The 128,843-nt window shown below is 47.8% G+C and overlaps 4 protein-coding genes across 4 annotated transcripts; all 4 read left to right on the top strand.

Annotated features, from left to right (window-relative positions):
• Positions 1 to 13,494: 13,494 nt before the first annotated feature.
• Positions 13,495 to 36,458, top strand: LOC144143577 (copper chaperone for superoxide dismutase-like). Its single transcript, XM_077675377.1, has 6 exons — positions 13,495 to 13,699; positions 13,958 to 14,162; positions 18,777 to 18,969; positions 26,332 to 26,386; positions 29,839 to 30,002; positions 35,922 to 36,458. The coding sequence occupies exons 1-6, from the start codon at positions 13,664 to 13,666 to the stop codon at positions 36,040 to 36,042; spliced, it is 774 nt and encodes a 257-aa protein (XP_077531503.1). The 5' UTR covers positions 13,495 to 13,663; the 3' UTR covers positions 36,043 to 36,458.
• Positions 36,459 to 47,973: 11,515 nt separating this feature from the next.
• Positions 47,974 to 106,329, top strand: LOC144143576 (MFS-type transporter SLC18B1-like). Its single transcript, XM_077675376.1, has 13 exons — positions 47,974 to 49,093; positions 58,505 to 58,600; positions 60,125 to 60,198; positions 60,473 to 60,620; positions 76,421 to 76,489; positions 77,735 to 77,822; positions 80,320 to 80,459; positions 88,984 to 89,082; positions 89,156 to 89,247; positions 91,142 to 91,237; positions 92,150 to 92,224; positions 97,204 to 97,297; positions 105,267 to 106,329. Exons 1-13 carry the CDS (start codon positions 48,809 to 48,811, stop codon positions 105,513 to 105,515), a joined length of 1,605 nt encoding a protein of 534 aa, XP_077531502.1. The 5' UTR covers positions 47,974 to 48,808; the 3' UTR covers positions 105,516 to 106,329.
• An 8,536-nt stretch (positions 106,330 to 114,865) lies between these two features.
• LOC144141715 (uncharacterized) lies at positions 114,866 to 117,634 on the top strand. The gene is made up of 2 exons (XM_077673226.1): positions 114,866 to 115,150; positions 116,094 to 117,634. The coding sequence occupies exons 1-2, from the start codon at positions 114,866 to 114,868 to the stop codon at positions 117,405 to 117,407; spliced, it is 1,599 nt and encodes a 532-aa protein (XP_077529352.1). The 3' UTR covers positions 117,408 to 117,634.
• A 7,084-nt stretch (positions 117,635 to 124,718) lies between these two features.
• Positions 124,719 to 128,326, top strand: LOC144143093 (uncharacterized). Its single transcript, XM_077674911.1, has 3 exons — positions 124,719 to 125,003; positions 126,898 to 127,927; positions 127,973 to 128,326. Exons 1-3 carry the CDS (start codon positions 124,719 to 124,721, stop codon positions 128,209 to 128,211), a joined length of 1,554 nt encoding a protein of 517 aa, XP_077531037.1. The 3' UTR covers positions 128,212 to 128,326.
• The last annotated feature ends 517 nt before the right edge of the window (positions 128,327 to 128,843 follow it).

The following is a 128,843-nucleotide window of genomic DNA, read 5'->3' as shown; positions in this document are numbered from 1 at the left end:
TGGGTAAAAGAATTCGTTGGTTGTTTATGAGAACAGTAGAAAAAAACTATTCAAGATTGCCAGCAAGACATGAATAGATACCAGAAGTTGTGGAGAATGAAACATGGGAAGCAGTTTTTGTTTTGCAATCACATACAAGTTTACACCAATTCTAACTTCTAGGTTTGAACTACTACTGCTAACCAATTAAAAATAATGCTAATTAAACAACTACTGAAATGCAAGATCTGCTTCCCTTATCGCATGGTTTACACGTTCAGCTTCACAGTGCGAAAGAAGTGATCATTTCTAGTTGCACTACATGCTGGGATGTACTGTCGGCATCAAATGGAACGCGAACATGAAAATATGGACCAGAACGTGCAGAACCAGAACGGGCTAGGGCAAAGGCCAGTTCTTCGTCCTCCTTCGGGTGTTTGGTTTGGGTGGAGCAGGGGTCAAGAACTTTGCTCGAGCAGTCGGTGGCGGCTGAAACCATAGCTCCACGTGGCTGTGTCAATACAAACAACGTGCAGATTTCCTCGAGTTCCTGGACTCGCAGCTCTCTCCGCAGGGGTGGAGATCTTGTCGAAGGCGGTCTTCTCATGTAAAATGCGGAGGCTGTCTAATAGGTGTCTGCTCGCGGTTATCTTGGTGAGGTGATCCAGGTGCGCAGTGTGTTGCACGGCTTGCACCTTGATTTGTTCCTCGAAAGTGTTGCGCGCACCCAACGCGTCATATTTTTCGTTTGGAGCGTGCATGGGTATTCCTAGGGCTTAGTCATGCTCATTTCTTGATGAGGCTGCTTGGTTTGCAGTCATTTTAAAATATTTACGGAATTGTGTAGTTGTTAGGGGTTTGTGTGAGGGAGAGGCTGGAAGATGGGTACTTGTTGTTAAGGGGGGATATGGCGATCCACCCGCCCCAGTTGACTGAATATTGCTTCACTACAGTTCGCAAACTGGGGTCACTTCAAATGTAAGCTGTATAATCTTGCGCAAGCGCTGTTGGGTAATGAAATTGTAGGTGTAAAACTATATTATGACCATTGATCTAAATTCCTGCGTAGGCTAAATAAATGGTGGGAAGCGGCAGCGTCCCGCGGTGTCCTACGGCTGCGGGTCGAATATGACAAGCGTTAGGTCGGCGGGGGAGCGGGGGCGATGCTACGATATGAACTAGACATTCTAGCTTCACCGTACTATCAGATCCGTTCGCCCCTAACGAGATCCGCGGCTTGTTTGGTTTTAATAATCAGTATCCTGGAGTAGTCTTGCTTGTTAACAGCGCAAATAAAACAGGACACAAAAGGAAGAAGGAACGGAGTTGTAAGTCAGCGCTGTGTCCGTTCCTTCTTCCTTTTGTGTCCTGTTTTATTTGCGCTGTTAACAAGCAAGACTATGTACCAACTCGCCCAGTCGTCAGTTTTGGATCCTGGAGTAGCTACCTAGCGATGATAAATAAGAGTATCTAAACAAATGGCGTAAACATGCACAAGCAAACCGCGGTATGTACGTGCGTTGCTTAAAATAAGCTGCCGACAGTTTTTACCTACGATTGCCTTTGTGCAGTCACGCGGGCGCCGGCTGGCAGCTTGTTATGTAGCTTTGTGCTTTACACAAATATTGACGCCCAGGTGCAACATACGACGCGGGGCGCTGCGCGTTTCTCGCGCAAGCACGACCATTGCCCAGGTCAGGTTAGTTTTTCCAGACTGCTCTCACACTATAGTTCGCGTAAATCCATATCGCGGCCTCTCAACGCCGAAAGTGCACAACAAACGTCTTCGAATCGAGCACGCATTAATAAAAAAAAGTAAAAGCATTGCACGCACGGCATAGAACTCGCCGGCCAATAAGATGGCTCTAGCGGCGCCGTAGTGCGCGGTGTGCCGGAGCACGACCGGCTTTATAAATAGCGACCTCCGCACGCGCCCTTTTCCTACGGGGCTACGCGGTCCTGTTTTTTCCCGCCGTATACATTTTAGGGTTTGGACAATTTATTAGGCTTTGTTGACATTATAAGAGCGATGACAATGCTGACAACCTGGCAGTTGTCATTACCATCGCGCCACAAAGGCGGTGCGTTCGGAGGGCTATTTTGCTGCCCTACACTGAAAGTGCGGGGAGTTTCTTTGTGCAGCTGAGCCACCCAGGCTTGGACCACATGATGGAGCGTGTTTATGCTGCTGACTACTGCGCCGGACGACGGGTCGTCTGCAGCTGGCGAGCCTGCTGAAGTGGCGTGGTGCAGCCTGGCCGAGGGAGTCGGCAGTCTTATACTTTGCGGCCACGGGCCATCACGGATGCACCGCCACCTTAGCAACGCTTGCTTGGGCTGGCTGGTGCGATTCTTCACGGATCTACCTGCCTGCAGACATCAGCGGGTGATGACCGCGCCTGCTGGAACACTGCCAGCGGTGGCATTGGACAAGCGGAAGCCGGCGTAGGGAACGCTATGCAGTGACTAACGATTTAATCGACGAACGAACTTTCCGTCGCCTCTAGTCCTGTAGTCAGCTCTCGCCGGCGTACGCAAGAAATTTAGGAGGGAGGGATGTGGGGATCGCGACTTTCACGCGAACCCCTTTCTGGTTAGCTTCCCATCGCGGCTGGCGTTGCACAATGCGCCTCGCTCGCGCGACGGGAACCATACGAGAGGGCGCCAGCGACCGGAGTCTTCGTTGTCGCCAGGGTGGAGGCGTTGACCCTTTTCCCCTCTGCCCTACCTGAGAACCAGTTCTTCCTCGGCACTAGCGCCACCAAATGGCGAGGTCTGGTGGGTTGTCGCATGACGAGAGGACGCTCTCTTGTCTTGGGGATGCGGTGGCGCGCGGACGTTTCGGCGGCCAGTCCGGACCTGGGAAACGCGCCACAATGGGACGTGTCCGGGCGAGCTGGGAGAGTGCAACCGCGCTCGCACGCGCAGCGCTCCGCTGCTCCGGTATGCCATCGGTGATTCAAACCATCTCGATCTCTAGCGTTGTTTAATGCCACGCTCCCAGTGTTACCGTTATGGCCTACGAGTAGTCTGTATGCAGTATATTTGATTTGCACTTTGCAATAAATGCTGCCATAGGGTGTTTTGCCCTCTCCGCCTCCTGCCTTTGTCTGCCTCCGCAAACAACGGACCCGTACGCAGCCGGCGCTCGCAAGGCATGTTTTCTGAGCGCGGATGGCTGCGGGGTGGGAAATAACTAGTGTGTGAAATGTAGAATCCTACTATATATATATGTATATGTATGTGTATATGTATATGTGTATATGTATATATCTATATGTATATATATGTATATGTGTATGTATGTATATATATATATAACACCACGTCCGATTCTCAAGACGCCATGTTTGTTCTCCCCAGGACGGATTCCCCGCTTCTTCCTTCACTTCCACTCGGCGGCTGTCCTCCTCGGTTTGGTAGTGGATTGGCCGGTGACCTAGGTCTCAGCTTTTTGCTTGATGTTTTACGTCTCTATACTCGGCCACACTGCAAAGAGGTGCACCACCGAGCTGTTTGCGTGGGCCCCTTGCTCTGTCTCGACAGACCCACGAAAGGCTAAAGAGTCCGTTGCAGGTCTCTTCCCGTTGGTTATGTCTCGTGGTTCGGTTCTCTTTCTTTCTGGCCAGTGCTAGAGCAAAGCTTGTTTCCATTGATGAGGAATTCTTCACTGCATATTCCAGAAAGATCCTCTCCGGCGTTTCTAAGCGGCGTGTTCTGCTGTCAATGCTGTCCGTTTGTTTGAAGGTATTCCTCCCTCTCATGGTCATTTGGTTCTCGTTTTCATTTATGCGTAAGTCCGTCTTTTGTCCACGTGCTTGCCTTCAAGATTTTTGTCGTCGGTATCGGTAATTGTCGCAAAAGCATCCTTGTGTGTAGCAGGTGTATCCATATGTTCGTCGTGCTTTTCATCTTTCGTTCGGGCGTTTGATGCTACCTCGCCGCTGGCTTCGGCCTCATCATTTTAAGCTGAAACGATGTCCTGATCCTCAATGGATTCTTCATAAACGTTTGTGGACGAGTTTCCCAAGATGTTGGTATCGGTCGTCTTTTTGCCTTCTGGTCGGCACAAGATTCTCTTCCTGGGGTAGTTCATGTTACCCATCGTGGTAAGCGGAATGTGGTCTTTCACCGGCACCTTGGAGTTGTTGCAGGGCTCCATTCCAAGGCTCACGTTATCTTTGTTGAAGGATGTGGGCGTCGTGATGTCTGAAAAGTGGTAGGACCCGTCCTCACTTCGTTCTCTGGGCGGGGTAGGTGTGAGCGCCACCACATACGGCTGCTGCTCCGCCAGACGTCTTGATTGCAACCGGGAGAGCGAAGAACGGTGAATGGTGCTCCTCACATTCATGTCGTCGTGGGCTGGGGATGCCGTGCCCTGGGGATGCTGCGGAAGGACCTCGTCGCCAACGAAGCTGTTGACCGACGGGGGACGGTGGCATTCGTGGAACAACTACAACTACAACTACAACTACAACTACTGTGGGCTTGTTGAAAGACAGCTGCCGCCTTCGTGCCATCCTGCGGCTGGCACTGCGGCGTAGCTGTCTTACTGTGGGCCTGTTGAAAGACAGCTGCCGCCTTCGTGCCATCCTGCGGCTGGCACTGCGGCGTAGCTGTCTTACTGTGGGCCTGTTGAAAGACAGCTGCCGCCTTCGTGCCATCCTGCGGCTGGCACTGCGGCGTAGCTGTCTTACTGTGGGCCTGTTGAAAGACAGCTGCCGCCTTCGTGCCATCCTGCGGCTGGCACTGCGGCGTAGCTGTCTTACTGTGGGCCTGTTGAAAGACAGCTGCCGCCTTCGTGCCATCCTGCGGCTGGCACTGCGGCGTAGCTGTCTTACTGTGGGCCTGTTGAAAGACAGCTGCCGCCTTCGTGCCATCCTGCGGCTGGCACTGCGGCGTAGCTGTTTTACTGTGGGCCTGTTAAAAGACAGCTGCCGCCTTCGTGCCATCCTGCGGCTGGCACTGCGGCGTAGCTGTCTTACTGTGGGCCTGTTGAAAGACAGCTGCCGCCTTCGTGCCATCCTGCGGCTGGCACTGCGGCGTAGCTGTCTTACTGTGGGCCTGTTGAAAGACAGCTGCCGCCTTCGTGCCATCCTGCGGCTGGCACTGCGGCGTAGCTGTCTTACTGTGGGCCTGTTGAAAGACAGCTGCCGCCTTCGTGCCATCCTGCGGCTGGCACTGCGGCGTAGCTGTCTTACTGAGGGCCTGTTGAAAGACAGCTGCCGCCTTCGTGCCATCCTGCGGCTGGCACTGCGGCGTAGCTGTCTTACTGTGGGCCTGTTGAAAGACAGCTGCCGCCTTCGTGCCATCCTGCGGCTGGCACTGCGGCGTAGCTGTCTTACTGTGGGCCTGTTGAAAGACAGCTGCCGCCTTCGTGCCATCCTGCGGCTGGCACTGCGGCGTAGCTGTCTTACTGTGGGCCTGTTGAAAGACAGCTGCCGCCTTCGTGCCATCCTGCGGCTGGCACTGCGGCGTAGCTGTCTTACTGTGGGCCTGTTGAAAGACAGCTGCCGCCTTCGTGCCATCCTGCGGCTGGCACTGCGGCGTAGCTGTCTTACTGTGGGCCTGTTGAAAGACAGCTGCCGCCTTCGTGCCATCCTGCGGCTGGCACTGCGGCGTAGCTGTCTTACTGTGGGCCTGTTGAAAGACAGCTGCCGCCTTCGTGCCATCCTGCGGCTGGCACTGCGGCGTAGCTGTCTTACTGTGGGCCTGTTGAAAGACAGCTGCCGCCTTCGTGCCATCCTGCGGCTGGCACTGCGGCGTAGCTGTCTTACTGTGGGCCTGTTGAAAGACAGCTGCCGCCTTCGTGCCATCCTGCGGCTGGCACTGCGGCGTAGCTGTCTTACTGTGGGCCTGTTGAAAGACAGCTGCCGCCTTCGTGCCATCCTGCGGCTGGCACTGCGGCGTAGCTGTCTTACTGTGGGCCTGTTGAAAGACAGCTGCCGCCTTCGTGCCATCCTGCGGCTGGCACTGCGGCGTAGCTGTCTTACTGTGGGCCTGTTGAAAGACAGCTGTCGCCTTCGTGCCATCCTGCGGCTGGCACTGCGGCGTAGCTGTCTTACTGTGGGCCTGTTGAAAGACAGCTGTCGCCTTCGTGCCATCCTGCGGCTGGCACTGCGGCGTAGCTGTCTTACTGTGGGCCTTTTGAAAGACAGCTGTCGCCTTCGTGCCATCCTGCGGCTGGCACTGCGGCGTAGCTGTCTTCCGAAGCATAATCGGTCCGCGCTTCATGAGCTGCGCTTTTTTTCTCGACTATTGTGTTTCTATTTGCTTTCGTGTTTGTGTTCCTATTCTTGCCACTGTTAAGCCAGGTTTCCCGTTGCAAATTTGATGTACATAATAAAAACAACTACACAGACGAACCTGGTGATTTGTTTCTGAATTGTTTTGCAAGTCCCGTAATTGCTTCGCAAAATTGATGCATTTTGTTTATTGTGCCTCGCGGTCTGATTTTTGTTTTATAGATGCATTGTACAGGAAATTATTTAACGAGTGCGCATTAAATAAATGAGTAACGTTAAATAAATTCCTGTTAAAGGGCATGTATAAAGCAGAAATCGGGCAGCGAGGCATCCCATAAAATAGGCATTGGTCATAAAGACTGGCCACAAAGCCAAAAATGTGCATGAGAATTCACGGGGTGCACCCATAGGCATTATCATGGCAACATACTTTGCCAAGATTTGTTCAATATTGGCCTTCAAGAGCTTGGCCATTTGTTGGCTTGTCAACTTTCCCAAGCGCCAGCCAATAATGGCGGCCGAAGTATTGCCAAGCTCGGACACATTGGCCAGGGCCGTACCCAGAAATTTTTTTCGGGGGGTGTTATGAATTTTGTGAAGGGGGTAATTTGGCGGAAAGCAACAGTAAGTATTGTTTACGTGCTGCCTGGAAAAGATTTCGGGAAGGGTTCGAACCCAGAAACCCCCCCTCTGGGTAAAGAAAACGTAAAGAAAACGGTAAAGAAAACGTGTCGGAAGGACCCTTTAAACCAAGTAGAGTTAGAGTCAATAGGCAGTTTTAGCATATCGTTACCGCGTTTACGTTACCGTTTATCGTGCTTGCGGGAGTCCACTGCGCAGCGCGAGAGTTACCGCGAACGGTAACTTACCGGCACAGGCTTCACCATCGCCAGAGGCTTCCGGTAACACGGTAAACGGTAACGCACACACGGTAACGATATGCTAAAACTGCCTAATACATGCCGTTTTCAGCGGCAAACGGAAACTCCCGCTCCCGGTAACACGGTAAACGGTGACGCAAACACGGTAACGATATGCTAAAACGCTATTACAGACGGATAACTACCTAAATGTGTGGTTTTGCTTTTCCACGCACTGCGTGCCCGCTTATGTATTACCTGTAAAAAGTACACGCAAGAGAAAACGGCTTGGGGTACGTGTTCTTAACGCCTGGATGAAAAATATGTGCGAACCGTTTCCTCCGAGGAAAAATTTCAGCTTTAGACTTCAATGGACATTCTTCTACAGACATTTGCATATAAAGTGACCGTTAGCGACGTACACTTTAAAATGGATCGTACCACCATGGCTTGGCCCTTTCTCGCTTTCATAAAATAAGTTTTTTCTGTAGTTAGTTAAGATTTGGTAATAATATTTCGCGATATCTTTTTTCTGCAAATAAAACAGTATACCTGTACTACCCCTAATAAATTAATAGTTGCATTTGTTAAAACCCCAACTTCATTCTTGAGAAGAGCTGCGGGCGCTACAGACTGGCACTGCGACCGCGGAAAGGTTCTATTTTGTTAATTCTCGCTCTTTCTTTTTTTGTGTGCGTTGCATATAAGTGCATTCGTTTATGCAACCGTACGGACTGGCACCATCACCGCGGCCGCGGCGTACGCATGCGAGTAACATGTTCCAGACCGCGCTCGACCAACGCAGAAGCAAGACGGAAGGTGTGCTGTACCGGGTCGGACGTAACGCAGCAACCTACGTGTTGTTTTTTAATTGGCGCCGCGTATCGTAAAACGGACGATTGCAAAAAGGTTGCAGGTTCATAGGGCGTCTTCATACTTTGGCTCCGCCAGCCGTAACGTTTTTTTACGGTGAAATACATTTGACGTAACTTCAATTTAATTTTCAGGTTACGGCGGGCGCAAGTTTCTGACTTTCGGTTACGTCGAACGTAACTCAAAACATGAGGTTAAAATACAGTCGGACGCAACTTTAAATTTTAAAAATCGCACGCCTCGGTTCGAGTCACCTGAGTCGAAACTGGGTGCGTTATTCCGGGAAGGGGCTAAATGGGAAAATACGAAACGGGAAGGGCGTTTTGTACTGGGTTGAAGCGGCAGGGAACAAACGAGAAGGTTCAAATGGGAATGGGTTCAAATGGGAACAGGGGAAATGGGAAAGGCGAAGAGCTCTGATTCTCATCGTTTTTTCGCGTTCGTTGTCATCTGCATGCAATTTTCTGCAGCCAGAGCACCGGACTGGAGCTCGCCGGAACATCAAGAGCGCTCGAATAAAAGGGCTCGTTTTGGGGACGCAGGGTGCGCTGACGCTTCGTCAGCTGTTACATCTCGCTCTATCCCGCTTCCGTGTGCTGCCACAACAGAAACCCTGCCTGACGACGCCTCCGTGGGCACGCCACCAGATGGATATTCGGGACAGCCTGGAGCGGTGATCCTTGAAGACAAGCATGATGGAGGTGTTTATATTGACAGCAGATCGGCGTCAACCTTGTTGACTACAGAAAAAGTTAAGTGGAAGAGGAAGGAAAGCGACCTCATGAGTCAAATTGTGCGACTAAACCGCTGCAACAGCTGAGAGAGGATTCCTTCAGTGCGGACCTTTCGTACATACGGCAAAAGGCCGCTGAAAACGTGTCTTCCGCATTATTCTTGCTTGAACAAGTAAGGAATTTTAAGAAAGTAAGGCCGACATGGTCCGAGGAAACAACTTGTCGCTGTGTTGTTCTCAGCCCCATATATCTACAAAGGCATATGAACGTATACGAGGTGAAGCACTTCTGAGGCTGCACTGCAGAAGTGCTCAGTCCGGGCTTATCTGCATCCAAAGTGGCGATATGGGCTTCACAAAACTGGTTGCAGCTCGCCTTAAGACTGAGGCAGAAATCCTAAGCAAGCCACAATCAATGGGTGTAGCCCAAAAGAACCCATTCCCGTTTGACCCCTTCCCGTTTGAACCCATTCCCGAAACGCCCTTCCCGCTTGACCCGTCCCGTGTGCGCCAGTTCCCGAAACGACCTTCCCGTTCAGCTGGTTGGCTGCCTAATAGTCTTACTATGATGTCTTCTCGCTGAACGTCTGAAGGCCCTTAGAGGTAGTATTCCCGCGACAATTTTAAGTTTCTCTAGTAAAGAAAATTTAGGCTAGAGACGACCCTGCGCTGCTTAAGTTTTTGAAGGTTTGCCCAATGCCGCCTGTATAAACAGTGCCTAACGCGTGTGCGAAAAATGGCCAAACAGCCACTCTCCTGTTGCTCTCTCCTACCCTTCCCCGCTCCGTAGCCTTCCAGCGTGCTTTCGTGTCCGCCAGCCAGCGCCGCTTCTCGGAAACTATGCAAAATAGTGGAAAGTTTGTTTAGCGTTCCCGAGGCGGCGCTCCTACGCCTTCTTGTTTTTCATCATGCCTGTCTGTCTTGGTCTGTCACTGATAAAACTTCCTTTGTCACGAAGCAAAATCCCTTGCGCTGCCGCATGCTGATGCCGGCTTTGCACGCTTATCTACTCAGATCACAGGCCCTGAAATTTTCTGAGTGGGGCATCCCACCTCTATCCCCTCCGCATTTAGGTATTGTTTTGACCCCGCTGTTCGCACTCCGCATCGGTGCGCACTTCTAAAATTGAGGACTGTACTGTAGAAGCATCCGGACAGCGTGGCGGGATCCTAGCTGCTTATCCTTTTGTTTCCTATAATTTTCTGAAGTTTACAAGCACGTGATATTATTGGAAAGTAATCGTAGAATGAGCGCCCGAACAAAAAACAGGCACGCAATTTTTTCTTCTCTAAATACTCCAGAAAGAAAAATATGAGTAAAATAATGGCTGCCCAGTCCGAAAATATCGTTTTTCTGTTAGCTATATGTCTACCCGACAATCAGTATGTTCTTACACTAGTTCAGTCCGCCTCCGTCTTTATCTTTGGAAAAATGCAGCAAGTATGAAGCGAGCGGCACGTTGAACGAGTTCCCCAGTGCGCCACAGAACTAGCGCCCCGTATCGGCTAAGATGTAAGCGAAACGGCCCTTGAAGCCCAACAGGCAAGCCGACAGACACACGTCGTAGAAGTGGGTGCAGCGTTCGCGACTCGCGAGCAGTGACGTAAGGCGAGATGTCCGCCGGCACGCGCCACACAGCGGATCAGTGCCTGAACTAAGCGTCCCTACCCTTCCGATTGAAAAGAGCGCGACGCGTCAGGCAATGTTAATACAGGCGGCGTTGGTTTGCCCTACTATGCAAACTGAGTACGCCAGAGTGACGGGAATAAACAGAATCAATAAAACGCAAAGCTAAGTTTATATTTTTCGCCGCTTCTCATGACTGCGATTTTTTATAGCCAGATGTGGCATATGTATCCAGATACATAGGGTTACTTTATTTTTATACATCTTTTTATCTTTTATAGTTTTTATCTGTTTCTTTTCGACATTGATGTACACTTGCACTATTATAACGATTACATGTGTTAGTCCGCCAAATACGATTTCATTCAAAGTGAGGGTGTTTTTGCGATTTTTTATTTGTGCTTCCGCGGCGCTTTTCTGGGCTTTTTTATTTTATCATTTTTTGGTTTGTTAGTTTAAAAGACTTGTTTGTTAATTTAAAAGATTTGTTTATTAATTTGTTAATTGTTACTTTGTTTGTTAGGCTTTGTTAATTTAAAAGATTTGTTAATTGGTATGACGAATTGTAACCAAATGTCGTCGTCTCTAGATTCAAAAAGTGAAGCCCACGTTTGAAAAGCAGTCAATTGAGGACTCTGGATGTACTGAGCATGCTATCGCAGCGGCTGTGAACAAACGGAAATAAATGAAAAACAATATGAAAATGTTTTTATAACGTTTCATAAACTGGGTACGTTATTTCCGGGAAGGGGCTAAACGGGAAAATGTGAAACGGGAAGGTTCTTTCGCCCCGGGTTGAAATGGGAAGGAACAAACGGGAAGGTTAAAATGGGAACGGGTTCAAACGGGAACGGGCCAAGTGGGAAAGGGCGAAACGGGAAGGTCGTTTTGCGCCGGGTTGAAACGGGACGGAACAAGCGGGAAGGGTGAAATGGGAATGGGTTCAAACGGGAACCTCCCCGCTCCATAGGTGTAATCTGTCACTTGTACGATACACGACGTACGATGTACGATGCAGTGCTGTGGGTTCGAATCCCATCTGGGTTGATGGATTTTTCAATTAAATAATTCATTTTTTTTATTTATTACAACCTACCCGCCGTTGTCGCTTGAGCTGCGCTTCACGTAGATAGCGCGCTGCGCTCGCGCTCTGCTTCCAGAAAGACTCGTTTCCGCTCTGTCCGATGCGCCGTTCCCACTTAGGATCGGTAGAAGCGATAGTATAGCTACGTCATCTACAAACTCAGCCAATCTTTCTCCCCTTACTTCTAACACCTCTCCAGCCTGTATTTCTTTTTTAGCGTATGGCATGCGGTTGCGCCGGCGGAGTTTTCTGCGTACACGGCAGCGCCAATTGTTCCTTTCGCGTGTCCATAAAAAGCTTCGCTTTAACATGTCGTGTATGACCAGCATTTTTTTCTTGCCTTTATTGTAGCAAATCGAGGGTTCAACACGTCAAGTATTCATCTTATTCCCCGTGCGTTTGTTTTTTACATCGAAACTGTATATCGCTAGGATACAGCAGGTCGTCCCCGTGGACGGAGACGAACGATTTTCAGCGGCGGATATATATACTGGGTGTTTCCGGGAAGACGAAGTAATTTTTAAAAATAGGCTTTCGGAGCTAAAATTGTTTTAATTGCGCTAAGTGAACAGGAACCGTGGCGGGAGCTATAAAACGGTTTCAAGTGCCATGGCATACTTAACTAGAAGTTATTAATTAACTTTCTATTTATTCTAGTTAGGTGCTTGGTTGTAATAGGGAAATTGTAAAGGATCATGAGTCCATCCGATATCGATAATTAATTTTTGAAATTGTAATTGCGTGCAGAGCCACAGCGCTCAGAACCTCAGCTCTCCAGATGCGCACAGCGGGCTCCGTGCGGGAGCTGAGCGCCGCAAAGCCACGCCCACGCGCTCATGGCACTCAGAGCTGTACACGTCACGCGCACGCCGCGCTTTTTCTTCGGCACGAACAGAGGCAAGGGGAGTAGTTTTCATTGAACTTTCTCGCCCGCCCAAATGGGAATTGGCATCATGCTTGCCGAGTGTGGCCGAGAACTGCCGCCATTTGCGTGCGGTGGTCACGATTCATCCGCAGATAATATTTAAGGAAATACAAGTAAAAGAAACTGAGAACATTGTAATCCGGAAATCCGGCTATTAGATGCTTTTCGCCTGTTCAGATGCCCCTTGCCTCTGTTCGTGTCGAAGACAAAGCGCGGCGTGAGAAAAAAATGTGAGTGACGAACGAGCTGATAAGCGTCGCGTCCGCATCATGCGCCGTGATGATGTCGTACTTACCTCATACGGAATGTGTCTGAACAAGTGTATGAGCATATTGATCTGATATGTACTACTACATGATTATTTTTGGTCATTTTTTTCTAAAAAAACCACACAACAAAATAATCCATGCATAATCGAATTAATCGATGCCAATTAATAAAATTGAAATATTAACTGACACCCAACCCTATTAATTACTCTTGAACCATATAAATTGGTTCAAGAGTCTTCAAGAGCTGTAAATTTTTTGTGCTTTATGTTATGCCGGACGTAACTCAAAACATTGGCCTAAAGTTCCGTTGGACGTAACTTTAGTTTTCAATTTGGGGTTCCGTCAGACGTAACTCTAGAAACCAGCCTAAAGTTCCGTCGGACGTAACTCTAGAAACGGGCTTAAAGTTCCGTCGGACGTAACTCTAGTTTTCGATTTTGGGTTCCGGCGGACGTAACTCTAGACACTGCGTTTTTTTTAATGCTTTACGTTCGCCGGACGTAACTCAAAACATTGGCCTAAAGTTCCGTCGGACGTAACTCTAGAAACTGGCTTAAAGTTACGTCGGACGTAACTCTAGAAACTGGCTTATAGTTCCGTCGGACGTAACTCTAGTTTTCAATTTTGGGTTCCGTCGGACGTAACTCTAGACACTGCGTCCAAAAATTCATGCACCTACCTACGGTGACAAACGAAACCGAAACCATGACACCAAAATTGAAACCCAAATAGCGGTGCCGTGAAGGATTAAAAAGACTCTAAACGTTAAAATATACTTTCCCTTGTAATTTTTCAAATAATAAAAATTTTTTAAACCAAATTTTATTTTTTTTTGTTCGCAGCGCAAAATTTGTGCACTGAGCACGCTTGTGTCGTAAAAAAATACTGAACTAAGCCTTGGCCAATTCAGCACAAGAATAGGCGGGGCGAGGAGAATAATGGCCGCTCCTATGCAACAAAATTCGATATCTAGCTTATTATGAGCTAATTGTTGTAGCGGTTCTTCCGCGTACACAAATCTGAGAATTGTGAGGCGCACACAGTACAGCTTCATAAAAGCGCAAACATGTCTGCCGATACTTCTGGTAGCAGCAAATCGAAGGTAAATATCTTTGCCGGAAGACTGGAAACCGCTGTTTTAAGATAAGCGCGCCGTGAATGCGGTTACGATGTGTTTTCGCATAGAATGCCACTCTTTATTACAATTTTCGCTATTAGAATATGCCGGCAACTCATAACTATGTTCCAGGCGTTGTGGAGTAAGCTGTCGCTTCGTGTTGGTAGTACACGTTCGTGATTTCGAAAGCGACAACGAAGACGTGCCGGCTGAGCAAACGACCTACCGAACATTCGATTGCAGGTTGAATTCGACGTCAACATGACGTGCCAGAGCTGCGAGGCCCAAGTTCGGCAGTCGCTCGAGCGTCTTGGCGTACGGGACATGGTCATCGACGTCCAGAAGCAGATTGTGGTCGTGGACACCGACATTCCCTTTACGAAGGTCCAAGAAGCCATCCAGAGCACGGGCAAGAAGGCCGTTCTCAAGGGCTTCGGCTCGTCAGCAGGTGCAGGAATTGTGTTGGAATTGGTGATTGATAATACCGTAACGCAGCGTGTTTTGTACAAACTATAGTCGAGGAAATTTCGTCGATTCTATTGGTCGAGCCCGAGCAACAGCCACAACGTCCATAGATCCTAATCGAAACGTAGCGCTCTGTCGCAGCGCGAATTGATCTTATGCAACTTTGAGACTTAGATGAGCATGCAAGAAGCGAAAATTTACCCCCGGTCGGCAACTGAAACCCGTGTTTACAAAGCAGTGCTGGTACGACCTGAGTGTAGGTTCTTCCCCTACCGAGCGTTTATTTTCTGTCCTTTGGGCGTTCGTTTTGCGTATCATGTAGGCTAACTTTCATAACAGAAGTATAATCGGCTGACGGTTCACTAGAGGCTTACGTCTTGTAAAAAATGTGCGCATAACCATTTCCTGTGGTGAGAACGCATGGCGGTCGGGCATTGACTGGCAGTAGACATTTTTGTAACTCGCTTTTACATTGCTAGACCACATGACGCATGCTCCACTTTTAAAGCGAAAGCTTTCTTAGTGGCACTGATGGCATCCTGCCAAAAAGCTCATGCATTTCCCTATAGACTGGTTGGTTGACCGAAAATCTCTGATCAGATCTCTGGACACACAGCGCTTGCGTGAAACCGGGCATCCATTGTGTCAAAATGCTCATTCAAAAATCTCGAAAAAAGAATGGTTCTATATAAGACAATGCATGCATCGATCATGAAGAAGGATTACAATACTAGTACAGCCTTGTCTCATAAACCACGTAGTGGTATACATTTAGATTGTTCATAGATGCGTTAACATAGTTCGTGAAAAGTCGTCGCATGTGTTCATTCTTCATTTGTGATGTGCGTCTTTGACGGTTTGATGATCGATTGGGTTCACTTTCAGCAAAGTTTGACGTGAGAAAGCTTTTACGCTTCTTTCAACTTTCTTGAGGAAGGGACGGTAAATTTTTTTAAGTAATGAAAGATTTCCTGCCACTCCACTGAGTTTTAATGACACACTGAAGCGTGAAAACAATTCGGCCTGTATTGTTAGTGTGGAGGGGGATAAAGAAGCTAGGAGGGTGGGCTGTGTGACAAGTGCAAAGCAAAAAATACAATCGACAAAGTCGGTCTCGGAATGCGTGGTAGTTGTAATGAGCTGATCGTCAATTTAGACTGCTTGCTGACCCATGTGAGCTTACCGAGTCAGCAAAGTCGTAACAGACGTGCACGGGGAGTGTGGTTGTGTCATGAAATTTTGTGTGCGGCAAAAACCAGGCAGGGCAAGTTCATTTGGGCTTGTCATAGTGCCATGGCGAGTACAATGTTTTTCAACGGCACGCGTAACCTCTACTTAAATCATGTAGTAAAACAGGCAGTAGTATTTGCTCAGAGTATGCTCTCTGCCCCAGTTTTTTTTACTCCATATATAGTTCATTTGGCGTGGGTCACTTGCAGCAAAGAACTTTCACACTTTCTGCAATTAAGTTTCAGAATGTCGTGTTGATGGCATAGAAAAAGTCAGATATTATTGGTGCTATCGACTACAGCAGCAAGGTAGCCATCAGCTGTCATATTTTCTACACATTCTCCGTGGTAAGAGCACTTTCAGGCACCTTGCAAAGTAAACTCTTCTTTTTTTTTTTTTTTAAACAGGGAAGATGTTTAGCAAATCGTAATTTTTCGTGTCTGCAGTTAAAAATACCAAGAAATTGCCGAGCGCACACATGTGAACACGGGCCTCACGGCAACCGCCTGGCAGTTGAAAAAAAACCAAGAAAATGCCCAGCACTTGTGTGTGCGTGCCTCGCGACGACCGCCCAGCGTCCACGGCGCATTAACCACTTAGGGACATTGGCCAAGAGTGGCAAAAACAACTTCAGTGATCGGCGTAGTCGTGGCAGCACTTGCTCAGAATGAGAAAGAGACGTCGTAGCGTACGCCCCGTACAAGTAGATGTCCAATGATTATCACTTCCATAAAAAATGAAGGAAGCTCACACTTGTAGCAACAATGATGCAGTACAGGCCGTTGTGTCAGCTAAGAAGAAGCAAATCGACTGCAATCGTGGACTTAAACCGTGGGGCAGGCCGTGAAGGTTGCATTCAGCTTCACTGTCTTCAAGCCTTACACGGTAGTATGAGCTTCCTTTATTTTATTTTTTTGAAGGTGAAGGGAAGGTACAGTGGCATAACTACTAAGGTCAATGTGCAACACTATGCTGAAGCCAGTAAACATTATCAACGTCATGTTCGCCTGGAAGGTGCTGGTTAAGAGCTTGCTTGGAGTTCTCTAAGCTCTGTGGCAGAAAGACGGTTTACTTTGTAATGCTCACGATCCTGTAATGAAAAAAATGAGAAGAAAATGGGAAAGGAAAATACCAGTATTATGTGTTTATTTTGTCGAACAAAAGTGGGGAGAGCTGTGAAAGGGGCTTTGAAAACAAAAAGTCACAAAGTCCTTAGTGTTCCTTTATGACTGTGTAGAGTCATGGGCAGATGTAATGCGAACATGGAAATATTAACCAAAACACGCAAAATTGAAGAAGACTGTTCATGGAGCCTCAATAATGGCACACTATTGGTATATTTGGAAAGCCATATTTCCCAACTTCGTTAAAGGGGCACTGACACAGAATTTTTCATCTTGTTTTTTTTTTTTTTTTTTTTTTTTGCGATAAGTAGCTAGTGACCTACTTATAACCTGCAGAAACCTCATTTTCTTCGGCGTGCGACGGTTGTTTAATTAGAGGCATTTTCAGTGCGGCCAGTCCCAGTTTCGGTTTCAGCGGGTGCCGCGAAACGATGGATTTTGTGTGAACAAAGCTGACCACGTGACCATCGGAGGGATATCACAGAGCAGAGCTGCCGTAGCACTGTCGAATCCGCATCGCCGGCAGTTTCGGCGAATGCCCCCACGTACTGATCTCGTGAGCCGCTTAATAAAAAAGTGACCGTGGATGTGACGCAGGCGCTGCGAGTGCAAATGCTACCGCGGCTAAAGAGCGACGCGCGACGCTCGAGACAGTGGGTGACAAGACGCGCGCTGGGAGCAGCCGGCCGGTCTGCCTACACGTCTGCCTACAGATGTGTTTGGCTTAGCACTGCGGCGGATATTCAATTGCTGCTCTCGTAAGCGGTACAGATGACAATTTTTAATGCAACCCGCCATCGCATCACTAACTCCTTTCTCATATAAGCTGCCATGGTTGGGACTTGGCAGCGGTTACAAGCTATCACTCGAGCTACCTGCGCCGGCCTGGGCCACTTCGCGGCCGTGGCCGCCACCTGCACCGCGACCGTGCGGCTTGTCAGTGGGGTTTTCGTGTCTCCGGCGCGTTTTCACATCCAATGTAAATAAAAAGTAGTAGAAACAGAGTGCCTGGAATCGCTGTAGAACTTTGGTCGTGGCCAGTTGCGCGATGAGCCGACGAAATCACGGCGGCTCTGCCGCCAACGAACGGGGTGTTCGTTCTCGAGAGCAGAAGCTCCTCCCTCCGGCCCTCCGATTGGAGCGGAGAGCCGGGTGAGCCGGCGAAAAACGCCGGCAGTGCGGAAGCAGCAAACACAAACTCGTGACGTGTTTGGATGTTGTTTATTTACACAATATCCTCGGGATGTCGATTGCGCGTAGTCCTCTGCTGGCTGCTCTTTTGGGTTTCGCACACTTTAAAATTGATTTTAAATATGTCCTAGGCTGTATTCGCCGCTGATATTTTGCAGCTGATGTATGTGTGTTCACACCAATCTATCTCTGAAGTTATCTCACCTTCAAAATTTTGTGTCAGTACCCCTTTAATGTAATTCAGCCACACATCAGTTCATACATAGAAAGAAGTCACAGTATTTGTACATTCTGGTTCATATTTTCATGATTGCATTTCATTTGTCCATGACTGTGTACTTATGAAAAAAATAATGCTACTTAATTCTAGTCGTTTGATTTCACTTTTTTGTATAAAGACATCACAATATTGTTGATAAATACCATATTTTCGTGCATATAACTTGCCCCTGCATATAATCTGCAACCGCTATTTCAGGCCGCTGGGAAAAAGAAGAAAGAATCTTTGCGTATTGCCCGCACATTTGATACAGGAAAGGCTGCACCAAAACTACTACTCAAGCAACACATCATGTACTATGTAGACGGAACAAGCATATATTTAGCAAGTAGAATACACTGAGTGCAAGGTGAAAGTCACAATTCACTAATAAAATTCAGTAGTTAGAGTGTACTTGTCCTTGTTATTTCTTGTTATTTCTTCCTTGTCCTTGTATGTTTTGCGCAATCGCGGCCATGGAAGGCTTAGTCACTGCTACTGCGTAGGAGCTTCACGGCACAACGTGCATGGCCGTGAAGCTGCACTAAAGGAAAAACTCCACGTATTATCTGCATCCCTGCTTTGCCACTGAAATTTTCGCATTTTTGGTGCAGGTTAGACGCACGGACATACGGTATCTCATCCGCATGCTAAGTTTCACTTCATCCATAAAGGGGACTAGAAAATGGGAAACTTCAATCTGGGGGTGGAATGCTTCCAACTAAAGGTTAACTTTCAGCGAGCAGGTAATCAGCTCAAGTGACTATAACTGTATTGCACTAACATTTGGCAGGCAAAGCCACTCCGAGTGTCGCCGCTGCCGTGTCCGAGATGTCTGGCCAGTCTGGAATCTTGGGCGTGGTCCGCTTCACCCAGGCTGCTGAAGGCAGCTGCGTCATTGACGGAGTGATTGATGGCCTCAGCAAAGGAGCCACGCACAGGCTGCGCATTCACGAGTTGGGAGACCTGTCCAACGGCTGTGAGAGGTATGTGAAGAAAACGTCCCTCTCAGGTGGAGAAAATTACATTTGGTTTTGTTTTCATTCTTCATTAACTCATTTCTAATTGAATTCTAAAAGAAGCCATGAAGACAAAATACAAGCTGGGTTGATTAGAAAGACTGCTTAGTCCTGATAACAATGATACCAATATCATCGCAATCTTCAAACAAATAACGGAGATATTAAAGAAAACGTTTGAAGCAGTCGCGACCCCCAAGCCAATTTCCCGCAACTTTTCTATGACGTCACGGAACCTTGTTTGTGTGATTGGCGGCCGCCTAACTGAGCTGTTGCGACGACACATGACTGGACGCCTGTAATGGGGCCTCTAGTTCCATTTGACCGCATCACTTGAATGCTAACGGGCAGTTAACGCACTGAAAATTGTGTTTTATTGTTGGCCCGTATGACGTCATTCTTGCTCATAACACGTCACTGTGGCGCAAAATCTGAGTTTTTAAATGCTTCTTGCTTTTTTTTTTTTCATTAAAAAAACATCTTTTGGGGCTGTAATGGAGCTGAGTGAGATACTGAATCCTAGTTCTTTCAAATTACACGAAGTTGTATTTAACAAACGAAATCATCTACCACCTTCGGTAGCTAGTATGATCGAAGTCTCTATATATAAGGCTGCAATTGGAAATCACCTTTGTTCAACATGACCACATTTATGTTCTCAGTGTTGTTTTGTATTGACCCGTGTTCCTGCTTTCAATGTTTACTACTGTGTTTTTGCCACTAATTGTGTACTTATAATTCTCTTTGCCGCACCACTCTCTTCTGTAATGGCTTCTGGGCATTGAAAGTGTTGAAATGAGTAAATGAATAAATTTAAGATCAGGATAAAGAAGAGTGCAGAAACTTACCTTACGGGGCAGAAACTTGGAGGCTCACTACACGGGCTCAACTTAATATGAGGACGACTCAGCGAGCAATGGATAAAGAAGAGTGCAGAAACTTACCTTACGGGGCAGAAACTTGGAGGCTCACTACACGGGCTCAACTTAATATGAGGACGACTCAGCGAGCAATGGAACGGAAGAGGATAGGTGTAACATTAGGGTACAAGAAGGGAGCGGAGTGGGTCAGGGAACAAACGTGTGTCAAGGCCATATTAGTAGAAATGAAGAAGAAGAAACGGGCAGGGCATGTAATGCGAAGGCAAGATAACCGTTGGTCATTAAGGGTAACAGAGTGGATCCCTAGAGAAGGCAAGCGTGGCAGGGGGCGGCAGAAAGTTAGATGGGCAGATGAGATCAAGAAGTTTGGGGGGGTAAACTGGTCGCAGTTAGCACAGGATCGGGATAATTGTAGATTGATGGGAGAGGCCTTTGCCCTGCAGTGGGCGTAGATAGGCTGATAATGATGATGATGAAAGAAGAGTGCTGATAAAGCTTTCTTACCTTCCAAATGTTGCACTGTTATTTGTGCAGATGCCTAATGGTGTGCCAACATCACATCAGAGGCAGGGCGTCACAAGCAGTTGTAGGGTGCAGGCAGGGAAAGAGGTTATGAAAGCAGAAAGTTGCGTGAAGTTTACAGAAAAATGAATGCTGACACCTTTGTTTTTCTGGGAAGCATTGCTTTATCACTTCCACTCAAAGCGCATTACAGCAGCTGTTCTACTTCGCGGCGTGTACTCGGGCGCCTATGTAGTGGAGTGCATGTTTCGCGTACTGGCGTGCAACCAAGGTTCTCATTCTTACGCTCTGCCACTATGCGATATTCGGTTACCGCAGCAAGCGGGTATACCATTTTTGTTTTCATTACCAGCGCCCCCTTTGAAAAATACCGACGTGGTCGTTACAACACCCCCGACGCAGAGAGGAGCCCTCAAGGTTGAAAAAATTGGTAAACTGCATCATCATCATCATCATCATCACCAGCCTATCTACGCCCACTGCAGGGCAAAGGCCTCTCCCATTATTCTCCAATTATCTCGGTCCTGTGCCAACTGTGACCAATTTATCCCCGCAAATTTCTTGATCTCATCTGCCCATCTAACTTTCTGCCGCCCCCTGCAACGCTTGCCTTCTCTAGGGATCCACTCTGTTACCCTTGATGACCAGCGGTTATCTTGCCTTCGCATACTTCTTCTTAATTTCTACTAATATGTCTTTAACACCAGTTTGCTCCCTGACCCACTCCGCTCTCTTCTTGTCCCTTAATGTTACACCTATCATTTTCCGTTCCATTGCTCGCTGAGTCGTTCTCAATTTTAGTTGAACCCTCTTAGTGAGCCTCCAAGTTTCTGCCCCGTAGGTGAGTACCGGTAAGATGCAGCTGTCATACACTTTCTTCTTCAGCGACAATGGTAGGCTGCTATTCTCGGTAAACTGCACCGAGAGTTAAAAAGCGAGTGGTGTAGGGCACAGGGTGAGGGGTCAGAGGACAAAAATGCGATGAACTTCAGGTTGCCAGCTCGCAGCCATTTCTATCAGCTGCCATTAGGGTTCTCCTGATGTTTGGCTGAATAGGGTGGTTGACATTTCTGGGCCCTGTCGCCAAAGCAACGATAGTTATAACAGCGGCCATTGTTACTGTGATGAGACGAGTCGGCATTGCAGTCAGAACTTTGAGAGAAGTTCTGGGGAATTCATCATACTAGTGAACATGTTCGCTAGTATGGTGGGTGATGTCGATGCGGCGCATGATCTCGGGGGTGGGCCGTTGGGCGGCGACAGCACGGACTGGGATTGACAGTGATGGCAGAGAGGCTTCGATGACTCGGACCACAATCTTGGCGAGGTAGTCTAGCAGTAGAGTTTGGTGAACGTAGAGGTTGGCTTGTGCGTGTGCGGTAGGCTCTGTGAAGCCACGGGGATCAGAGGATGTAGTCATCTACTCGCATGTTGCCCATGAGGGCACTCATATTGCACAGGAAGTGCGATGGCTTGTGGTCACCGAGCTCTTCATAGTTAAGTAGTTGACGCATTTTCTGGTATTGCGAAAGGGAAAGCCATTGGGTAAGTTCCGTCTTCAAATGAAGGTAACTGTCGTTAGCCGGAGGACTTGCGAGTATGTCGTAGCTCAGTCTCCTGGCGTGAGTCCGGATGGGCGTTGACTGAATCTTAGCACATGCGGTCATGGGGGACGCATGCCAGGGGAAATCTGGTGCTTAACTTGTGTGAACAACATCTCAGGTGAGGCTGCCCAGAACAGTGGAAGCTTGGCGGCAATGCAACAGACATCCAGGTTAGTGACAGCCACAGGAGTAGCAACGCCAGCATTGACGGCGAGCACTTGATTGGGGCGTTGGGGGACGTAGTTCGAGTGGGGCCGTGCTGAATTGTTGGGCGAGCGCAGCTTGTTTTGTATGCACTGCTGCTCTTGGTTTTCAATCAGCTCTTGCTGGGCTTGCAGTTTGTTGCACTTCTTGGCGAAGAGAAGCGAGAGCTTCCTGATCGGCCATAACAGTGTGATATGTTCAACTTCTGGGTCACCAGATGTCGTGAAGCATGGCTTTATTACGCTCACTGGAAGCACATTAGAGCAACTGTTCCTTTCATGTACTTGATTGCCTCCGTAGTGGAACACGGGCTTTGCGCACTTGTACGCTACCATGGTTTTCTTTCTCCTATTCCACCGCTGTACGGTATTCGGTACCGGAGCCCGTGGGTATACCGTTCTTGTTTTCGTCACCGGCGCTCCCTTTGAGAAATACCAACGCGGTCACCGCAATTTCCTCCCTCCATGGCATAACACCATGAATTGCAGTTTACTGGATGCTCTATTGCAATGCGCAACTGTCCAAGGCAGAGCATAAACACAAGTTCCAAGCGGATACACACAGCCACTTTTTTTTTTAGAAATCACTCCTTCCTGTTTGGAGCCATGATCTTTCCTCTGGTGAACGACGTCTTTCTTTACACCTGGCAGACGTTGTCGTTTAGCAGTGTTTGTCTCGCAGTGCACATGACCGCACACTGTGAGTGGGCTGTGTGTGGGCACATGTGCATTGCAATGTGTGCACCTCGCCCTGTAGCACCATCACATTTCGACTCGAACATCATGCACATATACTAAAAAGGTTTTTCGAAGAACGTTGATTTGCTTGTGCAGTGAACCTCATGTGGCGCCATCTTTTGCATTGCCCGTACTTTTATTTTTTTTAAGCGTGAGAGCTTGCATCAGTTTCCAAGGCCTGGCTGACCTGTTTACGTGTGAAATCTGAATCGGAAAACTTGGCCCTCATCTGCAATTAGTTCCATCTTCATGTAAATGAGCTGTTAAATAAAGCGAACATAAACCCTCTATGGAGGGTTTATTTTCGCTTTTTTTTTTCTGGTGGTTAGTTGCACTGCAATAGCTATAAATGGTACATTGCAAAAAAAAAAAAAACAGAAACCAGGAAAACAATGCATATGCATGGCAGTTCAAAACACCAGTTGAGAATGAACAAAGTTAAGGCATGCTATCAAGTGGTTGCTGACGACAAAACAAGAAAATTGTGGAAATGGCTCTTGCCTCAGTGTGGTTAAGGCTTCAGAGAAATCGAAGCATTGTGATGCAGCGGGGGGCAGAAAGTGCCAGCGTGTCTGCTATTTAACGAGCGTACAAAGACAACAACTGGTTCCGCAACTGTGTACACTCATGAGCGAAAGTTTGTGGACCGCGGGAACGGTGGGTGAAACCAAATATGGCTGCACTAGTGTCACTAGATAAGATACATAGCACCATCACTGAGGCACGTACTAAGTGAGCAACGGCGGCCATTTTGGTGTTTATCGGTGTTGCCAGATTGCCGCTTGTGCGGCCTCACCGCTAACTCTGATGAGATCATTTGTAAACAACCCAGCCAAAGATGCAGCAAAACGGCATCTTTGGACACTTCCGGAGCTGAAATGCTGTGAAGCGCGTTATCTTTGATTCACATTCGTAACGTCGCGCAAAGCTGCAGAACAGGGAGGGCAGTTGACTGACAGAAAACGCATAAACAACAAAATGGTGGGGGCAATGAATGGTCCCGGTGCAAATAAATGTCACGTCATGCGAACTGACCGATGATCATGGTGGCGGCATGGAACAATAGGAGAAAAGAGTGCCAATACTTTAACGTTATCTAGTGGCACTAGGCTGCACTACCTGACGGCACACGTTGTGCTGCCGACACCTGTGCCAAGGGAGTGCGCCGTCTTTCAAAATTAAACTCGAACACCTTCCAAAATCACTAGCATACCTGCCAGGTTTTCCGAATTTTCAGGGAGACTCCCGAATTTTCATGGTTTTGTACGATTGTGCGACCGAAACAAAAATCTCCTGAAAACGCACCCGCGTTTGGCCAAATCTTTTTCCCCAGTCTGGCCAAAATGTGCGGGAGGTATACCTGACAATCCAACCCGACACCAATTGGCAACATTATCATTGAAGTGCTTAAAAAGCGTACCGTATTTACACGATTGTAAGTCGACTCGAATGTAGGTCGACCCCTAAAAATTGAATATCTCAAAAAAAAAAAAATGCGAGCGCTGCCTAGAAAATCGTATCTCAAAGCATCGCCTCCTCTAAGAGAAGCTCTTCCGTCAACCCACACGGCGGCTCTACCATCAATGATCGATGCTCCCATAAGAGCCGTGCGCTCGCGGTATGCGTGGTAGATGTTAAAAAAGAAAAGCTTTTGTATAAGCACCCGGAATAACCATGCGCTCTGGGTTGAGCGGGAAGAGCACATTCGCTGCGAGATGACAACCATCGAATCAACCGGAGCGGCCACTGCCGCGCGATACCAAAACAAACAACATGGCGGCTGACGGAAGCGGCCGCGCGATTTACTTTTGAGCGACTAACCTCCCACCATCGCGTTCGGAAGTGTACTGAACAATGTGGTATGATTTGGGCTACGTTAGCGCCGCGCATTGAATTAAAGGATTCGCTAATACTCATTTTGCTTATTAGAGACGAATAGAACGCTTCTTGACGCGTTTTTGCACGCGATTCGTGCGCGTCGGTGTTGCGCGGGAGACTTTCACGCCGGCGTCGACGATTGCGCGCGCGCGGCACCTTCTGCTAGCTCGGTTACACTAGCTCGGTATGACGCGTGACGAGCGCGGTAGTGGGAGGACCCTGGCGACTTGCTCCAGCCGGCTGGCGCCGCCGGAGATGCTTAGGCTTACCAGGGTGGCGGATATTTGATTGGCGCTTTCCCTAGCGGCGTGGATAATGCTTTATAGTGTCGTTTTTGACCACATTATCAGTTACTTTCCTGTACAAACGTCTTCGTTTTTGCCTTCAGTGATATTTTTAAGAGCGTTTAAAAGCGGTCGCTGGAGCTACGCGCACCTCTTCGCGGCTGGTGACGCCGCCATGTTGCCGCCGCCGATCGCGTAGCGTACGTGCAGTATGTGGGTTGGGATTCGCGGCAGCGTCAGCGCGGCGCATTTTCGCGAGCAGAAAACGCCCCATGCGGTTCATACTTTGGACCATAACCATGGGAACGAGGGTGCAAAGCTGTCCCCGCCTTGTAGATCCCCGACTTCTCGTTTCTCTTGCCGTTACGAGCGGTAGACGGTTTGACTTCGATTCTAAGTCGACCCCCCAACATTGGATTGGCAAATTTGAAAAAAAGGGTCGACCTACAATCGTGTAAATACGGTAGTTGGCCATGCGCAGACGGTGAACCTGTTCGTCCCATTGTTAGTTTACTGTTTATAGAAACGCAGCGCCGCCGCCGCTTTCGTTTACGCACGAGCACGGCTGTTCTGGACGGCCGTTCTGAAGATTTAGCAAGTCTCCAGTGGTGTAGCTTGTTGTTAGTTTAGACGAAATAACAAACAGTTCAGTTCCTGCAGTTTTGTATTGCGCTTGGCAGTACTATTTTCAGGACTTTGTGAAAAGGACAGCGTCAGCCACGTCGAGCATTTGAGTGGTGTAGCTTGTTGGTAGTTTGGATGAAGAAACAGTTCATTTCCTGCTTCGTTGTAAGTAAATAAAAAAAATGTGTTTAAAGTTACCCATTCTGTTGTTGCTACTACCCCCCCCCCCCCCCCCTTCCTCTTCTCGGTAAGATCTCCCTAATGCCATCCCAGCAAACCTGGCAGGTATGCACTAGATTGTTGGCTCTTGTTCCTAGAGGTCAATGTCAGAGGAAGCGTGCTGTGTGGGGCTGAGGGGCTGATAATCATGACACGATCGACTCTGGCTATGCACAGTTCTCGACAACGCGAGTGCGCACCTTCAGCGCACCGTCATGTGATGCAGAAGTTGACTGTGAATGCCACTTCCATGATCTGCGAACTTTATCTCATGAGTCTAACTGTGTAAGTGGGGAGTGAGGCAAACTAACAGTCACTTGAGATGAATGAAACAACCAAACGTTTCCCCCCCCTTTTTTTTTTTTTCATTTTCCAGCACTGGAGATGTCTTTGATCCGCAGCCGACCCAGGCAGGTGAAAAGAGGCCGAAGGTCAGTTCCTTGCTTAATACCTGATTGCAAAGTTTCCTTTAAGGAGGAACTCCAGCTCGCGATTAAAGCTGAATTGCTGTAAACTTCCAAAGCTAAAATTTTACGTTGTAGTTTTTCCTTAACCACTGTTTTGCAGTTTGCTAGAATTATTTGTAGCCTTGTACGCGTTTAGAGCAGACTACAATTGGAATTTGGGTTGCTTTGTGTAGTCGTAGAAGCATAAAATGCGGCAAAAAGCTGTGAACCCGAATGCACAGGTTGCTCATTGTTTCTTTCTGTGCAACTATACTTGTTGTATGACAGTTCATACTATAATGAACAGTTTGCACTATAATGGTGGTAGCTCTTTCTAAGTATACGCCCATAATCTTTGACTTTGTGTGTCACGCTTTCATCTCAGTGTTCATGTTTCATATTCCCATTGTTGCACTACATTGTTGCACTGCTAAACATGCGGCCAAGAATTGAACATGGGGCACTGGTGACAGTAATAATCCCAGAAATCGGCTGAAAATGTCAAGCAGTGCCTGGTTGCAAAGCTACTTTATGATTTTAGGCAGTTTTATTGCCTTTGCGCACGTTGTTCTAAGTACTGTGGTGGTTCTACTTACCTCAGGACCATTCTCAAACAGTTTACAACAGTTTCAGTTTCGTTTCTGCATCGCGAAATTCACATTTAGCGCTACTACGCAGTTACCCAACTTCAAGGCTACCTGCCATGGCGCCTGGAGCGTCCGCGACTGATCCTCGAACAAAGCACGCCACTCCTGATTTCCCCCCACCCTAACGAGATTTCTGCCATAAGAACTTCAGATGCGAGTCGAAAGATCACACCCAGTCGCCAGATATCTGCAGCAGGATGGAAAGTTGGGCGAGTTGGTGTTGCGACATGGTGACTAAACAGCGCAGAAGACGAAACACAGCGAAGAGCAAAAACAGGACGAGCGCTCGTCCTGTTTTTGCTCTTCGCTGTGTTTCGTCTTCTGCGCTGTTTAGTCACCATGCCAGATATCTGTTCCGCCGAGGAGAGCGCTTCAAACCGGCCTTACACTGCCAGCTGTTCGCCTTCCAGTTTCGTTTCCATGTGAGGGCATATCCGGATGTCTAATGTTGCTGCTTAGTTGAACTGTTATTCGGACGGAGTCTCCGACAAGTTTTTGTACTGTTTCATTTGAAAAATGTTAGGTGGCGCTGCAATAGAAGAGGCTCGTTTGTGCTGATCTTTTTCATCGCGCAACAGCTACTCGGCCAAAGATCGTCGGGCACGATTCTAGCGCATCGTACCTCATTTTTGCGAGCAAGGCTACAATTGCGAGTAAGAAGATGATAATAAAGCTCAGCTTTATGTTTTGAGAGATAACTGACTGTGAACTTCAAAAATCATCAGCCACAGCGTTCCGTTTTCAACTTCATGCATGTTTTTTCCGCATCGCGTGCTTGTCCCAAATATTGTGCTCGCTGTAAATGCAAAGTCAGTCATTGACAAGATGGTTTTGCATTATGTGGGGGCAACTTGGTGCTTCTGATAATGTGAAACTGCCAAATTTCTTCCATGGAACCACCCGAAATTGCACATTTTGAATTAAAGGTTGGGCTTCACTGCATGACACGAGCACTGTGCGTGCTAACATTTTTTTTATATCTGACAAACTGTTTCGCGCAAGTCGACATTTTTTCTAGGGCGTGTTTTTGAAATGTTTCCCTACAAAATGTACATTCTAATTTTTTTCTACTACCGGTGGTTTAACATCAGAACTCCTTTATCATTTTTTTCGACAACTGGACAAAAATTTTGATTTTGATATTTTTGTTCACAACTATGATATATAAACACCCTTAAAAAACTGGTGTTATTAGAAAGGCCATTAAATAATCTGCATTTTGTGTTCCTGCAATTAGTGCCTAACCAATTTTTTAGCAGGAAAAAAATGTTTTCTTGGACCCCTAAAAATTGGTATTTTCCAGTGGTAGCGAAAGAGTTAAAGGAGTACTGACACGAAATTTTTATGTTACGTTTTTTTCGCTGCTATGCGTGCCTACCAGCCCACGAATCATAGAATGGCAGATTAGACGGTCGAGCGCAGCGTAAACATTCATTTACGGCGTCGTTTATTCGTGCCAGTTTCGGTTTCGACAAAAAAACGCCGAGCGGCCGCCATGACAGCATGTATCACATGGCGTCACCATTCTTGCCGTATCGCTGCCTCTCTGGAAGAGCGCGCGAGCGAGCGCAAGCGCGCGCCCAGACCGGCCGAGGTCTTCGCCGTCCCCACAGGCCCGGGCAGCATGACGTCAGTCCCAAAAACATGACGTGTACACACGCCCGAGCAGCGCGCGCCAACCACAGCCAGCGCGTCGGCTTCGTCACGGGAGCCCCGACGTCGGCAGTTTGGGGCACGTAGTAGATGATGTCACGTCGGCCCGCTCTGGGCTTTTTCGTGCGGGCGAAGATTAAAATGGATTTTAAATATGTTTCGCTGAACGGTTGCTGTTGAAACTTGCTGGGAGATATCTCCTGATAAAAAGGAAGCGTTTTACATAGTTATCTCAGCTTTGAAATTTCGTGTCAGTACTCCTTTAAGTGCAATTGTCTTTTTGTCATATTGCTTTGGCTTCGTGACAATTGTTCTAATGGTGCCTCAGGCCTCAGTGAATTCGCACTTCACTTTTTTTTGTTTGTTTGTTTGTTTTCTCTTAACCTGAAGAATCAACAAGAAAACCTTTTGTCATCAACAATTTAGAATTTGCGGCACGGGATTGCCGGGCCTCAGGGACTGCCTGGGCTGGCTCAGGCCGGCACGAAAAATTTTGGTTCAAGCCCGAGCCCGGCCCAGGCCCGAGAAAATGCATGCTACCTGGCCCAAGCCCGGCCTGGTCGGGCTTTCGGGTTGGCACGGGCCTACTCCACAATACCTTACCTTGTGGTACTACCTGGTATGGCGTCAGCGTTTGATGTTTAATAGTTACGCAAAACCTGTCAAGATGGCGCCACTTGTTCAGCAAGCTCCTTTGGCCATGTGACTAAGTGCAGCGCTGTCACGTTTTCGTTCATGACAAACCCAGTGATTTTGGCCAGTGTTCACTTTCTCCCTTTTTTTCTTTGAATGCATGTGAATGAAGTAATTTCTGAAAAACTTCCATGGTGTGGCTTCCACCAAGAGCACTTCACACCTGGTAGCTGCTGGCATTTTGTGAGATGGCACTCTGAATCCACTAGATTTCCGCTTTTACTTTGAACATCCGTTTGAAACTTTGTTGCAGTGGTTAATGGAGGCACTTGTGCTGCGCAGTTATTTCCCACGTGGCATTGGGGATGTTCCCTGTGAAAAGTGTACACTTGTGAAGTGTGTCTAGCTGGGCATTTGTTCTGCGAATTTCGCCTTACTGTGGCCCTATTTCTTTTCTCTCTTTGCATGCTCCCTATTCGCTGCTGAAATGAATGCCGACACCAGAGGTACGGCAGCCTCGGGGAAATTGACGTCGACGAAAACGGCCGAAGCGTCTTTCGGAGAACGAACGACACCGTCAAGGTTTGGGAAATCATCGGAAGATCGCTGGTGGTTTGTTCCGAGTCCTCCGACAAGGTGCATCGAGGAGATAACGATAGTTGCCTACGGTGGGTTTTTAAGCATTTGTTATTGCACAGGCTTCTCTTATTAGGAACCAGAAAGCATGACAAAAGCAGAACTGGAAGCAGATGAATTTATGCGTGCAGTGTGGTTGGCTTTGAATGATGTCGCTTTACTGATTGCAGAAGGATGTTTCCCTTGTAAGCGTTCTTGAGGGTGTCATGAAGACAAAATACAAGTCTGGATCATGGAAACGACTGCACTGGCCCCATAACAATGCTGCCAACTTTAACGCAAACTTCTGGCAACTAAGCTAAATATATAAAAAAAGCAGGTGAATCAGTGGCAACTCACCAACCAACCACTCCTTCACCGGGTCTTTGTGACGTGACAAGATCTTGTTTGTGCAATTGGCCACTGATCATAAGGAACATAACTGTGCAATTCTAGCAGTGCTTCTGGTTTCATTTGATCATATTCCTTGATTGCTAAGGTGCAGTTAACACACCTACACTAACTGTGTTTTTAGGCTTCCCTGTGTTACATCACAGCTGCCATCGTGTAGCAAGAAGTTGAAGTTCTTCGATAACTTTATTCTTTTTTCAGCAAAAAAAAATTCATCTTTCAAGGCTCAAATGAAGCTAAGCGAGTTACCAATGGTTAGTTCTTTGAGATATAACAAACTTGTGTTTTGTGTTCACGGCTCCGTTAATTTGGTCGAAGCCATAACAGACCTAGTGACGTAAATTTGGTGTCAGCACAACCTTTGCTGAGCAACTTTTACAAGGACAGTTAAAAAGGTAAACACGAATAAGTAGCTGTGATTTTATTAAGGCTGCTTAGAAGTCTATGAATAGAATTTTCACGATAGAGTTTGGAAATCCTTTGCGGTTCTCACAAAAATGCGACAGGCAGTCTAGGCTGTTAACATGTGCAAGCTACACTTGAAATGTTTTGAAGATTTGAATGTGTTGTGTGCTTTGCTCAGTGTTGCGGACCATCCTCAACAGAAATCCCTGCACTTAGCCCTTAAAAAATCCTGTCTTTTCTTAAGTAAAGTACAAGTTTTCTCACAATTATCTCTAGATGAAGTGAACAGAAGTAGGTAAAGCTGCAAATAGACCTCCTGCTCAGCTCCAAAGTCTACATAAACAGAAGAGGGAGAAGTTGTTTTGCAGTTTTGTTAAAGTTTACTTTGCCTTATTTTTAGGGTTAGCTCTAAGCGTGATGACCCACGAAACCATGGGACACTTTCACAACGGTGCCTCTTGTCACGTGAGATGGGGATGAGCAACAGTTCTCAGGAAATCCTGACCAGAAAGCAGTGGAAGTTGGGCTAGTCGGTACACATGTAAAGCGAAAAAAGCTCTGATAAAATCTTTGGACACACCACGAGTGCGTGAAACTGGGCTTTCTCTGTGTCAAAACAGTTATGGCCCAACCACATGCAGCGTACTTTCCGCGTATTCATGCGTCGACGTCGTCACCGTTGATGCATGTCAGCGCGCGTCGCCAAAAGTGCATGGCGACACGAGCTGATGCGCGAGCAGCGCCGATGTCTACACTCGCCAGACATTGGTGTTGACGCAGCGTGAGAAGGCAGCGGAAAGCGGGCAGCAGCGATCGGGTTTCCGGTCTTCTTGTGGTTTAGGGTCATTCCTTTCAGCAGAAGACAATCAATTTTTTTAACTTGCGGCGATTGGCTGCTTTTCTGTTTGTAGCTATTTTTGTTTGAAAGCACTCGTTCATTTGTGGCTTGTTTGGCTTTCATCGGGAGATTGGGGATTTGCGATAGCTTTTTGTGAGTTAAATAAGGGAGCTGAGGCTACATCGCTTGTAGTATATTAGCAAAATGTGGCTTGTCTGCAGGATCGGTGTGTGACGAGCAAGCGTTATCAACGCCAGAATTCTAGCGGCACATTCCATTCCATTCGTGGGTGCTGTGGCTTGCGTAGGGAAGACCGGGGATGTGCGATAGCTTTTCTTGACTCAAATAAGGGAGCTGTGGTTACATCGCTTGTAGCACTAGCATGATTGTCCTCGGCTCCAAGATCGCTGTGTTGGAAACAAGCGTTACCACTGCTCAAATCTCTCAAATGTGGCCAAAACAAAGCACGCCCGACATTTGTGGACAACCTCGGTTAGTATACCTGTTTCTTGGTGGCTGCCTTGTACCCTGGCGTGGTCGAGCGGTTGGGTGCTGGGCTTCTATTTTGAAAGTCTGTGGTTCAAATCCTGGCAAAAACTGTTTTTTTTTTTTTTTCGTGGTGAGGGTTTGATCAGCTTGCTTTTTTTTTACACAGTAAACAAAGGGTGCCACAGTACCTTGACTTTTAACCTGCAAATGACATTTGACGGTAACCTCAGTATCTAGGCAGCACTGAAATCTGTTTTTCTTGCACTTGAATTCATGAGCCTTCAGTCGGTACGTGACATGAAGGTTACATTAAGTAGTAACTAAAGAAGTTGTGCGAAGTGTGTCTTCGTTTATCATCCTATCTTATTTTGTTCAGATTTGACCGTGCCGACTAGAGATACATTTCGCAGCATTTCAATATTTGCCCGCAAACATATTTAGCGATAAATAAAATGGCCAAGTGATTTTTTTTTTTTTTTTTTTTTTTGCTATAGCAAGGGTCTTGATAACTGCAATTCAACAATCAACAATAATGGCTCATAAACGACTTCAACAGGATGGCATGGTTATTACAAATAATTCCAGCAACGCACGCCGACGCAGTGGCGTCGGCGTGTCCAGGCGTAGAGACAGGCACAACATTGCCTGTCTCCTGCGGTTATTCGCCCTCTCCTGCGTGTCTGTGCATTGCCACTGAACAACGCCGACGCTCGCACGACGCTTGATTTTGCATCCATGTGGTGAGGGCTTTACTTGAAAATCGTGAAAATTTGTGCAGCTTGCACTAGTGGTGCAATTAAATCCGGAGAAACTGCAGAACTGGCGGCCCCTCTCCCTTCGTTGGAGGCCCGCGATGAATTGCCCCTCACATGGATTTCCGAACTTGCCGCTGGAAGTTCTCCATGAATGGCAGGCCGGGATTTGTTTTGTCAGCAGGCTTTCACATCTTTCCCAAAGTTACCCGCGTTATAGAACCCGCAGCAACCGGCTTCGTAAACTTGACGTCTGTGCTCTCCACTTCAGGCATGAACGCTCATGAACTGGCGAGGAGAACAGCATGCGAGAGATCACGCCACGGACGCTGGGCAGAGTGTTCTCGAAGGTCGGCCGATGTCGCACGCTCCTCACGAAGCGCATGCTCACGTGCGCTCGGTATTTTTGCTTGGTATTTTTTTGCAAACACCATTGTACCAAGCTCAAGCTTAAGCAGCTGTGCTGTTAAAAAGCGGAAACAGTTGCCGAAGAAGGAGGGTACAAAAGAAGGATGACAGGACCACGATGAAAGTGAGTGGGAGCAACAGGAAACAGATGGGAACAACAGTAGATTGGAGGGAGTCTATTTGTAGTTTGTGGGTGGTTCAAGCCTGCCTGGTCACCTGAAAGGAACACAATATACTGGAAAGGAGAGGTGCGCACTAAGCGCTGGTAAAAGAAAGAGCAGAAACACACACATCGATCCTTTGACTAGCTGAGTGGAAGATAAAATGTAACGCACAAGTTGGAGATTCAATCCCAACCCATATATGGTAGTCTTGATATGTCCATCAACCCACACTGTGGTTGTGGTTACTTTGCCACCCTGCATCTTGCAGATATAAGTAGCCATGTAAAAAAGGTTCACTTGGATGATTCACTGCATGCATTAGGTGGTTCTAGCTCTGTGCGTGATAGTCAGCCGACTTTGCATTACAGACTATCAGACAATGAAACGCCAAGACAAGAGATGTGACCCCATGTGTTTTCCGAGCTATATTTCCTTGATATCATTCATCATGAATTCATATTTTGGTTGGTTAAATGGCACAGCTACCAGGCCTACAAATAGCACCCATCTTTTTGTCTTCTCAGCGAGAAATGAGCTTTTTTTATGTTGTAAGCAGATTCAACAAACACATACGAATTTGAAAGGAGATTAAAATCTGATTTGCTAGTGTAAAAAAAAGGTCTCCGATGGTGGGTTGGATTTTGTATGCTTAATACTTGTGACCGGTTTTTTAACTTCAAATACGGTCATTTGTTTTGCCTGTCACAAATAGATTTTGAATGGTTCTCCGAAGGCTCCACCTTCCCATGCACACAAACACAACTTGTGAACTTTCTGCCGTTGCTAAATACTGCCAGTACTGGGAAAATTATGCCAGTAGCTATCTTCAAATATTAGTACTATGACATTCCAAGACTTGCAGCAGAGTATGGGGCATTGTAGACCACCGCTGTACAAGGGAGAGGGCTCAAAGAGGGGGAGAGGGCACATAGCAATAATGCTGTTAGCCCTGACGTTTTTGAAAGAAGCTTAAAAAGAAGGTTGAACTAGTGAAAATTCCTTGTTTTTTTTTTTTTCATTTCTGGTAGAATGGCAGGGCATTCTTATATCCTTAATTCAGGAAGAAGTATGTTATTATGTTATATTCCCCTACTGTTCACAGTACTGAGAGCAATGTAGAATGAATTCCCTCACAGCCCTGTTCAAGTTGATGAGCCTCTGAGTAGCAGGCTGGACCTTTCTTTCGAGAATGTAAAAATTCCGTTTTGCGCGATATTCCTTCCAACAAAACGCAAGTTAAATTTCACTTCCATCAAGAAGAATCATGTTCAGGTTGAAACAAACAATTATAGCTGGGGCTTAGACATGACCAAGGGAAAAAAAAGAGAAACGCAGTAAAGCTTTTAACCAGTTGATGTTATGTGATAATATACACTGGAGGACAAAAAATACTATCATTATTGCCGGATCTAGACTATTGTAGTCACATTTGCTTGTGGGTTTATTTAAAACTGGTTGGGTCCTGTAACTTGTAGCATTTTGAATGACGATGCACTGTTCTCATTTTTGGAGTGGGAAGCAGTGTTAGGTAAGACACGGCCTTCTTCCCTTTAAAAGGGCTGGCTTTTGGTTACTCAGTCGGCTCCAATCCAGACCCAAAAGACATTTTCTTAGCGTGAAAAAAGATATGAAATAATCAATAACATTCAAATTTTGTGCTGCACGATATCAGCAGTAATGTGATAGTGCTAACGTTAAAAACATTGGTATCAGTGTGCCAACTTCATGTTAGTTTTCAAGTGGCTGCGATCAAAGGGGACTACAAACACTGCTATTGTTGCACACTTGTACCGTATTTATTTGAATATAAGGCGAGGTTTCTTTCTGAAATTCCCCTGTCTCAAAGTCGTACCTCGTCTTATATTGGGAGCTGTGTGTGTGTGGGGGGGGGAGAGAGGGTGCACGCACATGCGTGCGTGTGCATGTGTGTGGTGATATTTTAGTCTCCAAACTGCACCCTCGCCTTTTAATCATGAGCGCCTTATAATCGAATAAATATGGTATTTATTGGCGATGGCTTTGGCCTGTGGCCACTGATCACACAAACAAAATCCCGTGACATCGTAAAAAAATCCCGTGACGTCGTTGTGAAAGTGATGATTACCACTGCTTCAGCTTTTTTGCTTGATATCTGGAATAACTGTTGGAAATTTGCCCTAGAATTTGCGTCATTGTTATAACGACAGAGGCGGTCTTTGGAAGGAACCAAGCTTGGTAAGCCTTTTGATGCCTCCAGCAAAACATTTCTTTCAGCTTTCGCTAGCTGGCCAACTGCTTAAAGTTTCAAAGTAGTGGTTCTCATCAAAAGTGATGGCCTTGTTCAAGCTGCAAAAAAAAAGGGGGGTGGGGGGGGGGGAATTACGAACAAATTGAGAAGGGTACATTTGCGTGAATGGAATTTTTTTATTTTCTGTTTCCAGAAGGAAAGAACTAAGTATGTCTGAATCCTTGGTATTCCCAACAGTTCAGGAGAGCTACTAATTTCCCATTCCTTTTCTCCCTCAGTCTGGCCTGCGGCATCATAGCCAGAGCGTCAGGCATTGCCCAGAATCCTAAGAGAATTTGTGCCTGCGACGGCGTGAGTGTTTGGGACGAACGAGACGCGGCCGGAAGCAAGAGGAGCTAAACCTCGGAAGTGACTATGAAGGAGCATTTACGCCAAGCATTTACGTCAACCTGGCTTCCCGATGCCAAGTGTGGCACGTAACCTTATAGCACCCGAGGAGACTGTTGTCACTGTGATAGCGTTTCAATGCTTGCGATACTTATGCAAGTGTTCCCGGTCTTTTAGGGCTGCATCCAACAAACGCAACTCCAAATTTTATGCACTCCATTGCTTTCACCGACGTGCGATAATGTGATCGTACGTCTGAGCTGTTACGGACTGGCTCCACACCTACACACTGTTATGCTTGCTTGTTGCACTACTTATACAAATTGTGTGCAAAGGCAGCTGAAAGCCATTGTATGTATTATGCGCTATTTATGTATAATGCGTAAAAAAGGGAAAGCCGCCAATAAAGAGATATTTTTTGTTTCGTATGGAGGGCTGCTGTGTTACTAAAGAGTATATTGTAGTTTATGCTATCTCTTGTTAATGCAGTTTTTCTGCATAGCTGTGGGATTCGCACCACTACAGAGCACTGAATGTTCTGTTTATTTAGCTAAATGTTTTGTTTGTTTTTTTACAGAATACTAACAATTTCCCATAAGATTAGTTTCGGTGCAAGCATGGACAAGGTTGCAGCTTTTCATGTGTGGTGCTCAATAAGGCAGAATATGGGAAAAATGCGCATAATTCAAAATGCACAAAGAAGCAAGTATACATTCACTGGTGGGGAAGCCAAAATTGAGACGAATAGAAAAATATGTGTGGCAAAAAGATGGACGCAGACGCCATCACCAGAAGATAGCTTGCCGACGTGTGCTTTGCAGTGATTCATTGAATCGTGATGGACTGCATGGCAAAATGGACTGCATTTCAAAACGAAGTCGGTGACTTTCTAATGCTGACTGCACATCTGAAAAACAAACCATTTCAAGTTAATATGTACTGTGTTTTCAATCGGTTTCATCAATTTTTTTTTATTGTTGACTGCCTCGTTATGACTGCATCCATTGGATTCTATTCTTGAATTTTCCTTGGAAAGAAGGAATAATTAAGGATAATGCATACCCTAAACATTCTCATAAATGCTTTCACCTGGTCAGCCTGTTGTCATGTTGCTGTATAAATTTAAGCCTAGGAGCGTTGCGGGACATTCAAAGGTAACTAGACCAGCATGATGTAGCAGTGTAATCGGCGAGACCATGCATCTGTATCTGTTGTAGATGAGGCATATACCGCTTTCTGCTGTACGAGATCTATCCAGTATTGCAGTATTATTTGCAGTGTCGGGAAACCAAAAATTCTGCAGAAATTCAGAAAATTGTCTACTAATGCGTAGCATTCCTATGCCGCTTGTCTTGTCTTGAGTGTGAGTTTTTTACAGCCAAATTTTTTGGTTTTTCTAAATCCTGTCCGACCAATTATCTCCATTTACACTATTTTAATGAATACAGGTGCAACTTTCGTGAAATCTGCATTATTGTTGAAATTCATGGTGTTACGCGGTTTGCCATTTGCCATAATTTTATTATATTTTTTATTTTTTTATTTTTCCAGAATTTCGTTCGACCAATTATCTCCATCTATGCTATCATAACGATTACAGGTGGAACTTTCACGAAATTTGCATTACTGTGGAAATGCAGGGCGTTACACAATCTTGGCTGTGGGGTATTTGGCAAAGAATGCTTCGCATTCATATTATTTTCGTATTCAAAGACTAGGTGTGGACAAAGGAGGTGTGTGTGATATTGTTGAGCGGAGTGGTACACGGCTCATATGATCCCAACAACCATCGCGCTGCTTCAGCACTGGCAAAAGCACTGCAAACAATGCTCTTCACCTAAAGGAAAGAATACCCGAGAGGCCCCCCGGACCTGAAATTAAGCGATGACCATGTATGAGGTGGACAATTTTGACTTTGCACGTAGTACAGTTCGCTTGAAAGTTGCGCGGTAAAATTTAAAATTAACCCAGTTAGCCGGACTCTGATTGTGAAGAAACTGCTTCCAAGCGGCTTTCCTACGTCGGAAATCTCTGGTACATTCTTCATTCCACCAAGGACTACACGAGTTGTTGTGGACTGATGCAACAGTAAATTTTGCTGTACGTATGGAATCATTAATAGCTGTGATCACGCTTTCAGCCCTGCAGGTTTGTTCCATAGGTGGAAAAGTAGAGAGTGCATTGTCCAACGCCGAGGAAAATTTAGTTATATTGATGAATGAATGTACTCTGTGGCTAGGTATTTTCGCGGTGCAAACTATTTCGAAAAGAATAGGGATATGATCACTGTTCGTCTCGCAATCAACTGTTGACCACGAGGATACCAGCCCTGATGTTGCAAAAGTGAGGTCAAGGACAGACCGCGACTGACCACTAATAAAAGTGGCATTGCCCATATTTCTACAGTGAAGGTCATTATCGCCTGCCCATTCCCACAGACGTTTCCCTGAGGTGTCTGTCCTAAATCCCCAAGATACATGATGCGAGTTGAAGTCTCCCGCCACTACCACAGCTTTCTGGCACACCGCGATAGCCGAATCTAAAGGTCTGACTTCGAAAACTCCGTGGGGGAAATACACGTTTACCAATGAAAAAGGCTTGCAACCCGGCAGAAGCAAATCAATACCGAGAATCTCACATTGAGAGGACAAGAAGTCAAAAGTCTTAAAGGCATTACGGCAGAAGTTATTAGATATTAATATTAGTAAACCCCCACCGCGACCTTGACGGTCCAGTCGGAAAGTTTTATAGTTATGAAACGTAAAACATGTGCCGGAGTCCAACCAAGTTTCTTGTAGAAAGATAATTTCAGGGGAAAATTTAGCAGTTAAAGAGTAAAGGTCGGAAGAAGAGGATCGAATCGAGCGGCAATTCCATTGTAACACTTTAAGAGACGTAACTGGGCGTTCCTATTTTTTGTTTTCGCAGAGGGACCGGGTGGAGGGGACGTGCCTCTCTTGTTGGAAAAGGTAACAATCATGTCTTCAGACGATGTCTCTTCACACGAATCTAGAGGTAGCGGGACTGTGGAGCAATCCATAGGTGGGTGACAAGTGGACTGGGAAGCTGTAGGCGAAGGACGCGTCTCATGACATGGATTGTTCAGTGTGAATTGGCTGGTAGAGGAAGGAAAAACAGCAGGTACAGATACAGCGCTTTGAGACTGCGCTGGTGCAAGCACTGTTGCATTACCTGCCAAGGTGTTAGTGCAGAGTGGGTTTACCACGGAAGCTGTCATTAGTGGGGCTACTGGAGAGCTCTGAGGAGGAGCAGTGACGGCCTCAGGAAGACTGAACGATGGCTTTGTAGAGTTGGAGTTGAACTGCTGCATGAAAGCGAGTATGCCCTGGAATGCTTGGAGCAGTTGAGAGAACTGCGACGACATCATCTGCATTTGCGCTTGCATTTGCTGAAAGCCTTCTGAAAATATACCTGACATACGGTCAACCGCTGCAGGCATGGCTTTTGCGATAGCAGCTTCTATAAGCGAAGGCAAGGAAGGGTCCGTTGTAGCCACCTGACGAGAGGCAACACCCGCGTATCCGAAAGCCCGCTCTCTGACAATGGCTGCGGCTTCCGCCCGCGAACATCGACGTTTTTCTTGAACTTCGAGCACACTGACTTCCTGAGCTCGTGCAGGACAGTTGGAGTAGTCCGCTGGGTGTCCTTGTTGACAGAGGCAGCACTTTACCTCATCTGCGTTGCATTCGGAAGCTGAGTGCGCGCTCCCACACGAGCAGCAACGAAGGGACGATTTGCAACCCCCCAAAGAGTGCCCAAATCGCCAGCACCGTTTGCACTGCAGAGGACGTGGATTTAAACGATCAACTCTGAAAACGAGTGGCCAGACCTTAATTTCAGAGGGGCAAGTGAGACCTGCAAATGTGGCGATGACTGATTCAGTGGGGACCCTGGTGTTATTGGCCTCTCGGCTACAGCGATACACTGCAATCACCCCAGCATCTGCAAATTTGTGGAGCACGTCCGTGGCGCTCAACTCTGCGCTAACACCCCGTATGATGCCCTTTGAGCACGCAAGATGATGAGGGATGAACGCACTCACCGGAATGGAGCCGAACATGCGACAGTTTAGCAGGTAAGAAATGCAGGACAGATCTGAGGACCTACACACTAGGCCACCCTTGCCGAATTGCCGTACCTCGGTCACCGACTGGTAGTGCTGCGTGGCACCCTGCAGGGCCGACTGGACTGCCTCGGGATGGTTGAGACGAATGGACGCCCCATTAGCCGGAACCGGAGCCACAGGAACCCTGTTCACGCCACCACTGGAGAATAAATTCAGAGGCAGCTCAACCCGACCAGGGCGATGGCCCCTGGCCGGGAGAGCTGAACGACATCAGCTCGCCTGCTTGCCGAACCTACAATTTAGGAAATGCTCCACCGTTAGAAAGTGCTCTCTAAACGAAATGAAAAAGCAATCTGAAATCTAAAAAACTTGGCCAAAACCCGCAAGGGGAAGCAGAGAACAGGGGCTAGTAGCCAAAGACACGTCAACCCTTCAGCTCGAGCGAGAGCCCGAATGACGTGACCGTCCACGCGCCAGACCAGGGCCGTAGCCAGACATTTTTTTTCGGAAGGGGGGGGGGGGCTATGGGCTATGGGCTATCGGAAGGGAGCAGGTTTGCCGAAAGGAGCACTAAGCGTGGCTCACGCGTTGGCTGTTAAAATCTCGAACACCCAAACCTCCCTCTGGCTACGATCCTGGCTTCACACCTAAACACGAATGCATTGGTGGGGAGGCGCAATACAGTAGAATCTTTGGTCCCCGTTAATTCGGAAATTCGGATAATTCGTCATGCCCGCACCCTCCCCTCAAATATGTGCACAGCCCTATGGCAACAAACATTCGCTAATTCGACGCGAAATTGCACGCGCACCTAATAACGCTAATAAGGACGGCGCAACTGTATCGAGTCTTTGGAGCACGCATTGTTACCGTCTCAAGCACCGGCGTTACCGTCGTGGAGGGCCATCCGTGGTCATCGCTTTCGAGTGCGAAACATATTTTGGCGCACGTGTGGTCAAATACGCCGGCAGAAGGTGTGGCGGACTGTTTTCGCCACAGTGCATTTGTGCGGCACGAGCCTTCTAAAAACCCGGAACACGTGCCGAAGCCCGCAGCGACACAGGAGGAGGATGACGATTTGGCGTTTGTTGGCTTTCTTCTTCTGACTACGTTCCATCTGGTGATGGCGCTGTCGTGACCTTGCGACGCTGATTTCATAACAGAAGGACGCAGGTTCGATTCCAGCCACGGGAAGCGTTTTTCTTTCTTTCACTTCCCCCATGATCATTCATCATCATCATCGTCAGAGAAAGTTGACTTTCCTGCGGGACCCCCGTATTGGCGTAAAACGGTATCAGTGAGGACACTATAGCTTCGCTTTAAAACCGGCCAATGACGGCCGGTTTCAAGTACGGGCCGGCAACCGACCCGCTGTCTAAAAAAACGGTCGGGCCGGTCAAAAACCGAGCAGGTGGCAACCGTAATTGAAGCACATCTAAATACGCGGCTATCATCCACCGCCACTGGTCTCGGTGCTCCTCAATCGCCTACCGATACACAATAAACCCCAGCGATACAACACGGCGTGCCCATCCCCCCTCCATCCACGATCTTCTTACGGTACGACCCGTACCCTGCAACATACACCCCTCCTACAACTCTGCGCGCAGGGAACACCGGGCCCGCTACGGTATACGTATGCTGCCAGGGGCCCAGTTCTCTAAAACGAGAGGCCGTCGTTTTCAAACGACTCGGTGGCGCTATGCAAATGCATGTGTTATCTGGTCGGGGCGCCGCTTTGAGGGCCGGAAACAGAGCAAAAACACCTGACGGGAGCACTGTGGCAAGGGCGCAAAGCGACACGCAATACTGTAAAAGCGACACGCAGTATTGCGTGTCGCTTTGCGCCTTTGCCTCAGTGCTCCCGTCAGGTGGTTTTGCTCTGTTTCCGGCCCTCAAAGCGGTACCCCAACCAGACAACACATGCATTTGCATAGCGCTACCGAGTCGTTTGAAAACGACGGCCTCTCGTTTTAGATAACTGGGCTCCTATGCCATCATGACTCCTACGCACTTGCCGTCATCAACGGTTCCAACCCTCCTCTCAACTCCACCCTCACCCCTCTTACTGCCCCCCCCCCTCACCCTCGGGGACTGGGGAAGAGGAGGCTATAGTTCACTGTGAGGCCATCCTCCTGCAATTTTATCTCCGATTTGCAAACGGGGTTCGGAATTTCGTCAGACGCTTCCTTCCCGTACAAAATCCTTCCCCTTCCCCGACGGAGTTGATGTGGACCTCAGCCCACACGCGGGCATGGGAGGCAACGAGGTCGCCTGGACTTCGCACCTCGCCATGAGGACCACTCAACCCGCGATCGGCTGCTCTCTTTTCAAGAGATCCCATCCAACTACAACCCTTCCCGCCGCCTTCTACGCCCTGTCTCTGGTCTTTTCTCAGGGGCGATCAAGAGCGCCCGTCTGGCGTTCAGGCCTACGCTCTCCCGTGCAGGTGCCGTCTCCACCTTCGCTACTCCTCTTTAAATTTAAGCCACTGCCTGCAATATGCTAGTCAGCGGGCAACAGCATTGAAGGCACTTGTGTGACTCCGACGTGGAGGTCCTCTAGAACTGCTGCAAGCAGTGGACGCTCTGGTTGCATCAGTGCAAGCTCTGGTTGGTTTTTGTACGCTGGCTTTCCCAGATTACCTGTTTTGCAGTGAAGCATGGCAATCTAGCCATCTATGGAGGGAGTATGATAACAGAAAACAGCTCCGCTATTTTTAACGTTTATCCAAATGTGGAAAAAACACCCGGGGGTTTCTTGCTAGTGCATCAGACCCCCTTAGGGGTAGCGATAAGTTAAGGTTCCCGACGGGTATGGGTGGGAAATAGCAAGGGAAAAATAGTGGCTTGGGATATCGAATGCAGGAGAGTGTCCCACACTGCCTTCGCTAGATTAGGTGGGTAGGAGGGACGCAGGAGATCATTTATTGAATGAAGTCGTAAGTTAGCGGGAAGGGAGTCTAGGAGAACCTGTCTTTCAGTTTGAAATCGAGGGCATGTCAATAATGTGTTCAGTGGTGTCCGGAATTTCACAGGGTATACACACGCCTTGATTAGGTGACGAATTGATTCTAGGGTTTAACGCGCCGACGCAACGCAGGCGATGAGGCGCGCCGTAGTGGAGGGCTCCGGATTAATTTTGACCACCTGGGGACCTTTAACGTGCGCCGAAATATCGTACACACGGGCGTTTTTGCATTTCGCTTCCACCAGAAAAGCGGCCGCCGCGTCCGGGAATCGAGCCCGCGACCTCGTGCTCAGCAGCGCAGCGGCTTAGCCACTGAGCCACCGCGGCGGGCCAGAAAAGGGCTCTAACTCTTGTGTTATCATGAGTATTCGAAAAAAAAATTACATGGCAATTACCTGCTAAGGTGACTCTACATGCGTGAAACCGGGGTTCTGTTGTGTTAGAACGTTCAGTTAAAAATCGCGAGGAAGGAACGGTTCTAGATAAGACAACATACGCATCGATAATGAAGAAGTGGTACAATAATATACCTTTATCTCGTAAATCACCTATAGGTATACATTTAGATCGTTCGTAGATGCGCTTACTTATTTCGCGAAAAATCGTCGCTTTCGCGCTTCACTGAACTTTCTTCAGGATGGGACGCGGTAAGTTTTCTTGGACTTGAATTGCGCATAAATTAATGCAGCCGTGACAAACAAACTAGGTGAGAAAAGGCAGACGACTGTGTCACGCGCGCGTTACGCGCGATCTCCTTTCAAAACTCGCGCGCGCGTTCACATCCGGGTCTGTAGCTTTGACAGTGATACGCTCCCATTGTCATTCTTAAATTGTACCCGAGTATATTACTACTACTACTATGTACTACTACGACTTGTTAAATAGACTATAGACTGCGTTGTGACAAAGGCACGCCGTGCCAAGTACCTAAGAAAACGAAGAGTAAGGGCACTGACGGCACGGAGATCATCGCCGGGACGCATTTACGCTTCAGATATTTTCACCTATTTTCAACATCAAAACCACCTGTCCTTGCATTGTTTAAACTGCTTTCCGCTTGCCGAATCTGTTCGGACCACTAGTTGTTATTTTTTTTTGTTTCAAACTTGCCAATTCTTAGTATTCCACAAGGATTTGTAGCAGTGAGCATTTCTTGGACTCGCAGCTCGTGCAAGTTATTGCAGTTTACTGTAATTTCTCGGCGAGTTAGGCCGGGTTGAGACTGTTGCCGCAACTGTCTCAGCCAACCGAACTGCGTGACATGCCATTTTTCTACGTCCATAGATCACGATATGGATTTTGCGTTGGTAGTCTGAACGTAGCCTTATTTCACGTCAGTGCAAGCTAAAGTGCGGTGTCTGCGCAAAAATAAAATAGCTCTAAATGAATTGATGGGAAAGCTGCGAAAACTTTTTACTCTGCTCAAGGGGGAAAAAAACGCACCCGTGCAATGGAAGTTTTACGTGGTGTCACGGAACAACACTACTGTTTGGCCCGAAGTGCCGTCTACAAACGCGCGGTAGCGCTTATCAATGCATATATTTGCGTCCGCGCGTTTATCGGTGTGGTTGCACCTACATGGTACACTTTCCACGCAGGCCTAGAAGTCGCTACGTACACGCTGCATAGGCAGACCACGAGGTTGTCCTAAATATTACCGCTGTTTTCTTTTTCTGCCAAAGAACTGAGAGTAAGGAGGAGAGGTGCGCATGCTCCGCGTGGCATCACGAAAAAGAAATCAGTGCTATTCCAATCTGGGACTGCATGTGGCTCCGTTGACCGGGGCGCAGTCCAAGGAGCGCACGAAACAGAACACGTTTGTTTGTAATGTGCGATTGAGCGTATTTCCGAGCTAATTAGCAGAATGAAACCTGGGAGAACAAGAGTTTCATTCTAGCGTGCAAACATGGGGCCGCCCGTTTCCCTCCCGTCAAAGAGAGAAAGAGAGAGGGAGAGAGCGATCTTTAATGAAGTATGGCGACGTTAGCTGGGCTAAAATGCCTAACATGCTACGCCAGTTGATGACGTGATGAAGATGATGGCGATGATGTTCAAGAAGTTGATGCGTACATATACGGCGAGTTATTCACAGCGACTGGTCTAGATCTGTGTGTTGCAATATACTCTATCAGAGCTTTGGTAGCCCGTAAAGCACGTTTGGGACAAGCCCATGGTCCTAAAACGTCCTTTAGCTGCATGTCCACGGAAAGCGGCAGTCCCAAAGTTACTGCGAGGGGAATTCGACATTTACTACTTCACTGTAATGTGGGAAAGTAGACGAAGCTTGGCGTAATATTAAAGGAGTAGTGACCCGAAATTTCAAAGCTGGGATAACAATGTTAAATGCTTCCTTTTTATCAGGACCCGCCGCGGTGGCTCAGTGGCCAAGGCGTTGCGCTGCTGAGCACGAGGTCGCGGGCTCGATTCCCGGCCGCGGTGGCCGCTTTTCTGATGGAGGCGAAAAGCAAAAACGCCGCATGTGCGAGGTTTCGGCGCACGTTAAAGATCCCCAGGCGGTCAAAATTAATCCGGAGCCCTCCACTACGGCGCGCCTCATCGCCTGCGTGGCATCGGCGCGTAAAACCGTACAATCAATCAATCCTTTTTTATCAGGAGATATCTTCCAGCCAGTTTCGACAGTAACCATTCAGTATAACATACTCTAAATCCATTTTAATCTTCGTATACCGCGCGAGAAAGCCCAGAGCGGGCTAGCGTGACTTCATCTGCTTCTTGGCCCAAACTGGCGACGTCGGGGCTCCCGTGACGTAGCTGACGCGCTGGGTGCGGTTGGCGGGCGCTGCTACGCCGTACGTTCACGTCATGGTTTTGGGAATGACGTCATGCTGCCCGATCTGGGTCGCTGGCGCGCCCGTCCAGATCGGCAGCGCTGCGACGAGATGGTTACGTCACGGGTGCCCTCCTGTCATGGCGGCCGCTCGGCGTTCATTTCGTCTAAACCGAAACCGACACGAATAAATGATTCCGTAAAGGATTGTTTATGCTGCGATCGACCGTCTAATGTGCCATTGTATGATTAGTGAGCCGGTGGTAGGTGGGCACCCGTAGCAGCGAAAAAAAAAAAAAACGGATCGACAATTTTGTGTCAGTACTCCTTCCAAGTCGTTTTAGCGGCTAGTTGCCGTATAGTTTGTTTTGGAATATAAGCCGTTTTCTATAACCATGCGTATACTCTCACGGCAGACGGGCATGTATTTACAACCGTAGAATTCTGTAACGTTTACAACTTCACTCTGAACTGACTGATTGCGACAAGTATAGCTAAAACTTGTCGCTATGATAGAGCAGTCCTGGCGGCCAATCTCAGTATGATTTTTTCAAGATACCTACGAATATTAGGCCTTGTATTTTATTTTTAACGATTACAGTTTTTTTTTCAGTTTGGGCATTTGTGCGACTAGTTATTCGTTTGTTACATTAGAGAGTTTTAGCAGTCCGTCTGTTCCGTCGTGTACATAGTTACCGTGTTGACCGGGACCCGCCTGGGCACTTGGGCATTCGTCGCGGTAGGGGGATTACCGTATTTGCTCGCATAATGACGCACTCACGTAATGATCACACCCCTGAAGATCGTCGTCAAATTATGACTTTTTTTTATTTCCCGCGCAATGATCGCACCCAGAACTTGCCGCAGCCATATGTCGTTGTGTGCCAAGTCTAGACGACGATGGTCGTGCTTACTTTAGTTTCCTCCTCTTTCAAAGCGGACATGGCTACGTTATTGCCGCGAACTTGATGATATTAGCGATATCGCCAAGCGTGCATGAGTTCATTATTGGTGCGGAAGAAACTCTCACTAAATGCACTTAATGTACTCACAAAACATAAAAGAAAACGCGCTCGGCTTGCTGCGTCGGCAGCCGTGTCTTGATGTCCCACACTGTGACAGCAGCAGCCACTTATTGGTCGACCTGTTCTCACCTTATACAGTAAACTCGTTCCGGCGCGTTCCGTAATTCCGTAATTCCGGCGCGTTCCGTAATGAAAACACTGCATTTTGCATCCCTCGGTGGTCATTCGGTGGTCAGTGGAGTTTTTATTATGTTTTTATTTGTTATGCTTATTACGTTCATCAGACTTATAGTAAGCATTCTGACCTGCACCTTGCATTTTATGCGCTGATACTTTTTCCCGAAAAATTTACCTCGCGTAATGATCGCACCCGTAACTTTTCATCATATTTTTGGAAAAAAAAAGTGCTATAATTACGCGAGTAGATACGGTAGTTCCGCGGGCCGGCCTTCGCCATGGTGGGGTGCGCCTCCTCTCCTTTCCTCCTCGCCCTTCCGCGCGCGCAGTCGCGTCTCGGTCAACCCGGTAACTACGTACAGGACAGAACAGACGGACTGCTAAAACGCTCTATTCTGTCTGTTGTGTTGCTCCCCCCCCCCTCCCCTTTAAGTATACCCTCCTGCGGGAGAGCCTTTATGGGTATTCTGAATACAAAATAAATAAATTAGTTTGAGTGCTACGGAGCAATTCATCAGAGAGTGGGCTGTGCCGGGAAGTTTATCGGTGCGACTTCTGTCGACGCCGGCAGTTTTGGTCAGAGCCCTGCCTACATCAGCTCCGCGGTAAAAGTGTGATTCTTTAAGTGTTGGTTCGGGCATCCGAAAAGGGTACATTGAACCCATAACACTGTCCGCTGATAAGCGGCTACACAACGCGCACCACCTATCTGTCGTTAATGAATGGCTTCTTCAAGAACAATACGGGCGGATGAATTCGCGACCGTCCTTTCGTGGATGCAGCACCCCTTCAAGATAGCCCTATCAGCTGTTGCTTAACTGTTCAGCAACCGCAACTGAGTCGGCGTAATCTCTTCCCACCCCATTTTCACTCCCCGGGATGCAAATCGGGTAATCTTGCAAGAGATTTGTGACGGAGAGGCCGGCCGTTGCCCGAGCTAGCCCCAACAAAGACCGTCCGAGCGGACGCCGATAAGAAATCCGCAAGCTATGCACTGCCGGATACCCGGCGAAGATAGGAAAACAAAAGATTGCTCCCCGCGACGACGTAGCATCCATCGGCCGCCGATGCCCGTCGAAGCCCTCGGAGGCGGCAGGCAGTCTTGGGCTCTAAGGGAAACCACACGCGAGGCTCGCGCGCTGAATGAAACTTCCCCCCGACCATCCACGTATCTACGCCGCGAAGTGTCCCGAACTGTAAGCGATCGACCCCTATGCGTGCTAGGAACTTAGGAGGCTCATCGAAAATTTTCGTTCGGCATCCCTCCGGGATTTCGTCGTCACTGTGCGCATGCGTGCACGGAGGGCAGGATTCTTGTGCACCACTCGCGTTGTGCGTTTCAGTTCAGCGTGATATAATAGGGTCTTCCTGGAATTGCGGAAAACAGTGAATTCCTCCGAGATATGCTGAAGGAGGGGCTTTGGCAACATTTTCCAGAGTTGCGCCAGCCGCATCCCAGTTAGTGCTGTTCGCAAGCCAAGTCATCAAGAAGTAAAAAAAAAAAGCTTTAGCAGTCAAGTGGCTTCAGCTTGCGGATGCGTATTGCAATAGCGGGAGAGCTTTATTTTATCCTGTCTTTGCATGCGTCAGATCGTACGGATCCATAAGGTCAGGCAATTCGTCCAGCACGCCAGCAACTATTCTGTCGGCGATCATCGAGTGCATCGACAGTGCGTCCGGATGTAAGAAGCTCAGTGGCCCCTAGCACATCTAAGCAGGACCAGGAGAAGGATGGCAGAGTTTCTGTCTCCCGTGCCGGCAACGACGGGCAGGATGGAAGGCAAGGAGGCGGCCTTCTGGAGCAGTTACTCGGCGGTCCCGACGCCCAATATCCAGGAGGAGATCTTCGTGCAGCGATCGGCACCCGGGCGCATCTGGTTCACCAAGTCCCAAGCGTCCGATGCCGAATTCGCCAAGATCACGCGGAAGCAGTGGCTGATGTTGGCCATCATCTACTCTGGCAACTTCTGCGCCGCCCTGAGCTTCTCACTGCAGGCGCCTTTCTTCCCCAAAAAGGTGAGTAGTGCACGACCCGTGCGTTGGAAGGGCTCTCACTCACACCCCTGTCGAGAAAAGTGCACGACAGCTTCAACACGTCGTTATTCTGTGAACAGTTCCTGTTCTGCCGGCGCCGGCACAATAAGTTCCTCGGAATTCTACCGGCTGTCGCCGCCCATTGGCTGCCCGAAGTCACATGACACTGGCCGGTAAAACAAGGAAATTAGTATTTTGCGTAACTTTTTTCAAGATTTTGCGGAAAGTAGAAATTTGGCACAGCAGAGCCTAAAGTAGCGTAACCAAACCAGCCTCGTCTAATCTAACCTAATATAACCTAGCCTATCATGACCTAAACTAACCCAACGTAACCGAACCTAACTTGACTCAACTACACCGAACGCAGAATATTGTAAACCCAACCGAAATCATTGAATTCCTTTACAACCGTATCAAAACGGGTAGGATAACACACCGCCATGGGATCAACCGTAAGGAAGATTTTCGCGCAGTATTTATCGCGTAAATGCCCCAGGTTAACAAATCACAGGATATTGTTGGTAGAATTTAAAAAAAATTCGGCCGGCACGAGGAGAATAGACACCACCTGTTCTGTATGCATGCACTGCAACTACGTTACTTGTCAAACGTTTTATACGCCACGTCAAGCATGTATCAAAAACCCAAAGCCACGGATGGGGCAAGCTGTTGAACGCAGTTCCAAACAAATCTAACTTCCGGTAACCTAATCAGTAATAACGTGTTGAACAAGTGAACTAAACCGGGGTGGTTTAGGTCAGTTTGTTTCACAAACAGTTGAACTAAACCGATTTGTGCATGATGCTACTTGGAAAAACGAAAAGAACGGCGCAATGTGCTTTTCTTCTGTTCGTATGGTTTTTAAGCACTGCCTTCCTTTTTTTTTTTCAAATGACGTAGTTCTTTTTGTGTGTTCAACCAGCTCGTTCGTGTGTGCTGGGTGGATTACGAGGCCTTGGAGTGAATTTGATGGCTAAGGTGACAAGCGCAGTCGAATTTGAACTCTTGGAAAGTGCTGCGTTTACGAACGGACGAAAACTGTTGGCGCAGTCACGGACGGAGCTTGAAAATGGGCAAGAAAAGTAATGTTTGCCCCCTGAAAGCTTATTCACGTTTTGACTCGGTTTGTGCTCTCCTTACGGGCTACAAGGAAACGTGGCCGTCCTGGGCAGGTGTAATGTATCACGGCCGTTTCATCTCAGCCATGCGAAAGCGGTTGGCACTTAAAACTAATCCTTCTGGATGAAAAGGACGAAACACAGAACAGTGCCCCTGTATGAGCAACGTACGCCCGTCAAAAAATTTAACAATATCACGGAAGCGCGCGTTATCACGATGGCAAGTGGTGAAAGAGGCAAGCAGGAGGGTGTTGCTAAGTTTCGTGACACATCGTCTGCTACGATGCTCTCTTTGGAGTGACACGCACCCTGGATTTACCGCGTAGCAGTCTTTGGCGTAAAACCTGAGGTTTTTGGAGGTTGGTACCAAATATTCATCCGCACTTTTCATGCTGTATGGTTTTTCGTGGTCCTAAAAACAACGTGCTTTCCTCGATAGCGATCCTGAATACGAAGTATATACGGCAGCACCTTTCCAAGGTACTACCGCTGGTGGTATGGTTCCCGCGCGCCAACAGTACTTAGCGCACAGATCATGTTGGCAGAAATTAGAATGTGCTTTAAATTACAAAGAAAAATAATGCCGTATGAGTTTTACGAATGTGAATAAGGAGGTTAATAAACGGCGTGCAAGAGAGCAGATAAAAACAAACAAAAAAAACACAAAGATGTAGAAAAAGATTCATCCTCGCGCACTCTCGAGCGGCACCAAAAACAACAACAAACACGGCTCGCCCATCGCCCACAACTTCGTTTCGCTGGTTTACATAGGACAGGTCCGATCAACCGAACCACACAGGCAAATTGGCGAGGATTCAAGGAGCCGACGATCAGGTGTGGGGAGGGCGCATCGTGGTGCAGCTGTTCGGGTGGGGAGACGCGCGTCGTGGATTGGCTGCGCCTAGTGACGACGTAAGCTCTGACGTGCAGGTGTTCTCCTAATTGGAAGAGACGGCGTATGCTCGGCGGCATCAGTGTTCATTCTGCCGATAAGATGGGCAGACCTACGAAAAGCCAAGTTAAAGTTAGTGAAGACCACCAGCACCGCAGTTTCCTCAGTCTTCGCATCTCAATTGGCGGAATTTTTTTAACACGAAAGTGTTTTATTCCTGGATACACAATGATGTCACTGACGTCATGTCCGTCACGGAAATGACGCCAGTACACCTTTGCGGAAACGACCCGCCAGCAGGACGTCGCTCCCCAAGCACACCCACAAGACAGCCCCCGACCCGCAAATTATGCTCAGCTGCAGATTTCGCTGTAAATATCACTGTCGTGTTTTACCGATATGACAGACGAATTAACTACATTTTTTACACATCTTAAGGCCGTTTCACCGCCCGCCAAAGGTAGCAAAGAAGCTTTGGCTACAACCGCCTGACACCTTTGGCTCTAGAAGGACAGACAGTTGGGTGAGTTGATCATACGTGGTGGCAAAACAGGGAAGCTTTGAACGCCCACTGCAGAAAAAAAAAGTAACATGGAGTGAGCGCTGAATGCACACTCAAGTTTCATTCAAGAAAACGAACACTTAAACATTTCTTCAAGACTGCACATGCGCACACGTTATCGCGTAGCCGGCACAAGGCCGTCTCAACCCGACAAAGGTGCTTGCGCCTACATTCGCGGGCTTCCAGGAGACGAACTCTTTACCGTGTAAAGGCGCATAAGCTTGACTAATCCCCAATCTTGCTTATAATCATGGCCTCTATTATCTCAATGTGAAACTGATTGTTGTGCTTGTAGTATTGTTGGTGCCTTTCGTTCAGCGCACTTTTTAATTTCTGTGGTCATTTCATGCTTGCGTGAACGTTAACAAAAATACAGATTTTGAGTCGACTACTAGCACCCCCGTTTAATTTTATGCGCGCACCAGGGGCAGCTTACCTTCTGTGAAGGAGGTAAAGCTCGTGTTGCAGGTAAACGAATAAATGCTTGAAAAGACCGCCCAAAAGCCGAGGAACAAGTTCATCAGTAATAAAGAGTTAGCATTACGCGTCTAGTGTGTGTACCGTATACCAACACCGAGGGAGGTGCCATGACAGGAAGGTGAATTTTGACGTCACTGTTCTCGTTGCACCACAGCTGATGGTGGTCTGGGGCCTGGGCGTGCGCTCGCGCGCCAGACCGGGCCGACCGGCAGCAGTCGCACGTGACGTCCGTCCCAAAAACTGTGACATGAGTCACAAGACGGAAAAGCGCGTCCCAACAGCACCGCGGCCGCCTCGACACGTCACGGGAGCCCTGACGTCGGCCGTTTGGGTCGAAGCGCAAATGACGTCATGCGCTTGCTCTGTGGCGCGGATGAGCTTTCTCGCGCGCACAAGGATTAAAATTGATTGAAAATATCTTCTGCTGAATGGTTACGGTTTAAACTTCCGAAGGGGTATCTCCATATACATAGGAAGCTTCTTACATAGTTATCTGAGCTTTGAAATTGCGTGTCAGTACTATTTTAAAAATTCGAATGTCGTCGGAAGGCACCTGGCCATGGCTGCAGCGCTGAGCTAGTGCCGCCGGACGGCACTCTGAACGATTTCAGGGAATCGGCCCTCACGACTGGAATATTGCGCTAGGTCTTTTTTTTTTCTATCCTCCCTCCTACCTTCTGAATGGTTGTTGCAGCCAGAGCTGGCATTGGATTGCTATGGCGAACTTGTTCCCGGCTCTGCCTGAGCTGCGTACGCGTCCCTCCCCGCCATCACAGCATAGGCGCCCATGCAGCACTGATCTGAAAAACGAAATGATTTCCCTAGTTTGGAAGTTCTTCTGAAACTGGAGCCTTAATTTTATACGGCCACGCGCTTTCGCAGAGCAAAATGTATAACAGCGGGATTCCTTGTTGTCTTGAGAGAACCTGTTTTAAGGTTCAGCAGGAGGGAGATAATTTACTATGGCGTGCAAATTTCCGCGTAACCAGAACAGAAACGCAAAAATATAAAAAAAATTAAGGAACCTCACACTAACGCGTTAGACTTGAAGGCAGCGAAGCTGTACGCAACCTTCACGGCCAGATCACGAACGTTTAGGTCCACGATTGCCGTCGATTTGCTTCTTCTTCGCTGCCGCAACGACCTATGCTCCATCATTGTTGGTATAAGTGTGAGCTGCTTTCATTTTTTTTTGTTATTGATAATCACAAGACATCACATTGGAGGGGCGTACACTATGACGTTTCTTTCTCGTTCCGAACAAGTGTTGCCAGGATTACGGCGAACGCTGGAGTCTTTTTTTTTTTTTCGGTGAGGGGGAAGGCGGTCTTATCCAATCTCCTTAAGTGGGAATGCTTGGCTTGACGAACGTGCGCAGGGGACGCTGGGCGGTCGATGCGAGGCACGCACACACGAGCGCTAGGCGTTCTCTTGGTTTTGTTAACTGTCGGGTGGTCGCGGCTGCTTCTCCGGACGGTGTCATTACGCACATACAAGAAGAGACTTGAGCAAAAATGACTAGAAAAATCAATACCTCAATCGAGGGTTATACTACAGATGCGGGGCCTGGTGTAAAAAATACTTCGTGGTTACCGCATATAGTTGACCTGAATTTGAGGCTTGGAGTCTCAGGGCGAGGTCGTGGCACTCGTGCACAATAGTGAGCAATCCCTGTTTCTTACTGTTTTGTGGGACACAGTCTGAATTATCGGGATGGTCAGGGGGAAAGTGCTGATAAGACAATACGAATTGTTCCTTTTAGGTCTAATTGTTCCTTTAGGATCTAACATCTCGGTCAGCGAAGATTTTTCCCTAAGGGTACGTAATATCCGGAAGCAGCTGTGGGACAGTTGCAAGTCGAATCGCGACAACAAAGACAAAGTCAAACTGATCTTCGATAAAGTTAAAATCAATGACGAAGTGTTCGTTTGGGACGAAGAAAGTGGCGACAAAGTACCCATGAACAGAAAGAAAATGAGTTTTGCAAAAAACGGGAACAGCCCGACCAGCCAGAGCAACTAATTATAATTAACCTTAATTCAAGAAGCGTAGTGAACAAAACAGAAGAATTAGAAGCATTTCTTCTCGAGCATTCCCCGCATGTAGTCACAATCACGGAAACATGGCTGTCGTCGCGAATTCCGAGCAGCGATGTCTTCCCACCAGGGTACATTGTTTTGCGCAAAGATAGATGCTCTCGAGGGGGTGGTGTTGCAATTCTGGTGAGGGATGATATTCCAACGTTGCCCATGCCTGACGTTGAAGGTATTGAAGCGCTGTGGTGTAAGATTAGCGTCGGGAGGTTTGTATTTTTCGTCGGAGTTATGTATCGCCCCCCAAATGCCGATTGCAGTACACTGCACGCACTGGTAGATTATATGCAGCGTTATGTTCATGAAACTAAAAAAATAATACTCACGGGCGACTTCAACTTACCTTCAATAAACTGGGCAACACTAGATCACGGAACTGCCGATTCGTACTGCGCAGAAGCATTGTTGGAAATTGCTTTTAACTTTGGACTTAAACAGATTATACACGCCCCAACACGAGTCACTCAGAACAGCAGCAGTATATTAGACCTTACTTTCTTAAGTGACAGTGTTCCAGATAACACAATTTTTTGGGAAACAGTCACTGGGATTGCGGATCACAAAGCAACCACATGCTCTTTAACGCTATATAACCCGCCACAGGCCCGAAAGAAAAATACCCAGATATATGACTGGACAAACGCGGATGACGTCAGTGTCCTCGACTTCTTAGAAGAATCTTATCCTGAATTCCTTCAGTGTCATAACGATGAAAAAATGTCAACTAATGACCTATGGATGCTTTTCAAAACCAATGTTCACCACTGTCTCGTAAAATTCATTCCCCAAAAAATTAAGACCGTACGCAAGTCGAGCCCATGGATATCAAGAGAAATTATACACTTAAAACGCAAAATTTCAAGGCTCAGAAAGCTCAGACACAAAAGAACTTCTCATATGCACTACTCAAAACTAATTAGCGAATTGTCTCGCACGATGAAGACAGCAGTGAAAACGGCTAAACAAAAGTACTTGGATGTCACGTTAAGTAACTTCATTAAAACAGCCCCTCATAAATTTTGGCACTATCTCAAATCTAAGGATACTAAGCGAAGCAACTTGTTGCCAACGGAAGCCTTAACCAAGGCTACTCAGTTTAATAATTTTTTCCAAACAGTATTTACCATCGACAATAACATTATCCCAGATAATGTGGCCACACAGTGCATAGGTGAGGTACCAGGTGAACTTTCCATAACGGAAGCAGGAATTCTGTCTCTATTACTCAGTCTCGATACAAAAACATCCAGTGGTCCTGACAATATTCCAAACGCCTTTCTCAGAAGGTATGCTGAATGGGTTTCTAGATACTTACTCTTGATTTTCACAAAATCGTTACAAACATGCGAAGTCCCACAAGAGTGGAAAATTGCTAAAATAATTCCAATACACAAGTCTGGTGATGCTTCAAATCCTTCTAACTTTCGTCCGATTTCGCTGACTTGTTCAGCAGGCAAAATCTTAGAGCATTTAATACTAAAACACATCGTAACTTTCGTTGAAAACCATTCACTAATTGACCCTAACCAACACGGATTTAGGAGCGGATTGTCGACAGTAACTCAGTTAGTAGAGACTGTACATGACCTAGCCCTAACGATTGATAAGCGTGGTCAGGTCGACATTGTATTCTTGGATCTATCGAAAGCCTTCGACCGCGTTTCGCACCAAAAACTAGTTTATAAGTTGCAAAGCATTTTCGGGCACGGCGTTTTAACCAAATGGCTAAAAGACTATTTGTCCGGACGTAAGCAGTTCGTTCACTTCGAAGGCCAATCATCACAATGTGCTGACGTCTTATCTGGTGTGCCTCAGGGCACAGTTCTGGCTCCTATTCTTTTCCTTCTTTTCATCAACGACATAGCGAAAAATATAGAAGCAACAGTGCGCATGTTCGCAGACGATTGTATCATCTACAAAGAAATACACACCGTGAATGATCAGTTAGTTTTGAACAATGCTCTCAAAAAAATTGACAAGTGGTGCCAGGACTGGCAGATGACGATAAATGTAGAAAAAACTGTTTGCATGACTGTCACGAGAAAGAAAAACCCTTTATCTTTTCCGTACCAAATTCACCAAAGTGTACTACAAAGGGTCAATGAACACAAACACTTAGGTATCATTCTTTCTTCTGATCTCAAATGGAACAAGCACGTGTCATACATTTCAACTAAATCCCTCTCAGCGCTTTTTTCCCTCAAACGGTCCCTCCGATACGCTTCGGCAAAAACCAAGCTACTTGCATACACGTCACTCGTTCGATCTATCATCGAATATGGCATCATATGCTGGTTCCCACATACCAAGTGTGCAATAGCAAAGTTAGAGGGTGTGCAAAGAAGAGCAGCCAGATTCATCTATAACAAATACCGCCGTCGTGATTCACCAACTGAACTATTAAGATTAGCTGGGCTCCCAACAATCAGCGACCGCGCAAGGTACCTTCGAGTGAAATTCCTGTTTCTTCTCCAGAGCAATTCTCTAAAAATAGACAAAAACCGGTTCCTAACACGTTCCGATACACGGAATTTTAGAACAAAACACAATAAACAATTACTAGAATACAGATTTCACAATGACACCTTCAGGTATTCCTTTTTTCCGCAGGCCATCAGAGAATGGAATATGTTACCCCAAGAACTTGTTGATTGTACGTCCCGTGACTCTTTTCTGTCCGGATTGTCTAATTATTACTTTGTTACTACGTAATATTGTACGCTTGTTTTTCGCTTTTGAATTTGCTTCGCGAGAAAATGTCGCATTGTGTATGTCGCAGCATGGGCCTTATCGTTATGATTGCTTCAATCAAGGCAAATGCCTCTTGCTACTCTTGTTGAAAAATGTCTGAATGTCATGCACGTTTTTTCACTACTGTACCCTTTCCTGCCAAAGCCTTTGTTAGGCTAGCAGTATGTATAAAATAAATAAATAAAATAAATAAATAAATAAATAGGTCACCTGCGCTAAGTGTAAGCCACGCATGATGACGTCACGTCGATTCAGGTTTTTTTTCCATTGTCCGAGCATCGTGGCGCCAACGTGTCCCTTGCGTACAGGATTTGACCGTTCCGAACATAAATATACAAAATTGCTTCTAAGGGCAATGTAGACAAAACGCCGTCTCTGTCTCTGTCTCTGTCTTTGTCTCTGTCTGTCTGTCTGTCTGTCTGTCTGTCTGTCTGTCTGTCTGTCTGTCTGTCTCTGTCTCTGTCTCTGTCTCTGTCTCTGTCTCTGTCTGTCTGTCTGTCTGTCTGTCTGTCTGTCTGTCTGTCTGTCTGTCTGTGTACACGTGCGTGCGTGTATATCCAGTTACGTGCATCCGTCTAGTATTTTGCCTGCTTGGAGCATTATAGAAACATGACGTTTTAATAATCACGTTGAAATAACAAGTGTATCAGTAGAAATGCCCTGGACAGAAAACTGTTCAGTATTTTCCCCCCAGAATATAGGGAGTCATTGAGGGCAATTGTGTTGAGCTGGGAAAATAGTTCGGCGAATGAAAATATCAACAGATGATGTAAATGACAACGAATCACGCCGATAGGTCTCAAACTAATCTTACTTGCTTCAGCAACAAAATACTCACCTCTTTGTGAAATCATTTCCGGATAGTACTTGATGTGCAGGAAATTCTAGTGAAGAGAATTCCCCGTAGTCCATATTGATAGCTTTACGGCATCGCACTTTCAAGGGAAACTGATCAATCCGATGGTATTTCCAGACCTACAAGAGGCTGTCGATTGGAAAAGGTGAACTATGTATACGAGGCGCCAGCCGTACCAGCCCTTTCCCTAGCCCTTGTTGACGCGTTTATAACCTTTTGAATGCAAAATGAACGATTGACTGATTGATTGAATGAATAAATGCATGAATGAATGGATGAATTAATAATTGATTGAATGAAAAATGGATATGAATGAATTAATGAATGATTGGCTTGCTGGTTGATCGATTGAATGAATGAATGAATGAATGAATGAATGAATGAATGAATGAATGAATGAATGAATGAATGAATGAATGAATGAATGAAGATGAAGGCGAAAAGCAAAAACGCCCGTGTGCACGAGATTTCGGCGCACGTTGAGGATCCTCATGTGGTCAAAATTGATCCGGAGCCCTCCACTACGGCGCGCCTCCTCGCCTGCGTTGCGTCGGCACGTTAAACCCTACAATGAATGAATGAATGAATGAACGAACGACGTGTTTAGTTTATCGTGGCTTGCTTTCGTTCTCCCTTGCCAGGCTACAGAAAAAGGCGCCACGCCCACTGAGTATGGCCTAATCTTCTCTTCGTTCTACTTCACCATATTCCTCATCGCTCCAGTCTACGGAAAGCTGGTGAGTGTTAAGCCCTCCCTTGCAGCTACTCTCCCACTCGACCCCGCAATCGTGTAAACGCTGCGCTGCCGATGGGCTCGCAAAAGGGCACACGCAGGAAGTTCGGTCCGGAAAAATCGTTGCGCCATTTATTATCCAAGCATAATACGGCCAAAAGAGCACAGACCGCCAATCTTGTCGTTTGACAGACGCGCTTTATGTAAAACACTTATCGCGTGAGTAGCACTCAAGTTTCATATCAGACGCTTTTGGAGCATGATCTTTAGTTCAGAGCTCATAGAATGAATCTGAAATGGTAGCGATGATAGCGCGTTGATAACTCGCCTAAGTGAATTATTTCTGGCTTTTCTTCCGTCGAGTACGAGCTTACTTCAAATGCTAACAAAACTGGTTTCAGTCTAGCATCAAAGTTGGCTCACACGTCTCTAAGACAATGGCGGCTCAACCCATCGTCGAGAAAAATATGCAGTCTCTTATTGGTCATTTTGGACCGCTCAGAACTGCTCCAGCGTGGCTCCTCATATAATTTTGTCGAATTTGTTTTATTGTTGCAGCAGTATTGGAGTGCCTATGAGCTGCTGAGAACCGCTCGGGAGTGGCAACTAAAAGAGAACAATTATGTTCTTTCTCGCTGTTCGCTGCTGTAGTACTAAACATGCAATGCATCGCTTTATTACAAGGAGTTGCAAACTACGCTGATGCTTGCACAGAGGGGAGTAACGCTCACGGTTCAAGCATGACACGATAGGGACTTTGCGGGCAAAGGCTCCGTTGTGTTAGGTGTAGTAAGCAGCTTTGAACTGAACACGTGGTCAATGGTGTAAAGAACTCGCTCATAAATGCGTGAAGTCCTTCCGAGCTCTCACGATACGGGCCTGTGCCAGTCTCGGCAAAGTCGACGACTGAGTGAGTAGCAGTGATGCTGCTGCCACTTTCAGTTTCTTCGTTCATGGAAGCAGTCACTTTATTACAGGGCTGGGCTGCGCTAGCGCTGATTTAGGTGCCACACTCGACAGGGTGATCTAATCGCACATGCGCATGACAGTCTACAACATGCCAATATGTTACCAAGGTCTTTAAAATGGACACGCCTGCAGAGTCCGGTTGTGAATAAACAGCGAGCTGGTAAAACATTATGTTTAGAGTACGCTGCGAATGTTGCCGAAATGGCGCGCTGAAGTAGGATACGGGCTATACAGTTAGACATTGTTGGGAGGGCCGGTTGAATAAATAGGAGCAGGCCAACTTGTTTCCGTCGTGACGTTCGTCGTTTTGCAAGGCGGCAGCGCTGCGCTTGACCGTGGCCCGGGGAAAGTCAACTTTTTGAGAAGTTTGCCCACCGTGTTCATCGAATTTGCCGTTTCAATACAAAACGTGCTCAGTTTCGACGACTTAAGTTCTCTGAGAGGCTTTCTGTCGTCACTATAGGCGGGAGAATGATTGCATGCTTTAAGGGTTGCGTGAGTTTGTGTCATATCTCCGTCGTTCTTGCAACTGTTCAGTGCATGCCTTCTTCTCGTGCAGGTAGCTCTCATGAGGCCGAACGTCATGCTCATCTCAGGATTTGGTCTCACATGTTTGTGCGTGGTGCTGTTCGGGTGAGTGGTTTATGAATGCTTTACGCTGAACACGCATTCGTGATCTTGTATTAGCTTTGAACATGCAAGTCATCAAGGAAGCGTCAATGTAGGCCAAGGCGGGTGAATTTTCGACGGAGGTTGAGATTTGGAACATTGGAGGCAAGGAGTGAATTTAGCTGGTGAATCGTGACAGTGTTGAGAACTGGGTAACTGAAAATAGCAGTTAATTGTAAACAAGATGGTGATGGTGGTTACAGTGACTGCAGGACACGCGTTTTGACGGGGTTTGCAGCTTCTTGAACATGGTCCCCGCCGGAAGGACGTTCGTCGCCCTGGCCTTCGTCATCCGCACCTTTGAAGGATTGGGCGCAGCCGCGTACATCACGGCCAGCGCCACAATCGTCATGTCAGAGTTTCCCGGGCGTATCGGCAGGGTTATGGTGAGTGCGGCACAGCCCTTTCCTCGGGAGCTTCTGCATAAGACACATCATGAATGTGTGCCCTGAAAATGCGGAAATCCAAATAGCGCTGTACTGCACTTGCGCTAAAAAGAGGCAAAGACTGGAGCTAGGCGACACGACACCAAGCGCACTTTTAACATACTTTATTGAGAAGCAAACACACATTTACACGGCCTACTCTCTCTCTTACAAAGACTACCCTCCATGAACTCACTGAACTTTTTTGTCTATATAGTATCCTACCGCTGGACACACCACTTCACGCTGTCTGTACCTTTCCCATCCTTTTTTTGTTTCCCCCCTATTTCCCCATTGTTCTCCTTTTCCACGCGTAGGATAGCATGCTAGGCCGTAGCCTGGTTAACATTGCTGCCTTTCCTTGACCTTTTTGCTTCCTTCACTCATACAAACAAGGAAGGATCTCCTCGTTCCCTCTTTGAATTACCACACTCTTAGGGCACGTGCCACTGCGACTGCGATTTCCCAATAAACCGCTGGCTTGCCCAACAATGTGTATCTTCTTCTCCGTGAGGGTCAGTTTGCGTCTCTTTTGTGCGCAAGTGAAGTACAGCATGGATTACCAACTCTCCAAAACCTACAGCCTAATAAGCTACAAATAGCTCTGCTCGCATACTTGCCAATATTTAACATGAATTGACTACAACGCAATTAAAAAAAATGACCATCCCTTCGTAAAGAAAGGTGAGAGAAGAGCGAAAGCTGAAAGTGCGTCCAATCGATCGTCGAACCTTCGAAGTCCCAAATTGCAAACGAACGTACGAACTCATGCGACCATTTGCCGCGCACTAAGTAAACGCAGCTACGAATGATCTAAATGTATTCCTATACTTGGTTTATGGGATAAAGGTACGCTACTATTGTACTCGTTTTTCATGATCAATGCGTGTATATATTGTTTCATCTATAACCATTCCTTTATCGCGATTTTCAAGCAACCGCTTTCACACAAGGGAAACTCGGTTTATTCACGCATACGATCCTGCCAGAGCTTTTCGGTCGACCAACGGCTCTGTGGGGAAATGCATTAGTTTTTTTTTTTTTTTTACAGGACACCATCGGTCCCCACTAAAGAGCTTTCACTAAAAATCTAGCAGGTGCCGTTGACACGCATTCTGCAAAGTGTATATCGCCACTGCGTTTTCTTTGAGATAAAAGCGTCACAATTTCGTAGCTTCACCGAGCGACGTTTGTTATAGCCTGCTTAACCACATGGTGGTTAGTTCGCGTCGAGCGCTCCTTGGGCGCTGCGACCGGAAGACGAAACACGGCGTCTACACTTGGTAAGAAGTTGAACAGCAATAGGTCATGTACGGTATCACTCCGTCTAAGTGAGGGACCCGGATGTTAACGGGTGCGCGCGTTTTGCAAGGAGATTGATATAAATGCGCTATATCGTCTGCCTCTTCTCACGTGGTTCGTTTCTCGTCGCTGCAGTCGTTTAAAAACATATTAAGTCCTAAAAGTCGAGGAAAGGGCTCGAGCAATGTTCAAAATATTTCTAGCAACGCACTACTTTCTCCCGGCGCGGAGTAACATCGGGCTGCGGTGATGAGGCCCAGCGGCAACTTTTGTCTAAAACATAGGTATATAAAACATAGGTATGATAGTGTAAAACAGTGGTATTTTAGTTTCTTCTGAGTTCTTCTTTGGTAAGGTGACTTTGGTATCCCGCTACAAAGGGGATACCACTATCAATCATCATAATCATAATCATAATCATCATCATCATCATTGTTGCCGTTCTTAAGTTGTTCCCGAGTAGAGTGGTGTAATTTTCGTATTGGCAACGGCGGAGGCCGAGCTCATCCCGGAGGTGGAGAATAGATTTCGACGCAAAGCGCTACGGCACGAAATTCCGAGGACATGTTATCGCTACACGGCCAACTCGTGTCTGCAGTATAATATGCCTTGTCGAACTTTCTTCCTCCAGGCGTCCAATATCTCGTCACTCTTTTTTTTTTTTTTTTGCATCGTTAGGAATGGTAGCAAGCAGGAGCACCGAGGTGTCGCTAATACCCATAAATTGTGGTATTCCCGGCCGCAGAAACCGCGCCCCTGATTGACACCAAATCGAACGCCCCTCATTAGCAGGATTTTGGCGCACACGGCAATAAAACTCACGGAAAATTGTGTCGATGCCCCGTACCAGCCATCTAGTACGGGCGGGGCTGTTGCGTGCAATGCAGCCGTGTATTATTGCTGCTGAAAACATGGGCCCGGTTATGGTGAAGTTGAAAAATTCGAAATTCTGAGAAACCGTGCTGGAGTGAAAGAATGTGTACAGTTTTACCTCTATTTAAATGACTACGGGAAATGTATACGTTTGCAAAAGACGTCACCACGGCTGTCTGTGTAATAATGTCTGGGAAATTAATGATGGTTTAGTAAAAATTTCTTAGATAAATTTGCCTATAAGTGCTGTCCGTTCTCAAACGATGATAACGTTTTTCTTGCTTCTCGCAATTTTTTGTTAAGCGAAATAACTGGCATGGTGTTCTATTGGCCAACTGGCACGGCCATTCAATTGCTCTTCAGTAGATGGAATGGCCGCGCCTCGATTATAAACAAGTTACAGCTCCGGTGCGTTATCCAAAACATTTTTTTAGTGAAGCGAAACAAGCTCTGTTTATGCTTGTTAAGTTAATATGGCACCTGTAAAATTTCTGTACTTTATGAACGTTTCTTCATCGGAACAGACAAATTTTGTTAGGACATGCTCTGCACCCTGACATGACAAAATTCCGTCACTAACTTAACTGCTCCATGAGCGAAAAAAACAAACAAAAAACTTTTAGTCAAGTGTAACAAGCTCCGATAATATTGGTCAAGTTTTAGCATCTAAAAGTTTTGTGCTTTGAATTTTTTTTTCTTCCAAATAGACAAATTTTGTTTCACAAAATTTCATCACTTTAAAGTAACTGCTACACGAGTAGGAAAAAAAATCTCTTTAGTGAAGCAAAACAAGCTCCGGCATATTTGTTAATTTAGAATGACGTTTGTAAAATTTCGATGTATTTAAAGGCATTTTTTATCCGACTATACAAAATCTTTTTGAACATAATTCTCAATGCCCTGTCATGACAAAATTTCGTGATCACGGTAACATAACTGCTCCATGCGTGAAAAAAAAACTTTGCACTGAAGCGAAAAAATATCTGCTAATATTTGTTAAGTTAATTTGGCGTCTGTAACTTTTTGGTGCTTTATGAATGTTTTTTGCTTATTCGAATAAACAAATTTTGTTTGAACATAATGCTCCATGCCCTGACATCACCAAATTCCCTCATCACCAACATAACTGCCCTATGAGTGGAAAAAACTTTCCAGTGAAGCGAAACAAGTTCTGTTAATATTGGTTAAGTTAATACGGCGTCTGTAAAATTTCCGTGCTTTATGAATTTTTTTTTTCATCTGGATAAATTTTGTTCGAGACGCTAACATGACGTGACATTTCGTCATGGCTGTCGCACAACTGATTATGAGCGGAAAAAAAAAAAACTTGCCATCTCACTTCTGTCCCCTCGCTAACTGCATAAATAAGTTCCGTATTTTTCCGCCTCTCTTAAACTTCCACAGCTTGGTTCTATATCTTCCCATTGTCATTGGCGTGGGGATACCTATCGATTGTGTCGGGCCGATAAGGTGGTATCTACCGGCCGCAAGATATCGGTCACACTGTCGCTTTTTAAACTCAAGTGCATGGACAGGAACAATCACCTTCTGTGGTCGTCCGTGCTCGCTACCGCAAAACGTTCTTGTACGGCCTTTCTAATCGCGTTTCGAAATTCGCGTGCTACAAAACCTTCAACCCTCTTCCAAACACCCCCGCCTCATACATCGACCCTCATGTATTGGAACCCTTCACGCTGACTCTTATTGCACACTGCCGTGTAGAAATTGGTCTAGCGCGAGCAGTTTAGAACCGCGAGTCTGCTCTGTTGCTCCTACACGGCCTCTCCCGCCTTCTTAAGGGGCCGACCTGTTTTGCTGTCAGAACTGCACCCTTGTAAGGTTAATCGAGCATACCTAGGGGAAATCCCAAAGGTGGAGTAAGTAAGGTGGAGTAACTTTCCTTCTCAGAAACTTACTCGGATTTCCCCTAAATATGGTCGATTAGCACATACCCTTCACTTCGAGTTGTTGATCAATTAGATCTCGCGCTACAAACGACTAGCCTCCTGGTTAGCTCATTTGGTAGAGCGACTGATCCGGTTAAACGGTGGTCCCGGGATCGAATCCTGGACCAGGACGAATGTTTCTTCAACTGCGAAGTTTTTGAGAAAGCAGCATAACTTTCCTTTGCAGCCGTATGGCTGCATTGAGCGGGATGTCACTTTTTCCGTCGCAAAGAGACAATGGATTGGGGTTTCATTAATCTTGGTTAATTAATGCATTAATTCATGATTTTTTTCATTCTCTATTAATGCGTACCTATTTGCAACCTACCAACTGTTGCCTCTGTGGCAACAGCGAAGTGCGAAGATCACCCCCAACACCTTGCGTATGAGTAACTTGTGCCTGTGTAGCGCGATGGGACACACATCAGCTTCGTAACGCAAGGGACTCAGGCTTGATCCCGACCAGGGGAAGCGGTGATATTTTCGAAGCCTCTGTTCAAGTGCGTCACGCCGCGTAACAACGGTAGCTACATACCGTGACGCCGGACGAGCTACGACGACAAGCAGGGCTCCTAAAGTTCTCCGCACTAAAAACTGCAGCTATAGCCTGTTAAAGGAGCCATGAGGAGAAAATACAACTTCGTTTAATTTGAAAGAACTAGGATTCAGTATCTCACTCAGCTCCATTACAGCCACAAAAGGTGTTTTTTTAACGAAAAAAAGCAAGAAGTATTTAAAAACTTTCTAATTTTGCGCCGCAGTGACGTGTTATGAGCAAGAAACATCATACGGGCCAACAATGAAACATAATTTTCAGTGCGTTAACTGCACGTTAGCATTCAAGTGATGCGGTCAAATGGAACTAGAGGCCCCATTGCAGACGTCCAGTCATGTGTCGTCGCTACAGGTCAGTTAGGCGGCCGCCAATCGCACAAACTGGGTTCCGTGACGTCATAGAAAAGTTGCGGGAAATTGGCTAGGGGGTGGCGACTGCTTCACACTTTTTCTTTAATGTCTCCGTTATTGGTTCAAAGATTGCGATGATATTGGTATCATTGTTATTGGGACTAAGCAGTCTTTCTAATAAACCCAGTTTGCATTTTGTCTTCATGGCACCTTTAAAGTGTGAAGCACATGCGCGGAGAACGGCGCGTTTCCGCAACCGTTTTGCGTCTCCGGAAACCGGTCCGACAGCGGTCAGTAACACGCACCAATACTTTGGGACGGGTTTTGGAAAAGGAAAAGACGCGTGCGGAAACACGTCGTACTCCGCACGTGTGAACTGTGTATATTTAAACGTGCATCGCAATTTTCAGCCCGCGGGGCATCCCATTTTTTGAAAAATGTGTCGGATCTGCTGAACTCGAAGCACTATAGTATATGTTGCTTGGCTTGGCGCATATCCGAGGCCCCGGCATAAAAGCCGAAGATTTTAAGATGCCCAGGAAAGAAAAGGCGCGTTTTTGTTTCAACAAAAGAGCAGCCTCAGCAAGATCCATTTGTTTCAATAAGAGACGTCTTTCCGCGTCTTTCGACAAGAGATACAAGAAAGCTCCCCAGTGGAAAGTTAGCTCCGGAAGTGTTTTACATGCCACGCCGTAAGTTACCCCTTCCGAAGTACAGTGATGCCCATTTTTTCGGAGCAAGGTTTTGAGCATACCCCACCCAATTTCTGGCATTTATTTAGGTCACCTCTTGAAAGTTATTGGCACACGCTACGCTCCAAGTGCAGATTTAAACAAGTTATGCGACATTGATGAAAATTTATTCGCTTAAATGAGGATCTGAATTGAGCGCAATGTAGTCAGTACTTGACAGAAAATCAATTGTGAGCTGCGCCGGTAGCCACGCGCACTGCAGCATAATATATTTCCAGAGCTTTCCAATATACCCCGTGGCGGGTACACAACTCTAGGGGTGTGTATAACTCTGTTTCAACAATGACAGCACCTGTCCGGTATGTGCTTGGTCGCTTGGGCTTCAGCTCAGCGGTTTGCTTAATTTGAACGGGTGCTTACACCATATTGTGGGGCTAATACTATTACACAGTTCGTTTCCTTTACTCGTATAACTTACGCTGGAGTATGAACGGCCTGCGACGACTGGAATATATCTTAATTCGATCTTGTGCATCGTGCCACTGCTATGTGGCACGACTCAGCGGGAAATTGAGAACGACTCAGCGGGCAATGGAGCGGAAAATGATAGGTGTAACATTAAGGGACAAGAAGAGAGCGGAGTGGGTCAGGGAACAAACGCGTGTTAAGGACGTATTAGTAGGAATTAAGGAGAAGAAATGGACGTGGGCAGGGCATGTAATGCGAAGGCAAGATAACCGTTGGTCATTAAGGGTGACAGAGTGGATCCCCAGAGAAGGCAAGCGCGGCAGGGGGCTGCAGAAAGTTAGATGGACAGATGAGATCAAGAAGTTTGTGGGGATAAATTGGTCGCAGTTAGCGCAGGACCGGGGTAATTGGAGATTAATGGGAGATGCCTGTGCCCTGCAGTAGGCGTAGACAGGCTGATGATGGTAATGGTGATGCATCGTGCCGACAGAGAAGCTTGGGTAGCGGCACGTAGCAAATGGTTATCAGTGTCAAGTGGCCCTCGTACGAAGGGAAAAAAAAGAAGCTAACGTTCCGAGCGAAGCCACGAATTCGTAACGTCACTCCACCCGCGCGGCTGGGCGCTCATGAACTGTTGCAGGTAGTCACAGCAACAACTACCGCTCGCCCGAATGGAACTCTTGTCGAAAACAAAGTTCCGCTTTCGAAAAGAGCCGCAAAAGGCGGGTATCGCAATAAAAGTCGTCATAATACCTTAAGTGAAGTCATTCATCAAACACCCACCGCGATGATCGGCCTACGCCGCTTCAGGGAGCCCAGTCAGGGAAACCTTGGCTGCTCTGAATGCTTTGAAACAGCTACCACAGCTGCGCTCCTTCCTATTGGTGCGTACCTCACGCTCCTTTTTTATTGGTTTTTCTAGGGGACTGGCGGGGAAGGGGGGGTCACGATGTGGAAAAAGAAAGAACATCACATAAAAATTTCAGACGAAAAGTATAAAAGAGTGGTGAGACTGCTTAACAGTCGAACCTCGTTATAACGAAGTAGTATATGGGCAGTAAATTAGTTCGTTATATCCGATATTCTTTGTAACAGTAGGGGTAAAATCGGCTCTAACAACTCGGCAATCTGGCTCAAGCAAAAACCCTTACGATAAACGTATTATTGTAGGCTTCGAACCCGCTATGCACGAAGTAGATCTTAGCTGTCTTCTTTTGGCACTTCAAACTGAATGGGCCAGAACACAGCAGCATAAAATTACAAATAAACAAAGTGCGTCTGACAAAATAGGCCTGCGTTCTAATTTATTTGAAGAAGGATGTGACGTTCGCCTGACGTCTATTCACAGTCCACGCACGAAAGAGCGTTTTCTACATTTGTAGTTTTACAAACGTATGGTCTATTTTTTATATTTTGCTTTGTTAAGCTAGCTATCGAGTTTAAAGCCTCGCGTGAACCAAATGTTTCTTCGTCATAGCCAATATCGCGTGCTGCTTGGGCGGTTTCGGTTTCGGTATAAAAAGAATAAGTGTTACTGAAATAAAGCGTGACCAACCAAAGTTCGTGTTCAGTTCGCGTTATCCGATAATTCACTATATCAGTGCTCGTCATAACGAGGTTCGACTGTAGTATGCTACTATTACTTGAACAAAAAGTAATGTGGAGATTGACTACTCAAGGCAGTCATTAAAGATAATCGGCAGCAGCTGCACGAATGAATAAGCATTTTGACATCACATATTGACCAGCATGACGTCATGCCGCCTCAGAAATTTCTTGCCTCAGTCATGCCCGTTGCTCTGGTTAGACAGTTCGGGCTTTACCGACGCAGCACGGAGTCTCGGTGAAACGCGGACAACGGTTGTTTGTTTGCCGAGCAACAAGCTGGCAGCGGGGAGTCCCTTTGTTTGAGGCAAACACGGCGGCTAAAGGCTCAAGTGGATTTGCGGTTGCCGACTGCGTGATACGCCGCTAACTGCGTCGCAGTGCGTGCGGCGCTACCAACTCGGGGCTGAAGGTTGGCATCTGGCTGCGGTTCAGTTAGCAAACAGACACATTGAGTGCTTGAATACAAGTGCTGTGAATGCAAATCTACCACTCACGCGAGCAGCGGTCGCGCATTAAGGGGGCCATGAATTTAAAGTTCAACCCGATTCAGTTTTAATGAACTCGCCTTTGGTAATTACTCAGCTCCACTCCAGCCACTTTAACCGACAAAAAAAAAAAAAAAAAAAAAACACGCGAAAAATATTGCAAAACGTCCAAATTTCGGCCTCCACTGACGTAACATAGGCAGTAATATGGGACAGCACTAGAAAAAGTGCACGTTACGTGCACTTTACGTTAAGCGTACGTTAAGTGTAACGTTAAGTGCACGTTACGTTAGGTGTACGTTAGGTGCACGTTACGTAGGTGCACGTTAGGTGCACGTTAAATGCACTTTAATTGCGCGTTAGCATTCAAGGGATGCGACCAAGTACAACTAGAGGCCCAGTACAATCGCCAAGTCATGATTCTTGGCGGTTACGTAGGATGGCGGCCTCCAAACACACCAACAGGATTCCGTGACGTCATAGTAAAATCGCCGGAAAATGGTTTGGGAGTCGCCACTGCCTCGTCTGTTTCCCCTAATATCTCCATTATTTGTTCGAAGTCTGCGATAACACTTGTGTCACTGTTGTCGGTACAAAGCAGTGTTTTAATTGCACCAAACTTGTATTTTGTCTTCATTGCCCCTTTCACTCGGTAGGGCGAAAATCCAGCGTCTTCAGGGCCAGAAGATGGCAAAAAAAATGGCGGATGGCAAAAAGAGTAAAAAAAAAAAAAAAACGAGCGAAGGAATGTATGCATTGACGCAAAATTTGTGAGAAAAGCTTCTTTAAACAAAGAGAAGTAATTGAGTTGAAAATAAGATTGGGTACATTTTCGTCCGTTCGGGAATCGAGCCAGGTACCTAAGGTATTCGAGATGCGCACTGCGCCGACGGAACATCACGGAACGAAAAACCACCGCACCTAAAGGTTAAGATGCTCGCGCTAGCCGCCAGATGGCTAGCCACCAGATGGTGCCCTGTCTAGCCACACCGAACCCCTTCATCGTGTCGCTTTGGTTTTCGCACATTTTGGATACCAACATAGGTCGGCAGGATCACTCACGAGTGCACTCACACACCCCACACTCACCACTCATGAGTGAGTGGGGAGTGAGCATTGCCGTCGTTTTGAACTGGCGTGTGTGAGTGCAAATGAGTGCGAGCCCCACGCGCAGTGAGCCCCGCTCACCACTCGCGAGTGCGAGCGCCACTCGGGAGTGGTGTTTTTAAAGTCTCTTTTATTCGTAATTTCGGTCTGCCCAGGGCTGCTCCATCTCCATAGCAGCTTGTATTTTATTTGACCATTGAATTTCTATGGCGGCGGGAGGGGTGTTGAGCTGCCCATGCAGGAACTGCTTGAAGCTGTTCTGTGCAGGCAAATAAAAGACCATTACTTGTACTGCTCAGAACTGCCACAGAGCTGCTCCATATTGTTTTCTCTAGTCGAATTTACATTGCGACAACAGTTCTGGACTGCCCTGGATCTGCTCAGAACTGTTCCGGACTGGCAAATAAGAGACCAATTGTTGGACCCTCACTTCGGGCAGCAAACGTCTGCACTTCGCCAACATGCTTCGGGTGCTGGGTGACGTGTGGATTGCAGCTTCCGCTATCACTGCGGCATAGTTTCGACAACTTTCAGGTGTGTTCTAGGAGATGTAGGGCGGCTGTAATCGCGTGGCGCTGTTCTGCGCTCGTGCGGATCAATCTGGGGCAACGACCGCCCACCATAGAAGCGCTCGTCGTGCGCGCCACTTTTAAAAGCCGCGTGGCACCATACAAGAATATCTGTGACACGGAATCTGTAATGCGTTGGCAAGATAGTCCTATCGTTCCGCAATGCTGCAGTAAAAAAATGGCTGCGCCTTAGCTCGGCTAACCCTGAATATGCAAAGCGAAAGCTTGGCTTAGCCTGTTTAAGTTTCGGTTTGGCTTGGTTGACCTACGATTTTGCTCTTATCATTTACTATTCGTCCAAAGCCAACCTTTGTCTACGGTTGTGGTCCAGCTTATGGTGTTTTTCGACCTGAGCGACTCTCTCTTCCTCAATCACCGGCGCTAGCTTCGCGTGCTTGGCATTCCGGACTCTCTCCAGTGAAGCTGCTCACCGGGCGATATCTGCGGGGTGGTCAGACGGCGCTTGCCGACTACGGCTGAAAGCCTCCTGCTCCCGCGCAACGCTAAGAGAAGACGGCCAAGGCCTCCCTCTCATCCATGGTCAAGAGCTTGGCGGCGACCCAGCTGCGGAGAGCGCATGCGCCAAGCCAGCAGCGACGGCGGAGGCGGCTAGCGAACGCGGCCGTCGGCGGAGCTCTTCCCGGCTAGTCACGTGATGAGGCGCCTAGGATACGCGCAGCTGCGGTCAAATGAAGGTCGAATTCTTCGCGACGGCGAAACCACTCAGACATTGATAAAGTTTTGCTTTAAAATACTTAGGGTGGTCAAAAAACACTCGCTGCAAGCTACGCCCAAAAGCGGTAGCATATTTGATACGCATGGGTGACATATATTAGCGCGAGAGCGCTATACATGGCTTGCGCATTACGTCATCTCAATCCTTTCTTGTGACCACTTCCAGCTTCCCCAGCGCTCCCAAAGATAAGAACGTCAGATACCTGGGCAGGTTTTTGCGGTGCGTGTGGGTCCAAGCATGGCAGCTACGGGGATGTCAGTGTAAACCACGTTCTGTCCGAGATCGAAGCCTTTAAATCCAGGACACAGAGCAAAAGAATGCCGTGCGAGTGAGCGATAGGGAAGAAAAAGAAAATTGGCCGCGTATCTGCTTCTTTCGTTGCAAATGTCGACAAAAGACGATAGTCTTTATCGACTTTTGCCAAGTAAATGCCTCCCTTCGCTTTCCCGCTCACCTCTCATGTTGTTCCTCTTGCGTCGCGCTCCTCCCAAGGTAAAGACACCACTGGTTTGCTTAAATAATTTTAAATTTCCCGCGTTCCACTGCTCCAAACCGGGTGTCTCGATGCCAACGCTGCCGTACGGCGAAGACACGCGTGAATCGAGGCGCCCTACTTGAACGTTTATAGAACCGCGTTTCCCTACTCCACGTGCGTTACAAGCAGAACGTGGAACCAACCTAGTGGGACCTTTCGTAACTGTTGCCAGTTGATTTCTTTAAATGGCGCCAGAAGCTACAGTGGCACGGGCGACAGCAGGCGATGGCGGAGCGAATATTTTTTCTGCAGTTGATGAAGTATTTAATTTCGCAAAAGTCAAACATGTATGATTTTTTATAAAGGAACACTGCAAATAACACTTCTGTATTAATCTGTTGTCTTATATTTGCGTAATGTTTTGTTCTTCTTCAACAATGTTGACAAGTATGAACATTACACCGGGCTTAGACGGGTAGATTTAGCTGTGACTATATAAGACTAATGCGCAGGCGTTGTTTTACTTTGGCCGGGTGGCTGAATCGAGTCACAGACAGACAGACAGGCGGACAGACAGACGGACAGACATACAGACAGACAGACATACAGACAGACCAAAATTTCTGGGTTTAAGTAGCCCAAGAAAGACTATCGTCTTTAATAAACATCTTGCGTCACGAGGTCATCGGAGTGTGATGATGATGAGGGCACCGGTCCCGTGGCAGGCGTCCCCTAGTCGGGTACGCCCTGGCCCTTGGTGACTGTTCGTGCCATCTCCATGTGCATGCGCTGGGTAGAGAGGTGCGACCTGGTCAGCCGGTGCAGCCACTTCTGGTAGGTGTGACGGGGATTGGTTGGGAGGGATGGGGAATGGTGGCATTCCCATAACAGATGGTACAGTGAGCCGGGCTGCGGGCAAAAGCTGCGAATACCGCAGTATTGGTTAGGGTAGATATGATGGAGGAGTGCTGATGGGAGAAGTTGGCCTGGAGCCGTGCCTCGGCTGTGGAGAGTTTGGGGTGTGGGGCCGATAACTGTTGACGATTGTCTGTAGTGGGATAGGATGTGCGTGTAGGCTTGGAGGGGAGATATAACTTAACAACGTGTGAGTTCGAGCTAGTTGGTAATCCAATGTACGAATTTAAAGCGCAAAAATTCAGACAAGGGACGAACGGGACAAAGACAAGCGCTTGTCTTTGTCCCGTTCGTCACCTGTCTGAATTTTCGCACTTGAAATTCGTACATTGGAGGGAAGGTCTTTTCCGGATCATTGGGTCTCTTCGGAATAGCCCGGAGGCCTGTGCCGCCTCGCTTCCGTGAAGGGAGCAAGAAAGAACGCTGCTATGCAACGCGCATTCTTCAGGTGCGTCGGCCATGCTAGATACAGAAGTTAGTGTATGTTCCAAGGGAGCTGCACAGCATACATAATACGACAGTATTCAGATAAGGTTAGTGTTTATATAGCCAGGTTCTGGCATACGTGGCCGTATCTCCTCGCATTTGGACAGTGTATCGATCGCCTTTATAATTTCGGAATAGTTTCCCAGAGGGTGTCGGAACGAAATATTTTTTGTTCCGGTTTCTATTGCGTTCCTTAAATGAAAGTTCCGTTCCGGTTCAGCTCCAAAACAAAACAAAAAAAAAATGTTCGTAACGGTTCATAACGGTTCGGGTTTGCGCGCAAGAAAAATGACATTAATAAAATTATGCTAAAAACATTGCGCGGCCGTGTTCAGACTGTGGCCGCAACTGTTGTAATAACTTTAAAGAATGATGTCAGTTCACGGTCGAGTCAACGGAATTGCGTGACATGCCATTTTTTTACGTCCATAGATCACAATATGGCTTTTGCGTCTGTAGTGTGAACATCGCCTGATGCTTGGTAATTTGTTGCAAAACTGTCCGCTAAACAGCTCAACTGCACACACACAAAAAGTTCCAGTACACCTATGCACTCCTTGTTGTAAACCTCTTGATGGCGAAGCTGCAAATAACGCTCCGAGTTTCCACCTGATCCCCAGAAACTACATGCCGGAAGTCCTCAGCTTGGTACCCAGGTTTACACGAGACGCTCTCGTAGATGAAAAATCCTCGAGCGCGTTTTGTTTTGGGGCACCCTATTGTGGTGAAGCATGCAATTGTTAGGTGCGATGTGACACTCCAAGTCTCTAGAAAATCAGCGTGTTTACGCTCAATTCTTGAGTATGCCGCCTTCATTTGGGATCCGCACACTAAACTTTTACGATTAAATTTGTGGCAACTCAAAGTGTGGCTGTGCGCTTCATTGCTATCTTGTATAGTTGTGGTATTGTCGTTACAAGTTTAAAATGCTCTGTCTCACAGGACACTCTAAAGCTCCGGCGTACCTTTTCTCTGTCCCTAATCTTAAGAGGTAGCAGCGCATCAACATTAGTATTTTCAGCCCCGCACGTATACCCCCGGACGGAGGGAAAGCAGCGAGAAAATTTGCGAATATTCATTGCGCACATTCGCATTCCGAACGTCTTTTTCTGAGAACTACCAACATAAGAATGCCATGGCGCATGCCCGACACTCTTCTTTCCGCTTCTTTCGAAGTGTTCTGAACTGCTCTCTGGCAGCACTTGCGCGCAAGTGCAACACGACTTTTAGCGGTTTCCACAGGGCGTGCGGCTGAAATCTGCTGCTCTCGCTGCATATTGTGCACGCTTCTTGTTACGCCAAACATTGTATTTGTCGTGTTTCAGAATACTCGTGTTTATTCATGCATAACACTCTTCTACAGCAATGCATACCGTTGGGCGAATGCAGGTATTTTAGTAAATAAAAATTGGCCGCGTATCTGCTCCTTTCGTTGCAAATGACGTCAAAAGACGATAGTCTTTATCGGCTTTTGCGAAGTAAATGCCTCCCTTCGCTTTACCGCTCACCTCTCATGTTGTTCCTCTTGCGTCGCGCTCCTCCCAAGGTCAAGACGCCAAATGTTTCCTTGAATCATTTTAGATTTCCCGCGTTCCACTGCTCCAAACCGAGTGTCTCGATGCGAACGCTGCCGTACGGCGAAGACGCGCGGTAATCGAGGCACCCTACTTCAACGTTTATAGAACCGCGTTTCCCTACTCTACGTGCGTTGCAAGCAGAACGTGGAAACTATCTAGTGGAACCTTGCGTAACTGTTGCCTGTTGATTTCTGAAAATGGCGCCAGAAGCTATAGTGGCGCGGGCGACAGCAGGCGACGGCGGAGTGAATTGTTTTTCTGCAGTTGATGAAGTATTTAATTTCGCAAAAGTCAAGCATGTTTGAATTTTTATAAAGGAAAACTGCAAATATCACCTCTGTATTGATTTGTTGTCTCATATTTGCGTAATGTCTTGTTCTTCTTCCACAATGTTGACAAGTATGAACATTACACCGGACCAAGACGGGTAGATTTAGCTGTGACTATATAAGACTACTGCGCAGGCATTGTTTTGCTTTGGCCGGGTGGCTGAATCGAGTCACAGACAGACAGACGGACAGACAGACAGACAGACAGACATACAGACAGACCAAAATTTCTGGGTTTAAGTAGCCCAAGAAAGACTATCGTCTTTAATAAGCCCGCGACACTTGCATCGCAGACAGATGTGCGCGGGAATCACGCGGGGAGCTCAGCTCTGACGATCGAGATGGACGGGGAGAGTACGAAGCACGCAGCAGGAGTACCGAAGGAAAGAGGGCGCCATAGAGTCGGAAGGTGTTCCAGCGAACCGACGCCAAGCTCTCCCCTCGCTCAAGGGAAATTGAAATGAATCCTGAAACCTTAACTTTCCACGCAAACTGAAGACCGAAACAATTTTTTTCGGTTTCGCTCCTAAACGAAATATATAGCGCTTCATTTTCGTTCCGGCCAAACACATTGATTTTTTCCGTTTTTCGGTTCCGGTTTTTGTTCCGTTCCGACAACCTGGTCTCGCAGAATGAACGCGTGCCGAGTATTTCGACAAATAGCGTTGCTTGGCGTAGCGCTGTTAGAGCTGAATAACAGCGTCGACGAAAATAAAAAAACAATAGCAAAGTAACCACGAATATAACCAGGTGGTGCTCCCCCACTTGAGTTCCATCACTCGCTTTCATGAACAGCGGGCAGTTCTCTTCTAGAAAAACGGTTGGAGGTGTACGGAGTAGGCCGTGACCATGGCGGTGATCACTGCGTCGGCACCGAATGGGCAGCGCCCACGTACTTACGTGCGTGGAACATCCGTCCGATGGGAAACGCGGGAGTGTTACAATCGGGAATTTTATGGACCTACTTGGTATGTCCATCGGCTGGGAAACGGTCGTCCGGTGAATGTACGCTACAGCCAGAATAGACGTGCGTCGGATGGCCTACGGGCGTCGGATGGTTGATCGGGTAGTAACGGGAAGCGGATCGCCACGTGACGACGAGCATCGCAGCGACAGCGTACGGGGCGCGCTTCCCACTTTCCAAGCGTGTCTCAAAACAATGCAATCACGGCAATTCAAAACACTCGCATAAAGCCAAACTTGTCGGAAACATGATGCACCGGGGATGCAATACTGTTCTGCTTGTGTTCTCTACTTTCATTAACGACGGAATCTTTTCCTTTTCAGTCGTCTCTAAAGACAGCCTTCAGCGTCGGTGTCATCATTGGTCCCTCCTTCGGCGGCTTCCTAAACGATGCAAGTATCCTTCTGTCTCCAAAAACGCGTTTTCCGTGTGCTATTTATCTATAAGCACGGTGGTAACTGCAGCAATAGAGGAAAGTATTGAGTCGTTTTGAGTTTGCGGAATGATTTCGTTATATGTGATGCATGTGCACCCTTTTAGGGATCACAGAGTCGTTCAGACTCTGAATTCAACGCAGGTTTGACTGAGATTGTTAATTACGGAATCAGAAGGACAAGAAAGTTGTAAAATTTCGAGACGAAGGAATGGAAGGTTTATTTCTTCTTTGTTGGGGAGGTGATTTTGGCTGCAGAGGTAGCTACCGTGTTCAAGGTTTTAGCTACCGTGGAGTACCTACCGAGGAGTAGTTACCGTGTTCGAAGTTCGAGGTTTTCGGTGTGGGGCCAAACAATCATCCACTTCTATGCTAACAAAATAGTTTTCTTACATAGGAGTGATACCAGAATCAATAATACTATTTGTGGGAAGATTTTCATATAAACCCGATGAGTAACGGAACCAACAGTCCAGAAGTTAACACCAGGAAGAAATCAACAGCGCCCTCTGTGCATGCTTGTGCGACGCTTGTGTGGAAAGTATCAGGACTTTATTTTGGGGCCAGGAAAAAAAATGCCGAGAAAAAAAAAGCCCCAACCTGTGCTTACTACTCTATAACGGGTAGATGTGGCACAGGCATTGCGCATAGATTGATATAAAGTATGTGTTCAAAATGCATGTGTTTATAAAACTGGAAAATCGCGTATAGTTTCTTTCCTTCCTGTTCCTTCAATGATATTTTTTTTTCTACATCTGAATTTTTCGCTTTGGGGTTGCCTTTGTTGTAACTTGGATGAAGGAAATGGACTAATCTAAAGTCTATTATTGACCTGTTTACCGTTTATGCTCAAAACCTATTTAGAGAGCTAGGGAGACAATTTTATTACGCAACAATGTGGGAGTGGTTCCTAAGTCCCAGGAGCCCGTGTGCTGTCCAGAATGCTGTAGCTCTGGTCACAAGCAGGCTTCATGCCATTTTAGTTTGGTGATTTCTTTGCTAGGCAATGTTATCGCTAACAGTCTTGACCAGATTTTCTAATATATCAGTAGATGCTTTGCTTTTGATAATTTCCTGTTGTGATTCGGGTAAACTTGTTTTAAATAATTTGCCTAGTTCAGCGCGTTCCTTTTTCGAAATTTTGCACGTTCCTCCATGCACCGACTCCGTAATCACCCAACGCTTCCGCTGTTCTTTTGTTCAGATGGGCGGCTACACCACGCCGTTCGTAGTCTGTGGCGGAATCGGTTTTATCTGCTGCTTCGTGACGTACCTGGTCATACCCAACATAGGTAAATTACTGAGTGCTGATTAGTGTCCTTCGTGTTGATTTTGTTGTTACTCTGCCTGTGGCGTCGTTGGAAGGCACTGGAAAATGGTAGCTGGAGTCAGCTGGTTTATTCTGAAATTCCCAACTGGGACCAGTAGGGATCAACTGGCCCCAGCTAAGAATTTACCCATAATTAGGTGTTCCCTGTTCCCATTTTCTGGTTCACCGTACGAGCCATTTTTTTCTGTTAACCGTGTTTTGAAGTACCTGCCGGACGTAGATTTTTAGAGATCTGTGCCATGTTACCCGTGAGTCTGATCATTATATCACGCTTGAGCCCGGAAGGTTCTGGCCTTGCTACCGCAAGAGCGGTGGCGTGGGGCACCTGTAAAGAATTCATGTCATCGCGACACTTGTTTTTGATTTGATTGGTTGTAGGGTTTAAGCGCCGACGCAACGCAGGCGATGAGGCGCACCGTACTGGAGGGCTCCGGATTAATTTTGACCACCTGGGGATCTTTCACGTGCGCCGAAATCTCGTGCACACGGGCGTTTTTGCTTTTCGCCTCCATCAGAAAAGCAGCCACCGCGACCGGAGATCGAACCCGCGTCCGACATTTGGTTTTACTTAGCCCTCTACACCAATTCTAAAAATGTTCTTTCTATACAGAAATTTTAAATACCTATGACTATTCTATTGCATATGCTTTACTTCACATTTCCACTCGAATAATCATCAGCATTCTTTGGCCTTGATGCCCTTGCACCAAGAAAACCTATCATCACCAAGTTTCTTGCTCCAATTTACGACTTAACAGTACATAATGCCATTACTGAAACTGATATTGAAGTCACCTTTCCCGAACATTGTATTATAAGTTGGCACGGGAACGATCCTGTGCGCAGCTCCTTCCTGTGCGTTCTTGTGCAGAAAAGTTAAACAGTGACTCATGAAATACTCGTATGAGATGCTAGGCAGTGAAGCTAGGAGATGTGGGGGGATATGACTTTGGCAAGTTGTGAGTGCCTATCTAAATCATGAGAAAGAAATCTGTGGCATGGGATGAAGAACACTCAGCGAACATTGAAGTAATGAACAGTAATCTACCTCCGTCACTACAAAGAAAAGTACGTAACAAATCCATACTCCTGTTCATCACTTATGATTCGAAACGTTGTCTTTTACTAAGAGCCTTTAAAACAGTACTGACACGAAATTCTCGTGTGAGTTTTTTCGCTGCTATGGCTGCCTACCAGATTAGTAATCATAGAATGGCACACTAGATGGTCGATAGTAGCGTAAATAATCATTTACAGCCTCATTTATTCGTGTAAGTTTTGATATCGACTAAACGGACACCGAGGTGGCCGCTATGACGGGAGGGGGCTCGTGACGTCACCATTCGCGACGCACCACTGCCGGTATGGACGCGCGCGCCCAGACCGGCATCTCCATGCACCGGGCAGCATGACGTCAGTCCCAAAACCGTTGCGTGACACACACGGTCGTACAGCGCGCGCGAACCGCAGTCAGTGCATTGGCTACGTCACGGGAACCTTCAGGTCGGCAGTTTGGGGCCAGGACGAACAGATGGCGTCACGCTGATGCCGATTGCGAAAGGGCATCTGTTCTGAGCTTTCTCATGCGCGCAAAGATTAAAACGGATTTTAGGTATGTTATACTGAACGGTTACTGTTGAAACTTTAAGGGAGATATCTCAGTGAACAAAGGCAGCCTTTTATATGGTGGTTATCGCAGCTTTGAAATTTTGTGTCGGTACTCCTCCAAAGAAAACGCGTCGACGTAGCAAGCTGTGGAAAGAAGAATGAATGGAGTAGAGCTTAGGAGTCGGAAGTGAGCGTTTTGGATGAGGTAATGTACTTGGGTGGAAGACATTGTTGCCCAGATTAAGAGAATGTAGAAAATTAACAGAATACAAAAAATTGACACCTGGGGCGGTATTCCCGTGTTTTGTCCCTTTTGTGTCCCTTTCAAAGTGTCCCTTTTGAGCGAGCCCTGATTGGCTAAAAGCGAACACCCGGATGTGACGCCATGCAAGCACGGCGGAGCTATGAGCCGTGGCTACTCGGAGCAGACGATTTGGAGCAGACGATTTTTCGTCGCAGTTCGCTCGCGGAACAATAAACACATAAAAGATACTCTGATACGGTTTCACTTCTTTAAAATGCGTTTGCAAGAACAGTTACGCTATTTGAATAAAAGGCCCACTGCTTAACCGGAAGTACGCCACGATGAAAGGGACGCAAAAGGGACGTTTTCGAAAGGGACAGTTACGAGAATACCGCCCCTGGTGTCCTGGACCACGAGGGTAGCAGAATCGCTACCGAAGTCACATAATTCGATGTGCGGAGGAATTAAGGAGATTTGGTAGCAAATGGATTTTGACAGTGCAGGATATGAGCGGTGGGAAGTTCATTGAGGAGTCCCTCGTGCTGCAGGGTGTGTCTATAAGCTGATGTTGATGATGTCTTCCTTTGCTTCTCCTCCCCTTCGGTAGTGGAGAAGCCTAACAGTTCCACGACGAACATGCGCAAGTTCTGGAGTGGTCCTCTAATCTACCTGTACGGGTTCGCCATCTTGGGCAGCTACCTGTGCGCGGGATTCAACCAGGCCACGTTCGAGCCACATCTCAGGCAGGTAAGTTTCCAACAGAAGCAGGGCCAATGCTCCACCCGCACTTTTACTGCCAGAGGCTGACTCCATGGATGGTAGCTCCAAGCTGAGCGATACATGCGCTGTCGCTGTGCAGAAAAATTTCGAGTTTTGTGAAAATTGCTAATTCATTAGATTTATTGGAATTGTGCCTTCCAAGAAACTCTGAGGCAACCACAGCAAACATTTACGTGTCAGTCCCTTGGATGGACGAAGAGCACCAGGAGACTCAATACCGGAAATTGTCATTCGTCTATGTGTTTTTACATGTCTGCCCGCCCATCCCTATCTGATCCGTCTTCCTGTGTCGCCGTCTTGCGATATCACCGTTTTGCTGTGTCTCCCTTTGCTGTGTCTCCTTCTAGCTGTGTCTCTGTCTACACATATAGTATGTCCGAAATACATGACGTTTGTGATTTAACCATAAAAAATGATCACACGCAGATCAACTTTGACCTTCTCGCGATTTGAAAATAGAAAAGCGATCACGGTTCAACTTAGACTCCAAAAACTAGAGCGAGAACTGCAATCATTTTTAAAGTAAGAGGTTCCTCCTTCGCATTCAGAAACATATATTTCATCATCATCATCAGTGGAGTTAGATCATCCGTCTCGCGTGTGCTTTGATTGGTGAACAGCACCTCTGGAAAATCGAGTGTTTCGCGCTACAATTAAAAATGTCAACAAGTTGAATAAGGTCTGTTTTATGGCAACATGAAAAAGTTGGGTTCCACCTCCACCCTACACATTCGAACTGCACATCAGCACATTTGCCAAAAAAATGGTTCTACTTATATATATATATGTATATATATATATATATATATATATATATATATATATATATATATATATATATATATATATATATATATATATATAGATATAGATATAGATATATATATATATATATATATAGATATATATATATAGATATAGATATAGATATAGATATAGATATAGATATATATATATATATATATATATATATATATATATATATATATATATATATATATATATATATATATATTGCCGCGAACCATACATTGGGTTTGTTTATTTGTGTTTTGCTTTTACCGCCCGGCTGCGCCGGTCTGTGTTATCTCTGCGCCAAGGGAAGCGCGTGTTCCATTCTTTCTTTCTGTGCCGCATGTGTTATCTGTTGTGATAGGGAGAGCATTCCGATCTAACGTGAACAGCCCAGAATAATCTTCTTGGATCTACTATGTTCTCGATGCGAATCGACGTTTCGAGAACCACGCGCGCCAAAAGATAAAAAGCCTGCAGTGCGGACGCCGGGGCATTCGATTCGACGACACTCGCCTGTGCAAGTCACTTTGTTGACCGCTGCTTCGCCACCTCTGTATTCTTTTGAGTTGTTAGGGGAGCACAAGTTCGCTCCAATAAACGTGTTTCTCATTCAACACCACTGCATCGTCCTTGTCTTCGTGACATCTGGTGGAGGTGCTGGGTACGCACCCTTCATGCCCACTACAACCTCGAAAAGCCGCCAAGCCAGTCCAACAAGAGCCAGCCCCCGCCTGCAAGATTTACCGCCCGAGTTCGGTCTTCTGCCAGAAGGGCCCAAGAGAAGGAACGCTGCAACCAACACCATGGTGCAAGAAACAACGTCGCCAATCATCCTGCAGCAGCCCCGAGAACCGCCATCGTTCCGGGGAGCCCCCGCTGAAGACCCCGAAGAATGGTTGGAGAAGTTGGAGCGCGTCCGCATCTTCAACAGGTGGGACGATGAAGAAACGTTCCGGCATGTCTTCTTTTACTTAGAAGATGCTGCTCGAACTTGGTTCGAGAACCATGAGAGCTCTTTGACCGACTGGACTCAATTCAAGAGGGAGTTCCTTAAGACCTTCACTACCGTGGTGAGAAAAGAGCGAGCTGCGCTTTTGCTTGAAACTCGAACGCAGCACCCCAACGAAGGAGTCGTGATTTTCGTTGATGAGATGAAGCGACTTTTTCGTCGTGCAGACCCTGAAATGACCGAGGAAAAGAAGCTCAGGTTTCTAATGCGAGGAGTGAAGCAAGAGCTTTTTGCTTGTCTAGTCCGTAACCCTCCGAAGACAGTGGCCGAATTCGCGTCTGAGGCGGCCGCGATGGAGAAGACGCTAGAAATTCGAACCAGGCAGTACGACCGCCCTGTCAACGCGCTGTTCTCGGAGACCATCGGTGCTGCAAATGGAAGCTCCGATACATTGCGAGAGACCATCCGAGCAGTGGTCAGGGAGGAGCTTCGGAAGCTTTTTCCAACGACGCCGCAACCTCAAGTGGCTTCCCTGACCGACGTAATCCGAGAAGAAGTCCAAAACGCACTGGGAACTTCTACGCCGTCGGAAGCACCCCGCGAACCACAAGCCATGACCTACTCCTCGGCTGTTCGTCAACCCCGCCCTGCTCCAACCCGTCGTCAAGAGGCTGAGCCATACCGCCGTCCAACGCCGCCCGCCCGACGCCCTGTAGACCAATACCAGACGCCAAGGAAGACCGACGTGTGGCGAACGCCCGATAATCGCCCGCTGTGCTACCACTGCGGAGAGGCCGACCACATCTACCGTCGCTGTCCCTACAAGAGGCTCGGTTTGCGAGGGTTCTCCGTCGACGCCCCACGCCCCCGATACGGCCAGCGCCCTGCTGAGATCGAAGAATACCTCTCCAACACCAACCGAGGACCAGCCCGCTTCAACCGTTCACCGTCGCCCTACCCGTCTCAGTCACCAAACCGCCGCAGCACTGCTGACTTCTCACGTGGAAGGTCCCCCAGCCCACGCGGGGGAAACTAAAAGCAGCAACTTCGGGAGGTAAAGTTGCACAACGGCGGAAAAATGAAAACCCTCCAACGACGCAGCGACTCGCTGAAGACCATCATTCACGACATGCCCTCATCCCGACGACCCGACCTAGCCCTAACGAGACTCCTGAACACGACGACAGCTACACGGCGCGACGCGTACCCGACCTGACCAAGACGTCCGTTGAGAAGACGACGACAACGACGATGCACAGTGCCCGACCATCAACACGTACAAGCAGAGATACGACGCCCCGACGAACCCGCAACTCGAGGACGACTGCATCTGACGTCAAGGTGTCCATCGACGGCTTTGACGTAGTCGCCCTCGTAGACACGGGAGCTGACTATTCGGTAATGAGCGGACCATTTGCGTCTAAACTGAAGAAAGTTATGACCAGATGGGACGGTCCGCACATACGCACAGCAGGAGGCCACCTCGTGACGCCAAGTGGAACGTGCACATCGCGCGTCACCATAGACGGCACAACGTACCCTGCGGCGTTCGTCGTTCTGCCTAACTGCTCCCGCGACGTGATTCTCGGAATGGACTTTTTGACGGACAACGGCGCAATAATTGATCTGCAGACCAAGTCGATAACATTTTCCTCCAATCACTCCACGACGCCGCAGCCGAACCCCGATCACCGTGCTGCTGTCAGGATCGCCGACGATCACATCACCCTGCCACCCCGCGCAAGCTTGATGATCGCCGTCTACTGTGAGGATGCTGCTTCTGACATCGACGCTATCGTAGAGAGTGATCGAAGGTTGCTTCTCGACCGCGGTGTCTCCGTCGCAAGAGGCATTGCGCACTTTAAGCAACGCCAATCTCACGTTTTGGTCACTAATTTCACCGAAGAGTACCAGCATTTAAACAAGGGAGCTGCAATTGCGTTCCTCGAAGAAACGCTAGAAGCAAGTGATGTGATCGCAGTCGCCGACTTTGAACGCACACCCGTAGAAACATTCAAGCTCCCGCAGCCATTCGACGTGAATCCGGCGCTACCGCAAGAACAACGGAAAAAATTATTGGCTTTGCTGCGTCGCTATAGCGAATGTTTTTCGTCGAGCGCAAAACTACGTCAGACCCCTCTAGCGAAGCACCGAATAATAACCGAAGATGGAGCCCGACCTACCCGACAGTCACCGTACCGCGTCTCTTCACACGAACGGGAAGCCATCCGGACTCAAGTCGACGACATGCTGAGCGATGACATTATACAGCCATCGAAAAGCCCCTGGGCTGCGCCCGTCGTACTCGTAAAGAAAAAAGACGGCACATTAAGGTTTTGCGTTGACTACCGGCGACTGAACAAAATCACGAAAAAGGACGTGTACCCCCTCCCCCGAATCGACGACGCCCTCGACCACCTCTGCCACGCGAAGTACTTCTCATCGATGGACCTGAAGACCGGCTACTGGCAAATTGAAGTGGACGAGAGAGACCGAGAGAAGACTGCATTTATAACCCCAGACGGCCTATACGAGTTCAAGGTGATGCCATTTGGGCTGTGCACAGCACCAGCGACGTTTCAAAGAGTCATGGACACTGTGCTAGCTGGCCTTAAGTGGCACACCTGCCTCGTATACCTCGACGACGTAGTGGTATTCGCCCGGACTTTCGACGAACACCTTGCAAGGTTGGAGTCTGTACTCGAGGCCATTCGTACGTCGGGGTTGACGCTGAAGCCTGAAAAGTGCCGTTTCGCATTCGGGGAACTCAAGTTCTTGGGCCACCTCGTCAACGCCGCGGGAGTCCTACCTGACCCGGCAAAAACTTCAGCCATTGCGAACTTCCCAAGGCCAAAAGACAAGAAGGGCGTGCGGAGATTTCTCGGGCTGTGCGCATACTACCGGCGCTTCGTCGCAAACTTCGCACGCATTGCAGAGCCACTCACGCGCTTGACGAAAGATAGCACCCCTTTCAGCTGGGAAAACGACCAAGAAAAAGCATTCGGCGAGCTGCAAAAACGCCTGCAAAGCCCGCCCGTGCTCGCTCATTTCGACGGAAATGCCGAAACGGAAATGCATACGGACGCCAGTGATATAGGCTTGGGTGCCGTCCTTGTCCAAAAGCAAAGCGGCTGCGAAAGGGTAATCGCCTATGCTAGCCGTGGTCTGTCGAAGGAGGAGAAAAACTATTCTGCCTCTGAGAAAGAGTGCCTGGCTATTATATGGGCGATTTCAAAATTTCGCCCATACGTGTATGGAAGGCCATTCAAGGTTGTAACAGACCACCATGCGCTGTGTTGGCTCGCCAATTTGAAGGACCCCTCTGGCCGTCTTGGGCGGTGGAGCTTGCGCCTGCAGGAGTTCGACGTTACAGTCGTTTATAAATCCGGCAGGAAACACTCCGACGCCGACTGCCTGTCCCGCGCCCCCGTCGACCCACCACCACAAGACTCTGATGAAGACAGCGCGTTCTTCGGGATCGTGACGGAGAGCGACCTAGCCGCCCAGCAGCGTGCCGACCCCGACTTACGCGTCATAATCGAGTACCTCGAGGGATGCAACGTTGCCGTTCCTAGGACCTTCAAACGCAGTTTACCAGCATTCAGCCTGAGAAACTCCGTCCTTGTGAAGAAGAATTTCAGCCCCGGAACAAGAGCGAATTACCTTCTCGTCATCCCCGCGGACCTTCGTGACGAAATTTTGGAAGCGTGCCACGACGACCCGTCTTCCGGACATCTGGGCACAGCCCGCACTATCGGAAAAATCAAGACGAGGTACTACTGGCCCGGCCTTACCTCTGACGTCACCCACTACGTCCGGAGCTGCCGTGACTGCCAGCGACGAAAAACGCCGCCGTCAAGACCCGCCGGACTTCTGCAACCGATCGCTGTCCCATCGAGACCATTTCAACAGATTGGAATGGACCTTTTAGGCCCGTTCTCTACGTCACGATCACAGAACAAGTGGATTGTCGTAGCGACAGACTACATGACGCGCTACGCAGAGACCGCCGCTCTTCCGAGGGGGACTGCACAAGAAGTGGCGAAGTTCTTTATAAGCCAAGTTGTGCTGCGACATGGAGCCCCGGAAGTCCTAATCACAGACCGCGGAACGGCATTTACTGCGGAGCTGATGCAAGGAGTATTACGCTACAGCAACACGGATCACCGAAGAACGACGGCGTACCACCCCCAAACGAACGGACTAACAGAACGTCTGAACAAGACACTCGCAGATATGCTGTCAATGTACGTTGACGTTGAACATCAGACTTGGGACGAAGTGCTCCCGTATGTCACGTTTGCGTACAACACGGCTATCCAGGAGACGACACAGCTGACGCCGTTCGAGCTTGTCTACGGTAGAAGGCCGACTACGATGCTCGACGCCATGCTTCCGCACGTAGAAGACGACGACCTCAACGCCGACGTCCACGGATATCTTCAACGTGCGGAGGAGGCCCGCCAGCTCGCTCGAGTTCGTATAACGGACCAGCAGCTGGTGGATGCGGGCCGCTACAACCTCCGACGCCGAGACGCCGAGTACCAACCAGGGGATCGTGTGTGGGTTTGGACTCCCATCCGACGACGCGGACTCAGTGAGAAGCTCCTGCGAAGGTATTTCGGACCCTACCAGATTCTACGACGTGTTGGCCAACTTACCTACGAAGTGATCCCCGATGGTGACTCCGGCACATCACGACGACGCACGCGGCCTGAAGTCGTCCACGTGGTTCGCTTAAAACCTTTCTACGGACGATGACGAACTTTTATTTTCATTTGTTCGGACTGTCGCTTATGTTAGCATCGGGTCGATGCACTCTTAGAGGGGGGGGGGGGTAATGCCGCGAACCATACATTGGGTTTGTTTATTTGTGTTTTGCTTTTACCGCCCGGCTGCGCCGGTCTGTGTTATCTCTGCGCCAAGGGAAGCGCGTGTTCCATTCTTTCTTTCTGTGCCGCATGTGTTATCTGTTGTGATAGGGAGAGCATTCCGATCTAACGTGAACAGCCCAGAATAATCTTCTTGGATCTACTATGTTCTCGATGCGAATCGACGTTTCGAGAACCACGCGCGCCAAAAGATAAAAAGCCTGCAGTGCGGACGCCGGGGCATTCGATTCGACGACACTCGCCTGTGCAAGTCACTTTGTTGACCGCTGCTTCGCCGCCTCTGTATTCTTTTGAGTTGTTAGGGGAGCACAAGTTCGCTCCAATAAACGTGTTTCTCATTCAACACCACTGCATCGTCCTTGTCTTCGTGACAATATATATATATATATATATATATATATATATATATATATATATATATATATATATATATATATATATAGATATATATATAGATAGATAGATATAGATATATATATTGTAACAAGAAGACGATGAAGAGAACAATGCAGCGTGGCTTTGCCATCACAGTCTCGGACGACGAAGAAGTTCTTTGTGTGCGCGCAGCTTGGCCGCCATGTAAATAGTGTGAATACATCGTTCGACTATCTCATCGTTCATGTCGTCCGTCCTGCCGCCACGTTACATTTGGTGGAGAGTGCGGGTCGTCATCCCCGTCCTGGTCCCAGCTTCGCACCTCATCGGCATCGGTGGAATCATCGGGGGTGCGTCTGCGTCAGCCGCGTCGGACAGCCCCAGCCCGGCCGCTATCAGCACTCGACGACGTCCCCCCGCCCCGTATCCCCAGCCCTTGACGAGCCCATCCAGATGCGCGCAGACCCGACGACGTGTGACCAGACGACGACGACGACGTGTCCCCAGCCCTGTGGTCGGACGTGGTTCCGGATACCTTCGACGTTTTGTCGGTGCCGTGACGAGGTCGTGTCGCGGGACCAGGCATCGCCCACACCATCATCATCCTATGTGGCGGCAAGGACTTCATTGTACAATGTCATCTCATCTTTCGTCCTCACCACATCGCCTATTACAACGGCGTCGACCGGGACGGTCGCTTTCAACCGGGGGTCCATGTAACAAGAAGACGATGAAGAGAACAATGCAGCGTGGCTTTGCCATCACAGTCTCGGACGACGAAGAAGTTCTTTGTGTGCGCGCAGCTTGGCCGCCATGTAAATAGTGTGAATACATCGTTCGACTATCTCATCGTTCATGTCGTCCGTCCTGCCGCCACGTTACAATATATATATATATATATAAATCAGGGTAGGCAGCAAACAAAGCCAAGGATAACAATGGGGATAATGTGGTTGGTCATTTCATTCCTTGAAACAGCCAGTTTTTTTGAGAGAAAGTGGAGACAAACACCCGTCGGGTGGGATCTGAACCCACGACCCCCAGAATACGCGTCTGGTACAATGACCACTGCGCTAACGGCGGGACTGTGCTCCCCTCCACTTCCTCGGGTATTTACATTAAGGTAATCGTTTCCTGTGCTTATGGGTGGTAGCCAGCGCCACTCCGACTACTCGGGGTGAAGGGGACCTTCTTATTAACCCCCGGGCCGTGACTCGAGCGTCTACGACATATGATAGCACAGGAAACAATTACCTTAATGCAAATACCCGATAAAGTGGAGGGGAGCACAGCCTCGCCGTTAGCGTAGTGGTCATCGCACCAGGCATATGGTTTGTCTCCTTCCTTTACATCCTGCCAGTGTTGCACTGCTTTTTATGATACAAATACCAGTGCCGCCTTTCCACCAAAGGCACCAAGATGGCATGCAGTGTTTTTTCGCTGCCCCTCTAACCACAACGTACTGAATCGTCTGTTCCAGTTCAAGTTGTCCTCGACTTTACTGGGCCTCTTCTTCATGATCCCGGGTTTATTGAACCTCGTCATGGTGCCCATCTGGGGCTGGTTGTGCGACAAAAAGGTAAGTTGCGCCGTCTGGTGTCTATGCAGCGCTAAACTTGGTAGGAAGTTGAACGGTGTGTTGATGTTTGTAGGTCAACAACAAATTGCTGACCGCCATCGGTGCGTACTTTGTCCTCCTCTTCCTGCTGCTTATCGGCCCAGTGCCTTTTCTTCCATTCAGCACGTAAGTATTGCGTCCCTGCACATTTCTGACACGCCATTCTGTGTTACAAAGTATTTTATGCGTAGCATTCTTTGCCGATTACCCCCGAAGTCAGGACCGTGTAAAACCATGCATTTCCACAAAAATGCAGATATCGCGGAAGTTCCACGCAATTTTGAAAAAACTAAAAAAACTAAAAAATATAAAATCATTATATATAAAGAGTGGGGTATCTTTATACCCCACTCTTTATAAAGAGTGGGGTATCTGATAAGGCCATCTGATTTTAGTTTGGGCGAGTTTCTGCAGGCTCCCTGTGTCATGTGGTGATGTTTCGAAGCAGCGTTTAGTCGCGGACGCGGCTTACTCTATAAGCCCGTTCCCGCGCTGCTCGCGACGGATATATGTAGCAGATGAATATTTGCGAGCGCTCACCTCAGGACAAGACGACCCAGCGTTAAATTCTTTGACGGGTGCAGATCCGCGGGTATAATTTTGTATTAGCCACTGTACTCCTTTCGTAGAATGTTCGTGAAATGTATACCACGTTGCTTCTCCAGGATAGTCATCAATATCCGAGGTATGATATTAGCAAGCGTAACTGGTGGACTGTCAGCTATGAGTGCTCCGCTAGAATATGTAAGCGCGCAAAACCGATTTACATCATTGTGTATAGCATGACCATCTGTTAAGTTCGGGCTCCTCATTTAATTAAGGAAAGCCGCCGGTGGCTCATGTTCGGCGTCGCGTACGCTGGTTGCGGCTATCCCGTGTCCCTTTCATGTAACCGCACGGACGCCAAGTTCGGAGCCGCGGAGAGCGGGTTTTGTGCCCGTCCTTTTGTGTGTCAAAAGACGGGGGCGATTATCCTGAGTACCTCTGTCGCGTCGGAGGTGGCTGGGTCATTGGGCATGACAAGCTGACGAGAAGCTGAATGACGGTGTGTCTCATAGTGTCGAAAAGGCGCGCGGTGTAAGTTTTTGAGAATTTGCAAAGCCGGTGCCGGGCGCTCCTCGATGACGGGTCGTTCGCCTCGACGACGGTCGCCTGGGCTGGCAGCGTCTCTTCCCGTGGGCTGTTCAGGCGGGCGGCGGCGCCCCTTTAGTCTGGGAGGGGATTAGCAACGACTCCCTCTTTGTCCCGGCGCGCACACAGACAAAGGCGCCAAGGCGAGGACGCAGGAAGAGGTTAGCCGCGCGAAGACCGCTCCAAGCCGTTGGCTTGGCTTTTGAGCAGAAGCCGCCCGCTGAACGTAATGGTGTGTCCACTTTAGGCCGCAGACGTCCTGTATTTGCTTGTCGGGTGTAATAGCGTGCGTGGGAAACGCACTATGAGTGTATAAGAGAGAGGGTTGGGTCACGTGACCGCAGGTGGGGACATGTGTGTGATTGGCTGGTTCCTGTGGCCAATCAATGGTTTGTATTAATTGTTTTGAAAGGTTTTTCTCTCTTTCTTGAACGCCCCCTTTTTGGAGGCGGGGTTTTTGGTATCAAAACCAGAGTGTTGGGTTTCGTCGAGGGTCGGTCGAGAGGGGATCATCTGAGGAAACGGGCCCTACGGGGACACCGCAAGTAAATTTCAGGGCAGTGGAATTACAACCAGCTCCATGCATACGCCGGCTTCGCTACGCTGGTCTGTGACACACACCGAACGCTCAATAGACCGAATGTATTACACCAAGATCGCGTCAGAAGCATTTCCGCACTTGTAAATGCACCACATTTGTATACAGAGTGACTGCCACGCGTTAATATGCATTTAGAATGCATGCAAAGGGTAAATCTGTCTTGAACCTGCTCCAAAAGTAACGGCAACCGGGGCTTCCCGCGGCTGCTTTCGAAACGGGCCGCTGGGGGGATTTCAATGGCGCCACCTACAGGCAGCGCTCGAGGCTTATATAATTGTATTTTTTCAGGAAACTCTGGGTTGTCACTCTGTCCATGGCTTTCTTCGGGCTGGGCATCGGTGGCGCATCAATTTGTGCCTTCATGGCAACTCTGGAGTACACAATGTAAGTGTACTTGCTTCTTTCATTCTCAGTTTTTGTGCGTTCAAGTCAGTAACTTTAGGTCTTACACAGGCAGGTAAAAGAAACCTTCTTGACCTCGCAAAGGATCAACCTTGTAGCTCTGTTGACCGTTAAATTCACCAACCTTGCAAGCCTCAACCAGTCGCTTGCTAGCTCGCTCAGTGCTTCCTTGTTTACAAGTTTTCTCGATCGGAAATCTTGTTTTAGCATTTTATGCAACGAACGACCATTTAGTAGAAGAGTCAACTACCATTTTATAAAGAAAAAGGAAACCCCATGATATGGGATGTTATGAAGAATGCATTAACCTTATTCTGTAAAGTTTGACCCGCCGTGGTGGCTCAGTGGCTCAAGGCGCTGTGCTGCTGAGCTTAAGGAAGCGGGTTCGATTCCCGGGAACGGCGGTTGCTTTTCTGATGTATACAGGCGAAAAGCGAAAACGCCCGTGTGTTCGAGATTTCGGCACACGTTAAAGACCCCCCCCCCCACACACCCCCGCCAGGTGGTAAAAATTAATCTGGATCCCTCCACTACGGCTTGCCTCATCGCCTGTGTAGTGTCGGTGCGTTAAACCTCACAATCAATCCATCGATCGATCGACCGATCTATCGATCGATCTATTGATAAATCAATAGATCAATCAACCAACCAATCAATCAATGCAGTTTGGAGTAACTCGAGCCCCGTACCCCTAATAACACTTTATTCCTTTCATTTGTGTGCCTGTAAAAAATTCCTAACAAGAGATTTTATTACCCATCATACACCACATTCGTGCTTCTTTGAGTGCTATAGCAGCGTGAAGGCGAAGGGTCCTTGAACCGTGTCACCTAGTCACAAGATAAAAATGTTTGTGCAAAGTTATAAATTATTTTGGGACCGTTCTTGTTTCAGTGACCGTGGTTTCGAACGCTCCGTCGCCACCAACGGTCTCGTGTCTTCGATGTTCACGATCTTCCAGTCTATCGGGTCAGCACCTTTTTTCTAACTCTGAAATTTATTTATAGATATAACACGGCTTCTTAAGTGCTCTGGCAGCATATCGATCGCATACGGCCTGTCAGCGTACAGAATAAAACTGAATGGGATGGAAGAGAAATTAGACCAAAAGGAAACGTATCGGAAAAGGTTGTTGCACTTCAGCACTGTTCGGCGAATAGGTAACAGCGAGGCCCAACCTACTTTTCGTTGTAGACCTCACGTGCGCATCTCCTCTGCAGCGATACGGGTTCAGCAATAGCTTTTTTTAATAACGTCAGAAAAAGAGTTAAAAAAAAAAGCCCGCTGATAGTTTCCCCGTTCCCGGGAGGTGGTCGCTGATCTATCTTCTCTTCCCCATTACCCCTTCCTTTTCCTGCCCCAACCACCTTTGTACCACTACCTCAACCCATATTTCTACCCCCTCCCTTTCCCTTTCTCTCCCTGCGATACATATGTGGTGCAGGCTGGGAACCTCTTTCCCTCTCACAGTCACCTCACCTCACCCTGGGAGGATCAATTAATAAGATATTGAAGTTGGATAAGTGCGCTGATTTAAACTCGCACAGTTTTGTGCCATCGATTGCTTTTCTGATTGTATCCTTTCATGTCTCCTTAATGGTACTTTATGCGTACAAATCTACTAAAAGAAATTACATCCGGAATTATTGAACAACTTATTGTGGAGGACCTGATTTTTTGACTGAAGCAGACTAAACAGGTGGGAACAGTTTCGCAGAATCGGACAAAATGGCGTTCGAAGATGGGCTACTGTAGTGTGTGTGTTGTAAATTTGCTCGTATGTGTACCGGCAGTCGTAGGTCATGTCGCTAAGCGGCATCACCTGGTTCATAATGCCCGTAAAAGAGCGGGAAATAAAGACTGCGGCACCGTACGTTCCCCGTGATGATCATATACGCTCCTGCCCAAAACTAATTTTTGTGCTTAAGGTTGTGAAACATTTTTATGAGCTTAAAAACTTCCGACATCACAAATACGAAGTCAGAAAAAAAAGTTTGGTTCAGTATATATAGGATGGTCACAATGACCCACTGGGCACTGGGAAATACTGGGCCCTGGCTGCCCATATATCTGTTGAACGAGAAAGGGATGACAATAACGTAAGATTTGTATTGCTGTCATTTGTATTAAAAACAAAATTTCGCAATTTTGCTTACCTGTCACTAGCCCTTTGAGCGCCCCGGCTCAATGCGAGTTGGCACGCGTAAAAAAGACTTTTTTTAGCACGCGGAAGTGCATGCTGCCGTCTCTTGTTTAATTTTTGAAGGTCCGGGAATCTTTGTCAGCAGATAGTGTTAAATGTCGAAAAAACCACAAAGGCCGGGAGAAGAAAATATTGTTTGAGTTGTTGCATCTAAACAAAATTGCGCATCACGGGTTAAGTCGTTAAGTGAACTTTCATAAGCTAAACCGTAACAGGCAAGACCACGAAAATTTTAATGGGGGATGCACTTTGAGTTCAGAGTAGCATTTTCAGACCTGCGTAGAATTAAACTAGTTTTTGGTGTTTAGTTCCTCTACAACAAATCCAGAAATAAAACAGTGTCCTCACCTGCCCATGCTTATGTGCTCCTGCTTTCCACAATATTTTCACAACCAGCTCACCCACACTCCTCATAAGGAGTGTGGGTGATGCTGTCATTTTCCACATGCATGTGGAAAATTACAGTATGTGTCTGCAAGATTTGTTGACGGGCTAGTTGGTCTGATACTTGAAACGCCATGAGGATGCAGAGAACGACGACACAAAGAGGAGACAACAGGACGAGCGCACTAGTCCTGTTGTCTCCTCTCTGTGTCGTCGTTCCGCGCATCCTCATGGCGTTTCAAGTACATGTCTTAATAGACCTTATGCGAAATTGCTTGGTGATCTAGCAACACTGATGTAAACGAGACCGTCGGCCATATTGGTACGGGCGCCGATCGGGAACTCTCTTATTGTTTACTGTGAAAGAGTAGGTGACGGTAACGCGGTATGGCTCAAACTGGACGGCGTTTTCCGGCTCCCGACCGCGGATTGTGGACGAAGGACTTGTCTGCGCTGCCGACTGTGTCTGAAGACTCATACCACTCAGGGTGCCGCGCCAAAGACCCATCCGAGCGGCCGCGGAGCAGGGCATGCCACCTAACCACCGAGGCGCATTGCTCGCCTTCATTGGTACGGACAAACACGTGCGACTCGCAGTAAGTAAATCCTTCTTTGTTTTTTACTTGACGCGAGTTAACCGGTATGAGCATTTGTATAGCACTTTGTTCACCGTTGTTTACCATGCAAATGCTAGCGGCGACCCTGTTGCAGTAACCCTGAAAGAGGAAGGCGACAATCGCCAGACCGTACCGCTAGTGGGTGGATTAGGTATTTTCAAATGCTCTACATCGAATTTGCGGGATGATTTTTGGCGAAGATGTTTACGGAAAGGTTGCGGCCGTTTTCCGTGACGGTCGTCCGCCCGCGCGTTGGCGTGAAGCAATCGCGCTTTGCGGCTAAGTCAACTACAAAAGCGCACATACGCCTTGAATTTTCTTTTTTTTGTGTTTTCATTATTTATTGCGCATGTTCTGCCGCAAAAATCTGTTTGCGTGTCTTTCTTCTCCTTTTTTGGCGGTGGGGTGGTTGTGCTTGTTTCTAAAGCGCATGTTTTTGGTGTGCACGAATAGATAATACAGTAAAACCTCGTTATAGCTCGATCTCACTGAATTAGAAGATTTTTTTAATTCGATGGGTCATCGCTATAGCCCGAATGTTTACCTGTTTATCTCGAAAGGTTCTGGAAGTGAGTTCCAGATAATCATATTATTGCTTGCTTAAGTTATGACGAACAAGATTAGGCGGGTACTGGTATCATTACCCACGGGGAGGTTTTTAAATGTTAAACTTCCTTCTCTTGAAAATGCATTAACAAAGCATGCAGAGATACTTGCACGCTCGAACTTGACAAACTATTTTGACATCATTGCTGTTTGAGGTGTAAGTCCTTGCCCTTGCAACAGTGTTAAACAAGATACAAAATCTGGTCATTTTGAGCCTGTTCCTTGCGGCCACTTCTTTCTGTTCTGTCCCTTTACGTAGTAACTGTAGCGGGCTAGTCCTGTTCTTCCCTGAGTGCTATTTACTGTTACTCTCTCTGTCCTTGCAGGTTGGGCCTCATCCATGTGCTCAGTAGCTGCTTTCGCTCCCAGAAGAAAAGTGGCCGGTCATATATGTTGTGTGCTTCACGTTTGAGACTGACAGTGGGGCGATTGTGAGGCAGCGTGCGATTGCCTGGCGGGTTGCAGTGGAGCATGGAGTAACATCCTGGCTGCTGTGCACCTACTCGCCCTTTTGCAAGCCGAAGGTTTTAAGAGGCGCCACCGGAGCTTGCGTGCACTGAGCTGCCACAACAGTGGGGACGTCCGAGACAGCAGGGCATCAAGCCAGCGAGTGTCCAAGACATTGACTGGAGAAGCCCGCTAGAAAATGGCCCCTCCCTTCCCTTGCCAATGCGTCTGTTTGATGGACGTCGAGTACAGGAGCAATGCGAGCAGCAACAAAGTTTCGTGCAGGCGCTTGGGAGAAAACTTGGTAGCCTTGGGAATGGGTTTTTTGCCCCAGTTGTGCTGGCCTCACCCCCCACAGTGACAGAAACAAGATCTGGCATGGCACCTGAAGGGTCACCTATGAGCTACCAGCAAGCATTCATGCCACATTTCGCCGTGGTCATCTCGCGAGCACGCAGAGGCTGGGCAACGTCGTGTTTACTAGACCGCGGCATGCAGGGGTGCACAAATGCTTCCTTTTGTTCCATTTATATCCACAGTTTGCTATACTGTACGCGCTATGAATTAGCGAAGTAGTTTAATTTACTGGGATTTTCACTGTGGATACAAAAAATGCAAAAGCACTCAAGCTGATGCGCGGCGGCCTGATGCAACTCTGGCCTTTTTCTGTTTTTTTTTAATAAAACTTGAAAATTGTCTCAGCTACCTACATCAATGGCCACTATCATTACGTCAGAGGCATGCATGCAGCATGTGACAAACTAGAGGAGTGAGTGTGTATTTTAGCCGCAAAATATTCGACAGTAAATACATGGTGGCTGAAATGACAATGGGCACCAAGTTAACTGTGACCTTTCAGCCCGACAAATCGGGAACCAAGTGCAAAAGCTCGAATTTTCCACAGTTAGATCATCATAAAACAGTGTACGCCACTTCTGCAACGATACGCGGCTAAATGCAACGTAAAAGAAACCAACAACACACTCCCATGCCGTGCGCGCCCGCCAAAGAGGAAATTTTGCCGCACTACGCCGTGACGGCGTAGTGCGGCAAGAAAAGTTTGTTTACGACCCTGGGTAAGATCAAGGCTCGTGTAGTGGCTAAGCGGCACCATTTAACAATGAAATGAGGCGGGCGCAGAGCCACAGGGGCGAGTAAAGAAACAGCCTAATTTTGGCAACGTGTGGTACTGTTTTCCCGGTCGAGAGCCGCTGACAGTCGCATGAATAGGTTTCGCACGCTCAGGCTTCATTTAGAATACAAAGGCTGGACCACAGAACTCCAACGTAGCTGTATTTTTCATCCGGACAGCGACTACGGAATCCCGCGCTTAGCGAACCAACGACAAATATTCGCTCCCAGCGCACCGCGCCCAGCGTGTCACAAAGGTTGCTCGCGCCGGCATAGTTCGCGTCAGAAAGTTCGTTCAAACGCGTGGAACTTCACTTACCTTTTCTCCATTTGGACCGGTATTTCCGCATTGCATGCACTGCGGCACGAAGCAATGCTCCGGCATTGTAGTCCATCACCAAGAGCGGTCAATGCCCGCCTTCTATGTTTTGCTAATTGGTTTCGGTTTCAAACGACCGTACCAAAATGGCGGACCTAGTTACCGGGGTCGACGTGAGATGGCGGGGCGCATTTTGCATAGGGTCTATTGGTTACGGCGTTTTGGCGGTCTCCTTGCGCAGATCCTTCACGGGACCCACCTTGGGAGGCGTCTTGCTGCAGCATGTAGGCTACTCCTGGGGAACAATGGTGCTGTTCTGCTTCGAGGCTACCGTGGTGAGTGGGTGGGACAGGAGGGAACAGGCCTCTGATGTTCCCCGCAAAAACGCCCTTCATTGAAACAAAACGTTTAAACACTTCTTCAGTCCCCTCGCGTTGCTCTTTTGGGAACCATCTGCTTTGGAATGTATGGCGGATGTAAAAGGTAACGTTGTGGCGGAAACTCTAATCAGCCTTAAAGGGACCCAGAAAAGCGTCGTGAAGGTGGCAATCAAATACATTCAGGTGGTAGAACGGGTGTAGCCCGAAAGAACCCATTCCCGTTTGACCCCTTCCCGTTTGAACCCATTCCCGAAATGCCCTTCCCGCTTGATCCGTCCCGTGTGCACCCGTTCCCGAAACGACCTTCCCGTTTGGGCGCTTCCTGTTTCAGCCCGTTCCCAAAACGCCCTTCCCGTTACAACCCACTCCCAAAGCGCCCTTCTCATTTGAACCCGCATCGTTGCAACCCATTTGAATTTCTGAAAATATGCGTTACCGTCTTCGAAACTGTTCCCCAAAATGTGCTTACAAGCAACGGGTCATGCACTAAAAACTGGTATGCACCAAATTTTCCGGAATCGACCGGTATTTCCGACCGATAAAAGTTTCCGAATGCCTTAGGCCGATCCTGCCCTCTTGACACAAGATTTGTAGCGGCGAAAGTGTACTATAAAGATACCCAATATCTTGAGGAATGCACGCATTGGATTTTTCTGCAGTTGGTGTTCGTACGTGCGGCTGAAATTTATTTATCAGCCGCTCTTATGCTCATTGTTTGGAGCGTAGCTTTGTCTTCGGGTTCGAGAGATCTATAGATCAAAGATGTCCGTAGGAGAGACTTTAAAAAAGGCAAAAACATGTGCAGAAATCTGAGAATTGGCTACAAATGCCTTTCCTACGTGAGTAATGGGCAGATATTTTTATTTATTTACTTATACTTTACGGCCTGGTCGGGCTCATGCAGGAGGGAACATAAAAACACATCAGTATTGGTTGGCGTAGTTTAAAAATGCCCCACACAAATAAGTAAAAGACATAAATATGTAATAGACGCAAAGGGGTCCGAGCAAGGATATTCATTCGCAATGTATTCCAATTTTAAAATACGACGACTCAACCAGAACACATATTTACAATACGCGGGGAAAATTCTTCTAACGATACCGAGTTCACTGTTCGTTCAGTTAACTTATTCCAGTAAGAAATTGGACGAGGAAACAAAGAGAACTTTCGAATAGTAATTCAGCTGATTGGCTGCCTAATAGTCTTACTATTATGTCTTCTCGCTGAACGTCTGAAAGGCCCTTGGAGGTAGTATTCCCGCGACAATTTTAAGTGTCTGTAGTAAAAAAAATTTAGGCTAGAGACGACCCTGCATTGCTTAAGTTTTTGAAGGTTTGCCCTATTACGCGAATTGAGTATACTAGAGTGACGGGAATAAACAGAATCAATAAAACGAAAAGCTATAGGTTTATAATTTTCGCCGCTGCTCATGACTGCGATTTTTTATAGCCAGATCTGGTATATATATCCAGATACATAGGGTTACTTTATTTTTATACATCTTTTTATCTTTTATAGTTTTCATATGTTTTCAACATTGATGTACACTTGCGCTATTATAACGATTAAATGTGTTAGTCCGCCAAATACGATTTCTTTCAAAGTGAGGGTGTTTTTGCGATTTTTTTTGTGCTTCCGTGGCGCTTTTCTGGGCGTTTGATTTTATCATTTTTTGGCTTGTTAATTTAAAAGACTTGTTTGTTAATTTAAAAGATTTGTTTATTAATTTGTTAATTGTTAATTTGTTTGTTAGGCTTTGTTAACTTAAAAGATTTCTTAATTGGTATGACAAATTGTGACCAAATGTCGTCGTCTCTAGATTCAAAAAGGGAAGCCCGTGTTTGAAAAGCAGTCAAGGACTCTGGATGTACTGAGCATGCTATCAGCGGCTGTGAACAAACGGAAATAAAGGAAAAACAATATGAAAATGTTTTTTATAACGTTTCATAAACTGGGCACGTTGTTCCGGGAACGGGCTAAATAGGAAAATGCGAAACGGGAAGGTTCTTTTGCACCGGGTTGAAATGGGAAGGAACAAACGGGAAGGTTGAAATGGGAACGGGTTCAAACGGGAACGGGCCAAGTGGGAAAGGGCGAAATGGGAAGGTCGTTTTGCGCCGGGTTGAAACGGGACGGAACAAGCGGGAAGGGTGAAATGGGAATGGGTTCAAACGGGAACCTCCCGGTAGAACACATAACGGGGGATTTTTGAGCCAAGTGTGAGCCCCATACGTCGTACGGGTAATTTGTAAACAATTTTTGAAGATCGCCTTTCTCAGCCGATGAGCGCGCCGCCGCAGCGAGCGGACCACGGCTGACGCAACGGCGATCCCGGCTGACGCAACGGCGAGGTGCCCCCCTGATTCGGCCGATCGTCGGCCGCCGGCAACGTCACTGCCATTGGCTTCCGGTTCCTCTTCCTCCTTCCTGCACGATCCCGAGGCAAAGGCGGGTCTGGCGCAGGAATGTAGCTAGCGGTGAACGGAAGTCGAGCGTCGCGATGTCACATGGCTATTCCCAGTGTTTCCAGCTGCTTTAAAAGAAGAAGAGATGGAGGAGGAATCGATCGGCAAGGGGGGAGAGGTGCACCTAATTGCTTCTGGTGCAGCTAATACTGAATGTAGATCAATAATTCCAACGGCATTGCATCACTATATTGGTACTACGCGACAATAAAGGCCTTTTGTAACTTTTACAAAAGGCTTTTCTGGGTCCCTTTAAGGTGGGTAAAAGCACTTACACCTGACACCGACTCGCGAGTAGAGGTGGTGAAGCTCGCTCTTTTTCTAACGAGCCACTGAATCTTTGCCTTTATAAGATGCTTGGTTGGATATTTTGGAAACGCTTTCGAGGGAAACCTGCTGCTAAGGCGGCGGCTATGACAGTAGAGTGCTCTACATGGTAAAAAAACTGTGGTTGATTCTTTTGTCATAGGAATCGATAAAATCCCAAAGTAAAATTTGCAGCGAAATCTGCAATTGAGCATGATTTGCGGGTCAGCGGTTGCCTTGTGGGTGTGCTTGGCGAGCGACGTCCTGCTGGCGGGTCGCTTCGGCAAAGATGTACTGGCGTAATTTCCGGGACGGATATGACGTGAGTGAAATCCATGACGGCTAACAGCGCTAAAACTGGACGAAAACACGAAACGTCCCCCCCCCCTTTCGTGTTTTAGCCCAGTTTTAGCGCTGTTAGCCGTCATAGAACAGTACTAACTAGCCCAGGTTACAACACTCCGTCAGTGAAATCTTGGTGTTCCCGGCATAAAACACTTTCGGGTAAAAATAGGAAACCCGAAAACGAACAACCCTAAGTATAACGTACTCTTAGACCTTTTATGCCCAGTGTTGCTCAGGAGCAACAGCAAAAAACAATATTTTTTCTCTCTCGCACACTGTGGTTTTTTCGACGTTTGACACCATCTGTCGACAGAAAAAGGATTCCAGACCATCAAAAATTAAAGAGAGGGCAGCACATACTTCCGTATGCGAAAAAAAAAAATTCTTTACGCCTGCTACTCGTATCGAGCCCGGGTGGCTCAATGGGCTAGTGACAGGTAAGAGAAATTGTGCTTGTTCTTACAAATAATGATACAAACTTCACGTTATTGTCTTCACTTGAACCATAAATCATGCTGATCAAGGTAGCTCTCTTGTTCGAGCAATATATGGGCAGCCAGTGCCCGGTGTTTTCCAGTGCCCAGTGTGTCTTAGTGTCCGTCCTAATGAACCAAATTTTTTTCTGACTTCACATTTGTGATGTCGGAAGTCCTTTTAGATCGTAAAAAAACTGCTCACGTGGTTAAGCGAAATAATAGTTTTGGTATCAAAGGGTTAGTACTAAAGGTTGCTTCCCCGCAAGAAGACCCTGTATGCAGGGGTGCACCCTTTACCGACCGCTTGTTCGTTGTACTGGCGTCATTTCCGTGACGGATATGACGTCAGTGAAATCTTTGTATCCGTTTAGATTTACCGTTTAGACAGGTTCGTTGCCGTCTTCGCGGACAGTACGCCATGTTAAGCCCCGTTCCAATTCGAACGAAGCAGTCAACGAAGACTGCTTTGAGGAGGCAGCATCGAAGTCAGCAATGATACAGGCTACCTTCCTGTCTGAACTAATAAGTGACTCCAGCGCCACCTTTTTGCGTATTAATGTTGAAATAAAAGCACTTGTTCCTGTATTTAAATATTTGGTATAAGTTACTGGTGATGCTGATGACTTTGTTTAATTTTTAAATTACTTAACGTTTGTAATAACAACGGTAATATTAGTTACGAAACATGCGGTTTGTGCAACTCAACATGTCTGCTACGACGCTGTCGTCTGCGCTGGCGTTGCGCTTGCGACCGCGGCGCCGTTCCAATTTTATTCCTTTAGACGTCTAGTTAGACTGCTTCGTAGGCTGTCTACGAAGCTGTCCGCGAATTGGAACGCAGCCAGAGTTTCATACTAATATGTACTAGAGGAAAATCTGTCGCTGCAGTCGCCGGCCGCTGTGGGCGGCGCCATTGCTGCTGGCGACGTTCCTCGCCTGCTTGGCTTAGCTAGCCATACGGCTTCTTTTGTGTCTCAAAGCCGAACTCAACAAAAAAAGTAACATTTTTTTGTTCATCGTAGCTTCTAAAAACTACTGACATTTTGGAGGCTCTATTTTAAAACAAAACAAATTTCATGAACCATCTACGGTAGTATTGTTGCTTTTTTGCAGCCATAGCCAACGTTTCAGCCTGTTCATGAGCCATGCCATGGACAAGTGGAACGGTACATGATTAACCACCCCACTGGGAACGCAGATGCCCTGAAATTGCCATCGTAAAGGTTCAACATCCTCTGGAGAGTGGAAAGATCTGACCCGAAATTCTCAAGCGCTTTCGTATCTTGAACGAGTGACTAAAAGCTCCATTGCGAGATCTCTGACTCAACTCCAATATTCCTTGTGCAAGTGGCGTGGGCAGAACGGACATTTCGTGGAGCTTAAGAGGGCGTTCAAAATACAGTACCGAGGGCTCACGTTAGACTGATCCTTCTTTGTCCCATTTGGCTGACCCCATCAAGAACTGAAGTCGTAATCTTCACTGTCCATTGAACACACAGCAGGCTAATTTATCTGGTGCATATAAATTCTTTCCCTGGGGCAGCCTTTTGTTTCTGTTCGATGATCCCATTTGTTTTTAAAGGGGCCCTAAATAGGTTTCTGAAGGTCGCCATTTCAATCGTGCAATCGCTAGAGTACCCCTTCACGACAATGTATACAAAATATTACACCTCTGCGTAAAGCAGGGGCCGCACAAACACGCAACAAAGATGCTTTCTTTCTTCCTTGCTCACCTACCGCTTCCTTGCCGCCACACTTGCGCGCTGGGACGTGCGACAGAGCGGCTGTGACGCACCAGTGTGACGTACAAAGCTCTCAACAGTGCGGCTGCGCTATTGGTGGGCCCCGTTAAATGCTGTAGCCAATCAGCGTTCCCGGCTCTGGGAGAAACGCGGTGGCGCGCAGCGCTCCTGCACCGGCGGCACGGCGTATTCGTCCTGCACGGGTGGCACGGACGAATGTTTATCGTCGCCATCCGTTACACGAGCGTAGCTGGGTTTGTTGTCGTTTACAAGGTATTAATAACGCTGAAAAACACGGCAAATCTCTGCGGGCACAAACGGCCGCTACACGCGCGACCGCGGCAAGCATCTGCCTGCTCGGTCGGCAAGCAGCCCACTGTGCGGTGTACGCACGATAACGCATACACCGCAGCAGCTAAAACTTGTCACCGCCCGCCAGTGCGGGACTATTGCTGCGAATCAGTTTGCAAATACGTGAAAGGGGGTGATAGTCCAGTGAAAGATTGCGCGGGGGGTCGTCGTCGTCGCGGCCTCGCAAAGCAGTGTCTGGATAACTGCGGCGATGCTAAGCCTTTTCACCGACCTCGGTGGGACGAGTTCACCGCGAAACGCTAACGCTAGCGAGCCGCTATAGTCGTCGGTGGCAATCTTCAATTATTGTCGTTAGCGAGCATGTCGAGTTAGGAAGCCCCCTATCTTGCCTTCAAACGCTCGTTTGCGCTCGTTTCCGCCGACGCGAGCACGGCCGGCGCGAGGAGCCGTTCGATGCGGGCCGGCCACCGACCGACCCTAGAGTTCCTGTATATAGCTCCCGCAGGGAGCTAAGAGTTGCGCGACCGGCCGCCATCTTTGTTATCCGGATTGCTGCGGGAAAGCCGCCCGTCGCGAGTGAAGGAGCCTCGCCGCCACGCTTCCGACGGCGGCCGACGCGCGGTGGGGGCGCTTCGGTCGGCGGCGCCTTACGGCGGCTACGCTGGATTCCTGGGCGGGGCGCGGTACCGCCCGCGTCGGTGGCTGCGGCGCAGCCGTAGTGGGGGCTTCTCTGCGCGGCATGGATAACCGGAGTGCCGCAATCACGGCGGCGCGTGGAAAAGGGTCGCGCAACTCTTAGCTCCCTGCGGGAGTTATATACAGGAACTCTAACCGACCCCGCTGAGCGGTAGTAGGCGGAGCTTGGCCGTCGTCTGCTACAAGCGTGACGTACCGCCGAGCGGAGCCAATGGCTGCGCGCTCCTCGACGCAACCCTGTTTCTCTAAGTGTCACCGATCAGGTCTTGCGCCTGGTCGGTGGCGTCTCCGCTTCCACAGTGCTTTGGAGGAGCGGTTAAAGAGGGAATGCGCCAGGCCTTGTTGCGGGCCCTTTTTAATGAACGATACCTCGGCTAATACTGGACGCTTTTAAATCATTTTTGCGACAGGGTGTTCTTTGGATAGTACTCCAATGATTGCGCACGTAAAATCTCAACCTTTGGAATCCTGTTTAGGGCCCCTTTAAGAGCGAAGCCTTTTAGCAAATCGTAATTTTTCGTGTACGCCGTTAAAAATACCAATAAATTGCCGGTCGCACGCACGTGAGCGCGGGCCTCGCGCCGGCCGCCCGGAGTTAGAAAAACCAAGAAAATGCCTAGCGCTCGTGTGTGCACGCCTCGCGGCGACCACCCAGCGACCCCTGCGCACGTTTCTCAAGCCAACATACCCATCGCGATGTTTGACCAAGTGAAGAAAAAAAAAAAACTCCAGCGTCCGTCGTAATTGTGGCAACACTTGCTCTGAACGAGAAACACGCGTCGTAGCTTACGCCCTGCCAAGGTGATGCCGAATGATCATCACTTTCAAAAAATGAAGGGAGCTCACACTTACAGCAACAATGACGGAGTAGAGATCGTTGCGGCAGTGAAGACGAAGCAAAGCGGTTTAAATTGTGGCCTTAAACCGTCGTGATGGTCGTGAAGGTTGCGTACAGATTCGCTACATTCAAGTCTTACGCGTTAGTGTGAGCTTTCCTTATTTTTTTTGTCTTGTGCCTCTCATGGGGATGATTTCGTAACACATTGCTAAGTAAGTTTCATATAAGTTACCCTGCGATAAAAATGTCTGCGGCAAGGACTTTTAGGTGCAGCATTGCTTGACGCTGTATGGCTTTTGACTCTCTTGGCTCTATCCACAGTACTAATTCCGAAACAAGCCGTGCTTGTATTACGTGTCAGCACTGGAATACATGAGCGTGGCCTTAATTACACAGTATTATTCACTAACACGTAGTTTTCACCAAATCCCCGGGAGAACCCCAGGAAGGGCAATTAGGCAAGAGATAGCTGGGAGTCTGGGAGGCAAGAAGGAGGAGAACATGATTCGGTCCACCCTAACGGCCGGCTAATAGGATGTGGTAGTCTACGTCACGTCGCCCCAGTGTGTTAATATGGCCAACCAATGTCGGCATGTTCACGATGTGGGACGCGTCTCGATAGTGTGCGAAGATGCACCACATTCGACACAAATTCGTTGCTCGGTGTTGCCCGGAAACTTGGCCGTAAATGCTAGCTTCCGGAAGGCTTCACACGATCGATGCTTTCTCTCTCGCTTGCAGGCCGTGGTGCTGACGTTCGTCTGCATACGGGAGCTGTGCACTTCTGCCGCTCTGGGGAGCTCGACAAAGCACCGGCGTTTGTCCAATAGTTCGGCGGCGAGAGGTGACGTGCATGTTCAAGAGAACCGCGACACAACCACGAACTCGACCAGCGGCGAGTTTGCCACCATCTCGCACGAGTTCAATGGGCAACAGCAGTATGGCGCCATCAACGGACGCTCCACCGCCACGGCGCAGCCTCCGCGTTGATGCAGAAATATCCCAGTAGCTGTCTTTTGCGTCCAGTGGAAAGGTGGAGCAAATGGAAGATGTTGTGGGACTGAACTGTCGTGCAAAAGCAGTTCTGGTTTAAACTCCAGCGTTGTGTGTCAGTGCCTACGCCAGCTTGGCTGGCCATTGGAGACATCGAGGCCCCTTCAGCCACTTCGCAAATCAGTGATCCCACGACAGCGTGACATATTGTGCGGCTGCGTTGAACGCTTGCTCGCGAAAAGTGCGCCAAGACTCGAGTGAGGTGCCGTGCTCACGGGAACTTTGGCATAGCCGTGATTTAACCTTCGTGCAGCCGATGGCTGATGCGGTTCCTGGCATCTGAAGCTTCTCGTGGCTTCCTTGGGAGGAAAGGAGTCGAACCTGTCTCGTTGCGCCTGTGTATGCTGCACCGTGCGTATGTTACGTGCTAGATTCTTGTGTACCACCCACCAGGTTTGAAACCTAAAGTCGGAATATAGAGAGTTGTTTTATTTTAGAGTGCTTAATCATTCGCTATCTTGCAACTAATACAATTTGGAAAAATAAATTCTCCAGGGATGTCCTCCCTCAGGTTTCACGCACAGGTTTGAACCTGAACTTTTACAAAATGGCCTGAGGAGGCAGAGAATAAATTAACTGTTATGCTAAGCTGTGATGTCCATGTTATTCGCACGTAAGTTTTTAAGTTCCTTAACTGGAGAAGGCAAGTTACTTTTGCATGCAACTAGCGTAACTATAAGCAGAACCGCGTTTTATTCAAGGCATTCCTATGGTTCGTCCCGGTTTTCAATAAAACGCTTTACAAGTTTTGCCCTACGTTGTCATTGGTGTTACTCTTCACTAGGCATATGCGAAAATTGCCGCTGTTAATATTTCGGAGCATACGTGAATAACCAACTAGTAAATGGTGATCGTGCTGAGTACATGCATGCAGTTAAATATTGGAGGAAATGACTACCCAATTTAAATGGAACATGCCGTTGTTGTTTTCTGTAGATCTTTAAAGACACTAAATAAACAGCAAAAAATTATTCCCTCATAATTTGCTGACGCAAGGGATGCAAGCTAATTGTACAGCATATTGTATGCGAAGACAGAATGCAAGCTAAATGTAAGCATTTCTATAGTAGAAAAGCAAGTTCCGACAATGTAGTGGTCATTTGTGAAGACATTAAAAGTACAGCAAAAGTCATTCGAAAGTACCTATAACATGAAAAGCATCCACGCAAAGATCCCTTCGAAGCGTTTGCACAATGCTTCAAAGCGTGACCTTAGGGAAGAAAATTCAGTTCCCGTCCACTCTGAGGAATGCTGACCTGCGAAACTGAGCGCAGTCAACGGAGGGCAAGAAACAAACCACGTTTGTTTGCAATTGGCGATTGAGCATACTTCGTATCCAATTAGCTGAATGAAACTTCGAAGGACTCCAGCGTTCTTGTAGCGGACAAACATGGAGCTGCCAATTTCCCTCCCGCGTCATAGGCATCTTACTGTTTCCGTAACACCAACCCAAGCCACTCGACTACGGAGGACGGCAGACAGGTTGCATTGGTGCCGTGAGACCTTCACGCTTAAATCTCTCGCCAACACAACTTCACGGCACCGCTGATAGAATTACCCCGTTTTTCTGCCTCCACCCCAACCCGTGCACACATAAACCGGCAACCGGTGATGTGCGCGTCCTTAGACGTGAGACACATGCGAATACCATAAGCCATTCAAACTGCACAAATTATTGGCTCATGTCGGCGTTCCAAGCGGGAAAGTAGTTCTCTATCCGAAAGGGATTCGCAGCTACTCGACGAAGTGGAACTTGAGCGGCCAACGGCGGTGGCTGCACCTTCCTATAGGCTGCGCCCTTCCGTTGTTTTCGCGCACATTCGTCCTTCTGTGAGCGCTGACGCCTTTCAATTCCTGCTCTTTTCTTCTGCCGAGCGAACGCCACACGTCCGTCCCATAGCCAGTTAAAAGACAAGTTGAAGAGACATCGATGGTGGCGAGGAGTTTTAGAACTTCCGGAAGCGGTGCCGCTGGTGGCGAGGAGGACCGGAGAAGCTGTGCCGAGTAAAGCGGCTTCACCGGAATGAGAACTGGAGTTTTAGACATGTACAGCTTGGCTGTAAAAGGCGCCTTCGTTACATTTACGTTGTAATATCACTTCGGTATGTTTGATATACCATTTTATATATGCAGTTATATGACATATACGCCACACTCCATGGCAACAGCTTATTTTCAATAAAAAGCGTTACCAGATTTATCAGCATAAATACTGTCAAGTTTTAGGATGAACTTGTTGAAAACGAATACACGAACGATTCAAATTTTAGGGTTTTCCTGCGCCGAAGGTACACCGGGGCTCTTTGGTGCACAGTAGCGGTTGGCTCCGGATTCATTTCAAGCACCTTGGAATCTCAAACGTGCGCTGAAAGCTGGACTCACGGTCATTTTTGCTTTTCGCCTCCATCTAAAAAGCGGTCGCCGCAGCCCGGTATAGCCCGCATTCTTAGGCTCAGCCGCACAACGCTTTAGCCAGTGAGCCACTGTGGCGGAGGCTGCTTCGAATAGCTAAGGAAGCCGTAATTACTGGGTAATTAAGGTCGTCATGACATTACACTTTCTGTTTTTGCACTTTTATATTTTATTTAAGGGCAAAAAATCAAATTGTACCCATCAACTCCAACCAAAGCAAATTCGACATTTTAGTGCCGATCAGTCCACCATTGTGGACACGTGACTATCTCGTTGAAGGCACAATCGTCACCTAAGCGAACGCTGCCTTCAAATTTCGGTATGTAGCATTTTCAATACTTATACTCCGGGCGTTTTCGTCGACGAAAGAGGATCTTTCCGCACCATCCCCCTTCCCCCGGTCCGTTTCCGATAGAGTCAAATATTATATCATTATCGTGAGCTCCGGAATCAGTACCCGCCTCCCCTCACCCACCCCTCAGCACACAGGCGGCTTGCATTGTGTGTGGACTACAGACCAACACATGCTACAACACCTCGACAGTCCTGTCCCCTACATCCCTGTCCCCTACACAGTCCCCTACATCTCCCCCTGCACTTACCCCTACAATTGCCCCTCTTGCTTCCTCACAAACACCACATAACACCTATTCTGGGAATGCCCATACGCACCAAGCCCCCTCCCTTCCCCTTGTCCTCAACAGCGTGAGCGCGAGCTGGCCGGCTCAATGTGTGATGACCAGAAACGCCCCATGCGTTAGCTCTTGACTAGCTTGTGTACGACCATCATCAACCCATAGCCAAAAAAGTTTAGAATAATAACCGATTCCTACCAAGAATTTCAGGAACTTCGACGACCGTGTTCGACGCACACTTTAGTAAATGGGCTTATCAGAGAAACGATGGCCCTACAATTGCATGGCACCCACGCGCGCATGAACTGAGCTCCTGGCCATGATTCGGCGCAATCGGGAATGAGGCAGCCCAAAAAGCTGCGCGGAAGGCTTGATCTCTGCTCTCCTCCGATGACCCCGTAGATCCCTCAGGCTTGAGACCTTCCTGCTTCGACACGACCGAATATACCACCAAGCCCCCAGTCATCCGCATACGCAAGTGCAAATACGAAACGAAAGTTCGACTCAAGCTACCTACACCGAGGGACCACGTTTCTAACGAACATTCACTCACAAGAACTCAGGAAATTTTTATTAGCAAATCTTATACAGGTTTATCATTTCCACCGGAAACAATCCGCAAGTGGCCTACTGCCCCATCCCTTCCCGCCCATTAAAACGAAATGCCTACACTGCCAGGAAGCTGTCAATGCTGATTTTCACCGCCTGGCCTGGATACGCCCCCAATTCTGTCTATACCGGAATTTAATTTCCCCACACCCCCTCCCTCAACCCGTATTGGTCCCCTCTCATTAGATGAACACACCATAAATCTGATTATACAGTTCGCCACTAACAGCTGCCTAGCGCGAGTTATGTAGCGATGGCCAGCACCAATGAATATACCATTCAGTGCTGAACAACAGCCCTGTGGAAGAACCCATGCTGCATTTCGATAACCACCAACTCATGCCCTACGAGCCAATTTGATCCATGGATCCCCCCGCGCTTGCTCAGCTCCACCCCGTGGAGTCCGGCCTCCTTCTTCTCCTCCTCCTCCTTCTTCTTCTTCTTCTTCTTCTTCTTCTTCTTCTTCTTCTTCTTCTTCTTAAGAATTGCATAAGGATTACGGAATCCTCCCCTCAGCCGAGTGGAGGGAGCAAATGGAGTGGAGGAGGGATTCAGAATACGGATCTTAAAGTACTCCAACATATTCAATAAATGTTTTCTCACATTATGTTGTGTACTCTGCATCCAGAGTTGATCGCACCAAGTTGCAGGGGCATCAAGGGCACCTGTAAATGACTAAACACACCTTGCAGCAGTGAGTCCTCCCTTATCTCTTCAACGCAGTGTGGCTAATCATACACAAGACTTGCGTCGCTTATCGCTTCTAACATGGTCGTTGTGCCCCACCTCACAGACCGGATACTTCGTGGCAGCATTGGTCGAAAAAAAAAAAACCTCCCTTGAACACTAAAAGCAAAAAGGGGAAGGCAGAATGACTGCTATGACCAAGCGCTGCTAGTGCTGCACCGTTTCCCCTCGTGAGTGTGCCAAACTTAGTGGAGAGTTTCTAGGACTAATGCTATAACGTTGACCGTGCCCCAACAACTGTGGCACATGTCCAGTCATTTTTCCAAACTAGCCATTTAAAGTAATTTAAATGCAATTCTTAAATGTCAAGTAATTTTAAGCATTCTCGTTAATTATTTGCCCATAAATGTTCCCTTTTTTGTTTTCTCGAAATCTTGACGTTTTAATAACATGGATCGCTTCCCCTGATTTCTCTTCAGTTTAAAGGAGTGCTCACACAAATATTTAAAGCTCAGCTGACTATAAAAAGAGCTTCTTGCACGCCTTATTCACAATTTCCCAGGGACAGAAAAGGACGTCCTCCAAGCGACGAAAGAAAAGTTCCTTGGAAATAATAGCACCACGTCCGTGCCACCTGCCGTTACCAATCTGGACTACAGAGGGACCCCCAACCCCGAGTTAGACAGACCATTCGCCAGGTGTGAGCTGGACGCCGCTCTGGCCAAACTCACAAGAAACACCACCCCGGGAAGTGATAAGATGACGAACAAATTACTGCGTAATACAAACGAAGATATGCAGAACAAAATACTAAAAAAAATCAACGATGTATGGGAGCAAGGCAGGCTACCGGCCAGTTGGAAACATGCCGACGTCACAATGATTCCGAAACCAAACAAACCTGTCGAAATATCTAACCTCAGACCAATATCACTGACGTCGTGCTTGGGTAAACTAATGGAGCACATGGTTCTCAATAGACTCACCTGCCATATCGAAGAATCACCAGAAGACAGAGAAGGTTTTCCGGACACCATGTATGGCTTTCGCCCCCACTTGTCAACTCAGGATATCCTTTTACAAATTAAAGAAGAAGTGATCGACAACCTGAGTACCACGCAAAAAAGCGCCATTCTTACCCTAGACGTCAAAGGAGCGTTTGACAATGTGTCGCATGCAGCCATACTCGAAAATCTCCAGGAAACTCAATGTGGAGAGAAAGCCTATAACTATGTAAGGGACTTTCTATCCTCACGGACGGCAACTGTAAGCCTAGGAACCCTACAAAGCGAACAATTCGACGTACCAGCAAAAGGAACACCCCAAGGCTCAGTGATCTCGCCTTTATTATTCAACCTCGCGATGATCAAATTACCAGAATCACTAAAAACTATCCCAGGGCTTCGACACGCTATCTACGCGGATGATATTACTTTCTGGACGACGACAGGGTCAACCGGCATACAACAGGATGCACTACAGGAAGCAGTAAACCACACGGAACAATACCTCAGGAATTGTGGCCTTTCCCTAGCTCCGGAGAAATCAGCACTCCTAATACTAAAGAAACGGACAAGAGGACGACCACCACCGGAGTACCTCGATCACGAAGTGACGCTTCATGGAGTCGTCATTCCAAAGGTGGACACGCTGAGAGTCCTGGGACTTGTCTTCCAAAAGGACGGCGCGGGATCAGCCACTCTCCAAAAATTACAGTCTACCCTCTCCAGGTCACCCACCTAATCAAAAGAGTGACCAGCAAAAAGCACGGGCTAAAAGAAGAAGACACGATAAGAATGATCCAGGCACTAATCATAAGTCGAATAACCTACGGAACCCCTTACCTAGGACTGAAAACAGTAGAAAAAGAAAAATTAAACGTTTTAATTCGACAAACATACAAGATCGCGCTTGGATTACCGACCAAAACCTCAACCGAAAAACTCCTGCAACTAGGGGTGCATAATACGTGGGACGAACTGACAGAAGCGCACCGGGCAAGCCAACTGGAACGGCTCAAGCTTACAGAAACGGGCAGAGCTACCTTGTGCCGCCTAAACTATCAGGGCCCAATAGAAACAGAAAAAATTCCCCGCATTTCCCCGAAGGCAAGAATGTGAAAGTGCGAATGCACTAGTTGAATTTGCGCGGTTCGGTAATGTTCGCGAAAGAGAGATCACACACACACACAACTACAAAGAAAGAAAGATGCATTTATTCACAGACACCTATTTGTGTTGTCGTTGTACTTGATTGCTAGAGCGGATCTCAGCTTTGAAATTTCGTGTCAGTACTCCTTTAAGCGGGTGCATTAGCCCTTCTCACGCCCGATTCCTGGCCAATCCCCCACGCGGGTATGTGCCATGTCAGCGGCCAGGCAGCGCGCGCCCATCTCCCCCCGTTGCCAAGGAAGACGAGGAGATTCCTGGCCAATCCCCCACGTGGGTATGCAATGCGGACATCGCCGGTGGACGCAGGTTCAGGGTCGCTTAAGAAGTGCATCGCACTTAAAACCAAAAGCAACGCATCCCCCTCGATTTAAGGACGCACATCGAAGTAGCAAGCATCCCACGAAACATGCACCCCGTCTACCACAAGAAGCGTCGCGAAGCCAGAGCGAAAGCAGTCCACAGATCCTACAGAAATGATCAAAACTCAAGATACGTTGATGCGGCAGTGTATCCAAGCCAAATAAATAAACGAGCCCATACAATAAGCGTTGTAGACTTCAAAGGTTCCCACCTATCATCGGCAACAATCAAGACGGGAGACACGGACTCGGCGGAGGAGGCAGCGGTTGCGCTTGCCGTCACCACAGCGCCGGAAACCAAAGAGCGAATCACAGTGCTCACGGACTCGCAAGCAGCCTGCAGGAATTACCAAAAAGGACGAATTTCTAAAACGGCGCTTGGAATATTATCCAAGACTTTTCAAGCACGCCGAAACCCAATAGACATATACATCGTGTGGACACCGGGGCACGAGTCCCTACAAGGTAACGCAGCGGCCGATGCCGTAGCCCGAGACCTCTCACTCCGGGCAGTTGCCTTGACTTACCCGGGATGCCACACAGCCATCCCATCGCCAAACGAAGCAAAGACATCTTGGAACACCTCAGGCTTACAAGAAGGAAATACCCACATCCACATCCAAAGCTCACCTAAGAAGAATCAACACAACTACGAAGACTTCAGACAAATTCCTTCCCACATGCCACACAATTGCATATGATGTACCCCAAATTATACAGCTTCGAATGCCAGTTCTGCAGCGGAACGCCCAACACCCTATACCACATGGTGTGGGAGTGTAAGGGCGTCAAGGAACTACCGGAGGTCCTGGCGCCATCACCGGAGCAGTGGGAGGCCGTGCTGACCAGCGCGGACCTGGAGAACCAGCGTGGTCTGGTGAACCGGGCTCTTCGTGCTGCGGCAGGCCATGGCATCTCGGACTAGGGACGCCAACCAAAGGGGGCGATCACCTCAAGACCAACGCAGGAGATCATCCTCCGCTCCTTTACCATTTATGGCAAATAAACGTTTATACTACTACTACTACTACTTTGTATCTATACCCCACAGGAAGGTTAAACCGCAACCATTCAGTTGAACATATTTTAAAACAACTTTAATATTTTCGCAGAAAAGAACGCGCAGAGAGGATATCTTTTCGACATCAGCATCATCATGACACGTTGAGCGCTGCGCACCCGCGCACCCATTCCTCCATGCGCGCACCCAACTGCCGATGTCGGGGCACCCGTGACGTCACATTATTGAGGACTGACCTCATCCTACGCGGGCGCGTGCAACCACAGCCAATCTGGTCGCGCGTGCGCAGATCAGGCATGGTGCGACGAGACAGTGAGGTCACAGAGTTACTGGATATATGCCAGTTGCGAAACTACCCATAGCCCCATGTATCAAAAACCGGTCTTTGGTTGCCACCCTGCGCCGGGCGAAGCACGGTGCAAGTTGACTATCCTGTCGTCGGACGGCAGAAAGATGAATTAGTCCTCAAGTGCTTGCGGTTGCTGCCGTAAGTCATAAAAAAATAAAAGCCGCAAAAACACAAGCAGATTTCACCTAATCAATGTATTCTAATTTAAACGGCAATCTTTCTTTTACAAAAACATTTTTGAATAATAATAGTTTAGCGAAGTTCGGTTTTTGTCTCCTAGGTGCCGCGCGTCGACTTGCTCCTCAGCTTCCACGGAGCCGGGGGCTAGCGTCGCCCGTATTCTGAAGCGGAAATTTCGAAACTGTGTATATTGAGTAACTCTGGTGACGTCAAGAGCGCCCTCCTGCAATGGCGGCCGCGTGGGTGCTCGTTTCATCGAAACCGAAACTGACACGACCGATCTACCATCTAATGTGCCATTCTGTAATCACGGTACCTACAGCAGCGTAAAAAAAAAAAACGCAACACTAAAATTTCGCGTCAGTGTTCCTTCAATCTCCTACCCAACTTTCTCCGTAAAATGTTGTTTTGTCTTCGCCAATCACCCTGAGCGGGTACGCGCAATGTTTTACGACACCAGCCAACCCAACCTGCGCCTTTTCTATACAGTTTTGGATAAATAATGTTTCTACCACCACCAGCAGCAGCAGCAGCCAACGTCCCTCCGAGGACAGTTCTTTCCGCAATTTGGTGCCTAAAATAACCTAGGGGGCAGCCCAATTTGCCACACTGCGACCTGGCCAATCCCACGCGTGGCAGTGTCGTAATCTAAGGCATGTGGGGCAGTTCTTGGCTGCTAGGTCGACACGCATCACCGGCTACGTCTGAATGACGCCACGACGCAATAGAATGCTCTACGAAACTAGGCGGCTGTGGCGGTGGCCTGTTTTCACAGCCGCGGTGGCATTCCGCTTGTTCCAAAGAGCGCTCGCGGCGTTGTTGACGTTGCTAACGCGAAGAAGCCCTGAGCGCGCGTCGAGGAGGATGGATGCTGAAAGTCAACGGTACACGCTGTTCGGATTCTCGCCAGAGCTGGACTGGAGGCCGCTGCACTTCGTCGAGCCAATTCCACCCAGCCGCATATGCAGCGTGTGCGGACTGGTGCCCAAGGTGACCGGTTCCTTGCCGTGTGGCCACGTAGTGTGCAAGTCCTGCTACCAGCAGTGCGCCCTCGGTGGCAGCCACGCCTGTCCGCTGGACGGGGACGCGTGTCCCGAGGAAGACGTGTACTGGAGGTGCTTTCCGGCCGACAACCTCACCAGGAGGAAGGTTAGTGCGAACAGATCTGATAGAAGCTAGAAATAACACCGATGGTCATACACGCGATTGACCTTGCTATACGAGCGGTGGGGCAATTTTTACTGAATTAGGGCGTTTTAATGCCGTGGCTGTACAGGATTTTGTCACTACAACCCGGCAGTGGTTGTAGTGACATCGGCCCAAATGCGCAGTGTCTTTCGGGTCTGCGCCTCTAAAGTTGCGTTTGGTGTTACCAGAACTAAGGCAGAAACCGCACTGACTATGTTCGACATAAGCCATGGAGCCGTCTGAAGCGCGCGACTCAATACCACTGAGCCATTTTGCCATAACGTCGACGACATGTCGGCCGAGGCGAATTGCTAGTTATTGCTCGATTCGCCCCATTTCGCAATTGCTGTAACTTGTCACAGTACGACTTTTTTGCTGTCCATGTGGCGAGGAGTAAATCCGAACTATAGAGGGCAAGATTGCTCTTCCATAAGGAAAGAAATAATGAATTCAATTATTGAATATGGGGGATGTTTTTGATTCAAGAATCACTTAGAAAAGCCGGTGCCGATATCTGTGAAAAAAGGAGCTATTCATTTGAGATGGCGAAAGAAAGCTCTCTGGTTTTTAGAGACACTTTTCCGTTTATGGTCCAACTTTTTACCTTCACCACTGAAAGAAACCTGCAAAATTTGACTAGCGTGCCCTTTTGGGCAGGTTTTGTAAGGCGCTGTAACAATCAAAAAGCTCTAGCACGAACTTTACTAAACAATTACGATGCCTATCATGTCCTTCTCCTCACTTTGTCGTCGACTGTGTTAGCGTTATTTTAGTGACGCATGTGGTGTCGAACTTTCCCTTTATTCTGCACTCTGACGACATCTACATGTATTTCAATGTCGGGCAACAAGGTTTGGTTAAGAACAGTCCCAATAATTGGTGTTGAAACTCCTTTGTGGTGCAGGTGAAATGCTGGAACGAAGTCCACGGCTGCAGCATGGTCATGACGGCCGCCGAAATCGTCAAGCACTTTCATCACAACTGCCAACACCATCCGATCACCTGCCCCAAGTGCTCTGTGACAGTACCTCGTCTCGGCATCTGTCTCCATTTGAAGTCTTGCCGCGGACCCACAGCCACCAGCCCTCAGCTGTACAATTACAGCAGAACGCAGACGTTGGAAGACCTGGAAAAGGCTTCGCGACACATGTACGCAGCACTTCACAGCGCCATAAAGCAAACCAATTCATCGATAGCCTCAATGCACGCCGAGCTTCTGACAATCAAGGAATGCACTAACCGCGCCCTAGAAGCAGCCACTCGCACCCGGGACGACGGAGGAGACATCGCGTCTGTCAAGGCCGCGTTGGAAGAGCGGGCGAATGACATTAGATCCCAGCTCGAGAGTCTATCACATTCGCAAAGCCGCCGTCTGCGAGAATTGGCCGATAGCATTGTCGGGACAACGAGCGACCGTGACACCGAGTTCAACCAGATCAAGGAGAGAGTAGGACGGTGTCTGAAGCTGGTCTTAGAGGTCAGAAAGGAGTGTACGAATCGGGCGGCAAAAATAACAGGCTTCGAGTCGAAGTTGGAAAAACAAATGGATGCGTTAAGGGACAGTCTTCAACTATTTTCCGCCCAGAACGATTCGCACGCCAGAAGGCTCCAAGAACTGTCTGGAAGTGTTCGCGTCCTAAGGGCATTGTTAAGGGACAAAAACATTACGCGAGATCTCAACGGTTTGGCATGCAAGGCAAATTACCTCACTGACGAGCGAAGAGCAGCGCCTGGAGAAGGCGAAGGAATGTCAAGTGGCATCGTTTCCGTCTTGCGGAACATTGTGAAAACGATCAAGGCTCACCAGTGGGTGTTGAAAGGATTTGCAACTCTGAAGGAGGAAGCAATCCAGACGGGAAAGGCTTGCTACACGAGCGATCCGGTCTACCTATGTGGATACTGCATATCGCCAGGAATCACCTTCATGAAGCACGGTAGATTCGTGTGGATGTATTTTAGCCTGGAGCTCCACGAAGGAGAAATGGACGAATCTCTCCAGTGGCCGTTCGACGGGGAGCTCGAACAGGACGTCATACACCCAGACAAGCCTGGAGTGCGGGAAGTTTACATTGACAGCGCTCGTAGTGCGACAGCCGAAGAGAAAGACGACATGGTTGCCGTGCACTTTGACACGTCTTCCTTTTTCTTGGGGTACCTAGAGCGGGAAGGCTATGTCAAGAACGACCAGCTGATTCTTAGGCTCGAACTCCTGTTATGATGTAAGCTCAAATGAAGTGCCTGGAGTCCTTGAGTATATTCTCGTTGCAGAGAACATGCGAAGTGACGATGGGGTATTCCAGAAGATTGTCTGTTCTCTGCTCGTGTTCAGACCACAGATAAGCTTTTGATTTTAGGGTCTTCTTAGACGGCACGGATAGGTACAAGGGGTAGCAGATAATCTGAGCATTTCACAAAACAACTTATTAATCGACAATCAAGCATTTGTTCCGCTTTCATTTGCCTTTGCACAATGACCTAACAGTGTCATAGTATTAGAGTCAATTTTGTTGAAAATAATGAATTTTGAAATTTCAACGTCGCCTTGTGTTTCGTATAAAATGGTTAAAAACTTCTGTGGGTTTTAAGAAAGCACAGATAAAATTGAGCTGATTCCGGGACGTATCGATTAAAAAAGTTCAGCCTGTGTGTGTGTTTGTGTATAGTTTCCTAATAATAACGACCCTCGCTGCAGGGATTCCTTTTCGAATGTTTAGAGAGATAAGATTGAAAAAAGAACAGCCGTAGCGCTTTTCCACAGCGCCTCCATATGCTGCCTTTCTGAAAATGTTCAAATAATGTTAAAATGGCTTTGGAAAAGTTTGGCTGCCATAACAATTAGTTTTGTTGCCTAAAACAAAATGATTTACGTCAACCATGTCCTTTCAGAATAAACAGCCTCTCCAGCAGCACTGATGTCCTTCAAGCGTGCAAAGATAGTGTAGATAAATCAGCGAGCCCAAGCCAGAGCAACGGGCCCTGCAGCTTTCGACGAGACACTCAGTACCAGCATGGCTATGGTGTGGGGATGCACACCGAACATGGAGGCTCAGACCTGGGTTCTTAAGGGGATCAAAGCGCTGAAGAAGAAGGTTACCAAGATGGGAGGAGCTTGTCACGAGTGAAGAAGTGTACGGCTGCTGCGTGTCCCCGCATGTTGATTAAGAACAACGAGGCTCTTTCATGCTTCACTTCGGCCTTCAGGTCCACAAGGGAGTGATGGACGATGACCTTCGGTGGCCGCTTGTGCACGAGGGGACGTTCAGCATCATTCACCTCAAAATACCTGAAAAACTGAAAATCCATGTTGACCGCCAAAACCTTGTGTCGCTGGCGGAGTGCAGGAGCAAACCTGTGATTAACTTTGCAACCTCCTTCTTCGACTTGTCTTTCCTGGAGAAAAAGGAATACATCAGCGACGACCAGCTGATGATAAATTTGCGGCTGCTGGCGAGCAGCTAGCCGTTATTACTTGGGGACATCTTCAAGTGGCGTGGTTTCTCCCGTGGAATGTTCGTAGCAGCATAAGTTACCCCGGAAATCACTCACTGATTATTCTCCCTTTTTTCTTCCTTTCATTAGGCTCTCACAAAACTAAGGAATTGTTATATATATCTGCTTTTTCATTTGGACATTGGGTTGTTGCTCCACCTAGTAGAAAAGAGCTGCTTTAAGACGCCTAAGAAAGAGCCACAGGGGGTTTTGTTTTTGTCATTGGCATGAGGGATTTTCGATTTTTACACTGATGCTCTTGCAAAAAGTAAGATCACTGTGTTTGTCAAGTTGGATGGTAACGTGAAAGGTTGTGTGGTGAAACGTCAGGGCAACTCCATGCCGTTTGTATTTTGGAAGATTGCGTTCCGTTGTCCTTTTTGCCTGTGGAACATATAAATGGCATTGGGCAGGAGTTGGTTGAAATAAGATCATGGGCCATTCTGGCAATTGGTCTTTTATAGACAATAGTCTTTCTTAGGCTACTTAAACCTCCGCCATATGGCCAAAAGTTCTGAAAGAAGTTTATATAAGCAAAACCTTTCTAGAGCAAAAATGTGGTAGCATCATTCATAACTGACAACGTTGTGGAGCAATAAAAGCATTCGGCATACTGAGGGTATACAGCAACACAAAACTGGTATTAGCCTTGCTCTTTTCATTGAAAATGGGCTTGTGACTGTTTTCTTGCGATGGCCAATAAAGAATACACCCTTAAATATTGTTTCTCCAAGATACCAAAAGGGCTGCAGCCGAGCCGAATTGTCGCAGCGGCGTTACAAGTAACGGAAGATACCACCAGACGGAGCGCCAGGAGTGGAATGAGGGAAATTTGAATTAGGGAAACCTACACCTTGTTAATCGCGTTTTATGCGAGGTGGGACAGCAGAGCGTGAGGAGTGGGCGGAGGAGAGAAGATATGCAATTAAGAGATGGGATGGCAGGATACTTCGACGACAGTTGCAGTGAAGTCAGCAGATACGCTGCCAATGTTTTTTGCGGCCACATTGCTCTGTTTCGTCAGTGTTTGTCAGAACTGCTCCTGAGATTAAAAGTGGAGATATCCGAATAATTCTTTGACGTAAACTATTTCAAATTAGGGCAAAGTTGCTCAGCTGAAAAGGAGACCAAATAGAGTGTTCATTGTTTGGTGCTGATGTGGCCAAGTTCCAACTCTCTTAAAGAACCATTTATTGTTCTTGTGCATCATCGGAACCTTGTGGCATTGCTCATTTAATTATCCCAGGAACAGGGAAACACGAGAAAATGTAGCTGACACGGAGGAGCACAAAATATTTGTTTTGTTTTGTCCGCAGACGACAGGTTCAATAAGGGCACTCGAAATTCTTAGGCGTCCTGGAAGCAAATGCTCTCATATTCTCCCCTTCGCTTCCAAACATCAAGTAGGAGCATTGCCTGTTACAATGCCTCCCTTTTCGTTACTGTCCTGCCACGATACGTTTGGACACGAAAAGCCTGCCACAATGGAAGAACTTATGAACAGGGCGAGTCTGGTTGGTTGTATGAACTGTGCCATAGAGACTGCGGTCGTTTTGATAAACTACGACAAAAAAGTTACCACGTTGGAACGTTGCTTCGGAAGGTACTGCAAACCTAACCTCGCAATGATTGACGCGGTATCTCACTGTAATAGAAATAGGCCTAGCTGGTCAACCAGATAACCCCAGCGCAATGTGGAGAAGTAACATATAAGGTTCAACGTGGTTGGAGGAGCCAGAATGACGAGTGATATTGATTGCTGAGCACGTCCTGCCTGACAGGAGAAAGCATTTCTCTATAGAAGATGACCTGTAACGACCTTGCCGTCGACACAAATCGTGCAAAATCTGGTACAAAAATACCACGTGACCTAAAGAAGGCCAGAAGCGAACCAACATGTGACCAAGTGCTGATAATGTCGTACCTTCGCCCTCGGGGACCTTCCCAACCTCACTGGAGGCTTATTAGGCTTAATGTTATAGCGCTGAGCGTGCGCGAACTACTGAGACGCATGTACAGTCATTTTTCCGAACGAGCGATTTTAAGATTGTAAGTTGTCGAATTATTATTTTCCAAACAGCATTCATTTCTTCGTTTCTCAAAATCTGTACATTTTATTACCATGTATCACGTCCTTTGACTCCCGTCAGCTACAATGCTGTGTTCACTTGACCACAAAATGTTATCCTGTGTTGGCCAATCTCTTGAGTATGAACCTGGTTTTATGGCACAAACCGACCTCCCTCCCGGGTACGTGTTTCCAAACGATTCGCTGTACAGCGTGACACGAAATATGTGTCTTCGTGGTATATAGAACGTTAATTAAACGTGGTCATAGGCTGCGACCTGAATATAAAGCGACCTGAAACATACCCTATTTTGCGGCCAGCGTGAGGCCATGGACGTAATAGAGTTTGTATGCACACCATACGATTGTTTGCTACTAGTAGTTAGTGGTACAGTTCACGTCCTTGCCTGGAATAGCAGACAATTTATTACCACATGGAAAACGCGTTCCCTAGGCTCTGCGCATGCGCAGGATGGTGGGTGTGGATGGTTCATTTTCAACAGAAACGAACTTTGCTCAATGACCTAAATGCTCACTGTCAATGTTCTACTCTGAATTTTATGCTGTCTTGGCCAATACCTTTGAGTGGGTATTGACCAAGACACAAAAGGGCTCCCTCGTAGGCTTCCATGGCGCAATGATACCGTCTTGGGTTTTGGCGACCGAGTCTTGGGTTTTGGCGATAGAGCCAGCAGCATATTGTTCATGGTTCGGGTCCCAGCACTTATGTAACCTGTCCACTTAAGTCAGTTCTACACAACATTTATGTAAATTAGTGTGGAATAATATCTTTTAGGTGACTTTACACGACTAAGGATCAACTGTACCGTACTATGATCCACAGAATGACCGTGAACATTACCTTGTGTTCTGGTCCACAGAATAATGCTGGACATTACCCTATGTTTATGATCATCGTCATCATACATTGGTCCACACAATAGGCACTGCCTTATTTAGCACCAACCAACCTCCCTCCGAGGTCAGTATTTGTGGATGCAGCTTCTGCCTACCAGATCGAAATGCATCACCCTCTACGTGGGTATGATGTCACGGGGCAATGCAATGAGCTACGAAACTGGACTGCTGTGGCGGCGGCTGATTTCCACCCCCGTGGTGGCATTCTGCTTGTTCCGAAGCGCGTTCGCGGCGTTGCTGGCGTTGCTACCGCCTAGGAGCCCTGAGCGCGCGTCGAGGAGGATGGATGCTGAAAGCCAACGGTACACACTGTTCGGATTCTCGCCACAGCTGGAATGGATGCCGCTGCACTTCGCGGAACCCATTCCACCCGGCCGCATATGCAGCGTGTGCGGACTGCAGACCAAGGTGACCGGTTCCTTGCCGTGTGGCCCCGTAGTGTGCAAGTCCTGCTACCAGCAGTGCGCCCTCGGCGTCAGCCACGCGTGTCCGCTGGACGGGGACGCGTGTCGGGAGGAAGACGTGTACTTGAGGTGCTTTCCTGCCGACAACCTCACCAGGAGGCAGGTAAGGGTTCTCGATTTTGCCCTGGTGTGCAAACGGCGGAGCAGTGACACCGAATTAGGGAGTTTTAATGCCTCGGTTGTAGAGTATTTTGTCAATGTTTCCATAATTGTAGCGACATCGACAACAGTCAAAAGTGGGTCTCGGGCCTGCCATCATGACTGCACCTTTAACAGTCGCGTTCGTGGTTACAAGAACTAAGGCAGAAACTGAATTTGGCCATGTTCGACTTACGAGCGGTTCGGTTTGCCTGCGCCGCTCTCCACTGTCAAGTTATGGTTTTATAGCGTTCTAACTTTCGATTCGGAAAACCATTGCCGGTACTGTGCCTGCGGCACACGCAGGGGCTCCGTAAAGAGTGTCAGACACCCTTTACGTAGCCCCTAACGGGTGTCAGAGGCCCTTTACGGTCCCACCCCTCACCCCAACTCGTGTTCAAAAAAAAAAAAAAAAAAGGGGGGGGGGGTCTGAGCCCTCCTCCCTTTTCTGTTCTAGGCAAGATTGCAGAAGTCGCGGCTCTAAAACAATAACTAGAAAACTGGCTGGAGTGGTCTGAAACCCGCGACTCTATATCGCTAAGTCAATTTGTCAGAACCTCCATGGAAGGGTTTGGAAGGGTCTGGAAGGGTTAATAGTTATTTACTTTCCCATTAGCGCTGTTTCTTTTCTTACAACTTGTTAGTTACAGCATACTACTGGACTTTTGCTGCCCAAGTTAGGAGGGAAACGATGACCGCGCAGAGGGCCGATTGAATTTTCTCAAACAAAACAACAATATATATGTACTAATAACTTGCAAAAAACTGTAACAACTCTTAAAAATATGCAATAACATTACTTATTACATAAGAAGGTTGAATTTGGTTCACGGTCTAGTTGGAAAAGCCAATGCCGGCCTATGAAAAAAAAAAGGATTTATTCATTTGAGATGCTGAATAAAAAAAAAACGCTCTGTGATTTTAAGAACAGACTTTACTTTTTATGGTATTATCTTTTTACTTTAGCGGTTAAAACAAACTCGAACAACTTACTGAGTGTGGCATTTTGGGCAGGCTGGTAAGTTATTATAGGTATAAAATAGCTTTGACACAGATTCGAGGGAAACGATTAGGAAACAGATCAGCTCCTTCTGGCTTCGTCGTCGACTGTGTTTGCGTTATTTTACCGACGCACCGCCAAACATTGCTTTTCTTTTGCACTCTGGTGACATGTACTTCTTGCAATGCAAAACCAATGTCAGACATGACGGTTTAGTTAAGAACAATTCGTATATACGGCGTATGAACTTTTTCTCCCGCAGGTGAAATGCTGGAACGAAGTTCACAGCAGCGGTATACTTACGACCGGCGCCGCAATTGTGAAGCATTTTCGCCACAACTGCTAACACCATCCGGTCGCCTGCTCCAGGTGCTCAGCGCCAGTGCCTTGCCTTGGCATCTGTCTCCATCTGAAGTCTTGGCGCAGTCGCACAGCACGCAGCCCTCAGTCGTACAAAGACGTGTCTTAAAATATTTCCGATAAATGTTGGGTCATTTCGTGTACATTCTGCTTAAAGAGTGCATTGCACAAAACAGCACCGGTATCAGAGGGCACTCTCAGTGATTCTACATAACTTGTAGCAGTGGGTTTCCACATTTCTGGTCACAAGGTTGTGTCTAATCATGCACAAAAATTGCGTAGCCTATGGCTGCTCACTCTTACATGGATGGCTGTGCACCATCTCACAAGCCATATACTTTTTGCGAGCATTCCTCAGCCCAAACCTCCTTCGAAAACTGAAGCGAAACGGGAAGGCAGGCTGATTAGATAGCTCTAAATGTGACCAAGCGCTGACAGTGCTGTATTTTTACTCTTTAGGGAATAATAGGCCCGATGTTATAGTATTGAGCGTAACCCAACTATTTAGGCAAATGTAAGCAATAATATCGAACGAACAATTTACACATACGGAACGTATCCTCGTTAATAATTCCTCGTCAGTGTTCTCTTTTTCGTTTTCTCAAAATCTTCACGTTTCATTACGAAGTATCAGTTTCTTTGAATTACGTTTGGTTTAGTGCTCTACCTGCCTTCCAACATGGAATGTGATCTTGACTTGGCCAATCCCCCTGAGCGGGTACGTTCTGTTGTTTTATGACACCAACCCACCTCCATCCGAAGTTGGTTGGTGGCATGAAATATTTTGGTGTCAAAAATAATGCAGGTCACAGCCTAATTTAGCAGGCAATGTCTCGGCCAATCTCCCGCGTGAGTATGTGCCAGGAACTGCGGCAATTAACCAATCAAACAGTTGATGTGGCTGCCATTTCGATACGATTCACTGCCTACGTCAGCATGACGCCACGGCGCAATACAATGAGCTACGAAACTGGGCGCCTCTGGCAGCGGCTGGTTTTCACAGCCACGTTCACATTCCGCTTGTTCCAAACCGCGATCGAGGCGTTGCTGGGGTTGCTATCGCAAAGGAGCCCTGAGCGCCAGTGGAGAAGGATGGATGCTCACAGCCAACGGTACACGCTGTTCGGATTCTCGCAAGAGCTCGACTGGAGACCGCTGCACTTCGTCGAGCCAATTCCACTCAGCCGCATATGCAGCGTGTGCGGACTGGTGCCCAAGGTGACCAGTTCCCTGCCATCTGGCCACGTGGGGTGCAAGTCCTGCTACCAGCAGTGCGCCCTCGGTGGCAGCCACGCCTGTCCGTTGGACCGGGACGCATGTCCCGAGGCAGACGTGTACTGGAGGTGCTTTCCGGCCGACAACCTCACCAGGAGGAAGGTGAGTGCGAACAGAGACCGAAGGCAGAAAGGGCACCGATGGTCGCGCACGCGATTCGCGCTGCCACCCGCCGCGGTGGCTCAGTGGCTGAGACGTTGTGCTGCTGAGCACGAGGACGCGCGTTCGATTCCTGGGCGTGGCGGCCGCTTTTCAGATGAAGGCAAAAAGCAGAAAAGCCTGTGTGTACGAGATTTCTTCGCACGGTGAAGGTCCCCAGGTGGTCAAAATTAACGCGGAGCCCTCCACTACGACGCGCCTCATCGTCTGCGTTGCATCGGCGCGTTAAAGCCTACAATCAATCAATCAATCAATCAATCAATCAATCAATCAATCAATCAATCAATCAATCAACCTCTGTTCTGTATGGGGTTTTTGGAAATGAAAGCGGCGAGGGATGAAAAAAGTGGCGCCAAAGGCTTGGTATAACTATTATTGATGACACAAGGCTTCCGTTGCACCTTAATTATGCAGAGGGTGTTGAACAATAAATGAGCCGCATTTATTTTTTTACAACAAACCGCTGGCTTCTCTACACTGACATGGGATTATTTACCCTTCTTTATGCTGCTGTGAAACCCTCGAGACAATCCGGGAGAAGGGCGTTTTAATCCTTTGGCTCATGCAGCGCAGTTTTAACACTTACAGAGTTCTCGCCTGCTCTCTGCACATGACCATCCAGGGAGGATGCATGCTTCTGAAAACGAGCGTAACGCTTGTTCAATTGAAAGTAGCCGGAAACGAACTATATGACTATTAGCCGCCAGAATGACTCCATTAAGGCACTTATTACTTAGTTCCTCATAAATTAGCAGTTCATAGCGAAGCTGTAAAGATTTCAGATGACCCACCTGCGGTCAATGCATGGGCTTCTACTGTGGGGAAGGCGACAGCACCTCCCTTGTCCTCTTGAATAAAACTTAGTCTATCCGAGATTCATTAAGCTAATTCACTAATGCTCAATTGCAAACTACAAACTCACGTGTTCAGTTTCGTGCATTCCTTTGAGGACGCACAGCTTCGCTGGTCATCTTTCTCTGCAGAGGGGAAGGGCTGTGAATTTTAAGGGCGGGTCACTTTAAGGGCTCGCCTTGTCGTCCTGGCTCGCTGGCTGGACCCACAGCGTACCGTCGTAGCGGCGTCCCACAGAGGTTTCGAAAACCAAGCGGTTTATATAGTCATAAACTTTCGAAACTCCTAAACCGCTGGTGCTTGTCATGCATCTCCTCGTTATCTCCTACATCTCCTACATACATGTCATACAAGCTCCTCGTTGTCATGCGTCTCCTCGACGACGCAACAGCCAATTAGGGCGAATCATTGCTCTGCATTTCCGACAGCTTTTACGTTTAGTGAAACGTCCTTAATATTTTTACCTTCTGCACTAAAAGAAAATGATTTATCTTGATCAGGGCGTTGGTTCGGGAGTGCTGGTAAAGCTTTGTAGCATTAAAAAAGGCATATGCAGTCAATGAAAAACTGCGGATGACATTTGCTTCGTAGTAGACGGTGTTAGCATTATTTGATTGAGGCACTGTCGAACTTTCCCCTCTGGTGACATTCACAACATGAATTCCTATAGATTATGAAATTTACGCGCCGAAGCTACGCAGTCGATGAGGTGCACTGTAGTAATAGGCTCCGGATTTATTTTGACCAACTGGGGATCTTTAAAGTGTGCCGAATGCTCAGACACAATGGCGTTTACGCTTTTCACCTCCATCAGAAAAACGGTTACGGTGGCAGAGAATTGAACCCGCTTTCTACAGCTCAGCACCAGAACACCTTAGCACTGAGCCACCACGGCGGGTACCACCTGCATCCCAAAACCAATGTCAGGCATCAACATTTAGTTAACAGTCCAGATAAAGGGCGTGGGTACTCCCTTATGCCGCAGGTCAAATGCTGGAACGAAGTCCACGGATGCAGCATGGTCATGACGGCCGCCGAAATCGTCGAGTACTTTCACCACAACTGCCAACACCACCCGATCGCCTGCCCGAAGTGCTCTGTGACACTGCCTCGTCTCGGCATCTGTCTCCACCTGAAGTCTTGCCGCGGTTCCACAAAAAGCGGCGCTCAACCGTACAATCACAGCGCCACGCAGAGGTTGGAAGACCTGGAAAAAGCCTCGCGACACATGTACGCAGCGCTTCACAACGCCCTAAAGCAAACCAATTCATTGTTAGCCTCAATGCACGCCGCGCTTCTAACAATCAAGAAAAGCGCAAACCGTGCCCTAGAATCAGCCACACGCACCCGAGACAACGGAAGAGACATTGCCTCTGTCAAGGTCTTGTTGGAAGAGCGAGCGAATGACATGAGATCCCAGCTCGAGAGTCTGTCGCACTCGCAAAGCAGCCGGCTGCGCGAATTGGCCGATAGCATTGCCGTTACAGTGAACGACCCTGACACCGAGTTCAACCATATCAAGGAAAGAATAGGACGGTGTCTGAAGGCGGTCTTGGAGATCAGAAAGGAGTGTACGGATCGGGCGTCAGAAGGAACAGGCTTCGAGGCGAGGTTGGAAAAACAGATGGATGCGTTAAGGGACAGTGTCGCGCTATTATTCGCCCAGTACGATTCGCAAGCCAGAAGTCTTCAAGAACTGTCACGCAGTGTTCGCGTCCTCGGGGAAGCTGTAAAGGGCAAGAACGTTACGCGAGATCTCAACGGTTTGGCTTGCAACGCAAATGAGCTCACTATCGAGCGAAGCACGGTGCCCGGAAAAGGAGAAGGAACGTCAAATGGCATCATTTCCGTCTTGAGGAACATTGTGAAAACGATCAGGGCTCACCAGTGGGTGTTGAAAGGGTTCACATCTCTGAAGGAGGAAGCGATCCAGACGGGCAAGGCTCGCTACACGAGCGATCCTGTTTACCTATGCGGATACTGCATATCTCCCGGCGTTTCCCTCATGAAGCACGGTAGATTCGTGTGGATGTATTTCAGCCTGGAACTCCACGAATGAGAAATGGACGGATCTCTCCAGTGGCCGTTCGACGGGGAGCTTGAACAGGACGTCATACACCCAGACAAGCCTGGAGTGCGGGAAGTCTACTTCGACAGTGCTCGCAGTGCGACGGCCGAAGAGAATGACAACGTGGTTTCCGTGCACTTTGGCACGTCTTCTTACTTCTTGGAGTACCTTGAGCATGAAGGCTACATCAAGAACGACCAGCTGATTCTTAGGCTGGAACTCCTGCTATGATGGGAGCTCAAATTCAGTGCCTGGAGTCTCGTTGCTAATCACATTGGAAGTGACAATGGGTCATTCCAAAAGATGGACTGTTTTCTGTTTATGTTCAGACCACTGCTGTTGATAGTAATGCCGTAAATAGCCCGAATAGGTAGGAAACTTAGCAGAGAATCTGAACATTCCACAAACCAACTTATTGGTTGAAAATCAGGCGTATGTTTCGGTTTTATTTGCCTTTGCACAATGGCGTAGCAGTTTAATAGGAACGCAGCATATTTTGTTTACAAAATTGTATCTGGAAATTTCAATCTTTCCCTGTGTTTTGTGTAAAAGTACTTTAAAAGTTGAGCATGCTTTATAAAAATACAGATAAAGTTTACCCAATTCCAGGCCACATGGATTAAAAAATACCTCCTCTGTCTCGGTGTGTGCGGGGTTGTCTGATACGAACAAACCATGCTGCATGGATCACCTTTCGAACATTTTAAAAAATAAGATGCAAAGGGAAACTGAACACTTTTCGACAGTGCCTTCGATGCATCTTCCTGAAAACGTTCAAATGGTGTTGCAATTGCTTTCGTGAAAGTTTCAATGCCATCATGGTTTGATTTGGTACCTGAAACAAAAACGAAGCAAGTACCGTG

Source organism: Haemaphysalis longicornis, unplaced genomic scaffold (genome assembly GCF_048455015.1).
Source record: "Haemaphysalis longicornis isolate Haplotype H1 unplaced genomic scaffold, Haemaphysalis longicornis Haplotype H1 scaffold_6, whole genome shotgun sequence".
NCBI lineage: Eukaryota > Metazoa > Arthropoda > Arachnida > Ixodida > Ixodidae > Haemaphysalis > Haemaphysalis longicornis.
This window is presented reverse-complemented; position numbering and strand designations above follow the sequence as displayed.

Bases quoted from the DNA above. Each gene is read 5' to 3' on its own strand.
- LOC144143577 (XM_077675377.1), top strand. From the start codon at position 13,664: ATGTCTGCCGATACTTCTGGTAGCAGCAAATCGAAG. The intron at 14,163-18,776 runs GTGCAGGAATTG...AACATTTGGCAG, and splicing joins GGGCTTCGGCTCGTCAGCAG to GCAAAGCCACTCCGAGTGTC. The intron at 26,387-29,838 runs GTCAGTTCCTTG...TGCCGACACCAG, and splicing joins CAGGTGAAAAGAGGCCGAAG to AGGTACGGCAGCCTCGGGGA.
- LOC144143576 (XM_077675376.1), top strand. From the start codon at position 48,809: ATGGCAGAGTTTCTGTCTCCCGTGCCGGCAACGACGGGCAGGATGGAA. The intron at 77,823-80,319 runs GTAAATTACTGA...CCCCTTCGGTAG, and splicing joins CCTGGTCATACCCAACATAG to TGGAGAAGCCTAACAGTTCC. The intron at 89,248-91,141 runs GTAAGTATTGCG...GTATTTTTTCAG, and splicing joins CCTTTTCTTCCATTCAGCAC to GAAACTCTGGGTTGTCACTC.
- LOC144141715 (XM_077673226.1), top strand. From the start codon at position 114,866: ATGGATGCTGAAAGTCAACGGTACACGCTGTTCGGATTCTCGCCAGAG. The intron at 115,151-116,093 runs GTTAGTGCGAAC...TTTGTGGTGCAG, and splicing joins ACAACCTCACCAGGAGGAAG to GTGAAATGCTGGAACGAAGT.
- LOC144143093 (XM_077674911.1), top strand. From the start codon at position 124,719: ATGGATGCTCACAGCCAACGGTACACGCTGTTCGGATTCTCGCAAGAG. The intron at 125,004-126,897 runs GTGAGTGCGAAC...CTTATGCCGCAG, and splicing joins ACAACCTCACCAGGAGGAAG to GTCAAATGCTGGAACGAAGT. The intron at 127,928-127,972 runs GTAGATTCGTGT...TCCACGAATGAG, and splicing joins CGTTTCCCTCATGAAGCACG to AAATGGACGGATCTCTCCAG.